General features: G+C 38.9%; 1 protein-coding gene across 1 annotated transcript; it reads right to left on the minus strand.

Moving 5' to 3' along the window:
* Positions 1 to 1,033: 1,033 nt before the first annotated feature.
* Positions 1,034 to 59,889, minus strand: LOC127619033 (calsyntenin-1-like). The gene is made up of 18 exons (XM_052091759.1): positions 59,610 to 59,889; positions 26,080 to 26,202; positions 21,662 to 21,691; positions 17,518 to 17,713; positions 14,990 to 15,198; positions 12,507 to 12,656; positions 11,941 to 12,126; positions 11,237 to 11,485; positions 10,102 to 10,223; positions 9,290 to 9,452; positions 7,678 to 7,728; positions 6,033 to 6,190; positions 5,658 to 5,806; positions 3,658 to 3,902; positions 3,016 to 3,186; positions 2,227 to 2,372; positions 1,693 to 1,828; positions 1,034 to 1,242 (listed from the first exon to the last, which is right to left on the minus strand). The coding sequence occupies exons 1-18, from the start codon at positions 59,689 to 59,691 to the stop codon at positions 1,034 to 1,036; spliced, it is 2,775 nt and encodes a 924-aa protein (XP_051947719.1). The 5' UTR covers positions 59,692 to 59,889.
* Between the last annotated feature and the right edge of the window lie 65,111 nt (positions 59,890 to 125,000).

Raw genomic sequence — 125,000 nt, forward strand, 5'->3', positions numbered from 1 at the left:
ACATCATTTTTAAAAAGACATCACCTTACTGTATTGTGCATAATAAAGGTGCTGTTATGAATTATACAGACAGTAAGCTAAAAAAATAACGACATAGCTCTGGTCTCCATGAATACAATCAGAGACAATGGTAACTTTAGCTGGAACAAAAACAGTTGGTACTGATCCATGCTTGAGAATCATATTTTTGGAAAATCCTGCTTTATATTGACACTCATTCACAAAGCAATCCGGTCTAAAAAAACAAATGTATTTTTGTTTTGGGGCACATTTCCTTCAAAAACAAAACTTGTCCACTGCGTCTTAATTGGCTCTGTTGCCGGGAGTATGTGAAGACTCATGTTCACTTTTATAGCCAACAACAGAACACTTATGACGCTTATGAAGCTGAGACATTATTCTTCCTACTCTATCTGCTCCAGCGCAGACAAAAATGGCGGACTGTGTGTAAATCTCTCAGGGGAGGATCTACGATAATAGGGTGGAGTCCGTCACCAGTCGTGGGTGAGGCCTGCACTAAAGCGACGTCACTTTAAAGCAGAAACGAAAACCATTCATTTTGACACACTGTTTTTGATTAATAGAAATATAAGAAAGAGGAGTGGGTGGACTTTTAACATTGTAGGGTGGTTGTGTACACACACTGCCGACTCACATTTATGTACAAACACCATGTAAAAGTGAATTTTGCATAATAGGTCCCCTTTAAGGGGATTGAAGTCATCGGGAGTGCCCTCATTTCGGGAGTGGTGCGTGGAGATGGGGAGGGTGGCAGTTTTCAAGGAGGTGTCAGTACAAGACTGGGGAACTGGGATTAATTTGATGGGAAATGTGAGAGGCATAGTTTTAGATGTGTGTGATTATTATACATATATTTTTATTTTTTGTGTGTGTGTATTTATGTGTGACCACAGGGATGTTCGTTGGGGGTCGGGGTGGGGTTGGTGATTGGGGAGGGGTAGTAGTGGGAGTTAAATGATGATTCAATGTTTATATGTTTTTTTTTTTACTATATGAATCAATAAAAAAAATGTTAATCAGAAAAAAAAGAATGCACCTCCATAGGGTTGACAGTGATGGTGAGGGCCGAGTCATCCCAGTCCATCTCATTCTCTTTGCCATTTTCCTGGTCCCTCATGGTGCTCTGGTGAGCAGCGCGGATACGGAACACACCCAGGATGATCATAAACGCCAAGAAGCTCACACACACCATGATAACGATGGTGGCGGCACTAGGGACAACTTTAAAGAGAGCATAACATTCAGACATAACATTCAGACATTTTAGTATTTAGTATTTAGGGTAAAACATTTCTTAAATAGGATGTGAGAGGTACCACTGGCCATCTGTCCAGATATTGTAGACAGTACATAATCCCTAAAACTGCGGCATTAAAAACAGTCTAAGTACAAGGCACTCCATATCTGCCCCACTTTTTTTAAATTGACTTTAAGCTGCGGGAATATTTCATGGAAAAGAAACAGAATTCATTTTTGAGGTCGACATTAAACAGATTATTTGTTTGATTACAAAGTCTGGATTATCTTTAATGAGAGTTTAGTGCAATAATCTAGGAGAGATGCTGTGAGGAAGGAAGCAGCCAATGAAATGTCTTTATCTCCATATGAAAGGAGCTGAACAGATGGGTCAGAGGAGCAAAGCAAAAGGGAAGAATATATAATAAAGGATACCTGAGGCCTGATGTGTGTTGACCAGGTTGTGTCCAGACAGGTCCACTGAAGCATGCTGGATTTGGTTGATGAACTGAGGTTGCACCATAGCATTGTTGGCATGATCTATAGGGTTGGCTGTGTGGATCACGTTGACCTAAATATGTAAAAAAATCATGCAAATGTAACCTCATCCTGAAACTAATCATACTATCAGTCACTGCATATCCCCATATGTCTTATCTTGAGAGTTTCTTTCTATGAAGCCCTTTTATATTCACAATACCTTACAAAAATTCACAGTTTTTACCACAGCTTCCCTAAGTACTTTAGTATTTTGTAACAATTATATACATTTTTACTAGAATAAAACCATTAAAAAATAGATTGGGATCTAAACAGACTAAGAAGCTTTCTAAGTTTTTTGGTGAAAGTAATGATAATAACAAGTTACCACAGTTTTACTGTAGCAACAATTACTGTATTAACCATGGTAATTTATTTCCAGGGTAATACTTGAGGCCTATTTGAGCACAACTGTATAGTCAGCCATACCTCCACTTTGAATTCATTGCTGATGTAGCGGCCATTGAGTTCAGAACAGACCAGTTTGAACTTCCTGTCAAACAGAACCTCTGTATGCCAATTCCTGTAGCGGATCAGATGCAGGACCTGCTCAAATTTCACCATGGTGTTAACACCTGAGGACAGAGGCAAGAAAACATGTACTTTTCTACCAAGTAAGACAATGTTATTCTCTTTTCTAGTTCTAATCAGGATTAAATTATTGAAGTTTTTGTGCCATTAGATCAACTGGATTGAAACTATTGAGAACAATACTAACAAGCATTATCTAACAGATGGGTCCAACTATTTGTATCTATCAAGTAGCAGTTGTTTGTTTATGTTGACCAAGTGTTTTTAATGGGGGGACTGATATAAAAAGCAAATAAGGTCTAAAAATATCCAGTGTATTTCAAAATTGATTTATAAATGTGGTTAATAATTGTTTTTTTAATTAAAAGAAAAAACCTTTATGTATAATCTTCGGTTGATTTGGTTGCTTCTATAGAGCCTAAACCCATCAATAAACAAGAAAATGTTGTTCTTTTGGACAATAAAATTGTGCAATGAACCCAAAAAATGGCAAAGGATGTAAAGGTTTTCATTAACAAACCTGATCAACACTAGTTTAGCATAATGTAATAATGTTATTAATAAAATATTTTATACACAGTTTCTGTGACAATCTAGACTTTTTTAAGGAGGTCCCTGGGTTGGTTGAGAATCTATGTGGGGAGAATGCCCTTGGGTCGGAAAAGGTTGCCAACCCCTGATGCATACCTGTAATGACCATGCCCACATTAGAAGAGCTCATCTCCAGACCTCTCTGCTGGATTTGGGCTAAATCCACCTCAAGACTCTCATGATCTCCATTCAGATCCTCTCCCACCACCGTCACCTCACAGGTGTCCAAGTTATGCATGATCTCCTCAGATACAACTGTCTCTTGCACTGCCCAAACACAAAACACCTCCATGTGATTCTGTTTGTTTAGACTAAAGTTAATCTCAGAAACTGTTCAGAAAAAGTTCACAAAGCAATTTTACTACAAATATTGGTTTGAAGGGGAAAAGCAATCTTTAAGAAATAATCATGTGCCAAGAGTAAACCTCTCAAGACTTTCTCTACTCATGTATACAGGTATATGTTTTATCTCAGAATCTATTATATTATAGACTCATTCAGATGATTACGCCAGTATTTTCAGTGCTTACTGAAGCATAAACTTCTAAAAATATTACTCCATCTTCAATAAAGTTGAAGTCATTCTTCATGCTGTCAATACAGGAACTATTTAAAATAAATTGCTCTTGGTCTATTTGGCCAGATTTTATAGGCATACTCTATCAATTTATTTTATTATCCTCTACCGCCTCTTCTCCTTTCACAGCAAAATCTAATAATCTCACATTCCCAGCATACCTGTAGGTTCGTCCTCTCCCTCAGCCTTGGTCTCGGCTTCAACCTCAACCTCAACCTCACGGGTGATGGTGCTGACGATGCGCAGCTCAGGGAAGAGCGTTATGCCCTCAGTGCTCTCAAATTCAACCGCTCCACGGGCAAAATGGTCAATTCCACTGAGGCTGATCTTTGGCTCCTCTGGTTGGAGAACCATTACGTAGCCTTCAGCCTCAGGTATGGAGATACACGTCTCCTCATTGAAACATCTAAAGAGTCACAGTATCAAGAGGGGTTATCATTAGCCATTCTTAATTATAAAATGAAAAGATAATGAGTTTGTCTCCTGGTATATACTAATCTAAGACAAAGACTAAAAGTTTGAGGTCGTTCACACAAATATGTTTTTGCATCCACCGTGGTGGTGGTGTAGTGGGCTAAAGCACTAAACTGTTAAGCAGAAGGTTGTCAGTTTGATCCCCACAGCCACCACCATTGTGTCCTTGAGCAAGGCACTTACAGTGAGGAAAAAAGTATTTGATCCCCTGCTGATTTTGTACGTTTGCCCACTGACAAAGAAATGATCAGTCTATAATTTTAATGGTAGGATAATTTGAACAGTGAGAGACAGAATAACAACAAAAAAATCCAGAAAACGCATGTCAAAAATGTTATAAATTGAATTGCATTTTAATGAGGGAAATAAGTATTCGACCCCCTCTCAATCAGAGATTTCTGGCTCCCAGGTGTCTTATATAACTCCAGGTGGCTCCGGGGGGATTGTCCCTGTAATAAGGGCTCTGTATGTCGCTTTGGAAAAAAGCGTCTGCCAAATGCATAGATGTAAATGTCTTCAAAACTTCAAAACGCAGTGCAACGATCAATGTCTCTGCATTTTTAGAGGCTGTGTCAGTTTAAAAGAACTTCTACGCATCTTGAGACACCTGCGCTCTGTTATATACAGACACTGTGTCCAGCTTTTTGTAGCACAATAACGCATTGAGTATGAATGGGCCCTTACACCTCATCTTAACCAGGCGTGCACAAGACAAGTTCCCAGCGGCAAGTATTTTGTCTGTCTATATTTAAGTGAAAATATTGTGCAACTAATACAACTAAAGCCAATTAGAACATCCAGTTGTTGAATATACAGTGATGGGAGGACTAATGGGATTTCAATGTAGGCGGGGCTATGCAGAAGTGCGCTATAATTGAAACTAAGTGACCTATTGACACCAGGGCTGTCTACAGATACAGATTCCCCAGTCTGATTCACAACTCTTGATTCGATTATTTTTTTTATTTTGATTCGATATCGATTCATATGGGTATATTTCAGTTATAAGGCCCATTGTGCTTACAGCACAAATAAAATAAATTATCTTTCAGCTAATGCTGTTAATTATACAGGGGCCTTCTTACTATGTACATTATGAAAATATACATTTTACAAATTATATTTGATCATAAATAATTTTTTCATCATATTGGTTACATTTTAGCTTTTTAAAAATGTATTCCATCAATAAATATGAATTTCAAGATATGTCTTGAAATTGCATAAATTATAATGCTTTTTATATATACTGTATATAATTACGTTTATTTTTTACATTCATAATTTATACCATTTACAAGTATTTACATTTATTTGTAGAAGACACCAGTACCATCTCTTTTAGAGAGGAGTCAAATGGCTCATTCACACCATCTGTGCTATGCTTCATTAGAATTCAATGTTTATTTTTGTTGTTTTTTAATTTTAATGCCTCATTAATTTCCATTGTAAATGCCTCACTGTAACTGCAAAAAAAAAAAAAAAATTGGAACAAGCCGAATTCTTTTTCTGTGGTAATCAACATTATGCAACAAGTGCTTTCAATTGAGCCTAACTTGTATTAAACCCAGAACATTCCTTTAAGATCTAGATTAAGACTAAGATAGGAGCCAAAACAAATAAATAATTTTGTTATTCAGTTGTATTTCTACAGCTGAACAGAATTGCTTTGTTTATAGAAACTAACTTGACAGTGGTGGTGACTCGAAGTTGGCGGATTCCTGGGGTGGGGAACTGCCGTGAGTTCAGGTAGGAGATGTGTTGCATGACCTTCTCAAAGCTCTCAATGTCATCTCCATCCAGGCTCAGAGAAGATTGGTTGGGGTTAAACTCCACCTGTACATAAACCCAGACACAAACACCCAGCAGGACACCATCAGTCACACAACACAGGATTCGGGTGGATAGATTTTGCTCATCAGGTATTATGATTGGTTCTATATAGTTCCAAACATAGCATTTTTACTTTAGCTGGTCTCTTGTAATTTGTGTTATTACTACTGTTTGACCACAAGCCGCAAAACTCTAAATTTGACCTCATTCAAGACCCTGGCTCACTCACCTTCACAGCAGAAGCCACCTCCTCTGGAAGCTGCACATCAAGACCTTCCTTGCAGGTGTACAGACAATCAATAACCTTCTTGTTCTCCAGTTTCCCAGAGCGGATAATGAGTCCAGCCAGGTTGCCTCTAAAGTACTGAGCCATGCGGGCGCTGCCACCTAGAAAAACACAGAGAAGATAGAAACCATCAGATGCCAAACATGTGCTCTGCTGCGTGCTGACCTTAAGCATGCTCTGTATCTCAATGTGACTGATAAGCATGCATGTTAAGTTCAATGCATATGAGGCCTTGCAGTCAGAATGATGGATGACCTGATACAGGCGCTTGGCCTCATGCAGCTCTAAGTAAAAAAAAAAAGTCATAGCAAATGAATGGGAATGAACACAAAGGCACGCAAACAAATGAATCAAAGCATGAATCATTTTGCACCAATCAACATATATCTATCTGTATGGTACGACAGACAACAACAATGTATTTTTAATTGGCTCCAAAAAGTATTGGGACACTTAAGCTACACCTAAATATATTGCATTAGATAACAAAACATTAAAGCAAGAGGAATCTGCAAACCAATAAAGCTAGGCCTTTTCTCAGAACTAACTTTTCTGAGCTATTTTTGCAATTACATTAAACCAACTGCTCCCAGTGTGATTTTTAGAGAATGTATGAAGTCATTTTCCCTCAAGTTTACACAGATAGTAGAAAAACCACAGGTGTATTTATCACATACAGTACACTATGGACATGTTCCAAGTTTGTCAACCAGAAGTGTCCAAATACTATGAAATGCTAGCCTTGAAAAGTGTGCTAGAGCTATCTTTCTTTAACATAAATGTCTGTAATCTAATGCAATGACATTCATACATTTTTAAGTGTAGCTTAAGTGTACAAATATTCTTTGGGGCCACTATGTCTTGTATTTATCGACATTAGGAGAAATAAAAGCCGAGTGATATTCTAGCTGAAAGTATGGTAATGCCCTATATGGCGTGACTAAAGGACACAGACTGAGGAAGTGGTCCAGATGACCTCATTAAGTAATATGACACTGGGTGATGCTCTCATTGCTCTATTTCGGTCTCTTGCAGCAGCAACGTCATTCAATGAGATATGTGACAACCTGTCTGTCACAGACACAACTGCACTGATACTACAGCCATAAATAATCCTGCAAAGGACTGCAGCCAAACACTCTGATGTATCATAGAAAATGCAGATCCTTAAGGTCAGTTGGGCTTGTTTTTCGGGGTAATGTGTTGTGTCAAAACTGTAACCACCCTTAACCATTCTGAAAATGGGCAAAGGTGCATCCCAGGTATTGGATGGCTACAATCACATCCTGTGTACATCTCCAGACATGCAAGCAAACTGAAATTAGATGGAGCTGGTTTGATGAATTAAAACAACAGATAAGAATAAATGTGGAACAGGAAACAGGCAGGGTTTATGATATTGGGTCTATCGTCTGAATTGCATCATGCTACAAATGTTACACTCTGGCAGACTGATGCAGCATGCACGTATGGTCCTTCTGCAGCCATATGCTATGCTGCTTTCAACTGCGGAAGAACCTTACGTGTGCTGGGCATTAATAGACGTGCGTAATGACATATTGGGGTGATGGGGAAAAACATGGGCAACCTGTCAAAGGTTCTGAGAGTGTCTCAGTATCATTGTCATGTCCTGAGAGGTCTGTGGAGGCAAGACAGAAGGTCAGGGAAAGACTAGGGCTCAATATATTCAACGGAGAGAAAGTAATTTGATACATTGTCATGCATTAAAGACCCCATGAAATGGTTAAACACAATTATCTTTCCTGTATTGACGTATTTACTATTGACACAGGAAGTTGGAGGAGGACATACATTTTTGAACTACTTGTCCTTTTTATTTCATTTGGCAATAGGCTTTAGTTTACATCACAGCCAGGGAAAACTATTATTTACTTGCAAGTCAGTGGCAGGTGGTATTTATAATTTAGGGGGTGGGGAAGTTCTCATTCTAGGGAGCATTTTACTGGACAAAAATCAAGATACACCCCTGTGTACAAGATGAGTCATAAACATTTTTTTTTTTTTTTTTCCTGAATTTTTAAATGCATATATCTGGGTGATTCTCACAAATTTCTTCTGAATTTTCCTCATTGTCACTATACATCCAAGGGTGATCGTGCTTTCTCTGTGGTGGGAAAACTCTGGAACAGTCTCCCATACCATGTGAGGTCAGCTTCTTCAATAGCCATTTTTAAATCCTCTTTGAAAAGTTATTTATTTCTTTAGCATTTGAATAGGACTTTAATATGTTAAATTAAGTAAATACTTGATGCAGTTTTTAAATTGTATTATTTTTATTTATTATTTGTTATGTTTGATCTTTTTTGCATGTATATAATTCTGTCATTTTTAAAGCACTTTGGGTCAACTTTTTATGTTTTAAATGTGCTATATAATTAAAGGATGACTTGACAATATCAGAAGAAACAACTAAGAAATTATATTTTGCATGGAAAATGTTAAGGCCATTAAGATTTGTTACATTGTTACTTTTATGAAAATTACACACATTTTAACCCCCAAATCTCATTACCAAAATGCAAAAAAACAGGGTCATTACTATATTCTCATTACCACAAAAACATTATATTTTATTTAAATTAAACATATATTTATCATAGTAGTACTCCCTTAGTTTGGCCTTTCGTTTTCGCAGATGTATAAAAATAAATAAATAATTGTAATTATATAAAATGACTGGAGAATCACCATTTAAAACAATAGGAATAGTAAAAGTAAAACATTGGGGTGCATTAGAGTACTGAGAACTACGGGGTAAAAAAGTGTCCTGAAAATGTCATAATGCTAAAAAATCTTAATGGTCCTAAATATATGCTTCATTCTCTTTACTCTAAACATATTTTTTGTATTGTTTTGGGGTTAAATATGACCAGAACATTTTCTTGACAGGTTTCACAAGAATAAATCCTCAGTTTTATTGACTTTAAAGAGAAAAATAGCATACAGATGGCTTCAAAGCTAACAGATGTGGACTAAAAGACTTTTTTTTTTTTTATGGTGTCCTTAAGATCATAAGATCTAATGCATGACATGTGACAAAAGATCTTGGCAATCTAAAACAACATCCATGACTAGAATAATGAAACGGGCTACTCTACAAATTATCAACCAAATTTACTTAATTCAATGCATGCTTCAATTTTAACTGCAGCTGATCCATAGATCATTCATGAGCATACCTTGCCAGCAGGCACCGATGGTGAGCTGGGTTTCGATCTTGGAAGCGTGCAGAGGATAATCCTCCGTGACCAGGAAGGGCTCAAATGTGGCACCATCCACAAACAGAGACACTGCTGGGAACTCAATGTTCAGTACGTAGTGATGCCACTCTTTATCACACACCTGAGAGGAGACATTTTGGATCAGTGCCTCGCTTCAAATCAAAATATCATAAGATCAAAGCTTTTCCTTTTTTATTTATGAAAAACATTCAGCAGAATTTAAACTTCAGTTTTTGATTAGATAACACTGAGTGATGTGGCAAATTCTCTCACTATGCAACACAAGTGCCTAAACCTTTGCATAGTCCTATATATACATATGCATGTGTATGGTATATAATGTATAGTGTATATGTAAGAAGACAAAATGGTTCAATTCTGAATAAATAACATGGTAAATGGACCATGAAATGTACCAACATATATACACACACACCATATATATATATATATATATATATATATATATATATATATATATATATATATATGCAATACATATTCTGTGCATATACTTTAAGATATAATCAATACCTAAGTACCATGGCATTACCTTCTGATACAAAAAATGTTTTGGTCACTTTCAGTGGCATTTTTGCCCTGCGCCATTCATCTCTGGCCCTGCCTGTGATAATCTTGTATGTTTATGCCCTTGTCCAGCCCAAGAGGTGACCTATTCATTGCTAGCGGGCTTAAACTAAGCATGGTAAGTCCAACACAAGGATGTCTTTCAAAACTAAGTGGCTCTAAAGGGGCCCTAGTTAACTCACTTGGTCAAGTTTCCAGTGGAATTCAGCAGGTTTGTAGTGCTCAGATTCGGTGGGGTCCTGACGCAGTAGTAGCACAAGTCGACAGTTGTGTACATACAGGGAATAGTGGTGCCTGTTCATCTCTGCAGAGGACACGGACACAGGAATAAATCATAATTCTGTCTATTACAATTCATGTTAATACACTTGTTTACCACGTGTGTTTTTTCACACTTAAGTGAGAATGATTCAGCTCAGCAGGCATGAATACAAAACACGTGTCTATGTCTGCATGGATTGCTACACCCCCACTCTCTTCGACAACAATGAAGCAACTTTCCATAAACAGGGTCATAACCATGATGTAATCAGCATTATATAATGCCCAGCTGATGAGATTTTTCTAAGGCAGGGAATTTTGCTTTAATGAGCAGAGAGTGAGATCATAGTGTGACATTCCCAATTCACAAAACTACAAGGAATCCTTTCATAACCCTCAAAAATCCTGCTAGGATTAGGACACTATAGATGTCCAAATAGTTCATAGAACTCTTTGGACAGAATTCATTTTCAAAACGCTGTTTGAATTGTACTGATGGGCATTACAGAGGTTCATGGGGTCTGGATGCGTACATCACAAAACCTATTCAGAACAAGACTATATTTGAAATAAACATTATTTATATAATCAAGAGAAGGAAATCATTAAGTTGAGGGTCATACCTGATGCTAGTGGTCATTGTGAACAGTCTGTTATTGGCCTATATTTGATGTTTTCTTTCTTTATTACGATTTTATATAAACATGAATTATTTAATTTTCTTTTTGACATCGGATGTGATGCCAGCAGGCAGTAATTGAACAACCGTTATTATACCCAGAAAGTTAGCAAAAATGTTTCAGTCCATAATGAAGGTGCACCAGGTAGCGCATCACACAATTAGCATTAGTTATGGCATTCAACAAAGTTAAAAATAAGCAAGCAGAAGTGTTGTGAAAGTTTAAAATCTGCAATCACACATTCCAGTCCAGATGGGATTAGATTTCTCAGAGGACTTCAGAGTTAGCTGATAAACAGTATGCAATTTGCTTTTAATTTTTTTAATTTTTCAAATGTCAAATTAGATAAATACAAATTATATCATAATATCATTACCGGTCTTATCAGAGTTGCAGAGGATAGTTTCCTTCTCTCTGCCTCCAGGTCCATGTCTCATCCACACTGAGATGGTGAAGGGATCCTTCAGGCTGGTGCTCACCACACCTTCAGGAACCTTAATGGCCTGAGTGCCATTGAATTCAAACACCTGGTCACTGTCATGCCCGTTGTCAGTGGGCAAGCCAACAGTCCAGTTGGCAGCATTGCTGGGAGCAGGCAGCAGTTCAACAGTGCCAGCGCTGGCACCTGGACGAGCACACAAACAGTTATTCTTATGAGTATACACATTTTGTTTTCATCATAGTTTAGAATGTACCTACAGTATTCTGCAATGCTTACAGGTAATACAATTATGTAAATTACTCAAAAAGCATAAAAAAAGTCTACCACACAAGATCTGCTTAACCAAAAATTAATAACTAAATAATAAATACATTTTAATGTTCATTAGGTCCACAAGTAATCTGCACACACAGAACTCTGCAGAAAGTGTTGCGGATTTCCAAATAATGGAATGCCTTCATTCAAGATGTGCTACACATCCTTTACCTCTGGCTAAAATGATTATATGTATAACGCATTTTACTACATTTAAATCCATTCCACATATTGTCCTTGAATATGCGAAAAAGGCAGCAGGTTCCCTCAGGCCCTAACATTAATGGTAATTACTCTATTATAATAGCCTTGTTGTAACTCACCACAAAGCTTGTGCAGGGATTTTTCTGAGTATGTGTCTCTATCGCAGCCCTTGCCGATGTGATTGGTCTCCAGCATGATACTAGCCTGAATGGAGGTAATTGGCTCATCACAGGTCTCCAGGTGCATGCTGGGAAACAGGGCTAGACTTCCTGTGCCAGGCTCATACTCAATCCTTTTATTGAATCCTATCAACATCAGAGAAAGATAAAATGTGTTTTAAAATAGACCACTCACTATAACAAAAAAAAAACACATTTATTAATTTATACATATACTAATACATTTTCAGTTACATTATACATTAAAAGTTACAAATGTACACAATATCACTTCAAAAAATGGTTGTATGTTAACTTTAATTTGGCTTTGTACAGTGTCACTATGTCCACAAACAACTTATTCAAGCACAAACAGTTCTGGTTGTGCTGCTTGCATCTGCTTCAAACTCTGTGCTCAGAAATTACACACAATATTCCTGCACAGCTGAGCTATCTAGCTTTAGCTAAAATAATTATACAGCTGTGCTGCCGTTTTGAAGGACAAAAGATGCAGAAGTCTTTGTTACCTTGCCAGCTTGGTTTGCAGGTGGGCTTGATGTTGATTTTGACAAGGACGTCTTCAGAGGCGCGGTTTTTACCGCAGTCATATGCAGTCACGGCGAGTTTGTACATGCGTTCCTTGCTGTAGTTCAGCTTCTCTGTGTTCTTGATGTTGCCTGTTTATACAGAGTAGTGATAGTCAATGAAAGTGGAGCAAAAATGCAGCTTGGTGAGCCAGAATCCAAATGAAATTAAACAGTATTTATAGGGACAGTCGATATTCAGGGCTTAAGGCAGTTGGATGTGTATGGGAATCTCATTTAATGGAATATTGTAATATATTATACTTCATTAGAAATTATGATATGTTAGATGTTTGCATGAAATCTGAGATCCCATTTATATTAAGTTAATCTTTATTATTGATTTTTCTTTTCATCATTTATTACTGGAACTAAAACGAAAAAGGTTCCAACAACCATTATCAGCCTTAAAAACAACCACAGATCAAAAATGCTTTTTTTTTTAACACTTTATATTTTAAAACATGGTATTAAAAAAGGTTTTGTCCCTTTTGACTTTCCATATCTGAATTATATTCAGTTATCCTGACTAACCACTAGGCGCCGCCATGATGACTCTAGTTGTTGCTGAAGCAAATGTAAAAACTACCAATACGAGTGTTCCAGAAGGAGAAAAACAGCATTTTAAGTGTTAGTTGGAGTAAAAATAAGTTCAGGCTCAACTTGTGAAGTTGTTTGCTGTCATAAGAATAAAAAAGTTTATGAAGTCAATGTAACTAACCTTGGTCCATAAATTCACGTCATTCACCGAAAGTGAAGTGCTGCCTGAATTAATCTGCGCAGCTGGCTGGTGATGCGCGATTGGCTTGCACGTGTAGTGCTCATCTGTTGACTATACCACAGTCTCGTCACTCTTTAGTAGTGTTTAGCCTCCCATTTAGCTAATGAAATCATGCTGCATGATCTTTACATTACATCAAGATGTTGTTTGGTTTGCAGGAGTGAGGGCCTTCATATAAATAAAATAGTCTAATCCAATCCTGGCACGCTTGCCGTAGGTTGCTGACCCCTGCTCGTATCTCTAGTATCGGCACTATGGAGCCACATGCTTTTTTTAAAAACGTTTTTACAAATTCAATACGCTAAACATCAAAGTATTTGTAAAGAACATCCACCAATGCAAGTGAAAACACTGGAAACTGGAAAACGAAAACAAACTTCCGTTATGAATCATGGAACACTTTTGTGTTTAGTAAAAAGGTGGATACAGACGCATGTTGTAAGTATGCTGTTAAAACTAGCGTAAAAAAGTTGCTGGTTTTGCCAAAGTTTGGGAATTTCTTGGCATTGTGTCTTAATCAAAGAGTTTTGCAAAAAATGCAAATGGTGTGGCTCATGTCTTAATGTTTTCAAATTAAGTTGCTTTGTTTTCAGAGTAACCTCTGAAATATTCAATACTTATTACATTTGAATGGACCAAAGTCAACACAGGATGCTCTAATTTCTTCAGGGTTATCTGGGGAACAGAAGGCAGTGTTATTTAAATAAACATTCGAGTTGTGGCAAAATAAACAATATGTTGACCGGTAATATAGCCCAAATTCAGTCTGTTGCCATTGTTTACATTCATGTGGTACTCCTGTTTTTATTTTGCTAATCTCCACGTGACAGGGAAGCAGAGAGAAAGTCAGAGCGAACCACTATGTATGTCATCAGCATTCTGAATTGGTGTGTGTGTGTGACAGACCTCCGACTAAAGAGAGAGAGACCTCAAGCAAAACATTCGATAGATGTATGACACCCTTGGCCAAAATCATGTTGTTCTGAACAGGCTAGTAAGATGCCGGCTTAAATATACTGTTATGAGAAGGATTTTAGACCCATTTGTTGAGTGGGCTGCTAGGCGCGACGTCACAGAAATACAAACCATTTCAAAAATAGAATGCCCCGTCGCTCGTCACGTGTTGCTGACAGGCTGGTTAGGACAAAAACATTTGTTTAACATGGAAAAGACACCTTTTATTGTGTCGTGGCATTGCGTCAAGTTAGGACATGGTGTTAGTGGAACAAATATGCGATTAAAGAACGGGGACTGAGGCTCTTTTTGTGTTCCACTGAAGAAGGAAAGTCATATGTGTTCAGAACAACATGAAGGTAAGAAAATAATTACAGACTTTTAACATTTTTTGGGGAACTGTCCCTTTAAGCTTTGGAAGTCCACCACTAGTGCTGCCAATGAGTTTATGTATGAAAAGATCACAGCTGAGAAGATCATTGATCTCAAGGTGACAGCTGGCCAACATCAAGATAGGTGTGCTTAGGATTCTGAAATGGCTGCTTGTTTGCATAAAAAACATTTTAAGGCACAACTTAAGTGCCATGAATAACAATGAACTGTAAGTTGATATGACTGTGAGGTATATAAGCTGGATTTTTGGCAGGAGCCTAGGACTGGCAGCAGCATTCTACCACCTCCCTTCACTTACCATCCTTGTCAATAGTGAAGGGCACATCAGGGGTGACAATCTCATAGCTGCAGATCTGACTGAACTGGAAAGAGCAGTCAGCGTCTACTGCTTCCACCTTCAGGATGCTGTCGTACTTTTTGCCCTCGATCACTGTGGCTTTGTAGGATTTCTCTTTGAACACTGGTGAGTACTCGTTCATGTCATTCACTTGGATGTGGACGGTAGCCCTGGGGAACATCAAAGTGTAATTTTAAAACTAGAATCGAACAAGTGGCACAGCATTGACGCAAGTTTTGCTTGCTAGCAGATGGTCAATTTATGTGGGTGTGAACAGCTGATACACTGTCATGCACAGGGCCTTAAAAGGTACCTCTTTAACTCTGCGGACCTGCCAGCAGCTCCAAAAGGGGGTTATGTCTCCAAATACACAAGTCAGGCATTTGTGGTATCATTTGAAAGCTTATAATCTGAACTTTTCAAAGGTAACTCATGTATTTATGTTTAATAAAATAACAAAATAAGGCCTCAAAACATTCCCATCGCAAATCAACGGCACCTAGAGGTCATGTGGAAGACTTATTAATATGACAATAAAAGTCTTTCAAATAGCACTTAAATAGAAATATCGTATATCAAAATGAAAGCTTTCATTCTCAGGAATGACAATTTATTTTGTTGCCCTAATACCACAGTTCAAAAGAGTTTCAAAAGAATCACTAGTTATAATAGGATTTCTGTCATCAAATTAAAATGTCTCTTTTATGTGCCGATCACTGCTGCTGTAAGCCCAAAATAGCTAAAACCTTTATTTCTGCTTCTTAGCCAGTTTTCCCAAAAAAAAAAAAATTCTGTGAGCTTGCTTGTGTGAATAATCCAATGTTTCATCTTAGATGTCCAGAACAAAATATGTGGTCCAACAGGAAAACCATGCTAAACAAATAACCTGAAATCTATTCTATTAATGATAAAAGTTTATCATAAATTTTACAGCATCACAACGGGGAGGATCAGCTTTCTAATGATACCTAGATTGAGCTTCTAGTCCTCTCAGAGGCCGAGATATTCGATGAAACAATGGGGGTGGTGCATGAACTGTAAATTTGACTCAATGTCTATGGACGAGCACATCTGTTAGGGCAAAAAAATGTGCCACCTACATTCTAAATAAAATAAGAGGGAGTTGAAGAGGTCAAACTTGTTTTCTTAGCATGTCTCTTAACATATTCAGGTCACATTTTTACCCCAAAATCAACAGGAAAAAAATGTGTAAGTTGTATTTTGAATGGATGGAAATCTTTGTACTTTGTGTTGTGACCAGGGACTTAAAACGTTTCAAGGAATGAAAACCGAAAATGAATGCATTTTTTAACAGAACGTAACCGAAGTGATTTTTAATTATTCTGGAGTGAAAACTTTATTTTTAAATGCTGGAAACCAGTTATAACTCGGTTAATTTTGCTCTGATAATTTTTTAATGAAACCAAAGGCCAAAGGGTTTATCACATTTATTTTTGGATCTACACCACTTCATGTTGCCCGAAAAAAGAAACGTGCTTTGAACCAGAAAGAAACTGCTGCATCACGCATTTCTTTGCCTAATTGTCTGTGGAAGTCGTATTTTGTGAATGAAGACCTTTTTAAAACTACGTTAGTATAATTACTACATATATACAGGCACGGCTAATTCAGATACAAGGAAACATAATTAGATGTAAAAAGTACTTTTTACAGATGTTTCTAACTTCACTGAATTATTGTTAGATATGATGCATTAATACAGATTTGATGCTGCTGGGTTTTGACTCAGATGCAGATCTTTAATAAAAATTTAACTGTTAATTAACTGTATGCTTCTTATGATTTCTTTTGTGTTAAATCACACATTTTTGGTTTATTTTGAGGCAAGTGGCTTAAAAAAAAAAGCTTGTTTTTCCAGAACAGATTGCTTGCTTCTCTTGTGAGATCTGGCATTGCTGCAAATGGTATTTCCCCCACCCCTTCACAAAGAGTACTGTCATTTAAAAAATAACGTTATTAACCATTGTTTTATTTTGTTCTAACTGATTACCATTTGGAAAGGAGGCTGCAGAACTTTTGAGTTTTTAGTCCCTGGTATTGACATTATTTTAATGACAATGAAGGATTCACACAATGTGTGTAATAATTACCACAATGTGTCTGGATGTTTAGAGAATAATTTTTTTCTCATTCCAATTATTCTCAATGGTGATTCTCATATTTCTCAAATCCTCATATTTAAAATAATGTATTATATATTAAATTGCATATTTTCTTTATACATTTTCTTTTGATTTTCAGGTGAAATATGACCCGGACATGTCCTTTACTCTTGTACTTGGTATTCATAATATCTCAAATCTAATATAAGAAGATCTCTTGCTACTAAATGCCACAATGAACACAAAATAAGCAGAGTAGCTCTAAAGAAACACTTACCACAATTATATATGCTAGACCTAGACATGTCTGGCCTTTAATTACTTTGGATATACTCAGGCTAGCTTCACCTGAACTAAGATACGCACTTGTGAGATTTCTTCATATTGCCTCCATCAGGTCCCTCTCCACAGTCATAGGCCTGAATGGTGAAGGTGTGCTCCTTCTGCAGCTCACAGTCCAGTTTGTCCTTGGCTCGGATCACCGCCTCTCCAGTGGACTTATTCAGCACCACCGCTTCAAACGGCACATTCTGCCCATGAATCCTAAAGCCGCAGATCTCCCCTGAACATGGCGAGAAACGGCACATGCACAATTAGTCAAGGCCATTCATGAGTCCAAACACCAGCTTCTGTTAATGAGATAAAAGAAACCCACAACAAAACTAATAACAAGCCACGCTGAAATAAGAACAGCCAAAGTTGGTTTGGCAGCCAAAGGGATTGGAACACTGAAGGGGGAGGTGGGTTTGGGTCTGTGGAGGAAGCCAGAAGCACTGTGGGATGGGTAAGTATTGAGGAAGTGGAGGGGAGTGAGGGGTTGAGAGTTAAGAGAGGGGGTACTGAGTGTCTGGTCCAAGCCATTTGATAACATTGCATTCATTCATGCAGTAAAAAACCCATGTGCCAACAGGCATTTCACAGGAATACTTACTATACAAGGACAGGAAGGAAATAAAATGGACCAATGAACAGATCTGTGCCAATATCTTGATTTAATCTGTACACGTAGAAATAGGGCTGGGTGATATACCAGGTATTAAAGATGTATTCACAGTGATTTTGTTTGTGATATAAAATTCAGCTACATTGTTTATATCACAATGATTTTAATGTGCTTTTTATTTGACCATTACATTTCCTAAAGACATTAGGCATTTTTCCACCATTGCAATATGGTTTATTTTTCCACTGTGGTGCAGTGAAATCAGTAGAATGTATGCAACAGATCTGTCTGCTGGCGACGGTGTAAGAGGTATACATTGGAGCGAGTGCAGCACGCTATAGAGGATGATCACATATTCCAGTTTTTAGGACTGCTTTTTTCCCTGGTTTATTCTCCTAGCAAATAGCAAAGACACAGACCATATCGCAAAAAGGGAAAAAAACAAAAAGGCGAGAGGTTTACCATCATTTGCTGAGGCCTTGTGTTTGCCACCGGACATGAACATGTAGAAAGGTAAAAGTTACCATACTAGTTAAAAAAAGCATATTTATTGACAAAATATGATATAAGTATTATATGAACATGGTATATGAGAATATAATATGATGTATTTTGAGATTAAATTAGCTAGTAATCTATCTAGTAATCTGATGGAAAAGGCATTTAGAAAAATAAATGTAGGCTACAATACTAGTTAAACCATCATAATAAAACCATGATGATACAAAAAATGAGCCGCCACATACTAAAGCTGCGTACACACTGCCAGCGACTTTATCGCTGCAGGTCGCCAGTGGCTGGCGGTGAAGTCGCTAGTGGGTGTTCCCACTACTGGTTGCCTAGTAACGTTTATAAATGACATTCACGGATGTCATTCCATTGCTGTTGACAGCGAATCTCTTTTCTTGCCACTAAAAACAAACATTTTGTAGGGAAAAGACTAAATATAAATGGAATCAGTACATAAAATGCTTTATATCAAAGATGAATGAGAAACAAGGCGTGCTGTTTGCCATAGCGGCTGTTTATCTGCGGCGTAAAATGCAAATGTCGGTCTGTCTGGGTCCATAAAATCCCCGCGATCTCAGATACACCTTTCCACGCAGTATTTTTCTTTAAAATGTCCTTGTACGTGGGAAGAGACATATCATAGAGCACTGGAACATTTCTAACAGCAAGAATTAGCCTCATCCATCTTTCCGTTACTGCAGGAGCTCAGAGAACGAGAGAAGGATCACGTGAGCTCTCCCGTCGTCTCTCCTATTGGCTGTCGCTTCCGTTAGTCGCTCCAAAGTTGAACTTTTCTCAACTTTGTCGCGTCGCTGGACACGCCCACATCTAGCGCCAACGGTCGCGACAGCTCGTATCGCCGGAAGTCGCTGTGCTCGCATTGAAAATGAATGGTATTGAGTCGCTGTCGCGCGCGATGTCGCTGGCAGTGTGTACGTACCTTAAAGCCATTCCACCTGCATGTTTGAGAATGTTTGAGTATGGTTACCTAACTGTGGAAATGCTACTGTAGCCATTCTGTATCGTGCTCCAAACCGTTAGGTCCAATGATAAAAGCAGCTATTGTCATTAGAGTGGTTCCGTGATCCTTCTATGTTTTAATACACTTTCAGACAAAATGGTACGGTTTAAGGTAAAACGGCAGTCACTGGGCGTGGTACCCTTCTTTTGGGAACATATATGTACTTTAAAGGCAACAAAAAGTTTTAAATGCACCTTTAAAAGATACACAATAGGTCCATAGTGTACAATAATGTACCCCAAACGGGTTTTAACTACAATTTGTGGGTGTCACCTCTCAAAAAGGTGCATAGAAGCTTCCATGTGTGATTAAAATGTTAGTAAAACTATCTGTAAAATATTGCACGTGTTGATATGCTGGTGCAAAAACATAAAAATTATTAAATAACTTGCTTCTTTGTGTTAACTTATTGAAATTTTGACATTTTGAATCTACTTGGCAATATTGCATTGAAATGATGAAAAATCACCCTTTTAAGCCATTTTCGAGCAAAAACTTGAATACTGAGATTCCTATATCAAATATTGTCAAAAGGCAGGAAAATATTGAGCCATACATTCTTTGGTTATATCGCCCAGCCCTAATTAGAAATACTACAACATGTATAAATGTAGATCTTTGCAGATTTTTGTTAAAGGTAGCACATTAAAAAAAAGAAAGCAAGGTTAAACGTTAAGGAGATAAGGAGAACTTATGATAGAGATCCAGCATCCTATCAGAAATTCAGTCAATGCCACTTTTATACACAAATCAAAGCAAATATCCAAACAAACAAGGAAAACTTCTCATCTAAAGCCTAAATTCCCCTGTAAAACTAAATTTTGGAGTGAAGAAAGTCTTCCTGTGTAATGCTGTCTCTCTCAAACCCTTTAAAGAAAAACTTAAAAAATGAAACAATAGAAAATAGAGGAACAGCAGTGAAAACTAAAGGACTGGATGAGAGCAGGGGTTAGAAATATCCATTTGCTTGACATCCATATCAAACAGCAGTAGTTGCCATGCGGTCTTACATTAGTGGAGGAGAGAGTGAAGAGAGGCTCAAACTAGAGATCAGAGCACATCACATACCATAGAGAAGAGTTTGCCTCATTTAACAATCTCAGCAATGTTGCTTTCCTTCACAAATTGAGTGGAAACTGAAATCTCTAAAGGCTGTTTTAATGTAATAGCAATAAATGTGTCATAATTATACAATTAAAAGTGTAACAAATGATTCTAGCATCAACTGTCCTTAAAACATGTAACAACTATGTAATAAATGTGGCATTATTATGTAATTAAACATTTAATAAATAAAAACGGCCAATAATTTTAGTTCCAAGTTTCTTTTTACCTCCCAAAATACAAGAGGGTACTTCATAAAGAGGAAAAAATACTTTCCCTTAAAGGTTGAAAGAAAAATCCAGGATATCTGACATATTTTGGAGATGTTAGGATTGGCTTTCTCTGTAAGATTCTAGTGTAAATGCAATATTTCCCTAAAAATACTTTTACGGCTGAAGTGCTGTTAGTATCTGCAAACTTCAATGGATGTCTTATGCACAAGGCCGCATTAATGCACAGGCTTACCTGGGCTTAACCATTCATGGCCTCCTCGACCCTAATCTCCCGTAGACGGTCACGGGAGGAGTGCATATAAATGCATTCAGCGGAAGACGCTGATATAACTGGAAACTTTGCGCAACAGCAAAAACTGTCTAGAATAACAGTCCACAACCTCCTGATTACCCACTCCCTTCCTCAGTCGGACTGGTAGCGGAGCCCCAGGCCCCACAGTGCCTCAATGCGGCCCTGCTCATGCATAGATATTTCTAGATTTTGTTATAGCCCCACATCACACTTGTCATCCAGTTGCTAAATTTTCCTTTCCAAACAATTCAAACGTGAGAAAAAACAGAAAACCAAAAACATATGTAGAACAAGGAAGACAATATAGAGCATAACAGAAATTTCCATGTGAAGTGCTGCTTTCTTTTATTTGCATTAGTGGGTTAATAAAAATAGGTTAAAAGGCGGGAGGAAGAGCCTGTCATCACCTTCTTTGGTGAAGGTCACCTCAAAACTCTCTACAAGGAGAGAGAAAAGATAAACCCAGGTCAGTCAGAGAAGAATGAGATTGACAGATCACAGAAACACAGACACAGAGAATAGAAATGACAGATGTTACAGAACCAGTCAAGGGCTCACAATACCTCAATTGACCTGTTTGCACAGGTACAGATTCACCAGTACAGTTTTAGCTTTGTTTGTACTACTAGGGGTGCACAATATATTGGTGAACTCTACAAATGTATGCATTTTTAAGTATTGCATCCATCTGAATTGGCCGATATTGTAAGCAGATAATATGTTGTTTTTTTTCCAATTGAAACACTATTCTCTTTGTATGCCGGGTTATAAAAGTGCTACATTGTTAGCAATTTTCTTTATAGAAAATTAAAATGTTTCAATATCCAATGTTACTTTAATGTGCATTTCAAATTCTACATTGGATTTCTGCAATAACACACAAGCAAGAGTGCTGTTGTTCTGAATCAGCATCCGTTTAATCCGCTGGTAATCACAGACATGCTGATCTTCAGTAACAGCACAATTGTGAGTGTGACATTGCTTTTATACTAAACTTCTATTAAGTTATTACTGAGTAACTTATGATTAAGACAACATTTGGACTGTTTTTATATACCAGTACATCACTAGTTTGTATCAATCTACCCCATGCTAATTCTGAGGTTATTCTGAGCCCTAATATGACAGTGTACAGCACAGTTTGACAATTATAATCACAGATACAGAACAAAGTATGGAGACTGCCTCTCTGAAATGTTTTCCTTTGGGCTAGGTTCTGCTTGGCTGACCATTTAAGGTCCATTTTGACCCCTTATGTGGCCTCTACTGCATGGTGGAGCTGCCCACCCTGTTTTCACCCCTACAATTAGAGATGGATTTTTCATTAGGATCTGCTGTTCAGAGCAAGTCATGCAGTGGAGGCTTTGTGCCTCATCAGTGAATTCTGAAGCTTTAATGACAGTACATCGAAACCCAGACTGTTGCGTCATGCCAAGTGCCAACTCCAATAGTCCTCTATTTTCCATCAGGCAAAACACAATGCATATCGATTCCTTCCTCAGTCTGCTATACTGAAATGGATCAAGATGTAATAACAGATGAGACGTAAGAAAAGAGGCATCCTAGTGGAAGGGTGTTTTTGTCTGTCAGAGATTTTTAGTCTTAGTGACCTGAAAAAGCTAATAAGGACTCGGTCACTTTGAATCATAGAAAATATTGAAATTGACAGCAAGCTGGCACTGAATAACCCATCACTGATAGGATTGTAAGAGCTCTTGATAAAGTACATGACATCTCTATTGGAAATCAATGCTTGGAGTGGATTCATAAAAAGCCAGCAGAATATCAACTGTAATCAATTGTACCCTTCTAAGCAAGTTTTCATAGACAAACTTCAGTTAGAACATGAAAATTAGTTAATGAGTGATTAATTAACCAGTGCCTGGAGCAAAAATTATACGGAAAGTGACATAAATGCATTAGATATTTAGCCTATTTCAAGTGGGATAAAAAAAAAGCCCTCATAAAATGTAAAACATTTATTTACCCTTATTAAAAAAGTTAATTTCCAACATTGAATAAATGCTACTCGGATGCTTGTATACCTCAACATATATTTCACAGATACATGAATTATTGTACACAGCAACATGAGTCCTTGTTTGAATAACTAAATGTCACAACAAATTATGTATGGCTTCTGCCAAACTCTTGAAGTCCCAGTTCAGAGTAAAGTGAGCTAGTCACCATGGCACCAGGTCCTAAATGGGCCAGGACTGGCAGGGATGCTAAAAATGCAGCAGTCACCCACACAGACATGTGACTGCTTCAAACTGAATTTAGGAGAGTTTGTTAATATAATCAGTGTGCCGATCATCTACACTCTCATTGCTGGCTCCACAACTCACAAATCAAGCAGTCTGAAATATAAATGATCCTTGATGAACTATTCAAGTGGAATAATATATTTAAGAGGGACTGAAATACAGTAAATCTAGATTAACTCTTAACAGATACAGTTCATTCAAATCACATTAACAACGATAATGTGGCAGCTTTTTTATACAAATACTTTAAAGGAATAATTCACCCCAAAAATGTTCTGGTGAACACAACCATCAATTTCTAGAAGAATATCACAGCTCTGTAGGTCCATTCAAGTAAAGGCTGGCCAGAACTTGGAAGCTCCAAAAATCACATAAAGGCAGCATAAATGTAATCTGTACTGATGTTAGGCATGGGTGAGAAACAAATCAATATTTAAGACCCTTTTTTAGCATAAATCCTTCTCTCCGCCCAGTGGTGGCTCAGCGGTTAAGGCTCTGGGTTACTGACCGAAAGGTCGAGGTGGTTCAAGCCCCAGCACCACCAAGACCCCACTGTTGGGCCCTTGAGCAAGGCCCTTGACCCTATCTGCTCCAGGGGTGCTGTTTCATGGCTGACCCTGTGCTCTGACCCCAGTTTAGTTGGGGTATGCAAAAATAACTGCATTTCATTGGCTTTGTACCTGTACTCTGCACAATGACAATAAAGTTGAATCTTAATAAAGTGGCGATATGCAGGAAGAATGCGAATGGCCAAAAACAAAAGAAGAAGAATGTGAAAGTTAAAGAAAAGATTTACAGTTAAAGAAGACTTAAATATTGATTGGTTTCTCACCCACACCTATCATATCACTGCAGAAGACATGGATTAAACCACTGGAGTCATATGGACCTTCAAAGTTCTGGCCATGTTCTGGTTGCACTGAATGCACCTACAGAGCCGAGATATTCTTCTAAAAATCTTTGTTTGTGTTCTGCAGAAGAAAGAATCTGGGATGTCATGAGGGTTAGTAAATAATGAGAAAATTACATTTTTTGGGTGAACAATCCTTTTAAGGTAAACCACATTAGTGTATGCCAAGAATGCCTGCCATTAGGTCCCATCATTTTCAACAGAGTCCCATTTTCAGGGTGCACTGGGAGAGGACCAGAAACTGGTACTAAAACTGGGAGAATGGAGGCAGTACGTTCACAATGGCCCACTGCATTAAGTGTTTTGAAATGAGGTCAAAGTAAATCTCCAAGTGATTAAAAAGGCCAGAGCCAATGCTCACAAGAAACGAGCAGAATAAGAGGAAATTTCATTGATCTCGATGTCAGAAGAGTTGGCAACCAGCTGCCAGGGGAACGAGAAAAGTAATTTAAAATGGACATCCTATCCTCATCTGTACTGATTAACTAAGAGCATATTACTCCAGCATGTTTAAAATAAAATAAATAATAAAAAGAAAAAAAATAAAATGATCAGGGAATGCTCTTATGTTCAGATTGGCTCCTGCCAGGTTTTGTGGAGAACAATGGTGCTGTGTTTTTGATGTTAAGTTGTGCACTAAATACTGCTTAATATCTAAAGATCCGCAAACCCAAGAATCATAAACCAATAGCTTCATTAACCTAGGGCATCAGAGCCAACAAGAACATATCTACAAACCGAATTACAAACAAGAGCTGGCTTTGCCAATCAGATAAGAATTAGTGTCCGATAATTGTTCAATGGCAATTGGATATTATTAGCTAATTTATTTAAAATGTGATTATGGTTTCTAAAAGAGCTATTTTAAGATTTTTAAATACATTTTATTTAAGATCATTGCATTATCAAACAAAAGGCTGCAAAATTGTTTCAGTCTGGCTTCAGAGCCTGAGATAAGTAACAGTGGCTTTTCTAAAAAGACTCCATGAAATGTAGTCAATGTCTCTTAGCTTTGGGGCCACCTGTATGCTAATGTACATATAAATCAAAAAACAAATGAATTACCTCAAAATTTAAAATTAGCTGTATGTATTGTCTTTCTTTAAAACAGACCAAAAAAATCGTACATTCATGGGCGTATCCAAAATTTTGTCCAATAAAATGCTCTGTCGAGTGAAAGTGTCCCCCTTTCTAATATCACCTGCCGCTATAGTAAAAGTAAGTAGCTAATCATGGTTCACTATATAATGTAAACTAAAGTCTTTTTGGTATTGGAAGAAAAAAGGACACGCCCTTCAATATATCCCACCCCAACTTCCTGTTTTAATAAGAAATGCGCCAACAAACGAATGAAAACTGCGCTCATCAAGCCATTTCATGGGGTCGTAAACTATAGGTTCCTGAGTAAATGAAAACCAACTGATAATCATAGGTCACAAAAATCTTAATGAATATTTCCACTTATAAATATCATAATCAATTTTATTCAGCATAACCATTCCTCATTTTAAACCTTTAAATTAAATCTGGAGACAACTTAGGTAAATATTCTGAATGGCCATCACTACAATAACCCAGATCATGACAAAGCATAAGGAAGCAAAACGGCTGACATCTTCATTTGAGACCAGAAGATGGTGGGTCTTACCTGCATAGCGCAATGGAGTGTCTTTATCCAAAGCTATCAGTGGAGGATCCAGGAGAACTTTGTCATCATTTTCTGTCACAATACCATGATATGCCGTCTCAATCCATGGCTTGTGCTTATTTACTGTGGAAATAAAAAAAGAAGAGATGGTAAAAGTTTGCAACTGGCAAATGTGATGGACTGCATTTATTTTTCAGCGAAGATTCACTATGTATTAGTACAGGCACAACAAAAAATACACTAGCTTTGACGCAGAACACAAAACCACACAGTAAATAGTGTTGAGGAGTAACAAGTAAAACCAACTGTATTTTTTAGTAGCGTGACAGTAGCTCAGGCTAGTATAGCTTTTCCAGTAATAAGCTTTGTTCCTTTGGAAGGTTCTTGAAAACAAACCTGTTCAAACAAATGATTCAATTGATTTCCTACACAGAAGCCTTTCTGTATCAAAATATTTAGTTAAATGCTGTTGTTTATCAATATTTTTTGACTGTTTCATAAATAAGGTTGTTTTTTTTAGTTTAAGTGGTTGTATTTAGTAAAAATGTATCGGTTCAATGTAATGTCACCATAATTGAGATACTAATTATTTTCGTAAACAATAAATTCTGCACTTATTGCAGAATTAAATGTCACTTTATAGTTACACTGGTAACCAGACGTTTGGAATAATCGTCATGGTTACTGTTGTAACCTCCATTCCCTGAAGGAGGGAACGAGACGTTGTATCAAATGTAATGACACAAGGGGTCTTTCTTGAGAGCCTCGCGTACCTCTGAACTTGAGAAAAGGCCCGCCCCCAGACATACAGGTATAAAGGGAAGCGGGTGTGCATCTGTCAGTCATGTTTTTGCACTGAGGAGCCGAAAATAAGGTAAGGCCGTTTACAGTGATAGGTCTGGTGTCGTGGCAAGGGGGACACAACAGTAACCATGATGTTCCCCTTCTGTCACTCACTCGACATTGTGTCGAATGTTGTGACACAAGGGGTCCCATTTAAAAGTGGCATGCACTAGACTGTGTTACGTGAACTGCTGACACAGGTGCAAGCAAGCTACTGCGTGCTAGAAGCAACTGTATCTGCCAAATGTAACCCTCCCCAATGGCCCCAGAAAAAGGTGTCATATACAGACCTTAGGATCCCAGCACCCCTGAGGGGGGAACAGGTGACATGACTATCATGGGAGCAAGCCGGCCAGCCGCGGCCTTTTCTCTCTCTATGTTTCTTGTCATAGCATAAAGCGGCTGGGGCTAACTTAACGCTATGAAATGCATCGGGGAAGGCAGTCTTTCCGGTTCCTATTCTTTCAGGGGGGAAAAGACCCTTTGGAGACCACATCCTGCCCAGACTGGGGGGAGGTGACATATGGCAATTACGCCACATGGGTTGTCAAGCCACACGTGGGAGTGGCGTGGTGGGAGGAACTCTACAAACACAGCAACCGGGGGCAGAAGGACTGCCCAATAGAGACGCGGGTCCGCCGACAGGGGGTCCGTACCGCAGAAAATACATCACAGGGAGTTGTCTGAAGAGGGAATTAGGTCTGTGGAGCACTACCCCAGTACAGAGCACTTGCAGCATGTAGTGGGTCTGGTCTTAAATTCCTCCGCTGAATTCGCAGGCCAGAAGGCTAGGGAGGAAGAACATCCAGGAAGCGAGAGCTTAGTGGCTAACCTGGGAGAGAGAGCGCACTGGATCACTTTGATGAAGTGGTCGGCTGTTCCGTATTACCGAGTTCTACCGGCTTGGACCTGACAAAACACGGGACGAGACTGAATCAACCTTGAGATTGTAGAATCTCGCAAAGGTATTGGGTGTTGCCCAGCCCTCTGCTCTGCAGATGTCTTCTAAAGAGGTGCCGTTGGCCAGTGCCCACGGGGATGCCAAACTTCTCGTCGAGTGTGCTTGAACCTGCAAGAGGGCGGGCACGGCCTGGGTCTGGTAGACCAGGGAGATAGCGTCAACGACCCAGTGAGCTAACCTCTGTTTGGAGATGGTGTTCCCTTTCTGCCGTCCGCCGAAGCAGACAAAGAGCTGCTCAGAACATCTAAAGCTCTGCGTATCCAAATAGATACGCAAAGCACGTACTGGACACAGCAACGAAAAGGCTGGGTCTGCGGCACTGGCAGGTTCACGACCTGATCCCTGAAGGGGGTCGTAGGACCTTGGGCACGTAGCCCGGTCGCGGTCTTAGGATGTTGTGAGTATCTGCCGGATACTCCAGGCAAGTGTCGCTGACAGAAAATGCTTGCAGGTCCCCAACCCTCTTGATGGAAGCTAGTCCTATCAGGAGGGCTGTCTTCAAGGAGAGGGCTGTGAGCTCAACTGAGTCAAGTGGCTCAGGGTCTCTGAAGGCCCAAGAGGACCACTGAGAGATCTCAGGAGGGGAACAGGCTTGGCCGGGGAGGATTCAGCCTCCGGGCACCTCTAAGGAACCTAATAATCAAGTCATGCTTACCCAAGGACTTGCCGTCCACTGCGTCATGGTGGGCCGCGATAGCAGCTACATACACCTTCAAGGTGGAGGGCGACAGCCTCCCCTCCAACCTCTCTTGCAGAAATGAAACATTAACCAAACTGCGCATCTCTGCGGGTCTTCAGATCGGGAAGAACACCAATTTTCGAACAAGCACCACTTTAGGGTGTAAAGTTGCCTGGTAGAAGGAGCTCTGGCTTGGTTGATCATGTCTATAACTGCAGGTCTTAGGTAACTCAGATCTTCCATGTCCCGTCCAGGGGCCAGACATGGAGGTTCCAGATGTCTGAGCGCGGATGCTAGAGGGTGCCCCGTCCCTGGGAGAGAAGGTCCTTCCTCAGGGGAATTTGCCAGGGAGGTGCCGTCGAGAGGATCGTGAGATCCGAGAACAAAGTCCGAGTGGGCCAGTAAGGAGCCACTAAGGTGACTTCTTCCTTGTCCTCCCTGATTATCCAGTCAGCACCAGTGCAAGAAGGTTCACTGGGGGAAATGCGTACTTGCACAGCCTGTCCCGAGAGGGGCCTCTGTCAGGGAGTACCAGAGCGGGCAGTGGGAATTGTCTTGGGAGGCAAAGAGATCTACCTGTGCCATGCCGAACCAGCCCAAAATCAGCTGGACCACCTGGGGGTGGAGCCTCAACTCTCAGCTGGGCGAGACCTGTCACGACAGCGTGTCCGCTGTCATGTTGAGGTTGCCCGGGATATGAGTGGCATGCAGTGACCTGAATCTGTTTCTGCGTGAGCATTTTGAACGGGAGTTTGTGTAAAGCCCGGTTGAGAACTGGCAAGTCCAAGATTGGCCGCAACCCACTGCCTTTTTTGGGTATAACGAAGGGCTGTAAAAACCCTTCTTCATCTCGGCTGGAGGGACGGGCTCTATCGCGTCCTTGAGTAGCATAGTTGTAATCTTTGCCAACAAGGTGGGAGCCTGGCGAATTGAATCACGTAGCCGAGTCGGATGGTCCTGTCAAGCCAACGCGATGGGTAGGATAGCGAAAGCCATGCTGCCAAGCTCCGTGCGAGGGGCACTAGAGGGACTATCGTTCTGACATACCGGGTGGGGCTTCGTAGCGGGGGGTGGGGGGTGGGTGAGGGGGGTGGCAAGTAATAATGCGTCAGGAGGCAAAAGCGCGTCCAGAGGCTTGGGTGCTGAGAAAAGCCTCAAAGCACTTACCTTGCTCCGCAGGTTAGAGCCTGAGGAAGAGGACCTGGAGAGGCATCTGATCTGAAGGTGGCAGCCCAGTCAAGTCCTCTGCGTCAGATGCCTGAAAGCTCTCCGATGCAGTGGCAACTCATCATCCAACTCCGGGGGCTCAAGGGAGAACTCACCTCAAGCCCGGACGGAAGAAAGAGTGTGCCGGGGGGGGTAGGTGGTTCGTGGGGATTTACCCCGCAAAATTGAGCCCGCTGCCATCCCCAAATTGCCTCCATTGCCAGCCGGGTCGTCCTCAATCCGTCCTCAATTTTGTGAGTGTAAACAAACTCTTTTAGAGGTGAAAATTATTTTAGACAGAAGCGCTGTTGAAGCACCCAGGGGCATGGATTGCACAGCGTGCAGAGAAGGAGAAAGCCGCTGGTAACGTGCCGCAGATCCAACGGCAGTACTCTGCCAACAGAGGTGAGTGGAACAGTAGTGAACTTCAGCTTGCTGCTGCACAACCACTTGGCTCCGAAGAAAAAATCTGACTGACAGACGCACGCGTGCCCGTATGTCATGGCGCAGGACATGCAAATTCTGTCTGACAATTTCTCATTGGCCTTTTCTCAAGTTCAGAGGTACATGAGGCTCTCAAGAAAGACCCCTTGTGTCACTACATTCGACACAATGTCGAGTGAGTGACAGAAGGGGAAGTACAGATTTTGCTCTTATGGAAAGAAATTGGTACTTTTATTCACCAAAGTGGCATTCATCTGATCCCAATGTATGTACTTACATTACAATTTGAAAATTTTTCAGAACTTCTTAAACTACTTCAAACATTTCTCATCAAAAAATCCTTCAAGTGCAGCAATGACAGCTTTACAGATCCTTGGCATTCTAGCTGTCAGTTTGTCCAGACACTCAGGTGACATTTCACCACACTCTTCATGTAGCCCTTGCCATAGATGTGGCTGTCTTGTCGGGCATTTCTCACACACCTTACAGTCTAGCTGATCCTACAAAAGCTCAATGGGGTGAACCCTCTGGGGTCAACGGACGCACCAGCGCGTCCTGTTGGATTTTTCCGTCATTACAGCGGAAACAACATAAAATTCTGTGTCATTTTGGGGAATACAGATAAATGTAAGACATCATTAGAGACTATAGTCTACTTTTATTTGTGTACACTCACAATAACAGCAAAATCTTGTGCTTTTGTAAAATAAAGAAAATAAAAAGGGTGAGCTTTCAGCAGTCTCTGGGTTCACGAGCTTATATCTGAAACACGTCAAAAATATTTACTGAAACTCTGGGAATACTTATCACACAAACATGAAACATATGTCTAAGAAAGCTTAAAATGTCTACTTTTAAATAAAAAAAAAATCTAATTTAAAACAAATATTCTCCTGCAATGTGATCTGTATGAAACAAAGCGATGTATAGTTTCTACTGGCTCAGCTAATTATCTCCAATGTGATCACATCCACCAGCAGAGCGCGCCATTCATACGGTATTGTGCTGAGACGATCAATGCAAATGGTAAACGCCCCCGACTGTGCCTTAAAAACAAAGTCATTCACTTTTCTGCAAGTTTGAAAGACAGCACGATACACAAGTGAGAAACTCCTGGATAGTGATGAAGAGTTACAATTTTCCTCAGAAGAAGAGCCCACTCTAACCTTTTCTTTTTGTTTTTCTGTTTCAAAAGTGACTTTGTCTTTAAATTCTTCCCAAAAGGCCTGCACCCCTGAGTCTTCTCTTGAGCGGGTAGAATTCAATAAAGCTGTCAGCTGAGGACATGTGAGGTATCTATTTCTCAAACTAGAGACTCTGATGTACTTATCCTCTTGATTAGTTGTATCTGGGCTTCCACATCTGTTTCTGTCCTTGTTGGAGCCATTTGTCCTTTGTCTTTGAAGACTGTAGTGTATACCTTTGTATGAAATCTTTAGTTTTTTGGCAATTTCAAGCATTGTCTAGCCTTCATTCCTCAAAACAATGATTGACTGATGTGTTTCTAGAGAAAGCTGTTTCTTTTTTTGCCATTTTTGACCTAATATTTACCTTAAGACATGCCAGTCTATTGCATACTGTGGCAACTCAAAAACAAACACAATGACAATGTTAAGCTTCATTTAACAAACCTAATAGCATTCAACTGTGTTTGATTTAACGGCAAGTGATTTTCTAGCACCAAATTAGCAATTTAGCATGATTACTTAAGGATAACGTGTTGGAGTGATGGCTGCTGGAAATGGGGCCTGTCTAGATTTTATCAAAAATGACTTTTTTCAAATAATGCTGTTGCTGTTTTTTTACATCAGTAATGTCCAGACTATACTTTGTGATCAGTTGAATGTCACTTTTTTTTTTAAAGTACCAATTTCCTTCCGAAACAGCAAAATTATTCCAAACTTTTGGCCACCAGTGTATAGCCAATGTTTAAATAGCCTTACACAGCTTAGCTGCTTTTTGTTATTATCAAGGTTGTTTGACTCTTGTGTGTAATTTCTGCTCCGAGAGCATTATCAAATAAATTTGCAAAAATAATGATAGTTTTCAAAACAGCATTCCTGAATACTCCTCTGTCTCCCATTAGTCAAACAAACAGCCTAACCCCCAAACTCACACCATTGGTTGAGCCAATGTTGCTGTGTCGGGCTGGTCAGGTTGCCCAAACAAACAGAACAATGATTTGATAGCACCACAGAGCCCCAGTTTTTAAAATTTTTGGGAACTCAATTTATGAATGGCTTACTTGTAGTTGTCTCTGCATATTCAGCTGGGATAGGAGAAAATATTTCACCTTTGGAAAATGTACACACATCAGCTTTACAACCATAGCGTCCCAAGCTACAAGTTACTCATAATTTAAAGTAACTTCCCCCAACACAGCACACTAACAGCCCTTCAGTGCATAACATATCTCGGCACTAGCGTGCTGTGGAATTTGCCATGTCTGTTTGTTCAGGCAGAATCTCAGCAGCTCATCAGTGTTGACTGAAGGCATTGAGCTTTACTGGGGCTGAAAGCAGAGAGGACAGATGCAGTGTGCTTTAGACTGCAGAAATACTGCCGCAGCTCTGTCTGGCTGAGGTTGAAGTGAAGGGCAGATTGCTCTGTTTGACAGCTAATCAGTGCCTACACCCAGAATGCGAGCGCATCAGCAGTTGCTGGGGGAAAGGGGATACTCCTGCAGTGCTGATCTCATTGTGTGCAAAGCTGACAGTGAGGAAGAGGCAGGAAACAGGAGACCACTGGGAAACAGAATGAGTTCAGCAGACTGATGCTCTCATCAGCAGAATCCATCACACTCCAGAGTCTAACTGAATCAGAACTTGAGGCAAACTGAATAATTTAATTAACACAGTTTGTTTCCTAGTAGAGTGGCTCTCAACTGGTTTTGCTTCAGGACCCAGAAAGTACATTAGAAAAGTGGCAACCTAAAGGCCTGTTCACACCCATTTTTAATTGTTCGTTCTAAATGAGCTTTTGAATGGGAATAATGCATTCATTTAACGCCATTCACATCGCATCTGACAAATTGCCTGCCGACAATCAGAAGTTTTTTTTTTTATTTACATTTTTTATGGAGAGTGAACAGATTTTATTTATACTGTGATGAAAACTGACTGACCAATGAGATTTTAGTAATTTTAGTAAATTTCCAGAGTCATTGCAGCTGCTCAATGCAGCAGGTTTTCCAGTTGCTAATCAACTGGAAAACACCGGCATTGAATGTGCAGCTGATACACACTCCCTAAAGTTAACTGCATAAAAAAGAAATAGTTGCATTGAACCCTTTGTAGGCTACTGCAAACATAAACCCAGTCTGTTTTTGAAAGTCTGCTCATGGTGTTTTGTTTTAATTTACATGATTTAATATGTATATCACTGTGCCTGTTACATTCTCATGGAATTTAAAATAGCAGCGAGGTTTGGAAATTGGTTTGCACTATGCTCTTATTAAAATCCCATAAAAAGACTCTTTACATGCTCTACTTTACTGTAGACAAATGAATGTCAGAACCACACTGCTATTCTTTATTGCAAGGGTAAAATAACAAAGTATTACAATAATTAAAATAAAGAAAAGACCATGAGACAGTATTTTCTTTTATATTATTTTTATATTAATTTCATATTTTATAATATACCTGTTATTCCAGGCATTATAAAAAGAGAAGTTGGCTTCGGGAGTCCGTTTGGTATATACTACAACAAAATACATGTGCAAATAAATATCCAACAGCGCTCTTTACTCATCTCACTCGATTAAAAAAAAAACACAGATTAAATACTCTTCAAAACGCATCAACGCCATAGAAAGAACATAATGAAACAGTAATGTATAATTAGGTAAACAAATGCTTTAACAGCGTTCAGAATATTAATCTCTAGCAGTGACAGCTGAATGCTAGAAACTAGTATAAATATGTTTGTAGAACAGCAACAGCATCGGATTTTGTACAGGGGTGAAATCGTTTTTATCTTTTATGGACTTCTGTTGGAAGATCATATTGCAAAATAGTCACAGATTTGGTGTGGATCATACCAGGATCAATTTAATATGTTTATCACACAAAAGTAAATCCAACAACAAAAGGTTAATACATTTTTTAAACCCAATATGAAAAATTCATATCTCAACATGACATTGTGCAAAATTATACATTTTGTGAATTCATAAACAACTGAAAATTACATTTTGAATTGTTAAAAGTTCAACTGTTTCATTCTCTTGTTAACCAATAATTCAAAACATCACAAAATAAACATTGTGGTTGGATTTATTTTTGTATTTATTTTATTCTCGTTGCAAGTGAACCCATATTAAACAACCTGGACTCCAAAACAATTTGTGTTACTATACCTACATTTTGAAAAAAATATTTTTGCGTAGCTCTGTGCTTGTATCATGGCAAAGGCTAGTGAAATAAACATGGCAGATGCTATTTGCAGCCCTTATTAAATAATAGCAGTATAGGGGCATCACTTCACCGTGTTTATTGTGTTTATTTAGAGTTTCACAGACACACTACACCAACCCCTACCCCTAAACCTAACCCTAACCTTCAATAGTAGCAATAGTATCACATGGTATTTTGCAATAAAATCACAGTAACCACAAAATTAAACATGGTTACTATAAACAACACCATATTACTGTAGTAACAACAGTGGTAATTGCATCAAAACGTATTACTACAAATTTACTATAGTAAAACTACCTTTATATTCATTTTAATATATTATCATAAGTAGTATTAAAGAAAATTTAAGAGAGGAGACAGGAAACAGAATGGGTAAAAGAGTGCAACAAGCGTGGAATTGAACTAGGGTCGAAAAGGCATGAGATGGTGATTCGGCCCCAAAGTTCTTCAGCCGCCTAACTGTTCCTGTTTACATGTTAGGGACTATACATCCCAGTGGAAGGATGGCACTTAATAATTTGCTTAATAAAATAATATTTTTATGAAAATTGTGTCCTTTATATCATTATTACAGCCTATATTGTTGGCTCATATGTATTCCTAGTCGCTTGGCTGTCAGCTAAATGAATCTAAAAGTAAATGTCATAACAATATACATTCACTAAAACAATAAAATGCCTTTTATATTATCATTTAAAACAACCATATAAAAAACACCCAAATCTATAACTACACCTAGGTAAACTGTTCAATATCCAGTATGCTAATAGCCACCATCTCTTATATTCCTTACAAAATTGCTCTCTGAAAATATCAGTGCCTGGTGCAGCTGCTAAAGCAAATTAAAATGGTTTACTGGCATGACTGTGATTTCTCTCCACCGGTGTTCGCGATTCAGCCGCCGGCAGAAGCCTGATCACTGACACTAATTGAAGGATATAGCTTCCACAGCAATAATAACACCTTAACACTCACATCCATTGAAATTACATGGCATATCCAATTTCACACCTTTAGGAGAATATTGAGCTTGACAGAGCTATTGCTTCATTTTTATGTTTCTTTACCATGTTAATTTTCAGCTGCAATACATTTGTGATTTAAAAGCATGAAATGTTGAAGAACCAACGACTGCATCTGTCTATCAACACTACAAAAACACTAAGTCTGACTCTTAAAGGGATAGTTCACCCAAGAATGGCATTATTTACTCACCCTCGTGTTGTTTCAAACCTATATAATTTTCTTTCCTCTGTGGAACACACATAAGGTCTCAGTCATAATTCACTTTTCCACATTTCTTTTTTAATACAATGAAAGTGAATGGTGACTGAGGCTGTCAGTCCATTAAATATCAGCATAATATCTCCATTTATCATCCATGGATGAAAGTCAAACAGTATGGTGATTAAATACAATCTTATCTCATCCCTTACTCACCCTCATGCCATCCCAGATGCGCATGACTTTCTTTCTTTTGCAGAACTCAAACAAAGATTTTTACAATATCTCAGCTCTGTAGGACCATACATTGCAAGTGAACTTTGAAGCTCCAAAAAGCACATAAAGGCAACAAACGATCTATACGACTCCAGTGGTTTAATCCATGTCCTCTAAAGTGATCTAATCGGTTCTGGGTGAGAACTGACCAAAATGTAACTCCTTTTGTATTGTACACCTTGCCTTTGCGGTCTGTAGGCATGATCATGATTTCAAGCTTGATTACTCTTCCTAGGGCTTGACGCATGCACAGAGCACTAGATGGCACTAGGAAGTGTAATCAAGCTTGAAATCATGATTCCCCAGGAGACTGCAAAAGTAACTGGAGTCTTATGGATTACTTTTATACTGCCTTTATATGCTTTTTGGAGCTTCAACGTTTTGGTCACAATTCACTTGCATTGTATGGACATACACAGCTAAGAAATTCTTCGAAAAATCTTTTTTGTGTTCTGTAGAAGAAAGTCATACACATCTGGGTTGGCATCAGGGTAAGTAAATTAGAATTAAAATTTTTTGGGTGAACTATCCCTTTAACACTGCATTTAGTACAGTAAGGAGTTAGGAGGAGGGCCAGGACTTGGTATTGTTTGTGAAATTTGTGATCTGTCTCATAAATCGTCTTAGGAAGTGGGCTCATGTGACTTTAGGAGTGCTGTTGTCTCTGGACAGATTGTCAGGCCAGACTACCCTGATAATCTGCTTTAAAGTCCCAGGTTTATAAAAAACTAAGAGGTGAAGTCAGTCACATGCTTAAAGGGCAGGTTGGGACAACATGTTACTAATAATCAGAATAGAGCAAGAACACAACATATGTTGTTTACCTCAATGAACTTTGTTTCTTGTTAAAGAAATAGTTTCATGTCTATTTGGACACTATGAATGCTTCATAGGAAAGTTTTAATAATTTTTAACCAAGGAAACAAGCTTACTACAGATAAAAATTATAAAGTTGAGCTGATAAAACTGTTTTGTTGATAATGCACATGTAAATAAATACATTTTTGAGTGGTATTTGCCCATGCAAATCTCACTACCAAATGCATGTTATGGAAGGTTGTCAAAGTGCTGCTACAGTATATGGACAATAGCGTGTTCTGGTTGGTTGCTAGAGCATTGCTTAATATGATATAGTGTATAGCAATGTAATCTTGTGTTATTGAATTTTTGAACAAGCACATTTTTGGTATTTATCAGCATATTGGTGTGCATGTAAACGCACTCATTGATAACAATGTTTATCATCACTTTAACACAAAAAGAAAAAAAAAAAATCACAAATAATCTGTTCAGCAACAGGCAATCAATCTAAGCACCACAATGCAAATTCTAAATAATATATGGACAAATGGACAATTTAGAGAAGGAGTCTACATTGGTGATGTTTTGGCACGTCACAATAAGGGTCCATGATACCTCTTGGAGAGCATTCGACCATGGCAGCGATCCCAGCTAGAGAGCACCACTAAACATACCAGCCATACACATGCAAAACACTGGCAACACTCCCACATATACACACACGAGACATGTGAGACCACTCATATAACATATGGTACACATACTGTAACACTCAATCTCTTATCAGAAACACATTTAGCCTACCAATCAAACAGCAATTATTTTCTTCTCTAAACTTCTTTAAAGCCCCTTAATGAACCATTAAAACGGTTTGTGCTTGAAAGCCTTGCCCTGATGTCTAATTTGCACCGTTATCAACTGAATGGTTGGGCATCAAAGAGGAAGGGCTGGTTACCATGCTGGCGGTGTATAAATCAGATTACCAAAGCAGCTCTGATGTGGTTGATATAATTCAGAGCGCACTACAGCTCTGGCACATAGCAAAAGTTTGAACAGGCATACAGCCAGCTGGTCGTATTTACATATATTTCGCATAGAGACACTTTATATGGTTGAGTGACAATAAAAGGGAATTGATTTAGCATTTTGCACAGCAAAAAAAAATATGATTCAACTGTGGTCATGAAAGTCTCATATTCTGGCTCACAGAGCACTGAAACTCGTTCGATAAATAGACCACAAATGATGACAGCGCACTAAAAAGTAATCTCATAATGACAACACCCATTCAAAACAGAGAGTGTCGAGACAAATGGCTAAATGCTAGAGTGATGCAGATCACTATGGATGGAAACACACTCAATGTTTTGTCAATTTCTGAAGAGGTTATTACAGCATAGTTATTTATACATGAAAGCCATGCAAATCGGTGTTATGTAACTTGTGCCTTAGCTTAATGCTAACACTTCGAGTTGTACAATCGAGTAAATAAGAATACAGAGATCATAGTTCAATCCATTATCTTTCAGACTGATAAATTGGAAATTTTTATATAATACCAATGCATTTAGAAATAGTCTCAAGTAAGAAGAAATGTCTGGAACCAATTAAAAAAATAATAATAAAAAACAATATATATATATATATATATATATATATATATATATATATATATATATATATATATATATAAAAGGACATGAAGCAATTTTTAATAGTTATTTTCAATACAATTAAGAACATTTCTACCCCAAATTATCTTTTAATTTTTAAAATACCATAGAGGGCTGCACAATTAATCAGATAAACAATCGAGATTGCAATTACAGCTGCCACAATTAACTAATCGTGAAAAGTGCCAATTACAGTAATCCATATAGGCCTACTCTCGTTTGTATTTATGACATATTTTTTTGCAGCGGTTGAGCATTGTAACCAATCACAGACATGTCTGTTACTCCGTTTATTTGAAATTTAAATGACAGTTTTGCTCTGCAGTCATGCTGCTAAGAGCGCCAATGTGAAGTTGAACAAATTATGCATACTTACAATTAAACTTAGTAATAGTACAAATGTACTATTTACAATTCAAATTCTATAATATTTTTTACATAACAGTAATGAAAATTTGCTTTTTTCCTTAACAAATGAAACGTTTTTTTTTGTTTTTTCGCCATTGGCAAAGCATTAAAATGAAATTTTTTCATGATTTCTAAACAGTCTATGGGATTAACGCATTTAGTTGAAGTCTAAAGGCCATATTAGTCTACAAAGAACATACAGCTCAATAAAAAATTTAAAAAACATGGCAATTGGAGCAAGAATGTCTATTTATCACAATTGTTATTTTATTTATTTGACAAGCGTAACAGGTTCCGTTTACCATTCAGTCTATAAATTACAGTAATTTGGGTAATATCCACAAATTAAGCCATTTAGCCCTAATTAAATCTTTAAAATTATAGACTGAAATTAGTCACTAATGATGCAGCCGAGTGAGGAGACACAGTTGGCTTCCCAATTCCCAATTCCCAATCTCAATTCCAGTTGCACTCATGATTAGGAGATCTTAGATTAGACCAAGACTAAAGAACTTGCTACACGGATCTACTGTATGTTTTGCATTTTATATACAGTATGTCTATGGGGCTATATAAACCCTGTCTGTCACAGTCAAAAGGCGGCATCTGGAACAAGTCAGCAGCCATATGTCAAAACGCTAACTGCTAATCTCAGCATTTCAACCCACTTATTGAAGCTGGCAGGCAGAGAAATGATTTATCCAACACACCCATCCATTCAGATCAAGTCACTCTAACCAGGATACTAGGATGCTGACAATGTGCAGCCAGCTATGATATGACTGATTCAAAATACAATACATATGACTTATGGCAGATGGCATGTGCCAGATGGGGGGGTCTGGGTCATGAAGTGTTGTGCTATGCATGGCATGCAATCTTGTTAGCCATCATGTAAACCCACTGGCACCTAATCCCATAATGCGATGCTCCTGTTTCATTCACTAACAAGGTCATGGACTTGTGAGACTTTGCAAAGTGTTGTGGTGTGTTTGTGTCACATATGCTTTGAAGAGAGTCATAACTTTGCAATAAAAAGGCTACAAGTGTTGGGTTTTTCTTATGATAAACTGATACAATTCAGGTCATAGTAGAATTTTGATAAAATTAATGATTTAGCTTTTTTTGTTTTGGAACATGAAAAGAAAAGCCTTAAAAAAAGTACATCATTTTAAAAATGTCTCAAAATATATTTGAACATTTTCTCACATTGTTTGTGGATATTAATAATAAAATCTCATTGCCCCAATAAAAGAACCCAGGCCAAAAATATAAAGAGCTGATTAATAGTTTTAAATAATTTGAATTATTTTATGTATGAATTTCATATTTCTTCATATTCCTTCCTGGCAGATTGCTTAATCCAAAGCAATTTACAGGGCATGAATTATGTGTGTGTGTGTGTGTGTGTGTGTGTGTGTGTGTGTGTGTGTGTGTGTGTGTGTGTGTGTGTGTGTGTGTGTGTGGCGTGTATTTATCACTTTGTGGGGACCAAATGTCCCCATAAGGATAGTAAAACCCGAAATTTTTGACCTTGTGGGGACATTTTGTCGGTCCCCATGAGGAAAACAGCTTATAAATCATGCTAAATTATGTTTTTTGAAAATGTAAAAATGCAGAAAGTTTTCTGTGAGGGTTAGGTTTAGGGGTAGGGTTAGGTTTAGGGGATAGAATATAAAGTTTGTACAGTATAAAAACCATTATGTCTATGGAAAGTCCCCATAAAACATGGAAACACAACTGTGTGTGTGTGTGTGTGTGTGTGTGTGTGTGTGTGTGTGTGTATATACATTAACACTATATACAGTTGAAGTCAGAAGTTTACATACACTTAGGTTGACGTCATTAAAACACATTTTTTTAACCACTCCACAGATTTCATATTGGCAAACTAGTTTTGGCAAATCTACTCTCCAACAATTGTTTACAGACTGATTGTTTCACTTTTAATTGACTATATCACAATTCCAGTGGGTCAGAAGTTTACATACACTAAGTTAACTGTGCCATTAAGCAGATTGGAAAATTCCAGAAAATTATGTCAAGCCTTTAGGCAATTAGCTTCTGAATTTGAGATGTACCTGCGAATGTATTTTAAGGCCTACCTTCAAATCCAGTGCCTCTTTGCTTGACATCATGGGAAAATCAAAAGATATTTGTGGACCTCCACAAGTCTGGTTCATCCTTGGGAGCAATTTCAAAACACCTGAAAGTACAACGTCCATATGTACAAACAATAGTATGCAAGCAAAACACCATGGGACCACACAGCCTCAGGAAGGAGATGCATTCTGTCTCCTAGAGATTAACATAATTTGGTGCGAGAAGTGCAAATCAATCCAAGATGCTGAAGGAAACAGGTAGACAAGTATCTATATCCACAGTAAAACGAGTCCTATATCGACATAAACTGACAAATCAAGGAAGAAGCCAATGCTCCAAAACCACCAAAAAAAGGTCAAACTACATTTTGCAAGTGCACATGTGGACAAGGATCTAACTTTTTGGAGAAATTTCCTCTGGTCTGTTCGGCCAAAATGACCATCGTTATGTTTGGAGGAAAAAGGGTAAGGCTTGAAAGCTGAAGAACACCATCCCAACCGTGAAGCATGTGGGTAGCATGTTTTGGGGTGCTTTGCTGCAGGAGGGACTGGTGCACTTCACAAAATAGATGGCATCATGAGGAAGGAAATTTATGTGGATATATTGAAGCAACATCTCAAGACATAAGCCAGGAAGTTAAAGCATGGTTGCAAATGGGTCTTCCAAATGGACAATGACCCCAATCATACCTCCAAAGTTGTGGGAAAATGGCTTAAGGACAACAAATTCAAGGTATTAGAGTGGCCATCACAAATTCCTGACCTCAATCCAATAGAACATTTGTGGGCAGAACTGAAAAAGCATGTGCAAGCAAGGAGAACTACAAAGCTTACTCAGTTACACCAGTTCTGTCTGGAGGAATTAGCCAAAATTCCAGCAACTTATTGTGAGAAACTTGTGGAAGGCTACCCAAAATATTTGACCCAAGTTAAACAATTTAAAGGCAATGCTACCAAATACTAACAAAGTGCAGGTAAACGTCTGACCCACTCAGAATGTGAAGAAAGAAACAAAAGCTGAAATATCTAATGAACTCTATTATTATTCTGAGATTTCACATTTTTTAAATAAAGTAGTGATCCTAACTGACTTAAGACAGGGAATGTTTTCTACAATTAAATTTTAGGAATTGTGGAGTTTTAAAGTATTTGGCTAAGGTGTATGTAAACTTCTGACTTAAATGTATGTATATATATATATATATATATATATATATATATATATATATATATATAGGCATTTTCTGTAATATGTCCTGATGTAATAACCATTCAACATAGAATGCAAGCCAAAAATATTAAAAGCTGATTGGTTTTTTGTAATAAATTTTTTTTATTGATCCGAAGATATATAACAAAGAAAAACACACATTTTCTATCAAACATATCCCAAAACCCCAGCCTTCTACTTAACACCTCCTCAAAAGCTGCCACCCTTCCCATCTCCACAAACCACTTCGGAAATGAGGGCGCTCCATCCGACTTCAATCCCCTTAAAATAACCTGCCTATCACACTGGTCAAACCCCAATTGTTTTACGTATTTATCCTGCATATTGATGAACGCACCATTGCCCAAAATACAGAGTCTGGTGCAAAATGAAATTTGAATTCATCACATCACAAATAAAACTCTGAACCTTCAACCACAATTCTTGGATTTTAACACACCACCAAAAAACATGGGTTGTGTCTCCAACTTCTGATTGGCATCACCAGCAGGTGGGTGTGTCATTAAGACCAAGCCTATACAATTTAGAGAGGGTCCAATAGAATCTATGTAAAATCTTGAATCGCATAAGGTGCACCCTTGCATCTCTAAATGCAGACTTCATGTTTTTTAGAATCCTAGCCTCACACTCCCTCCTCCAGTACAAAGTTTAAATCTTTCTCCCAAAATCTCTTGATAGTTGTTAAAGCTCCATCCCCCAGACTATGAATTAACAGAGAGTAATACACTAATGCCTCATGACCATTTCCAGAAGCAGTAATCACCAATCCCAGAGTATCTGCTGCTTTTGGGCTACTCCCAAAAACAGTACAAAGCAGGTGGCACAGCTGTAAACACCTGGAGTCCATCAAAAGTATCCTCCCAGTAGTGTTGTCAAAAATATCGATATTTCGATAAATATCGATACTGAAATATCTGAACGGTACCAATACTAATTTCCCTAAGTATCGATACTAGCCGAGCTGTCACTTTCACTTCTCTCCAAAGGCGCGTTGACAAACACCACACACACTCGCACTCCTCTCATTCAGCTCTGGTTAAATAGCAAAAGTGAAGTGAATGTAAAGATGGCGAGTGCATGCGCGCCCAGCGACCAGTTTTGTTTGATAAAGAACACAGCAGGAGTGCTATCTGGAAATATTTTTGATATGAAGCCAGACATCCCAAGTCTCCGGAAGTTCGGAGTCTCCACGTATATTGATAGCTTCTCCCTGATGCCCGCAATTTAGTTCAAATCTCCCGGAATCTATAGCGCACATCGCGAGACAGAACATACTGCACGCATAACATAGATAGCGCGCACACAACATACATAAGCGTGCACGCAGAGAGGGAGAGAGCGAGAGACCTTATGAAAGCTAGTCAACCCCAACCCCCTTGACGTTTAAGTATCTTTTGTTGACATTGAGATTGGATTTGATTTGACTTGGAAATACAAAAGATTGCACTTTTTATTTACTTGCACTTTATTGGTTTTTGAATGTATGGCAATCTGAGAGGCTTTTGAACAAGTGCAATACCTCAGGACATTTTGTTCATGTAAAATATACCTCCTTGTCATGTTCTAGACAGTTCTACCCTCTTAATATTGTGGCAGTTTTTTTCTCTGTGGTATCGAAAATGGTATCGAATATCGATATTTTTCAAGGTATCGTATCGAAGTTAGAAATTCTAGTATCGTGACAACACTACCTCCCAATATTATATCATGAGGGGTGCCAGCGGCTTTCAACATCCCTTCAAAATCTATAAAAAAGCCCTGATCATCATTTTAGGTGCATAAATATTAGCCAAAATCAAACTTTGCCCCTGAATTTCAGCTAAAACAATAATGACTCTTCCAAATTTATCTTTAATCTGTTTGAGACATTTGAATTATTGATGCTTACTTATCAATGTAATGACTCCCCTGCTCTTACTTGAGCCAGCACTAAAGAAAAAAATGTCCACCCCATATCATACCAAATTTTTCAGCTTCCTGTGGGGAAATATGCATTTCTTGAAGAAACACTATATCATATTTCTTAAGGTTAAGAAAATAAATTATTTTATGGGGTGCCCCAACGCATTCACATTCCACTTGAAGAGAGACAATCCACTCATCTTAACATTTGACATTTTGACATATTAGAAAAAATAGATTGCGTGTCAAAAATAAAATTATAACGACCACATTCCAACATTAGTACAACAATCAAACCCCGAACATCCCCCCCAGAACAAAAAAAAAAGAAAAGAAAAAAGAAAAATGTGCGCACAACAGTGCCAACTGTCGTCCATCCCTCTAAACTCAAACAGTCCATGTATGCCTACTAAAGCCCCCGCAAAAACTTTGCCGTCGGATTGCTCAATTCCAGTGCTTCTATACAAATTATTTACAATTTCTGTTGTGTATGAAGTACACAACAGAAAACTATCTTTAAAACAAACTCCAGCCAATAGGAGGCATAAGCACAAAGAGCATGTAGATTCATCCACATAACTGTCTCGAAGATGTGTTCCTCCACAAAACTAATTCCAGCTGCAGGCGGAACCAGCACAAAAAAAAAGCAGTTCAGTTTCCTCGGGCAGTCAAACAAATGTTCAGTGAGCCAGCTTATTCGGCTGTTGCATGAGTTCAACAAATATCCTAATCACTCCAATGTCCTGCAAGAAATATTCCACAAAACAAACTCCAGCCGTTAGGCGGAACAACACAAAAAGAAACAAAAAAGCGCTCAGTTTCCTTGGACAGTCAAGTGAATGTTCATTGAGTCAGGCCTGCTCGGCTGCAATAAGAGTACTATACAATGATTTACTCACTCCATTGACTTTATGTAGGCATGTAAATATTTTGCGGCCATCCTTAATATCTATTCTCAATTTGTCCAGGACCATCAGTGCAAAAGCGACCTACCATTGATGTAAGTGTTTCCTGCATTCCTTGAATCGATCATGTTTCTCTCTTTCCGAATTTGCAAAGTCTGGGACCAATTAAATGCTGTGGTTCTTCCAGGAAAGCCTTCCATTACACCTCGCCTCACGTAACACAAGATCTTTATTGGATGATATCAGAAATTTGGCCAAAATTGATCAGGGCATGTGTACCTCTGCAGATCTCCGAGCCGGAACTCTGTGAGCTCACTCGTTTTCCAGCTTATGGCCTGTTATGTTGAGAAGACTTGGGAAGAGCTCATATAGGAATTACACCATATATCTGCCTTCTATGTCCTCAGGAATACCAACAATTTGGATGTTGTTTAGCAGGTTACAATTCTCAGAGTCTTCCAACTTTTCCCAGACACACTCCAAGTCTGCCTTGGTCGCTAGCGGGTTAGCAGATAATTCCCTTTACGATGACTCCAGATAATCGATTTGTTTCTCTTGTAACCATCTCAGTGAATTTCGTCTCCATGGCAGTGATTGATTGACATATTACAGCAAGATACTCCAAGTCAGCAACGACCTTTGTCAGCATTGCTGACACATTCATCAATTGACGCCGAATTTCCTTCACTGTCCAAATTGACTCCCGGGCTTTCGGCCTGCTGCTCAGGGGCTTCAGCTTGAGCACATTAGTGTCTTTTAATATCTCCAGAGCCAGAGGATTTTGAATTCTTTGACATATTGTCTTCCTAGGACAGTTACAAATCAGGGTGTATCGAATCTCACAGGTTTATGACACAAAAAGTATGAAATCAGAGCTTGCCGTTCACATGTCCGAAACTCGAATGGCGCCACGCAATTCCTCGATTATTTCTTTTAATAATTACAATTTTTTTTTGTTGAGAATATTACATTTTGTTGAGAATATTACATTTTGTATTCTTAAAGTTTATATTGAGAATCTTAAACATAATTGGCATTTTATACTATAACATTTATATTGAGAATATTACATTTTAAAGATATTTTCTAGAATATGTCCTGATAAAATCTAGAACAAAAAACCTGGGACAAAAATATTAAAAGGTGGTTATTGTTTTAAATAACTAAAATGGATTTTAACTAAACTTTCATTGTTTTAAAAGATGTGGCGGGCTTGAAAATATTGCATGGTGGGTGGTGCCACTCTGAAGGAAACAAACAAGACTTTTCCTGTAATTATTAGTTCATAAATTACTCAACAGGGCTAACAACAGTCTACAGTAATGGCAAACGGAAGCAACTAATTTGCTTTTGGCTCAGTAACCCATGAGACATTGTAAATGTTGCAGCCAAGCATAAAGCAATTAAGCTACATACTGTGTTCAACCTAATTTTGACCATTATTTGACAATGGGGACTTTTACTTCTTAAAAATGGCATGCAGGTCCAATTGGTATTCTAGGAAATCTTAATTCAATCGTCAGACCTCAGAAACAATAGCAAAGTTAAATGTCCTTGCATTATGATGTTTGATTGATGAGGTGAGGGCAAAGGTTATTGTGTTAGCACACTGGTGCATCCATCTGCTAGAATTCCTCAAGACACAACATAAAGACAGAACAGTCTGGATGTGCATGTGTAATGTTTTCCTAGGCAACAAAGCCACGTCTAAACTGAGATAAAGTCCTATGCGTCTGCAACCATTAAATATCCAAAATCCCATTTTTTCACTGTTTCAAATGCTTTTTTCATTTCTAAAAAAAAACAGCCTAGGATTTGCGAAACTGCATATTTTCAAAATCTAGTTGTTGGTGGGCTGCCTGAATGACTAGTTGACAAATCTGTCTTGTATAATTAGGCTGGTTTTGTGATCCCAGATTGATCTGTCTATATGGTTTTGAACACGTGCAATGGAATGGGACAATCACAAACATCTCAAGACATACTGTATTTTTTAAAGTTTGAATATTTTTAACTCGACACAACATTCTAAAATGTAACATTCATGTCCATTTGTGACACAAATGTGTATGGCTGCCAATAGGGCTGGGATAAACGATTATTTTTTAAACGATTAATCTAGCGATTTATTTTTTCGATGCATCGATTAATCTAACGATTCATTTTTTTTCAGTCCGATTCGATTTCAATTAGATTAATCGACTTGTGACAACACCGGTAATACCGGTTTCATCGGGGGTGGGGGTGTATAAAATGTTTAAAAAAAAACATTTGCCAGGAGTTTGATTGACTGGCGATCTGATCAATCAATCATAATACGCCATTTCTGTCCGACAAAGTAGTCAGGAGAGAGAAGATTAACGTCGGTGGATTTGAATTTGAATAATGGATTGTAGGCTACTGTACTGACATCTTTCCGCGGTTAAAACAAAAGTCCTTCTGATGTAGGCTACATTCATATTTAGCCTATTTGATGCTATAAATTAACCAAGGAAAAGATGATCGGTTCACGAGCAGCTTTAACTGAGGCAATCTGTCACGACACATTAAAGAGCCACAAAATAGTAGGCCTATTTATAGTTTAATTTTCTTTGAATGACCAAATTTGAAAGTTGAGACTTTATTAAATGTTACCTGCTTGGTCCTTTCTGTCAGCGCGTTGTCAGTGTCCTCTATGTATTTTTCACGACATTCATAGCTATAAGCGCATTATTAATAGCTATAGTTTAAAACTTTAGGTGTCGACAACGTATTATAGCCTACTCCAACATCGAGTGCAAAGTGGGGAGTTGAAAAAAAACTTACGGTGCTCTGTCATCTGCAGCTGCAACCGGGTGGCGCCTCTTAAGGTGCTGGTGCATTGCCGTGGTGCTAGAATCGAAGGCCATCTCCATTTTGCAAAGACGACATATCACGGAATCGTTTCCTTTTAAATTAAAGAATTCCCATACTTTAGAGGAACGAGTGCATGCCGCCTTGCACTTCTGATAGTCTGAGGAGCCACTCCTGTTGCTACTACTCGCCGGCGCCGCCATGTTTGTTTTGGGTCCGACGAATCGACGCGCATATTTTGCGTTGACGTATTTTTTGCATCGACGTCATCGATGACGTCGACGCGTTGTCCCAGCCGTAGCTGCCAACCTAGTCTCAAACAATTTAAGTTACTATAAATACTATAAATTGCAGGAAGTGTTTTACTGCAAATATTTTCTATGTTTTGATTCAGTTTCCTGGTGAAATTAACACTACAGGCTCTACAACAACTGTGTGTTTTTTTACACACAAATCACAGGTACTATGGCTTTTCATGTCGAATTTGCTTTCAAAACACTATAGTTTTGGATTAGGTGTTAAGTTTAAGGATGTCTGTTTTGTTCAATTCTCATTTATCTTTTAGGACACTGTTGGTTAGGTTTAGGCTACAGTTTTATGTTAGGGAGGTACATTTACTCATTAAAACATCCATCTAATATTCACCTTAAAAACCTTGTCTGATTACAACATCATTTCACTTGCTTTTGGTGACCCCTGCTGGACATTTCACTGGAAAACTTGCTAAATGTTTTGCCATTGTCATTCAAATTTCATGAGATCAGGTTGTGCATGACTTTAGCAATGGTGATTAAAGAGAACAACTAAAGTACATTTAATTTTTAAATGTATAAAAAAAAAATGAACTAGAAAATTTCTATAAGAAAAACAATTCCAGATAAACTAGTCAACCTCAATAACCTCAATAATCGAATTTGTTGGATAATAAGTCAACCTAAGCGACCTTTCCATAATAAACTTGGAATAAAGAATCTGAGCTTCCTCCTGGGACTCCTCCTGTGACTCCTACGCAGAGGCACGTTTAAAAAATTTAGGGAGGGGTAGCTATTTCCGGTCAGTATGGCCCAGAACCCTTTTGAGGATAGCGTTCACACCCAGGGTGCAATCTACTGCAGCCTTTGTCAATTAACACCACTGACACCTTCATTCTCACCTCTTGAGCAAGTGAGCTGTGATTTCTCACAGAGAATACAGCTGCTTCACAATTCAAGGTCTATCAGTGGTAGTAAAAGATAACTACTAATCTCAACCTCGGCAGACTTGGATTGGCTTTCACACATGATGGGTGTGAAGTTACTCCTTAAAGAGGCCTTTAAATGGCCCTCTTTTTGAAGCATCATGGAAAATTTGCTGCCATGGTTTGACGTCTTTACTGAGTAGACAACATTCCCACATGAATAAATGCAGTACAATGGGATATCCTAATCCACCAATACAATGGCCTGCTATTATTCAAATCACCCAACAATTGATATTCAACCTCCAAAACAAAACCAAGAAGCCTGATTAGCATTAATGCAACATGAATACACAACTCATGAAGGTAGAATCCTAAAACTCAATACAAATGTTTGGTTTTGAAGGCTTAATATTTCCTTTTTTCTTTTCTGTCTTTTTGTAACAGAGATGTTCAGTCATCTGTTTGTAGGCCAACCAAGAAGGCTAATTCACCATTGCTTCCCTAATGAATTTGCAATGGGTTTTAAGAATAACGGCTTGATTTAGGAGTAAAATAAATCTGTGGTTGACATTATTTTAAGAAACCTGCATATTCTGTTTAAAAACTTAAATTACACACCTCAAATGTGAAGCTAACAAGTTGCTAACATGTGGCTAGATAATTTATGTCTCGGAAATGCTAATCTCTTCCAGGTTTCATTAGCTGCGATAGCTACACTGGCACACATACAGACATATTTAATAAAATAAATGTTATATCAATAGCATGAGGCATAATCATCTTGGTAAGAAAAAAATTGCTAGTCCAGTAAGCACTTAGAATGGAGTAAATGGGGCCAGGCCATAAACATTAAAACACCCACTGAAAAAAATGTACTTCAAAAGTATAGTCACAAGACAAACAGTTTACTAACCTAATCTGTGAAAAGTTATATCCAATACTACAGGGATTTTACATTATTTTAGCGTGATAAATCCAAGAGGAATAAAACAACCTTACTAACCTTATCAGGATAAAGGTACAGTATTTCTGATATAACAACTTTGTGTAAGAGATTTTTTCTCACTGAAATCATATTAACACATAATGTTTACTTCTTGTGGCTTTACTTTTTAAACAGTGTGCATTTGAATGTTTATAGACTGGCCCATTCACTCACTTTGCAAGTGCCTTACTGTGACCACATTTTATGCATATATATATATATATATATATATATATATATATATATATATATATATATATATATATATATATATATATGTGCATACGACCCCGGACCGTAATAAGGAAGATTCCTGAGAAATGCAAGCTTGTAGTACCACCTGTTTACTCCAGAGGGCAGTAAGTGAAACTTCAGCTGTATGGGCAACGCACAGTTTTTACTGTGAACAAAACATCCCATTAGCAGCAGAACAACACAAACATGCGTTACGTTCATGCATTCAAAACACTTGATGGAGCGCAAATTCGAACTAAGGGATCTCAAGATGTGTTCTAAGTATTAAACTATATTTAACTTGACACAGTCACCTAAACATTTTATGTTTATGACGCAACGCACCCGAGATGCTACACAAGCATATCTAATGCAGTAGTACATTGACGGGTCCTTATTTAACAAGCCCTCATTATTAATCTCGAACTGATTGACAAATTCACTTGTGAAATGGATTGTGTGCCAATGATTGGCTATTTTCAATAATATGGTAGTAAACAATGCATTGTATTCTAAAGCCGCTTTTTGTATTGTCATATCAATGATTAACTCTTCTGTTTCAACATTAATGTAATCAACATTATGCTACTAATGCTATTGATTGAGTCTAACTTGTATTGAACCCAAAACTTTCAGATTTTTTCTCCATGATAATTACAAAATACCTCACAACCAAATGAGAGAGCACAAATAATCTCCTTAAGAGCTCAGACATAAGCATTCACATAATCCATCATGATTATTCAGCCAGCAAACATTCATAAAGATCACAACTGTGATTTTCTGAGGAGAGAATGTGCAACTAATCACCTGAACTTTTTAAAACTTATATTGTAGAGACTCATGTGCCATTAAAATGTATTGGCACACTGACAAATCAAACAAGCTTCAATTTGTCAGCATTTCAACTTGACAGCCACACTTAAATGTTTGCACAGGAATTATAAAATGGTCACTGTTTGTTAAAGTGGGCCTAATCAGTCACAGAGAATTGATTGTCTGCTGAGGTTTAAGACCCTGTAGACAAATGCAGACTGGTCTCCCATTTCCCAAAATATCCACCAGTCACACAGGAGGGGCTCTAAACTACACCAAAGCAAGGGGTCAATGTGTACTCAAGGAAGAGTCTGTTTGTCCACTGGAGCAATCGCAACAGAACAACAAGGCAAAGCCGTTTTTAAGCCAGGTGGGGGCAGGGCGGTGTGAATGGTGCTCAATCACAGCTCAGTATGGGGCACACAAGGGCCCAGTGAGAGTGAAAGTGAGCTGTAGCCTTGGAACACAGAGCTGCTTTTCATGTCTCTTGAGGCAGTGCTACAGACCTCTATGCACAGGTAACACCTACTCTCTGGTTACCTGTTCTCATGGAGCCCACGGTGCTGACGCAATGAGGCAAAGAATAGCAGAGAGATATATTTATCAAGCTAACAAAGAGCAATTAACACAGATAGACACTGGATGAATGGGCTTTCCACATGTGAACTAGCCTGACCTGTAATATAATCAAGTCGAGATTTTATGGATAAGGTTACCAGTCAAATAATGTAGGTTTCAATAAATAGCCACATTGAGAGCCCCATATATATGGGATTTAACCATACAGCCTTAAAAATGAAGATACAAAAGGAAAGTTTGTTTTAAACCAGAATCTAATGGGGCTTTTCCACTGCACGGTACAACACGACTCAACTCGACTCTGCTCGCTTTTTTGGGGTTTTCCAATGTGGATAGTACCTGGTACCTGCCGATACTATATGTGATGTCAAAATCCTGCAGATCACTGATTGGTCAGGGAGAATTGTCACTACCAGCATCACTGGATATCCGACATCAACCCGCTAGTTTTAAAGTTAGAAACAGCGATAACAGTATCATGTTCACGCGACTTTCGAATTGTGAAAATAGAAATGGCTGTGCGCAAAACCACATTGTGGTCAATAAGCGAGGTGCAGATGGTCCACTCATATGCGATGAGTGTCTCAGCTGTTGGCTGCACACGGCTACCACCGGACCTACCAACAGTGTAGAGAAAAGGTAAAAAAACATTTAAGTTACTACAGAACCATCAAGGAAAAGTGCAAGTGGTTGACCAAAGATGCTATCTAAACTGGCGAGCAATGGGAGGGAGAGTGCCCTGGACTGGCATTGATCCACAATGGAGGATGGTACATTTTGTAATGTTAACTCTATACTTTGCTTGAAAGCTTCACTTTATTTAGTTGACCGGCTACTGGAAGTTTGCTTCTAAAACAACCAGGCCAATTTAACTGTTACACTTGTGTAAAATCACCATGCAACAACTGCTTTATGCAGCACAATGAGATAGTAGTTAACAGCTAGCGGTCGTGTTATTGTTTTGGTCAGCTTGTGTCGTGTTTAAGATGATATCAAGGCAATAGAGGCAGCGCAACTATGACGATCAGCCTATAATCTCACCCACGTTGAGGTGGCGCTAAACTGCAATGGAAATGCAAGCTCAGAAAAGGAAAGAAAAGACGAGTCGAACCATAACGTGCAGTGGAAAAGTGCCATAAAAGGACATTACAATATCAATTAAAAGAATATTCTGGGTTCAACACAAGTTAAGCTCAGTTAAGTTTGAAAGCATTTGTGGCATAATGTTAATTAACACAAAAAATTCTTTTGACTTGTCCCTCCTTAAAAAAAGAAAAAATCTGGGTTAGAGTGAGGCACTTAAAATGGCAATCAATGGGGCCAATCTGTAAACATTTAAATGCACTGTTGTGTGAAAAAGGTCTTGCAAGATAATGTAAATAATATGTGTGTTAACATGATTTTAGTGTGATAAAATCACATACTAACCTTTTCTGTGTTAAGTTAAACACACTGTGACTTTTTTTTTTTTTTTTGGAACAATATGGTCCTAATAAAGTGCCTGACGTGGTCTTCGACTGTTGTAGCCCATATGCCTCAAGATTCGACATTGTGTATTTTGAGATGCTATTCTGCTCACCACAATTGTGGTTATCTGAGTTACCATCACCTTTCTATCAGCTCAAACCAGTCTGTCCATTCTCCGTTGAACTCTCTCATTAACAAAGCATTTCCATCCACAGAACTGCCGCTCACTGGATGTTTTTGGCACCATTCTGAGTAAATTCTAGAAACTGTTGTGCGTGAAAACCCATGGAAATGAGCAGATAGAGAAATACTCAAACCAGCCCATCTGACACCAACAATCATACCACAGTCAAAATCACTGAGATCACTGACCATTCTAATGGTTGATGAGAACATTAACTGAAGCTCCTAACCTGTATCTGCATGATTTTATGCACTTCATTGCTTCCACACAATTGATTGATTAGATAATCGCATGAAAAAGTAGGTGCACAGTGAGTGTATGTCCAATTTAAAAACGTTGTTGCCATGACGACGTAACACTGTAAACCCTAAGAACAACTTTTCAGCTCAAATTGTTCAACAAAAAAAAATCTAACAGAATAAAATATATAAGTGCTATTATAAAATTATAAGCATCATATTTCTCCCTTTAAACACTCCTTGGCCCCATTAATTTCCATTGTAAGTGCATCACTTTTTTAAAAAAAGGAGGGACAAGTCAAAATGATTATTTGTGGTAGTCAACATTATGGCACAAATGCAGTGGATTCAGCTGAACTTGTATTAAACCTGAAATATTCCTTTAATACTACTGAAGTTACAGGAACTTACATTTTGGAAAAACAACACAAAAGTGTTTCTTTCCAATTTTTGGATTCACACCATTAGCATATGGAACAAGGGGTGCTGAATTCAACTGATCTGACCTGTAGTTTGCTCCAAAATTATGTTTATCTTTCACTTGTAAAACAACAACATTTTGAGTTGGGGACCAATAGTTAAGTCGACATGGAAAGACCCTACTAAGAAATTCAGAAATTAATGTATAAAGGCATTCTTATAAAATTATGATAAATTATTTTAATTATAATAAAATATCAATACATACATTAAAGCATTTTCACTAATGGTCTCAACTTTTGGCCCCCACTGTACAGTATACAGTATTTACACCAACTTCTGCATATCAAGCATTCTTCTGGTCATATTCAGCATAAATAGCTGTTGTTTTCAGCCAAGTTCCCAGTAGATCCCAGCAAGCAAAGCTTCCATTTCAATATCAAGACAAACAAAATCATGCTTCATGCTATATTTCAATTGAAGCTTATTATTTTCGAAAGATCAACAACAGCAGTCAACTGACTATCCATGGGAGTCAAATGGACGGACAGTTAACACACAGTATGGAGTGACCTATTCTTGACAGATCACTGACTCAATTCAGCCTGCAACGGGGTCAATGAAATTACAACTGACTGCCCAGTCGTCTATGTCTAAGCTGATTGTCTAAAGGAATTTGTGCCACACCATCTGGACCAATATTGAAAAACTGAAGCTATTTTTCTAATAGATGACAAATGTTTGCTATTTGTTATGTTAAGTCCTTGGAATTTAAGATTTGCTACTTAATTCGAATGTCTGAGATGTTCTTAACAGTGGGCGCATTGTGACATGCAGATCTAAACTCTCGGCCAAGAGACCCTTTGTTTCCCAGAGTTCAAATTCCACAAACAAACAGCACAGCATATGAACATTTTGGATCCACAGAGTTCCACATATGCACAATTTCAATTATTCTATGATAAATTAATCTGCTCTGTGCTTTCAAAACATAAAAAATACATCATAAAAGTAATCAAGTTCTAACAGTATGCATTAACACCAGTCACTGCATTGTCCTCACTTCAACGTGAGGAACAATGAATCTAGTACCTCCTCCTGAGAGAGTCGGTTCATTTCATCCATCCATCAATGTGGAGTTTTTTCTTTTACCATGTTTACAGAATTAATGGAACCTTCACAGGTTACTTCGAAGGAGAACTGCTAACGGATGTCTAGCTTGTCTAGCAACACTTCAAATGTGTTCTAGTTTCAATGTAAAGTATCCTTGAAATTATCCATCAAGCTATATGTAAATTAAGATTACTTCTACAGAATTCACTCTGCTGATGTAGGCAATACATTTAACCGGGGGGCACGAGTGCTGAACAAGCAGCTGTTTATATGAAGTCTCCTCCAATATGAAATGTTCTGTGTTGCTTAAGGGCCCTACTCGCAGGTTCTTCTCAGGTTTAAAAGTTTTTGCCCCAACACGAGAAGGTATGAGCAAGTCTAATCAGACAAGTTCTACCTCTGCACTTCTGTAAATATGTTTGTAGCTTTTGGTTTTATGAGAAATAAAAGCAAGTTGGGATTTGTTTAAAGTTTGCCCATTTAAACGAACATCCATGAAGTTCTTTGGTATATACAACCAATGCAGATTTAATCAAAACTTTCACAATATCTCATCTGATTAGTTAATCTTTATTATTCCAGAAATTAAAATAAAAATGAGTCTCTCAACATTACCGATCACATTTAACCACACAGATGTATGCCTACTTTTGGCAGATGATACTGCTATCAAGAGCTGTATTTTTGGAATAATACTTTAGTTTGAAACAAAATTGTGACAAAATTCCACTACTAATAAAGCCCTTTTATAAACATCTTCTGCAACATTCTTTATTGTATGTTCAACATTTGGAAACTTGCATTTCGCTGACCACTTTTAAAATGTGTTTTTTACAGGGCAAGACTGGGAACACAGTTTGAATAGATGCATTATAGCAAGCTTGAGGCATCCTTTAAGGACATAAAGAATGGTACCCTTCTCTAACAGTAGTAGATTATAGTAGATTTGTTAAAATATTGACCAAAACACCACAATATCACTTTAGAATATATTGGCCATGTCACAGATTGCAAAGGAACACACCTCAATGCCAATTTTTACTCAACTCAACTGATAACAGCAGGGAAGGGAGCAGGTGTTTAAAACAAAGTTATACAAATTCAACAGAAACCCTGTCAAATCCATCAAGTGTAATAAACTTATCCAAGGCTAATAAGCACTGTGTCACACACAGTAACCATCTGTGGAGGTTGACATTTAAATTTGTGTTCCAAAACAGAATATAGAAAAAGAAGAAATAAAAAGAGAAAAATAAGGAGAAACATGCAAGAATTCACAAGCGCAACACTGCAATCAATTTTCCCAATGCTGAAAACCTAGCAACATTTAGAGAGTCATTAGTATATTAATCATATGTGTTTTTGGCTTACATTGCTTAGATTAAAGGAGCACTTAGTATGTTTTTTCCTCATTTAAAAAGTTTTACTTCTAAGAAAATGATTTGTAATTTTGAAACATACGTATAAACTCATGAGCACACACATGAGAAGAGAACTCCTGTGATATCAGTAACAATATAAAATCTGTTTTATTCTACATGGAGAGGGTCCCCTCATAGAGGCTGCCATGTTAGAATCACATGACCAGCCGCATACTGCTCACTTAATCTCAGTAACTGCCCTGTTATTAGACAATTTCACTGAGGGATTAAATTAATCCTGACTGACCCAACAGGGAATAGTGAATTTCTTTAAAGGCACAAGTCATTAAAAACTACTGCATCTGAATGATGCTGGATCCATGTACATAATGCAATCCAAGACAACCATATAAATAAAAATACTGAGTGCAAACTAGTGGTCGACCGATATGGAGATACGGTGATGCCAATATATAGAGAGCAGGATGGCCGATCGGCCAATACAATGCCGATATATCACACAATTTAATATAGTAAATAACATAAACATAAAATTGCAAAAAAAAAAAAAAGTGCTTATTTAGGACTGTATTTACTAAATTTCACACACAAAAAAATTATATTGTATTTTAAATGGTAGATAACTGTTTCTTCTGATTTCTGTTTAGTCATCAAATTTTTGTCTTTTATTTGCACATGAAGAAATTGTTAATATATTAGGAAGAAGAAAATAATAGTACACACAGTAGTCCCCCAAGCATGGATGGCATGTCCATGTTAGCAATCGCATGTACTCAAAAAATACAGAATCAAACTATACATACAGAGCACAGTGAATAAAACATATTCTTATAGCACACGTGAAGCGCTTTTACTTTGAAGTAGCACCAGAGACTATTTAGCAGAGATGGACCAATTCTATTAAAATTTAAATTAGAACGGACAATGGATGTAGAAAGGAAGTCCTGCCTTACAGGTAAAAGAGCCAATCACCTTTTAGATACAGACATCGCCTGTCAATCACCTCGAGAACGCATGTGCATTAGTTATAAAAGCTGGGAAAATTTAGTTTTTTTAGTATAATCTGAGGTAAAGAATCACCATTTATGATACCTGTGTTGTCAACATTTTACAGCTGATTTGAAATCTGTTCTTTAATTGTAATCTTGACCAACTGTTTTGAAGATTTTGGACATTTCCCATTCAAGTAGATAGGAGCTGCACTGACATGACTGGAAATAGCTTCCCGAGAGCATTCCAAAGATGGCCGACAGTGGACTGACTTGCTAGAAAGACTTGCACTTATGCGCTCATGAGGATCCAGACATTTTAAATGGCCTGGATCGCCTGCTTGGATTGTCTTCATGATTTGTGAATCAGAGGAACTTTTGATCCTGATCCTGAAGTTTTCATTCGGCAGATGAGCGCTCGACGGGAAGAACATTTTTGTGAGATTAGTGAATTACATCTGTTTAAATTAGATATCTGCATATTTGTTCTCAGTTATGTCATGTCACAATGGCAGTTTATAAATTAATTTAAAATAAATGATTAGGGTCAAAAAGGAAAAAACAACCATAAAAGCACAATTAAAGTAGTCATATGACAAAGCCACTTTTTGTTCAACTAAATTAAACAAAAACATATCTGAATACTTTAACTTCCAAATACAAGTTTAAAAAAATGCAGAGATCTGTCTCCTTACTGAAGACTTAGACTGGAATTACTGTGCTGCAACATTATCCAGTAGACTAGTTAACAATAAAGTTTTTCATAATAAGCTATACATACAGCCGCTTTTTTGATTATGCAAAAAAACAACAACACTGGTATCTGATCGGGAATGGTAGCGGCCAATACTGAGATTTCAGATATCGGAATCGAAAGAGAAAAATCGGTATTGGTGCAAATTTAATAAAAACCCATAGGAAAATCCCCAGGGAACCAATGGCTAATTTACTTCCGGGTTTTTGGACAACAACCTGAAGAGCTCTATTACCGTCATCCCCTTTATTGAATGATTATAGGCTATATTGGATTTGATTTGTATTTGCAAGTAAACAATATATTAATTGTATGTATTGTGACATTCCATTCATTTGGTCCACGTTAAAGTGCAACTTAAATCACTGTCAGATATCCGCTTTTCAGAAAAATGAACAAGGTCAGGCAAGATATTTCTGGAAGGCAGCGTTTCGCAAGCAAAAGCTTCGCACATATAGCCGCGTGTATGTGTGTATGTGTGTGTGTGTGTGTGTGTGTGTGTGTGTGTGTGTGTGTGTGTGTGTGTGTGTGTGTGTGTGTGTGTGTGATGTACTGTCTGCGCGTGCACCTGCAGCGATGTCCTTCAGTCATATATTTGACTGCGTGTGTCCCATGAAACAGATGCATTTTAAAAACCAGACCACACATACAACTATTTCACAAGGGATCTGCAATACGCACGGGCCTTTTAATTTCTACACTTAATCACTTTATATGTATATATTAGGCCTAATAGAAATCACAAACAAGTTAGTCTAGCTATCGGATAAAATTACTCAAACAGTCCGGGGGAATGGAGTAGCTAAAATAACGTACATGCAAAAGACAGATTTGACTTCAAAACGTTATTGGCACAGAATATTTTTGTTGTAAAGGATTGACGCTCAAAAATAGATGTCAAGTGAAGCGGAACCGTGAGGGGAAAATGGACAATTCACAGCAGACAGGACATAGAAATTAATCAAATGACATATTTTCTGTATGAGCCGGGAAATTGCAGTACAAATAGATTTGTGATAAGGTTCGTTGTACGGTGCGCGCGACAGCGCAGGACCATACATCCATTCGCGATATTCCAGGACGAGCGTCATTAACTGAACCTTTTGTATTTTTTTTTTTTTTTTTACAATATTTTTTTATTTCCAGATTTTTCTTGTTGTGTAGACTAATATTTTAGCAGAATTTAAAGAGACTAACCTTTAAATCTTGAATATAATTTGTATTATTTTATTTTTTTACGTAACAAATGTAACATTTAATTTAGACGAAATAAATCTTACCTTTGGATGCCTCCACCGCGCATAATAGTCCTAAAAGCAGACCGACTGCAGAAGCGAAAGGTTTCAACCCGCCGATCCGCATCGCGTCTTCGTAATAAAAACACCGAACGATTTAAACAACGTAACTCTGTCTCCTCTCGCCCGATACAATCTAATTTCGCTTGGTGTTTAAAATGATCCAGGAGATGTATATCTCGGATTAGTGCGGTAGTTCTAAGATGGCTGCCGCCACCGCCGTTCAACTTTCCTCTTTCAATCACCGTTCAGTCTCTCTCGCCGTTCCGCAGCTGCATCCAACGGGAGCGGTGACTGGCTGACGTCAGGACTGTTATGGTGGGAGTGCGGGCCGCCCGCTTTGCCCTTTGCATAGCCAACCTCATAGCGAGATAAAGAGAGGGTGTGGATGGAAGAGATGCGGTCTGTTTTGTATGTGTAAAAAAGTGTGTTCTTTAATCCTCTTTAGCAATGGACAATGGAAATTTTGGTAACTTTCATTTTCAGTATGCATATTCACATTAGCATCCTCTCATGTGTGGAAAATTTGAAGAACATAGTCCACATTGATTAAAAATTATTAGTGTGGGGGGTCGTTTTTAATGTTCTTACCTCTCTTTCATGGTGAATAAATCATTATTTCTGAGTGACCATGAAAGGAAAATTTGCTTGGTGTTATTATTGATTTGTCTACCTTCAATCAATGTATTGGGACATCCTAGGATGGACGGTCACTGAGAAAATCAGGCAAATATGCAAGGTTATCAGCGGAGGACAGATGTAGTTTTACAATTGTAAACATAAGGGCCATGGTTGCTAATGCTCCTAGAGTTTTGTTAGCTTTTATTCAGTCAGAAAGCTTAGATAGACAGACAGACAGGTAGGTAGGTAGGTAGGTAGGTAGGTAGGTAGGTAGGTAGGTAGGTAGATAGATAGATAGATAGATAGATAGATAGATAGATAGATAGATAGATAGATAGATAGATAGATAGATAGATAGATAGAGAGGCAGGCAGGCAGGCAGGCAGGCAGGCAGACAGACAGACAGACAGATAGATAGATAGATAGAAAGATAGACAAAACAGTGAAGAAATGTACAAAGGGACTGAACATGATTCACTGGCATCATGCTGACAGATGAGGTAGCCTAACAAAAATACACAGTTATGATAGTTTTACTACAAATGAATGGAGCTTTTTGCATTATCTTGAACATTGTCTAGCATTAATTTCATGTGTTATTGCAGTTTAGCTAAAATTACACAGATCAATCCTTATGGCACTATATTTCACATGCTTTGCGGTTATGTAAACTTACCTGTCCAGTAAGAAGAATGCCAATTCAGGGTCGGTTTTGATCCCCAAAATTGAACGAAGGTCCCTCCAGGAATCAAATGCCCTGCTCAACCATGATCATGTTCCTGCTTAGCCAGACTGGATTCAGTAGATAAATGTTTTTTTGGCTTACTCTGAGTTTGTGTAGAAGTCAGTGTTGTGCTGGGAGCCGGACGTTTGCTGGATTCCATCTCTAAGATAATGTTACCTGGTGTTGCATTTTGTTATCGCTGTTTATCGCTGCAGAAGAGAAGCTACTGTCTGAGGCAAGGCTCTCGGGAGTGTTCATAAACGTCACATCCTTTGGATTTTCCTGGCAAAAGTGACCCACTCCCTTAGCATAAAAACAGCCAAAAGGCTTTAATAGGCAACCTAGGAAGTCTCATTTTTTAAGTTGCGTCACAAGCCAGTCTCATATTGGCAAAAAACGAGAATATTACAATGAAAATTGTAACATATTGCACGTAGTCATAAGATGTGCCTTATGACTCGGGCAGGGTAACAATTTTTTTCTGCTGATTGATATTCCCTCCCCAAGTCCAAAGTCCAGCTGCTTAATTTGTGATTGGATAACATTCAAATCAGTTTCTTTATTAAACTCACACATTTGTTTTTGTTTTTTTTTTGTTCCATTTGCTACAACAGCATAGGGTTAGACATTATGACTTGCTTTTTATTTCTTTACAGTTGAAGGACATCTAAAAAGGACATTGCCTCTCTGCACAGAGTGAAACTCCTAGGGAGGACAAGGAAGGCAATGGGAGGGGGATGGAGGATGGGATGAATTTTCTCAAACGAGAGATGAGAGGCCAAGTCAGATATCTTTCAGGGATAAATTATGGTCATTGATGGTTGCTTTCAGAAGCTATCCTTGGAGTCTTCACTGTGTCTGACTCTAAACATTTAATAAATGTTTAATTTTATGACAACCAACCTTCTTATTACTGTTATTATTCATGTTATTTTATGTTAGTTATTTCAATTGCAGTGGCATATCTGTCCTCAATTCATATTTTCATGTCTTTATTTAAAATATATTTCAGTTGGACCAACCCAATCTCACAAGAATTTGTCACAGTAGGACGAGGTGTTGAATTCGTTCCAGTTAATTATTCATTCATATTTGCAGGTCAAATTTGAACTCTTGTATGCAGTGGAGTACATTTCTTTGCATGAACTTGATGTTACCATTTTCCCATATTCAGATCCGTTTGACTAAGAGTGAATGGAGCCCAAAGTGTAGTGTGACCACCAACGAGATTTGTTTTCCTTCATGTCCTTGTTGTTCCTGATGTGGCATTTGTTCCGTGTTAATCCAAAACTGTGTTCTTGTATCTTTAACCCAAACCATCCTTAAACTAATCCATATAGTGTAACACCTTGCCCTAACCAGAGCGTAAACATAACAATGACATTATTGATAAAAAGATCTGATGTGTTATTTGGAAGAAAGTGTAACTTCCGGGTTCCAACATGTGATTGGTTAATGTTTAAGTCAATTGTTTTCATACTAATTAAGTACTACCTCGTATTGTGACGAATTCTCATGAGAATATGTTGGTTGGACACACCACCCCCCTATTTCATATTGGTTAGAAGTCTAATGTATTTATCGATGTCATGTCCTTTATACTATACTGTTACTGTTAATTAAAAGTTTTTCTAAATTTTGACCCTTTATATGCCCAACTCTTCTACAGCATCTGGACAGATGGTAAGGCAAAATAATAATTTCGCCATCCTTAGGTTAATGTTTGCAAATGTTATATAGCAGTTTCATCACCTATTCTGACATTTAGTCACATGGATGTCTTAAAGCTTTCCCACAATGAACACATAACATTGGTCTCTCTGTAAATAAATGTATCTATCACATATCTGAAAGATTTAACAAATCTGTGAGCAGGGGAGAACTCAAACTATGTTTTGAAGTTTGTCGAAGTGTCCAAACCCAATACATTTTTGAATGTCAGAGTGAGATTTTACCTATGCATTTCATTTAATGTTTCAGTATTTAATACTTCCTCATGACCAACACGTTAAATGTAATGTGCAAGGGAATTTATGACTTCCTTATTTCTATCAATACACAAGACAGGGGACAAAGGGAACAGGACTCGACAATTCATTGTACTTATACTTCCTGGCACACATTCTGATGAAGACAATGCCATTGATGTCATATAGAGAAAGTGGAAGATTCTATTTAACATTAAACATAAAGAGACAGACCATTCACACAAAATTACAGGTCTATGAAGCACATTAAAAAGAAAAAAGAAGCATTTTCAATCATAAGAATAAATTACAAAACACTGAGTTCTCTACTTTAGAATAATGAGACAAGTTTAATTTATTCTTATTTGAAGTAAAAATATATTTATTTTGAGTTTAAAAAATACATTTTCGTGCTCTAGTTTTTTAGAAAACCATCTTTGTGCCAATATTTCAAAGAAACCAGAAATTAATGCACTGATATGAAGAACTCGTAATGCAATATTCAGAATTTTTATTGCCAAAAAACCCCCCACACATATACACAAAGCAACTTAAGAACTAAATAGAGCCAACCCCCAGAACCAGTGAAGAACCTTTATTTTTAAGTGATTGACTGCTGAGCACACCTGTGGCTCTGTGTACAGAGTGAACTCTTCTTTTCTTTATTTTTCATCTTTCTCTGTTTTTTCATCAGTGAGTTGTCTTATGAATACAAAATTCTGCACAAGAGACAAAGAAAAAACAGCACTTCTCGAGCAATATTTGAAGACATCAAATGACATCGAAGTCATAGTCAGACTGAAATAACTAAATTCTCTAAAACTGATTCAGCATAACTGCCTCAAAGCCAAGGAATATTTGACATCTCCATATCTTCATTCCCCTCAGAGACAATGGGATTTTAGAGATTGAATGTACTTATGTCCGAGTGACATAATACAATAGAGTGATTACATGTCATGCTAAAAACACGTTTCCCTCTGTTTCCAATAGTAACAGACTGCAGAAAAGGCAGTCATTTTGATCTGGGCTCTTATTTGATGGAAGGAAGTGTAAAAACAAGCATGCATGCTTGGTATTTATGTAAGTATGTGTTGGATAGACAGAATGCAGGAATATGCAATTTTATGTTGATACAATCACTTTGCAAAATTAGAGCAATCTGAATGTCTCTGTTACTTATGTATTTTAAATTACTAGTAGATAAAACAGAGCAGTTGTATAATTTGAAATGACCTTTGGATGTAGTACAATCTCATTCTTGTGAGATAATAACTGTGAATAAAAGTGTAGCTATCAGCGACCTTTAGACCAGGATGACAGTTGAATGATGATATCATACTCTGTTGAACAGCATTGCTGGTCACCAGAATTGTAGATGCTGATTTGGGATGGGATGCGGGTATGCTGGTGTCCCAATCAGACTTCCTAACTAACGTAACCAACAAGGCTCCCTTTATGCTGGTAAAAAAAAAACATGGCTATGCTGAATACATTTCTACACAGGTAAGCCTTCTGTCAAACCTCTTTAACCACAGAGAAAATCTAAAGTCTTCCCCTCTTACATTTCAAATGGAATCGCTACTTACTGTATCACATCAGGTTCAACCTTGACAGGATTCCTTAAGTCCTTATCCAACCAAGTCCTCACTCAGTCAGTCTCTTTCAGTCTTTAAGAAAGGCCACAGTGTTGCTGTCTCTCTGTGCATGAAAGGCCTGACACAAACTGACCTCCAGTCAGCTGATTGTTGCAGCTTCCCTGTCCAACCACTTTAGACTACATATAAAGAAAATCTGGCCTTTTCTTCCACCTTCTATACCCAGCTCCTAGTTCTGATTTTAACCATCTGTCCACCACATTTTTGCTCCTCGGTCCATTGGCGTTTCATAGCTGTCTGTATTCAGCATGCAATTGTGGAGACATTCTGGACTTCTATTACCTAAAAGCCATTTTAATCCAAAGCAATTTACATTCAAGTTTTACATTCGGCAGACATACCTCCTTCATTGATGCTAATGAAACATAAGGACTAAAAGCTGATGTAATTCCTGGACATTTGAAAGTAAAATGTCAGTCCATCTAGAGTGAATTCGACAAGAGAGAAACATGATCGATTCAAGGAATGCAAGAAACCCTTACATCAATGGAAGGTCGCTTTTGCACTGATGGTCCTGGCCAAATTGAGAATAGATGCTAAGGATGGCCATAAAATATTTACATGTCCCCAGAAATCGATGTCCTTCATAAAGTCAATGGATTGAATAAGTTAATTTGTGGTACTTACGTTGCAGCCAAGTGGACCGACTCGCTGAACATTCACTTGACCGTCCAAGGAAACTGAGCACCTTTTTTGTTTCTTCATGTGCTGGTTCCGCCTAGAGTTGGAGTTTGTTTTGTGTAGTAACACTCCTTCAGGATAGTGTTGTGGATAAATTTGCACATTGTTTGGGAGTATTTCATGCAAGACATTGGAATGATTAGGTCATTTGTTGCATGCATGTAGCAGCCAAATGGGCCGGCTCACTGAACATTCATTTGACTGCCTGAATGCCTTTTTTCTTTTTTTGTGCTGGTTCAGCTAGCGGCTGGAGATTTTTTGTGGAGGAACACACCTTCAGGATAGTTATTTGGATGAATCTACATGTTCTTTGTGTTTATTCTGCCTACTGGCTGGAGTTTGTTTTATAGATTATCTTCTGATGTGTAATTCTGTCTCACAAAAGTTGTCACGGGGGCTCTCGTAGACACACATGGACTGTTTGAGTTTAGAGGATGGTCGCTAGTTGGCGCTGTCATGCACAGGGTTAATGTACATGTTTTTCATGTTTTTGTTTGTTTGATTCAGGTTGTGGTGGAGCAGAACTGCACACTGCCACTTTAAGGATCCACCACCACCAAATAAAATGGCTGCTCGTTAGATTACCAGGTGTCAACAATAAAGGTAACGGTCGTTGACAAAAGAGAAACAACAGAGATTTGAGACTGGTTTGAGGTAAAGTTGAGGTGTGGAGAAAGAAAGTTTGCTGCTTTGTACTGTGATGTGGATTAGGAATGCGATCAGAGGAGAGAGGAAGAAACCACAAAGGGACAAATTTGACAGTGCTTATCACCAGAGCGTGAGGGCTGGATTTGTTTTATAGCCGATAATTGCACTTCTTGAGTGAAAGTGGAGTGGGATGAATTCAGAGGATCTTCAGTCGCCGAAGAGCTCCATGGTCAAGGCGTGACGGTAAAATAAAGGTCTATAGTGGAAGCGCCAGGTGATTCCTTGATTCTTCTGACCTACCTTTATTCCCTTATGTTGGACTCTCCCTCTGAGCATTGCCCACAGTCACCAAACAGGTACATACAAACTCTCCTGCCTTTACTCTCTCATACATTTACATACACACACACACACACACACACACACACACACACACACACACACACACACACACACACACACACACACACACACACACACACACACACACACACGCAGACATGTTTTTTTCTGTTGTGATTTATGTATTTATGATTATTTCTGGTATTTTGTTTGTGAGTCTTGGACACCTTGCCTTTTGTTTACTGTTTATGCAGTAAACAAAGGAAGGGGCTTTATGTATGTAATTTGATTCCATATTCTATGTTATGTTTATTTATTATATGAATTGAATCAATACAAATTGTTAATAACAAAAAGACATTTCTATTTGTCTACATGGAGAGATGTATTCCCTTTATCATTTACATGAGAAGAAAAGACACCATGGATATAGAACAATGACTTAATTATTTGAATCAGCATTTTGTTGTAGACATTTGAAAATTAACATAATTGAAGATTTTTGTGGCATATTATATAATTAATTATAATTTTAAACAGCAGATTTTTTGTTTTGATTTTTTTATTAGAGGTGGAATTAGCTGTAAATATTTAGGCTATTAAATTACAGGTTCAAATATTCAGACCATGACAGAGTTCCCCTTCTTTAACTAACTCTAGATGTAGTGACACTAGGGGTCACTCTTGAGAGCCCCGAACACCTCCCATTCTTTGAGAAAAGGCCAATGAGAATTGGCGAGTGGAATTTGCATGCCGCTTCCCCGGACATACGCATTGACGTTGAACGTCTTTTTAAAGACACATCTTTCTAAAGATGCCTTTCCATCTTGGTGTGATTCCTGGTGATTCCTTCTGACGGCCACAGGCACTGCCTCACGTGTCTGGGCAGCGATCACACTGAGGCAGCGTTTGTGGATGGTTCATGTTCTCATTGCGAGAATATGACCATGGCAACATTGCGGTCGCGGCTTTTCTCCTTCCGTTGGAAAGCCACTCTTGCCACCCCCGCACTGCGCCTTCTTCCCACCGGTATGAGTCCAGCCAGGCTGACGCTGGAGGCGATTTGGGGAGTTCAATGGGTGCGGTCTCGCCGGGTAATTCCCCACGGACCTCCCATTCCCTAGCATGCTTGTTTGCTCCCGTCTGGTCCCAAAATGAGACCAGCCCACCTCACGGCCAGCATGAAGTCTCTTTCAGGGCCTGTGAGCAGGATGAGTCTTCGATCGCTGCATCGGAGAGCGCACTGGTGACGTCGGATGCTGATGACTCGACTGGGCTGCCACCTTCGGGTCTGCCCGCCCAGTCTGAGGCTGATGCAGAGCTGACCGCCATTCTTGCCTGGGCCACCGCGAGCATCTGGTTGGACTGGAACCCTCCACCCTCCCCTAAGCGCTGGCGGCTTGATGATTGGTTCCTCGGTTCGGGGTCCGCTCACGGCCACGCCCCCCCGGTCCCCCCGCAGGTGCATGATGAACTGATGAGGTCGTGGAAGGCACCTTTCGCTGCTTGAATCAGACTTACGGGTTCGTCAGCTCTCACTACCCTCGACGGCGGGGCGGTCCATGGGTACAGGGAGGTCTCTTAGGTGGATAAGGCAGTTGCGATGCACCTGTGCTCACAAAACGGCACCACCTGGTGGGATCAACCGGCGCTCCCCTCAAGAGCCTGTAGGAATACGTCGTCTCCAGTGACCAAAGCCTACAGTGCCGCTGGAAATGCCGCCTCCACCCTGCATGCAATGGCCGTCCTGCAGGTACACCAGGCAAAGGCACTAAAAGAAATGCATGTGGGTTGTCCTTATCCAGATGTGCTGCAGGAGCTACACTCGGTGACTTTCTTGCTCAGCAAGTGTTTAGAATCTCCGAGTTGAGCCAGTTTCATCCTGTGTTCTTTCAGGTACGAACAGGAACAGCTCGGTAATACGGAACAGCTTGCCTGGGCGCATCACTTGCGTATAGCGCCTTTCCCCTCCCCTGAGGCGAAAACGTGCGCTTTTACCCCCAGTCGAGTTCACGAAATCGTGGACCCTGGATGTCCTTCCTCCCTAGCCCTATGGTTAGCAATCTCTGTGGTGGAGTTCACAGCCAGCTCCACTATGCTGTCTAATATGCCCCACAGGTGCTGATTACTCCGGTAACCCCCGAAATGTATATTCCGTGGTACTCTGTTGGCAGACATGCTTCTCCCTTGGGCAGAGCTCTCTCTGACCCCGGTAGCTGTGTTTGTAGAGTACCACCGCACCTCTTCCATGTGCGGCTACTGAGCCCATGTGTCATATTGCCACATGGTGACCTCCCCTTTTGGGCAGGATGTGGTCTCCGTGGGGTCTTTTCCCCCTGAAAGAATATGTTAATAGATTCTATAGAACTTTTAAGTTGCAGTGTATTTAATAATAATACAATATTATGTAAAATTATGTATATGTTATGATTGGATATAGGGGCAGGGTTATGGTGAGATTTAGGGGAAAGGATAGGTGTAGTCGTAGGGTTGCTGCAGGACTCCAAATAAACACAACAAACACAGTGTGACATCCAAATGTGCAATACCTCAACTTTTCACCAGTTATTTGAAGGAAGTGTAACATGTAGTGGGTGTACCTTGTATTAGTCTTGCAGGTCGCAGACCCTTCTCAAATGCTACGTTCAACTATTCTGATAACCTCTACATTCCAAAGTAAAACTAGAGACTATTTAGCCGAGACGGGTCACTTCATTCAAATGAATGGGAGAAATTGGAATGCCCAAAGGTCAATGTACATACAAAAAAAGTCCCACCTTACAGGTAAAAGAGCCAATCGCCTTTTAGATGTAGACATTGCCTGTCAATGAACTCGAGAACAGGTATGTGCATTAGCTATACAAGCTGGGAAAATGTTGGTTTTTTTTCTTGTTGTTTTTTTTTAAAGCATATTTTAAAGATAAAGAAGCACCATTTATGATTCCAGTGTTGTCAGATTTTACTGCTGATTTGAAATATGTTCTTTGATCATAACCTTGACCTAACGTTTTTAATATTTCATTGTTCCCCCATTCAAGTAGGCACTGGCATGACTAAATAGTTTCCTGGGAGCGTTTCAAAGATGGCCGATGTAAATAGGTCCATTCAGAAGGAAACTTAATATTTACAGCTAATTCCACTTCTAAAAACATTAAATAAATATCTTCTGTTTAAAAATAAAAATGTATATAATACACCACAAAAATCTATAATTTTGTTAATTGTCACATGTCTAGAATTCAAATGAACAAAATTCAGATTGAAATATTTTGTTCTAGCACCATGATATGTTATTTTATGCATCCTCATCCTTTGTGCTGTTTCTGACTCTCCTTTCTGTGACGATTCTCTTTGGATTACAAAAGAGGAAAAAATGTTCCTCCCATATGCTTTGTAAGCCATAAACTTTCTTTGTTTCTGAAATCCTGTGTGAGAGAATGTTTGTTCTTGAATCTGTCCTGATTTTCAAACCACAAAGAAAGAGAAAACACGGAGTTGTCTGGTGTGTGGGTGTCTTTAAAACTTGCTTAGATACATCAAAACATATAACAGTACTCTGCAGAATGTGTTCATAGATAATAGGCTTTCAGCTCCCCAGCTCTTTGTGTGTGGTTCTGTGAGAGGCACGAACAAAGAAAAGAAGAAGAATTGGAGAGAGACATTTCAAATGAGACATTAAAAGATTGATAGGGTGGCCCAATTCTATAACTGGGTTACACAAGTGTTCACACAATGCTGAAGTTTAAGGATACCCATTGTCTTCTGATTCCAAATATGTTTTAGCTATCCTGCTCTACAAAAGCAAAACATTGTAACTAGTGTTAATGAAACTGAGAAAAATTACTTTTACTTTATTTGAGTGTGGAATTTGTTTTCTCTTAATCTGAGCATATTTAAGATAGTGGCGTGTCTATTTACGCTAAGTGCAAATATCCCATCTTGTTGGCAGAGGCTATTTACACTAACTCCACCCACCATCACTCAGACCAAACTCAAGACAGCCATGACTGATTTATTTGGGGTCAACTGCTGATCAAATGAAGGCATTTTTTTATTTTTCACAATGGGTCAGAGACATTAAATTGGTTAACAAGTTACACATTTAGTGGATTAAGAGATTGAATAACGAAGTGAGTATCTGCACTCCAATCGTCTAGTGGAAACACAGGATTTAAACTGCATCCCAATTTGCAACTGTAGTAGCTTTGGGTGTAACGACGGTATGTGTATGTGTTGTCATGTTGGAAATCTGGGTTCGAATTTCAAATATCTATGAGTGGTGGTGGTGGTGGTGGTGGTGTAGTGGGCTAAAGCACTTAACTGTTAATCAGACGGTCGCTGGTTCAATCCCCACAGCCACCACCATTGTGTCCTTGAGCAAGGCACTTAAAAATTGTCCCTGTAATAAGTGCACTGTAAGTTGCTTTGGATAAAAGCGTCTGACAAATGCATAAAAATGTATTCCATAACATATTGCATAAAACATATTGGTATCTGTCTATCTGTCGTAAACAAACAATATAGTCGTGATAGTGTCGCTCTCAGTATAGTGAGTTTAAATCCTTATGTTCAAATTATACATTGTTTTTTAGGTTTGTATTTCAAAGGATTTGTTGCACCTGAAGACATTTTCCTGTGTAAACATGTCACAGATTCGCTAACTGTGAGAGACAGAGCTGTCAGAGGACTGTCAATTATTGAGCGGTTCTCTTGTGAGGTGTTGCTACTCTGCTGTGGAGAACATTTTCATCAGTTGCCAGGCAGAGGTGTCCACAGAGACAAGGCAGAGTGCGTCAGAGTCAAACAGAACCGAAGACAGGAGCTGTATTCTTGAAAGTCACAAGGCCTTATTAGGAAGACACTGAGTGACTGATGCTTAAAAGATGCTGCTGCTTAAATCTGGAAGAAAAGATCCCTCAAGAAAAGACTAACTGGACTAGGACCTACATTAGACCTACCCTAATATATTTTAATCTGATATGACTTGTTATTGAATTTTTAAATAAAATTAACCAGTGAAACTTGAGAACATAAGCAGCTAATAGCTTGTATTAAAGAAATGTTTCAGTTTCAATACAACTTAAGCTCTATCTACATCTCCTGGGTTTAAAAAGTAATAGGCCAACAGAAATTGTAATGAATATATTTTATAAAATGATATAGGCGATATACCACCTGTGGCATGCTGTTGATTTCTACAGAAAATAATTTTGACTCTTCCTTTAGTTAGTATAAATGAACGAAAATAATATTTACAGTAATGTACTTATGATGGAAGTCTAAGAGACAAGGTATTCCAGAGAGTTTAAAAGCAGCTTGCATATTTGTTAAGGTGCTTCTTCTGAACAAAAATGTAGATTGAGTTATAAAGTTGTCTAAATCACTCATTTAGAGGTGGGACTATTGTTATAAGTGAATGATATCTGGTTATATGTTACCAACAGATTCTTTCAATAGAGCTTAACTTATATTGAATTTAGAAAATGTATTTTAAAGTTAGTATTGTACTTAGTTAGTATTGCAGGTGGGAATTTCCCCAAATGGGAAGCATGTCTTTGATGAGGGCTGTGTGCTTATAAAGAGGATTTACAATTGAGTTTAAAAGACACTGATCTATGACTCCCACAAAAGCCCACCTCTGGCATGCCAGATCATGCCCTTGGAGTAAAGCACCCCTCATAGCTTTCTGCCTCACAACATAGAGCAGTCAGGGGCAAGGCCTCTGCTGCCACATACTTGTATACACACACACACACACACACACACACACACACTGACCCCATCACTCATCTGGAGACAGCTGTCCCAAGAGACGCTGATACAGAGACCCTCTTCAACATCTTAAAGGTTAGGGTCCTTATGGGTTTCAGCCCATTACAAATATGAGCAGTACTACAGAAAGGGTCACTGCAAATCTGGAATGAGACCAGCACAAACCAGAAACACAAATGGGGGACCAAGGATGTAACCATATAGAGATAGTATTTTTGCATATTAACATACAAATGGAAAGAGATTTACAAATGGAAAGTTGGTTCACAAATAAATTGAATGAGATCCACAAATAAATGTGAGGAGTTTCACAAAAATACATTGAATTCACAAATAAATGTGCAAATAAAAAAATAATTTAAAAATATATTTTTTAACTCAAGATCAACTCCTCATCAACAGCATTAATTTGTGAATCGCATGCTTTTATTTGTGGATCGCTTCCTGTGCATTTGCGGATTGTTACACGCATTTGTCGATTTTGAAACGAATCTAGCGTCAAGACGTGCAGACAAATCTACAAATAGGTGGACTCCACCCATCATCTACTCAAGCCAATCAGATAACAGCCACATATTACTCGGACCAATCATGGCACATTCTATCTTCAACCAATCACACTTCATTTTACTATTAGAGCGGGACCAGAGTCACAGAGCTCTAATGAGCATGGAATCAATCACTTTTACATTTTTAAAGAAACAGATGTCATCAGAGGAACACAGTGACTTAAGGTTTGTATCATTTTCTCTCAGTTATAAACATGTGTAGTGTCTTGTTAAATGTCAACAGCTGAAAATTGCCCATTTGAAGAGTGTCTTGATCATTAGCTTTTTAGTTAACCTGGCTGACTGTATGAGTCTGCTATTTTAATTTGAATCAAGTTTCTTGACTGCAATGTGTTGTCAAAACCTTTACACTTATTGTTACATGGCAGATCCAAACAGACAAACTACTAGACACTACAAAAGATCAGTAGTACAGATAGTGCCTTTATAAGACATGAATCATATTAGATGATCTTAGGAGCACAAACCATGAATCAATACCCTATATTACACAGTGTACAAGATATGCTATGGCATTAATTTGGTTTCACATTATGTTAATATATATATATATATATATATATATATATATATATATATACACACACACTGTATATTCTCTCATCATTTATTCATCCACAAGCCAGATGTGTATGAATTTCTTTCTTCTGCTGAACACAAATATTTAAAAATTGAATATTTCAGCTCTGTAGGTCCTCACAATGCAAGTTACTGGGTACCAACATTTTGAAGCTCCAAAAAGCATATAAATGCAGGATAAATGTAATCCATAAGACTCCAGTGGTGAAATCCATATCGTCGGAAGCGATATGATTGGTGTGGGTTAGAAACAGATACATATTTCAGTCCTTTTTTAATATCAGTCTCCACTTTCACATTGTTCTTCTTTTGTTTTTGGCAATTTACATATCTATGTACATATCGCAACCTACTGGGCAGGGAGGAGAATTTATGGTAAAAACTGACTTAAATATTGATCTGTTTCACAGAACTTATCATATCACTTCTGAAGGTATAGATTTAACCACTGGAGTTTTATGAATTTATAGTTTTATGCTGCCTTTATGTGCATTTTGGAGCTTAAAAATGTTGGTCACCATTCACTTGCATTGTGAGGACTTACAGAGCTGAGATATTCTTCTTACAATCTTTGTGTTCAGCAGAAGAAAGAAGGTCATACACATCTGGAATGGCTTGAGGGTGAGTAAATGATGAGAGAATTTTCATTTCAAATTGATCTGACCCTTATGATTTAATCATTGTAAATACTAATTTTTGGCTTGATTGAAACAGGTTACTTTAAATGTAACTACATGAACAGGCCCAGACGGAATCTGCACGACAGATTTCCACAGAATTGCAACATCTGTCATTTTGCAAGAGTTCTGCACATTCTCCACACCTTGCATGTCTGTTTTTGTAATATATTTTAGTTTATTAAATATTATCTGAGGATTCTATTAGCTACCAAAAAGATTGTAGTACTCTCAGCTCTATTTACACATTTTACCATGTAAAATATTCCTTTTGCAGAATTCAGCAGATTTTCCCCTTAAAATGTATGAATAAAATGTGAAAAAAAAGTAATAAAATTAAAAATAAATAAATAAATAAATAAATAAATAAAAATATATATATATACACTAGGGCTTTCGATTTAATGCGTTAATTCAGTGTGATTAATTTGATAAAAAACAACATTTAAAAAAATAAATGCAATTAATCGCAATGGCCCGAGACTGTAATGAGGAAGATTCCAGTGAAATGTTAGCTTGTAGTACCACCTGTTTACTCAAGAGGGCAGTAAGTGAAACTTCAGCTGTATGGGCAACGCACAGTTTCTAATACAGTGAACAAAACAACCCTTCAGCAGCAGAACAACACAAACATGCGTTACGTTCATGCATTCAAAATACTTGAGTGAGCGCAAATTCGAACTAAGGGATCTCAAGATGTGTTCTAAGTATTAAACTATATTTAACTTGACACAGTCACCTAAACATTTTATGTTTATGACGCAACACACCTGAGACGCTGCACAATCATGTCTGATGCAGTAGTACATTGACGGGTCCTTAAACAAGCCCTCATTATTAATCTCGAACTGATTGACAAATCAAAATACTAAAATATAAGTATATGCGATTAATTGTGATTAATTAATCGGGACACCATGAAATTAATTTGATAAAAAATTGTAATCGATTGACAGCCCTAATATATCTATCTATCTATATATATATGTAAACATTATACGTGATAACATAATTTAAGTGTGATAAAATTGCTTGCAAATCTTGTCTGTGCAAAGTTTTATCAAATATAACTTTGTTGCCATGATGATGTAATGCCATAAACCCTGTAAGCAATTAACACACAAACATTTAGTACAGAGATTTTTATCAGACTACAATCACATTAACATGTATTATCTTTGTCTTGTTGAAATACTTTTGAAATAGTGTATTTTAAAGTTCATGGACTGGCCCCATTCACTTTCAGTGTATGTGCCTTACCCTGTAGAAACCAGGTTTTTTGCTTTTTAAATAAGGGGTGAGCCGAAAATATTTTTTTGTGGTAAACATCATTATGCCACAAATGCTGTTGATTGTGCTTAACTTGATTGTGTATTTAAACCAGAACATTCCTTGAAGGCCACATGGGGACATACTGCATGCACAGAACTATACACAGATTCTCAAAAACAGAAAGCTCTCATTTAAACTGCTCTATCATCTGTAATGTAATTGGATAGAGAAACGTAAAATGTAGGAGGGTGACCAATACTTCCACTGTTATAATATTTATTAGAAAATATATCTGCGAAAACCTGCTGCCCAGACACAGGAAAATGTGGATATGACTTCTATCATCTTGCAACCGTACTATAAAGCGTGGGTGAAATGAATGGGGTGGGGATGTGGAGGATATTTGGATTGGCTCCAGTTTCCCGTGGAAGGCACAAGGGGCCAGATCATAATACGCCTGTAGCATGATTTATTTACTAAATATGATTTTATCACTAAAAGATGGCCACTGTTTTGTCCAGTATGATACTCTGCCTCTAGACATATCAGAAAAGATTTGGCTTCTCCAAAAAGGCCAAAAAGACAGATTTCAGTTACAGTTTCTTCTTCAAATCTTTTCTATCTAGGATCTTGTGAAAACAGGCTGATTTGAAGAGAAAACAGAAAATGTATTTAATTGTAATTTGGGTAGAAAGGTGAAAAAAGCCTGTCGAAAGTTATGTTCTTTGCCAAGTTGTGGAAAGTGTGCACATCGGAGGAAACACTAACCAAAAGGAAAGGATGAAGAAATGTGAACAATTGAGACCATATGAAAGAAAAATTAGTATCTCAATTGTTTCTCCTAGACATCAGTCAGATTAAAGGTAAATCAAATGGAGACTTTAGCGGAACTCTCCTGCTATGCAGATTATTTCTACTGAGAAAAGACCCCAGTAATCTCATAAAAAACAATAAATGTATCTTCTGGGAGAGAATATAGACAAAATCACAACATACTCAGAGATTATAAGCAATGTAATGCAGAATCTCACCCACTCTATCATATATCCTAGATATCAGGTGAAAAAAGCTTTTTAGATTGAATTTTGTGCCTTAGTAAATAAGATCATTGTGTACCAAGCATCCACACAACCCAACAAACCACAACTTATCTGTATCTTCTGCACCAATATTCCTGTCAGACACACTCAGCTCCAAATATAGCTCACAAACAGCAGTTCAGCCAATCTGTGTGACCTTTTAATTATTGATCCTCTCCAGCACCCGTAGCTCTTCTTTCCCAATGGCCGCATATTCAACTTCTGGCTCTTGTATACCTGCAGTGTCAGCAGAATAAATGAGGGTGATTCATATGAGGCTGTCAGCCCAGTGTGAGGTGAGAGGATATCTCCCTATACCCGAAACAAAGAGGAATATTATCTCACATGGAAGAGCAGCAGAGATGGGCTCATGCGTCATTGTCATCTTTAAATTGCATCCACACAGCTTTAAATGTTTTTCCTGCTCATCTTATATACCTTAAATACATTTCATTAGCCAACCTGTGCCTCTAATTATAAAATACAAAAATGATATAGTAGGGCTATATCTGTAATATGTAATTCAATAAAAAAAAGTAAACGAATTAATCGCACAGCTTATTGTGAAAACTTTAAATATAATCATAAATATATTTACTTTATACTTAGTCTCAAAGAACTTGCAAGAAATTGGTTATCCATATTTTATTTTTATTATATCAATATTTGTTCTGGATCATATTAACTAGACACATTTTTACAGGTATTAATCTTTGATATAAATATCATATCAATTCTATTAAGCTTTTGGGCAATAGAAATGTAAGTGTACATTGCTAAAATGCATTATTAGGCACTATACATACAGATATAAAACAAATTGAATGCTTAAAAAATGCTGCATTAATTAACTATTAATTAGTCAACTATTAATCACTAATGATTAAAGGGTTCAATTTCCCAGCCCTATTATATAGTAATATCCATAATTACTATATTGGCTAGTGTACATTAGAATGACGTAATCTGCAAATTCAGATGTATTTAGTAATCTAATCCAGGTTCTCAACAGGTTTTGCTTCACAACCCAGATTTGCATTGGACATCAAGTGGAGACCAAACAGTATCAAAATTGTTTATCATACAAAAGTAAACAAAAATGTTCTTAAAGCTGAAGTAGGTAATTATTGCTACACTAGCGCTACTGAATGGAATTGCAAAACTAAACAATGTTTTCAAAACAACTTTTCAAATACACCCCTCATCTGCTGTTGTTCAAACAAGTCAGTCCATCCACATAATTTCTTTTACCTTAGACTCACAGTCACACTCACAATGTCACATTGCTGGGAAGAAACCTTTCCAGAATAGTCCAGTCTCAAAAAGTCTCCTGTTGCACTCATCTACCAAGCACAGCTTTATTTTGGGAATCTGTCGAAGGATGAGATAACGTGAGAACAGCTGCCGTCTAATTTTAAGTATAGTGTTTGTGGATCTGGGTACTATGAAAACTACTCACATGCCAATGGAGGGACACGGTATGTATATAGTGTAGCATAGCTTAGCATAAGATACCAGGTACAAAATGATCCCTTAAATTATGCGGTAGCATCCCTTAAAGGAGTTTTACTGCAAGTGTCATACTACAGGAAGCACTGAAATCTGATGAAGATGTCATTAGATTTGATTTAATTAAGATATAAAACAAATATAAGAACAACAGTGTATAAGTGCAGACCAGTAGGGCACAGCCAGTCCCCATTTGCATTCATTATATGGAAAATTGTGGCCAGTACATTCTCAAACATTTTTCCTTTTGTATTTCACAAAAGAGAAAGTAAAATGTGTTTGGAATTATATCAGGGTCAATAAATGATAACAGAATTATAATTTATTTGGGAAGGGAACTATTTGTGGGGATGGGGGAGTGGTCGTGTGTCTGTCTGCGGGAGAGAGAGAGTGGTGAGGCTCGTCACCTGGGTTTCATTATCTCAAAAACCTGTTTCTTGTTACAGTAATGGTGGAGAGGAACCTGAAAAGAGCATGAATGCATCAGAGAGGTAGAGAGAGTGGCAGAGGAGAGTGGTGTCTGAGTGTGTGCCACACAATAAAGTCTGTGTTTACCTTGTGTTGTAAAATAAAAATGGAAAAGACCTTTCTGTTTATGCTGGCTACTGAGAGCCTTTTTATGTTAAGGTTTTGTGTCGTAAAATAAAAAAAAAATACTCACATAAATCTTTCACTGCCTACTGACTTCTCCATTGCCCAAAAGTCCTAACCTGTCACAGTGGTGCCGAAACTCAAGAGAAACAGGAGAACAGCACAGGAGTCATCACCGCCGGGCGAAATATTCAAGTCACTCGCCGGTATCCAACAGAACCAACACCAAACCCTCATGGAGTTACGCCTGGAGCAGGAACAGCATTTCCAACTCCTGCTACAGGCCCAATTGGAGGACTGATCGCTAGAGAGGGGGCTGCCGCTGCGACCCCACAACCCACATCACCATTACCCTCATCAAAATGGGGCCAAATGATGATCCCAGGGCCTACCTCGATCTTTTTGAGAAGACAACCGAGGTGTGGAAGTGGCCACCCGACCAGTGGGTGGCCCGCTTGTTACCGTTACTCTCTGAGGAAGCACAGCTAGCAGCCCAGCAACTTCCTGCCGACAGCCTCCTCGACTACAAAGACATGAGGAAAGTCATCATGCAACGGGTTGACCGTAGTCCTGAGCAGAGCCACCAGTTTTAGATCCCTGAGGTTCGGGAGGCATGGCTGCCCGTTTGCCTTTCCCCAAAAGCTCCGGGAAGCCTTTCGGAAATGGTTGCTGGCTGAGGGGATCTGCGGCATCATGGATATTGTTGACCTGGTGGTACTGGAGCAATTCACCTCCCAGCTTCCTTGTGGTTTCGCTGAGTGGGTGAGCGATTCTCTCTCTCTCTTCTCTCTCCTATATCTCAACCTCACCCCTGGCTCAGGGGTCCTTCCCTTTGTCTATGTTCCCCACTTCCCCTGTCTCCCTCTGCTTTCCCCCCCAGGCTGACGAGGCCCACGGGTGTAGTAGAGAAGCCTGGGACGGTCTGTTGGAGCTGTGGGGAAGCCAGGAACTTCCAGGACTGGTGCCCAGTGATGGAGGTGGGGACACTAGTCTGGATCCCTGATGCTCCGCAGGCCACCCCCGATCGAGCAGAGGAGCATCGGATACCGGTGAGTATAAAAGAGAACACATATCAAGCTTTGGTGGATTCAGGTTTTTCTCAAACCTCTATCTACCAACGCTTGGTGCAAGATGGGACATTGGGCACAAATAGATGGGTGCGGTGTGTGCATGATGATATTCACATGTATCCTGTAGTGACCACTGAGATAAAATTCAGGGGGAAAGGCATAGAGTGGAGGCTGCGGTTAGCTCCCGCCTCACCTGTCCACTGATTTTGGGAACGAATTGTCCTGAGTTTCAGAGTTTATTGAGGGGAATATGTGTGGATTGGTCCTGGAAACAAATATCACGATGTGTGACGTGTGGTACGTTGGCTGGAGAGGCAGTGGCAGGGCTGTCTATATCTGCGTCGTCAGAATAGGGAGTTCCACCCTGGGGGAATTCCCTGAGGGGGATTTCCCTCTGGAGCAGTCAGGTGATGAATCCCTTAAGCACGCCTTTGACCAAGTGAGAGTAATCGATGGGCAACAGCTCCAGCTGAACCTCACACTCACATATCATTATTTTTCCATTATTAATGTCCGGTTGTATCGAATGACACAGGACGCTTAAACAAAAGAGAATACAAACCAGTTATTAGTCCCAAAGAGCCGTCGGGAAACACTTTTCCAGGAGGCTTATCATAATCCTATGGCAGGTCACTTAGGGCAAGAGAAAACACTGAACCAAATAATGTCCCGTTTTTATTGGCCGGATATTCACGGGATGTTCGCAGATGGTGTGCGGCATGCTGTGAATGTCAGATGGTGAATACACATACACTAACTAACTTTATGAATTCTTGGGAAATAAATGTATTTGCACCAGTGTTTATCACCCCCAAACCGATGGGTTGATTGAGTGAGTTAATCACACCCTGAAGAATATGATTCGTAAGTTCGTGCACGAGGGTGCTAGGAATTGGGATACGTGGTTGGAACCCCTGTTATTTGCAGTCTAGGAGGAGGGACCTTCACAGAGTAAAAATGAAATTCAGTATGTTCTTGACCTTCGAACAAACCTGCACATATTGGGTCAGTTAACATAAAAAAGTATGCGTTTTATGTTGATGTTGCTGGCCACAAAGGGAACAAGAGCATAGTCTTTATTTTTAGAACCAGGAAGGAGAACTGTGGTACAAAAGGACACAGATTACCCCTAGAGAGACGTTGTACCCATTTACCTCAATGCCACAGCAAAGAGCACACAACATATTAAAACTCTACAGTTACCACACAAAACATGATATCACAATGATATCACATTTTTTCAAGAGTTTGAAAAACGCTGTTTGATGTTTGACAATTCTTCATAAGATATAATTGAAACATTTATTCCATTGCTTGATACATATCCTTTTTATTTAGTTATTCTCTGCAAGTTTATGTATGAATAAATAGGATGTAAAGGACCTTTTATTGGAATGAATTGGAGTAAAGGTGACAGAAATATCATCCTATTTTACATCCAATTTGCTAGACTAAGACAACACACCACTAATTGTCACTAACCAAAGAGAAACCGTTTTTACTTTATTTTTAGAAAAAGGCCCACGTGGCACGATTTATTATTTACCAATCTCTTCTATCACCGATGCATTATTCATAGCTTCTCTGATACAAGAGCCTTAACCTGATTCATATTCCATGTCACGTGATTTCAAAGAGGCATCCAATGCCAAAAACATCTATGACACAGGAATGCAATAAGCCAGCATTTAAATTGAGGAAGATTTCAGACTAAATTCAGCATGCAGCTCTGTGGCAGAGCCCAGCAGGAGATCATCAGCCAGGAGTCAAAGAACAGCAGGTTCCACAGCACTGGCTGTCTGAGAGTGCTGGATGCTGTGCCAGCCTATGCTGAGTCTGCTGAGTCACTGCATGCCTGCCCTGCCCTCACCAGCATTCTTGAAATTTCCTTCAATACTTATAATAATAAATAAAAATTAAGATAAATGTTGGTTGCCTCGCAGTGATTTGGTCACAGTGAAGCTCGAGGAGTTGAGAGAAATTTCAGTTTGACTCAGGTAAAAAAAGCCATAGTTTAATGCATATGGTGTTTATATAGTAACCATATAAAATGTTGTGGTTTATATGATTTTACTACAACCATGGTACATTTTTATAAGGTAAGATTAGGGTTAGGTTTAGGTGTATGGGTTGGAATAGGGTGTCTGTGGAATATAGGGGCTCTCAACCAGGGTGCAAATAGCATAGTGCAAAGAAGATACTTTTTGTTGCTATTTACACTTAGTGTAAATAGCATCTATCTTTAGAATATTATTTCTTTGGTTTATGGCAATTTGGCACATTAAAATATAATTAAACTGATGTTCATATATCAACTCTTTAAAAATGGCTTCGAACATAGCTCATCCAGTCAAACTGTATAGCCCAAACTAGCCATTTTATGAAGGTCCTTTTCTACCACTATGACCACAACCCATTTCATCTTCCCAAAGAGTCAATGGCACTCAAGTATGAACCAAAATATGGATTCTTCTAGTGTATTCAGTAAAGTTGTTATCTATTCAGTGTTCCTTAGTTCAGATAGCACTAAGGCATAAATTGGACAGAAAGAAAGAAAGAAATTGGTGCAATAAATGTCAATTTCATGATACTGTACACTGCTGTGGAAACTGTCTATTCAGCATTTTTTACACCCTTCTTGCATCCTTAGGATGGAATTTTATCAACTGGAAGTTTCTCTTAAAATGTTTCCAAACTTTTGCCTGAAAGAGCCAGACAGCAGAGAAATTATTTCTTAAAGAAGACACACATGTTTAATCCGACTATATGTCATATTCTCCCTCTAAACTCAATTGTATAATCCGCAATATAATAAAATATATGACTGGATAAGAAAAATATATACTTCTGAAATGTGATGTTATCATGAGTGGTATCGCATATGTTCATCATGCCTGATACTTGTGCTCTTGTCTGGGTATTTTAATTTATATTGCAAGAGGACAGATGTCATTTCATGCTTCATTTTGTCATTTTGACAGACACTGACAGCATAACACAATCTTCTTCAGTCTGAAGCTATTAATATAGTTTGGTTGGAACATCTTTGAATCCAAATGTTTAAGACTATATAAAGATTGCCTAGTAACACACACACACACACACACACACACACACACACACATTTAGAATATAATCTTAGAAAAAAGTAAACATTTGAGAATTCTAACATATAATTCTATCAGCGGACTTTAATGAGGAAATCTCATTTTACACTGCTTTGTTGACAAGCATTGCCAGAACTGATTAACCAGAACTGTACATCTGTGGAATTCCTGGGTTAATGAAACAGTCAGACCTTAGGTTGCAGTCTGACCAGTGCATAATTAGCATGCAATGTGCTGTATCTGTGGTAACTACAGAGACAAGCTAAATGTGAAGTTATTTGGCCTGACCAATATGACTAATAAGCTTTTTTGATAGTGCTCACATAAGCGATACAAGTGCACAGTATAAAAAAAAAGAAGCATTTTCTTAATCAGTATTTTTATATTGTTTTCCAGAAAACAATATCTAAACATACTTAAAACAACATAAACTTAATTGTGTTGTTTTCAGAGAATATATCCTGAATTAAGTTTACACACACACACACACACACACACACACACACAAAAAGATTTTTGCAGGTTGTTCAGTTTGCTTAATTAACATGAACTAAAACTTTTCTAAAATGTTTCAAAACTTGATTTCCTTGTGTTCTATCATTTCACTGTCCTTACATTTGTTCACCTTGCATATACTAATGATTGTAAAATAATTCAAATAAATTAGGTTGAACCAATATAAGAAACTGAATTACATTTAACATTAGTAAATTTAGTTTGACAAACCTAATAAAGTTGAGTTAAAACCACTATAGTAAATTGATTTGACCTAATACAACTATATTATGTTGGCTGAATGAAACTGACTTTTGTTTAAAACAAGACTGAGAAGAACAATTTGCCAATGGAGTAAGATAAATCAACTGAATTCAAGATACTCAAGTTTTAAAATCATATGCAATGTTGTCTCTCATGAAGGGTTAGGGTCAGGATTAGGATTAGGGTTAGGGTTATTTATTTATTTTGTTTTAAGGATGTTTAAACATTTGATATTATCATCTATCTATCTAAATGACAAAAATATTGATTAAAAATTGTTTTGCAGTCCACATGACAGAAACATTTTCAAAGAAGGCTTTAATTTATGTTCCCTATATGGGTAATAACCCACTTTTTTCCTGTTTTGTTTATGGAATCCATATTTTCCCACGCACATGTCAAACCTTCAGTTGAGGTGGGAGGATATCCTGATGGCAAAAGCAGCAGACAGACAGATAGTGTATGAGAAGGCCATAGGTGGACAGGGCTCATTATAAAAACAGCAGGCATGATGGACACCCCTGCAACCCTGAATGCTACATATAATTGTCCACTCTCAAAAAACAAAAACTCTTTTAAAGCATCAATTTATAACATGTATACCAGGGATACTCAAATGACATTGCTCAGGAACTCAGGGTTACCAGAGGCCACTATTATTGCACAATAAAATAAAAAAAATTATTAGAACAATGTACTGTAGCCAATCTGACAAATTGGTCTTTAATGGGTCATGAAATAATATATTTAATAAATTTAATTTTCTTCCCTGAGGTCCACTGATAATGTTATTAAAGATTTTTGCACCAAAATAGTCATAAACTTAGTAATATATGACGCCCTGTCACAGGCCCTAAATCTGAAACACTCAGTTTTGGCCTAAGCACCTCCCTAAATCTACATTGTAAACACAAACTGTTATGATTGGCTAATATCGTGTAGCCCCTCAAATATAGCCATATTTGAAGCTCCACAACATTATAAAACTACATTTCAGGATTTACACATAACGCACATCCAACACATCCAAATCCGAATATATTCAACTGCATCCAAATATATTAAAATGTTTATCTCAAGCACAACTGTCACTCAGCACGATAAACTATCAAACAGTCATGACATTTGAAATATTCATGAATGAAACGGTTTACTTACTGTTTTGCAGTCAGGTCCAATATTGTTTTTAACTTCCCCATTGTTAAATAACAGTAACTTTGTAAATCTTGAATCATATTGTGACTGGTTCACAATCAATCCACGTTGACATGAGCCAAAAAAACCTAAAACACAAAGTCCAAAGCACGGTGAAATGACACACACATAGGCGCACTGAGACACACATCGCCAGAAACACATCGAAACAGTAAAAGACGTCCATCTAATTCATGTTTACATACACCAATAATTAAAAATAGCACATATGTGCAAAAGAACGGGTCCATGATGCGTTTGTGCTCAAAACAAAAAGAGGCAGCGCAGCTGAATAAAAGAGAATGGCGTCTCCTGTTCTGAGTTGTAACTTTACACCGCATCTTTTAAAAGCGCGAAATACATGGCAGTGATCAAAGAGTCTGTCTAGTGCAGGGGTGCCCAATACATTGATCGCGATCTACCAGTCGATCGCAAAGGCAATGCTGGTAGATCGCACAAAATTTAAATGTACTTTCGTTAAATTTGAATAAAAATAAATATAATGTCTTTCCTTCTTTTAGTTTCTGTCTGACTTGCACTTGACGAGTAAATATTGACCAGGCGAGGTTTTGTTTATTCAGTTGCCATGACAACTAGGTTTGCGCATACGCGCCTTCCAAGGACTTCTGAGAACAGAAGAAATTGCGATGCTACTGCCCGGATTAGGCAAAAACGTCTATTCAGTTTTGGAATAGTGAGGCCCCACTAGGCCTGTTTGTCCAGCTCTCTCAAACAGATTTTTAGGTTAACATTTTCCTAAATCTAAATCTCAAATTTTCCCATTTACTCTCAAATGCGTAAAATCTTAAAAATCACATTTGGACATTTAAGCAATATGTATTTTGTATTTTTTTTTTATTTATTTTTTTTTTTGGACAATTCGTTTTTGTAAGCAAAACTCTGTATCAGTAAGCATAAAAAAAGGTTATAGTTAGGTTAACACACTTTGCAAGAAGCCAATGGGAGAAAGACATACAGGCTATTCCTGAAACAGCGCACCCAAAATAATTAATTTCATGAAATTTTACAATTTTAACCTTCATTATAAGTAAATCCAAAAAAAATCTAGAATGCAAAAAGATAAATGGTAATCTGAAACAAATCTGAATGCAACGATTACTTAAAACTGACAAGTTCTCATTTTAATTCTTGAAGGAATGAACTTTTGCAGCAGATGGTCAGGATAATGTCCTCTGTGGTCCAGCACAAATGGATGAACAGTCTCTGGTTAAGTAAAATGAGAAGCATCCAGGATTAATCGGCATGGGTTGAATTCTCATTTAAACAGAGCAGTTTGAGGACAGGAGCCTCTGTGGGGGACCAGAATGAAAAAAACAGTTGCCCTCCACCCACACATGAGTCATTGAATTCAATTAAATATATAAAAGTTTCCGTTTAAAAACAGTGAAGAGGCATGAAGAGGGAGATCAATGCTAAACTCATCACAGAGAGCTTTGGATTTGATATGTCTTTATTTATTATCAATATTCTGACCCACTTTATATTAGGTGTTTTTAACTACTATGTTCTTAAACATTTAATACAATGTAGCCTACTTATTATGTATATATGTATATAAGTGCATCCCGTAGTTCTGTTGGATGTTTAAAAGAACTAGCGATGACCAATTTGCGAATGAATAATTCTTTTCAGTGAATTGGCCAAACGTGTTTACAAACCTGTCTGAATTGAATCGTGATTCAATACAGGTCGTTCGGACCACTCTCCCACGGAATCGTTTGGAGCGATGTTTATCGCACAGTAAAACAGCATCGGTATATTTACGAATACAGAGAACAAACAGCGCTGAATATGGGATCAATTCCATGCCACATATATTTGCAAAAATATAAAGTATTGCAAAATAAAATAAAGTTTTGCAAAAGAAAAAAAGTATTGAGCAAAAAAAAAAATATATATATATTTTTTTTTAAACAAAAATGAAGTATCACAAACGTAAAATAAAATATTGAGAGAAAAAAATTACGTTTTGCAAACAAAAATAAAGAATTGCAAAATATAAATAAAATATAGCAAAAACCAATATATAATTAATTGTAAAAATCAATGACTTTTGTAAAAGAAACTAAAGAACTTTGATCCTTTTTTATCGCTGCAACAGATTTTTAGGCAGCAATGATTTTGCCACACATCATTTTCTTTGCAATGCCTACTAATTATTTTGCAATGCTCCTTTTAATCTGCATTTCCATCACGTGTGAGCTCGTGATACCGTTTTGCCTTTGCGCTTCACTTTTCTCTGCGTTTCACTTTATGGCACTGTTTTGACGTGGGGGTGGAGTCAGGGGATTGGGGCGTGTACAACGGGCTCGGTGATGCCTCCCTGGAAGTTACGTCATTAGCTTGAGACACAACTCAAACATCATGGCTGAGCCCAGGCGCGGCAGTCACTTATTTCCAGGGGTTTCAGTGCAGCGTAAAAATGTGACGTGGTAGTGTAGGCGTTCTCCTAATTCAAAATTTGCATAGTTCATATGCACTTATATTGCAAACGGTAACAAAAATTATTTATCGTTACTCGTTCTTTACATTAAAATGCTACCGCATCTTTTACAAAATCATCTGCCTCTGTATCATAGTAAAACAACAAAAATATTTACCGATTTCCCTATTTTGTCTTAGATGCTCCATGGCTGTTCCATCAGTTTGCTGTCGCTGTTATGAAAAGCCCGCGGAAAGAAGGCACTATAATGCGCATGTGCGCTGACCTGAAATTTGTTTTATGTCATGGCCACGCCCCTCGTGCGTCGCTGTACTGAAACCCCTGTACTTTAGTGAATGCCGAGCAGGCGCATCTCAGGTATGTAAAGTTGATTGTTTCCTTTTATTTAATTAGCATTAAATGTGCTTTAACAACGTTTGCTTCAGATAAAGAAGTTAGAGATCAGTTAAAGCGGTGGATTTATTAGCCATACTCGCTAATATAGCCAGCATCTGCAGTTTTTCTTTCTCAATTGATTGATTATTATGTTTACTTTATAGATTGTAATTGTCTATAACATAGTATGTTGTCTTCTAAAAAAATAATGTAAACTCCATATTTAGATGTAACATTATCACTGTTAAAGGAGACAATAAATAGATTACAAATAAAATGTTAAACGATCGTAACAAACGTGCATGTGTTCTGTCTTTTAAATATAAAGTTTTGAAATATAAAATGTTCACATCCCCTATATTCTTAACCCTGCGTTATACAGCTATGTGGCATGGGGGCATGGTCGTGTGTCGGTCTGCGGGAGAGAGAGAGAGAGCGGTAAGGCTTGTCACCTGGTTTGTAATTATCTCTAACACCTGTGTCTTGTTGTAGTGATACGGAGAAAGACATTTAAAGGGACGCCAAGTGTCGAGAGAGAGAGTGGATCCAGAAAGCATCACTGAGTGTGATGTTGTTCTGTTTATGTTTACATTTCTACGGCGGTGACCGTCGTATGTTCGTGAAAGAAATTAAAGTGCTGGTTTCAAACCTGCTTCGCTGTCTTCTGACTCCTCCATTGTTCAACGAACCTTTTCACAAGCTACTTAAGTTCTTACAATGCATTGTAGACAAAATGTACGTGTATCTAGGTCATCTCATGTAATGATTTGCTATGTCACATTTAGCAGAGAGAATATCCAGATGTCGTGACGAATCTTATTAGTGTTCTGACTCAAAGCTTCGGTCATATTCAGGCAGCTCAGGGTCAGCAGCAACAACAACAGCTTTCTCCTGCTGTTTCTCTGCCTCGAGTAGGCCTATACTCAGCAGGATATAACCAGGTTATCAGCACCTACTCTTAAGAATCAATCTGTTAAATTTGTTTTGCTTTTGCACAGTTAATATAAGTGATGTTCTTTTATTGTTTGTAGATCGTTTCCTGGGATGCTTATGTTACGATCGTTTAACTTTTTTATTTGTAATCTATTTATTGTCTCCTTTAACAGTGATAATGTAACATCTATTTATATATTTTTAAATATGGAGTTTACATTTTTTTTGTAGAAGACAACATACTATGGTATAGACAATTATAATCTATAAAGTAAACATAAGAATCAATCAATTGAGAGAGAATAAACTGCAGATGCTGGCTATGTTAGCGAGTATGGCTAATAAATCTACCGCTTTAACTGATCTCTTAACTTCTTTATCTGAAGCAAACGCTGTTAAAGCACATTTAATGCTAATAAAAGGAAACAATCAACTTTTTTTAAAAAAAATTTATTGAACACCAAGAACAGAACAAAAAACATTATGTACATCTACAATGGCATTGGTAAGTACAGGTAAATGAGTATTAAGCAAGGCACATATCAGTTAAAATAAAATAAATACATTCAATGTAGGCCTATAAAATACAAATACAGAGGGGTCTCTTTATTCCTCTTTTAAGAGCTCAAGGTCTCTTATTATTCCAGCCAATTTCTGGGCCTTTTTACTTTTCATACATTCCAACGCTGGAAAGAAATTACAAATCAATTCTCTTTTAAATACAGAAAAATAAGGTTTCGTCTTCATACATTTGGACTTATGAATGAAAAACGTGCCCAGTATCAACATTACATTAATAAGAAATTCATTTCTTTTCTCGTCCAACAACACTCCAAACATAACATGTTTCCTAGCAAAAGTGGGCAGTGAGTGAATCTTAGATTCCAACCAATAAGACATATTTTCCCAAAAAGTATTTGAAGAAAAAAAAGATGATCAGTTGTCTCTGTCAATTTGACAAAAAGTACAGGCATTTTCTTCAAAATTTACGGAGCCCCCGAAGTGACCTGTGCAAAAAAAAAATCTAAGAGAATTTCGCGTGCGCACGAGAAACTTTCGCGTGCGCACGAGAAACTTTCGCGTGCGCACGAGATACTTTCGCGTGCGCACGAGATACTTTCGCGTGCGCACGAGAAACTATGGCGTCGCGCACGAGATACTTTCGCGTGCGCACGAGAAACTATCGCGTGCGCACGAGAAACTTCGCGTGCGCACGAGAACTATCGCGTCGCGCACGAGATACTTCAGCGTGCGCACGAGAAACTATCGCGTGCGCACGAGATACTTCAGCGTCGCGCACGCGTTACAGTTTCCGGTGTGTGTATAGCTCTTTTCCGATTAGCGTCATTGCCATCATTCATTTACTCAAAGATACTGAGAGCATGGATGCGCATGAATTTATAGAGATATATTTTAAACTTGGCCTTCAATACAAAGACATTACTGTCTATGACATTTGTAATACTGTCATGGCTGAGACACGCTTTGATCTGCCAAAGGACACTAATCAAGCAATAGACTTGTACTTGTACTTGCATTTAACACGAGAACTACCGAATTATATAACTAGCCTACTAGAATGGCCATAGTGGTCATTCTGACCGTTAGACTGTACCAAATGTCATGTCATATTTACATTCGAAACTTCTATTGAGGTTTTAGAATGAAGCTTCTAATGTCTGTCGTCATATTTTATATCGTCATCACCCTAAAAATGTATTGAATAAAATAGAATAATATGGATCAAATGGAGCGCAAGCGAACGCAGATAGTCCTACATAATACTGATCTTTTTTTGTAATATATAATAGTGCTAGACTATACACAAACATAGGCCTATATATATTATATATTAGCTGCTAGACTGCCCCGGAGGAAGGTGCGTGCCTCGCTTTGTGTACAGCAAGTTTTTTCACTGGAATCAAAATCCATGAATAAATGAATCTGTTATATTAATAATAAACACCAGGACACGAAATTTTAATTCTAATGAATGTGAAAATGTATTAGTTCATCGACAACCACAGAACTTGCTATTGTAGCTGATTGATACAAATTTGATTATTTATATTCTATTATTTTCTTTGTAAAATAAAAACAAATCAATGCAATAGCTTATAAAAACATCACCAATGTGTATTTCAATGCATAGTAAAAACATTAGACATGTATGAATCACATATAGGCCAAACCCAAAATGGCCAAAACAGTTAATAAAGAATATGAACATTCAGCTAAACTGTGGGAAAACTGATTTAGAAAGCAATATTTGTTTTACTGTGAGCAAAAATATCATGCTGTAAAACTATAATGAAAATATTATGCTGTAAAATCATTATGAACGAATTCTCCTAAAAGTGGGCTCACTTGAACAAAAAAGGGGCCCCCATTTTAGGAGAATAATTTAATATAAATAATCAAATTTGTATCTGTAATCAGCTACAATAGCAAGTTCTGTGGTTGTCGATGAACTAATACATTTTCACATTCATTAGAATTAAAATTTCGTGTCCTGGTGTTTATTATTAATATAACAGATTCATTTATTCATGGATTTTGATTCCAGTGGCGGCTGCATAGGATTGTTTCCAATTTCCAATAAATCCAGAGCGTTGTAAAGTCCAAAAGTCAACATGTTTTGAAAAAGGATAGATGTAATAATTTCCAAAATTCACAACATGTTTTTATCTAACGAAATATTCCGCCTCAATCCATGTTTGTTGGCGTTTAGACTTTCAAAACCCTTTTCACTGTGGTGGAAAAAAACTTGCTGTACACAAAGCGAGGCACGCACCTTCCGGGCAGTCTAGCAGCTAATATATAATATATATAGGCCTATGTATGTGTATAGTCTAGCACTATTATATATTACAAAAAAGATCGTATTATGTAGGACTATCTGCGTTCGCTTACGCTCCATTTGATCCATATTATTCTATTTTATTCAATACATTTTTAGGGTGATGACGATATAAAATATGACGACAGACATTAGAAGCTTCATTCTAAAACCTCAATAGAAGTTTCGAATGTAAATATGACATGACATTTGGTACAGTCTAACGGTCAGAATGACCACTATGGCCATTCTAGTAGTTATATAATTCCGGTAGTTCTCGTGTTAAATGCAAGTACAAGTACAAGTCTATTGCTTGATTAGTGTCCTTTGGCAGATCAAAGCGTGTCTCTATGGCGTTATTTCCCTGTCAAATGTCGAGAGCGCATTATTGTAGCGCGAAAGTACATTAATGTTATGCGCGAGCGCGAATCCCTCTGCTCGCGCGCGGAATATAATGCGCCGAGCGCGAATCCCTCTGCTCGCGCGCTGGAACTGGGCGCGCTCTCAGATACACGCTGCTCTTGAAAGAATTTTCTCTGCGCTCGCTCAGAGAATATGCCTGCACTTAAAACGTGTTCATTGCAATCGCTAATCTCTCCTCTTCGCTTAAAGTAAGCGTGTTTGTGCTTAGACTGTGTCCCGTGCGTTCGCGCATGCCCAAGTACTCTTCTCTTCGATTTCTTTCTCTTTGCTCTTGGCATAAACGCTGTCAAAACGGCAACAACCAATCAGAAAAGGCTTCAACGACTGACCAATGAAAACGCGACATCGTACATGGAATCTTATTGGTTGATATTGAACCGCACATGTTCATGTGTTCAATCAAGACGATTCAATTCAATCAAGACGAGCCGAGATGGATCCGCAGAATCGACGATCTCAGGTAAACAGTTTTATTTGTTTTGATGTTAAATTTGTCAAATGTATCTTAGAAATGTCTGGGAAGAGGGCGATTGGATTATTTTACATATAAATGACCTAGACTGTCAACCACATTCATACTGCAGGCGCTATGCCCATTGTAGTGAGATTTTTGAGCCAAATAGATTTGAAAGCCGATTCCAAAAGGCAAAAATAATATTTTACGTCTGATAATTAACATTTAAAGCCCTGTTTTAAGATCGTTTCTGATGAAATAGAACGGTTAAGATTGAAAGATTGGTTAGGGTTAGACCACTAGGAGGCGCCTTCTGGCCCATATATATCTGCGTCTCATATTGACGCGTTGGTTTTATGACGCCTTGGTCCAAATTTTAATCTTAACCGTTCTATTTCATCAGAAACGATCTTAAAACAGGGCTTTAAGTGTAAAATACCGAACTTGTCCTTTAATCAAAATGCCTCTGATTGGCCAAACTGCATTAATTAAGCTCAACAGAAAGTGGGTGATTGATTAACGTTATAACACTCAACGCTGCAATCCGCGATAAAGAAAATCTATTGCAGATGACACTTTTCATTTCACATCACTTCATTCGTGACAGCCATAATAGATATAGGACTAGCATAATTTTACGGGGGCATGTTGCCACCTTATCTCCCCCACCAAGTCTTTTTTCAGATTTTAATTTAGCAGTTGATCTCGCTACGTACTTAATGTTTAATCACTGGTGTGATTGCACGAGACAATGTGTTAATTATCAGACGTAAAATATTATTTTTGCCTTTTGGAATCGGCTTTCAAATCTATTTGGCTCAAAAATCTCACTACAATGGGCATAGCGCCTGCAGTATGAATGTGGTTGACAGTCTAGGTCATTTATATGTAAAATAATCCAATCGCCCTCTTCCCAGACATTTCTAAGATACATTTGACAAATTTAACATCAAAACAAATAAAACTGTTTACCTGAGATCGTCGATTCTGCGGATCCATCTCGGCTCGTCTTGATTGAATTGAATCGTCTTGATTGAACACATGAACATGTGCGGTTCAATATCAACCAATAAGATTCCATGTACGATGTCGCGTTTTCATTGGTCAGTCGTTGAAGCCTTTTCTGATTGGTTGTTGCCGTTTTGACAGCGTTTATGCCAAGAGCAAAGAGAAAGAAATCGAAGAGAAGAGTACTTGGGCATGCGCGAACGCACGGGACACAGTTTAAGCACAAACACGCTTACTTTAAGCGAAGAGGAGAGATTCGCGATTGCAATGAACACGTTTTAAGTGCAGGCATATTCTCTGAGCGAGCGCAGAGAAAATTCTTTCAAGAGCAGCGTGTATCTGAGAGCGCGCGCCCAGTTCCCGCGCGCGAGCAGAGGGATTCGCGCTCGGCGCATTATATTCCGCGCGCGAGCAGAGGGATTCGCGCTCGCGCATAACATTAATGTACTTTCGCGCTACAATAATGCGCTCTCGACATTTGACAGGGAAATAACGCCATACGTCTCAGCCATGACAGTTATTACAAATGTCATAGACAGTAATGTCTTTGTATTGAAGGCCAAGTTTAAAATATATCTCTATAAATTCATGCGCATCCATGCTCTCAGTATCTTTGAGTAAATGAATAATGGCAATGACGTAATCGGAAAAGAGCTATACACACACCGGAAACTGTAACGCGTGCGCACGCGAAAGTATCTCGTGTGCGCACGCGATAGTTTCTCGTGCGCACGCGAAAGTATCTCGTGCGCACGCGAAGGTTTCTCGTGCGCACGCGAAAGTATCTCGTGCGCACGCGAAAGTATCTCGTGCGCACGCCATAGTTTCTCGTGCGCACGCGATAGTTTCTCGTGCGCACGCGAAAGTTTCTCGTGCGCACGCGATAGTTTCTCGTGCGCACGCGAAAGTTTCTCGTGCGCACGCGAAAGTTTCTCGTGCGCACGCGAAAGTTTCTCGTGCGCACGCGAAAGTTTCTCGTGCGCACGCGATAGTTTCTCGTGCGCACGCGAAATTCTCTTAGATTTTTTTTTTGCACAGGTCACTTCGGGGGCTCCGTAAAAATTAAACCGTTGTCTTAAAAATTCACTTGACGGGTATACCCCATTGAATATTTTAAAATGAGTTTCCTTAAACAATCAACTTTATATACCTGAGATCCACCTGCATGCCTGTGCTCAGCCATGATGTTTGATCCGTGTCTCAAGCTAATGACGTAACTTCCAGGGAGGCATCACCGAGCCCGTTGTACACGCCCCAATCCCCTGACTCCACCCCCACGTCAAAACAGTGCCATAAAGTGATACGAAGAGAAAAGTGAAGCGCAAAGGCAAAACGGTATCACGAGCTCACACGTGATGGAAATGCAGTTTAAAAGGAGCATTGCAAAATAATTAGTAGGCATTGCAAAGAAAATGATGTGTGGCAAAATCATTGCTGCCTAAAAATCAGATGCAGAGATAAAAAAGTATAAAAGTTATTTAGTTTCTTTTACAACAGTCATTGATTTTTGCAATTAATTATATATTGGTTTTTGCTATATTTTATTTATATTTTGCAATTCTTTATTTTTGTTTGCAAAACTTAATTTTTTTCTCTCGATACTTTATTTTACGTTTATTTTACTTCATTTTTGTTTTACATTTTTTATTTTTTTTGTTTGCTCAATACTTTTTTCTTTTGCAAAACTTTATTTTATTTTGCAATACTTTATATTTTTGCAAATATATGTGGCATGGAATTGATTCTATAGGGGGCTGAATACAATGTAAATTTACCTCAAATCAACTGAGACAAAATGCTATCTTTTTGAGAGGTAACTTTGAGAGGAAACTTCAGCTAGTGATGTGTCATGTGATCAAGGGGCTGTTCAAACTGAATGTGTTTTTAAGTCCGCTCACGCTGTTTTCAGTCGTTTTCCATGTAAGCATTCACTAATGGATGTCTTGTGAAAACTGCATCATGTTTTACTGTGATTTTAGGATCTCTGATGGCAGCGCTGCATTTTTAGATGCCAATATAAGTTAAAAAGAACTTCAACTGATAAAAAAAAACGTTCTGCTCTAATTGTTGTGGTGCGTTTTGCTTTTTTAGCGCGAGAACGCATCTGTTCTGAACGGTTACCTGAAGACATGCTCTAGCTAGCCAAGCCCCCTCCTCCCCTCATATATTGAAGTTTGCACAAGGCAGTTCCCTCTCGAGAGGTCTCTCCTATTGCGTAAGTAGCTTACGCTATGGGAAAACTCCGTTTCTCGAGAAATATTGAAGTCTTTATGTAAAACGCATTGCAGCTGCTGTCACAGCAGACAGCAGTGAGCAAGGCAGCTCGGTCATTGGCTGTGCTGCGGCAACTTGCTCGAACCAATGACGGGGCGACTCTGAACGCGCGACCAATGAGCGTGCTTCACGCCCGCACACTCAGAGCCCGCCAAGATTAGCGTGGCTAAGGCTATATATTAGGCGCCCCATAATGAGAGTTCTTTAGATTTAATCTCCTTCAGCGAAGACCTTCTCTTCGCTGGATCCTCCGGATTGTTGGAGTCTTTTCGCCCACCGTTGACAAGCCTACAGCAGGACTGCTAAGAGGACGCCGGCGCCTTCAGCCGCCTTCGAAGCCTTCTGCTACACCATCCAGTGCGCATCACTGATATCCTTTTTTACTTACAAGTGTTCGCCTCTGCGACGCTTTTGATTTAAGTAAAAGAGCAATTTTCGAGGCATTGTTCCAAATGCCTTTAACCTGCGCCTCGTGCAGAGGCCCTCTTCCTGACGGGGACTGTCACGTTATCTGCACTCGCTGCCTGGGACCTGAAGCCTTCTTTCTCTTCCTCGCTCTCCTCGGTGGACGGCGCGAGAGAAAGAGGCTACGAGGGAACCCCGTCCCTCGAGGAGGCTGTGGCCAACCATCTGTGCCCACCCTCCACCGCTGGATGGAAAGCCAAAGCTTCTCATCCCTCGAAGCCCTGCCGATCTACCTCAGCTCTCGCCGGCCGCGCATACGCCGCCGCCGGCCAAGCTGCGTCAGCGCTTCATTCCATGGCTGTTCTACAAGTTTATCAGGCCAAACTTCTCCGCACCATGGACGAGTCGGGACCTGAACCTGAGGCTTTCAAGGACCTGCGCAGCACCACTGACGTAGCCCTGCGAGCCACAAAGGCCACCGCCCAATCCATCGACCAGGCCATGGCTAACCTGACTGTCCTTGAGCGCCATCTGTGGCTGACGCTAACAGAGATGAAGGACGCGGATAAGGCGCCATTTCTTGACGCGCCTATCGCTCCAAGCGGCCTGTTCGGACTGGCGGTAAAAGAGTTTGCTGAACGCTTCACTGAAGCTCGGAAATATTCGCAGGCTGTGCGTCACTTACTGCCCAAGCGCTCCAGCTCATCTCAGAGCCGCCAGAGACCGCCTCAGCAGCAGCAGCGAGCCAGGGCGGCACCTCCCGTCTCCCAGCCAAAGAGCAGACCTGAAACGGACGCTCGACGCCCCTCGCATTCCGCTAACCGAAGGAAGCCGCCTGAGCAACGGGGTCCTCGGCCCAAGATCGTGCTGAACCCGGAGCCTCGTAAGTCTTCCTAGCAATAGGAAGAAAAAGAGAGAGTGCGTGCCTCGCAAAAGCCGGACCACTCTCTCTAAAACGTGTGAAACATTACCCAGTCCCCTTACAGGCGGCTGGAAATGTCTGTACAGCAGTCAATGGGCCAGTCACAGAACTCGCTCACCTGCAATCAAACGCCGTTTTAAGGGCAACACACAGAAATCACAAAAAGAGTCATTTTCTGCCTGTGTCACTAAGGGGTCACTTGTCCACACTAAAGTGTGCATTCCCACGTATCAATACTGTCCAAACAGTGCCGAATACTTCCCCAGCTCCAGCTGGACGCACCATATATGTAGATCGTGTGCCTATTGTCATGTATGCACCACTACACGCAAGCACTGTTCCCACAGTTATAAACACTTCCCCAGTAAAAGCGGGAAATACTATAAAGGTAGCGCGCGTGCCTGCTGTCCTGCATGCACCCCTACACGCAAACACTGTATGCATAGCCAAAAACCCCCCGCCGCGAGCGGGAGGCTTTATGAAAGTGGCGTGCGTGCCTACTACGGTATATGCACCCACACCCATAAGCACTGCCCATACAGTTTCAAACAGTTCTCTGTCTCATGCCGCAAGCATCACAGATGCGACGCTCGAGCCAAGAAACTCCCCGCTAAGAGCGGTAAGCTTTATGACAGTGGCGCGCGTGCCTATTACGATGTATGCACCCCCATCCGAAAACACTGTCCATACAGTTTCAAACATTTCTCCAGCTCATGCTGCGAGCATTTCGGAGATAGCGCGTGTGCCTGTAATCTCACACGCACCCCTGCACTCGGCACTCAACAAGGTTGCTCAGCTCGCGCCCGCGCCTCTGACAGCTGTAAGCTCAGTGTTAGCACAAGGCAATTTGCCGGTGGGGCCCATACTCACTGCGACACGCCCCCAGCCAGCATTCAGCCCATATCTGTGTGAGCAAAAGCCTGGGAAGAAATCCCCGACATGCCGAAATGGGTTTTGAACATAATAAAACATGGTTACTCGCTTCAATTCGCTCGCAGACCACCCCGCTTTTCAGCGGTGGTCGAGACGAAAGTGAGGAGAGATGTGTCACATGTTCTACGCACCGAGGTGCTCAAACTAATAGAGAAGGGCGCTATAGAAACTGTTCCTCCCTCTATAAGCGAGGCAGGTTTTTACAGCCGCTATTTTCTCGTCCCGAAAAAGGACAGTGGCCTCCGCCCCATCCTAGATCTCAGACACCTGAACAAAGCTTTAATGATTCGCTCGTTCAGAATGTTAAAGACCAAACATATCCTCGCGCAAGTTCGCCCCGGGGATTGGTTTCTATCAGTGGATTTGAAAGACGCTAACTTTCACATTCCGATAGCGCCTCATCACAGGCCTTTTCTGAGATTCGCTTTCGAGGGACAGTCTTACCAGTACACAGTACTACCATTCGGCCTATCATTGGCCCCCCGTACATTCACGAAATGTATGGACGCAGCACTTTCCCCCCTGAGACAGCGGGGAGTGCGAATACTGAATTACCTCGACGATTGGCTAATCATAGCACAATCAGAGAGTCAGTTAACGACGCACAGATCTTGGATTATCAGCCATCTAGAATGCCTGGGTCTGAGAATCAATTTTGCAAAGAGCGTGCTATCCCCCAGCCAGAATATCTCCTTTCTGGGAATAGTACAAACTCAGTGCAGATGACGGCGCGCCTCTCATCAGAGCGCACGCTCTCTATTCGACGCCTTGCAACATCATTCAGACCGGGTGCGCGCGCCCCCGTCAAACGAATTCAAAGGATGCTCGGTCTCATGGCCTCGGCATCAGCTGTACTCCAGATAGGATTGTTGCACATGCGTCCTCTCCAACGCTGGCTCAAGAGCCGTGTCCCCACTCACGCGTGGCGCTCGGGCCACTTTTTAATCGGAGCAAATCACGGCTGTATAAAATCCCTGACGCCCTGGAAAGCCGTCGACTGGTATCGAACCGGCGTGAGTCTGGGCGTGAACACACGGAGAAAAATGATCACGACAGATGCCTCCAAAATAGGATGGGGGGCCCTTTACGAGGGCAGGCCTGTCTCCGGCTTTTGGTCAAACCCGGAAAAGCGTCTACATATAAACTGTCTGGAAATGAAAGCGGTCGCCTTGGCTCTCAGAGCCCTGCTTCCGTACCTGAAAAACGAACACGTCCTGGTCCGAACGGACAACATGACGGTAGTATCGTATATAAATCGCCAGGGTGGACTCAGGTCGAGCTCCCTGCACTCTATGGCCAGGGAGCTCATCTCATGGTCACAGCACCACTTGCGCTCGCTGAGAGCAGCGCATGTGCCAGGCGTCCTGAACCAGGGAGCGGACATGCTGTCCAGAGACAAGGTTCTCCCAGAAGAATGGTCTCTCCACCCCCTGACGGTTCAGTGGTTATGGCAAACCTTTGGCAAGGTGGAGGTCGACCTCTTCGCCTCCAGGGAAAATGCGCACTGCCCCCTTTTCTTCTCAAAGAGCACGGACGCGCTCACCCAAGTCTGGCCGAGCCGCCCCTTGTATGCTTTTCCCCCGATCGCGATGCTACCTCAGGTCATCAGTTGGATCAGGGAAGTGAAATGTGCAGTGCTCCTTGTAGACCCTCTCTGGAAAAACCAGACGTGGTTTCCAGAACTGATGCAGATGATGCAATCTGCCCCATGGCTGATTCCGCTGAGGCTAGACCTCCTTAGGCAGGCCAACGGGATGATTCTTCATCCCCGCCCCGATCTGTGGGCCCTCCATGCATGGCCCCTCAACGGGTTCCCGAGAACCTCCCCAGTGGAGTTTTGAGAACCATCACGGAGGCACGAGCACCCTCTACGAGACGCTTATATGCCCAAAAGTGGAAAGTGTTCAGTGACTGGTGTGATACCAAGAGCTTGAACCCCAAATCGTCCGAGATACCAAGTGTACTCGCCTTTTTGCAAGAGCTGCTGGAGGCGGGCCGCACACCCTCCATGCTCAAAGTCTATGTGGCTGCCATAGCGGCGTCACACAATCCTGATAAAGGACGTGCATTAGGGAAAAACGACCTAATCATTCGTTTCCTAAGAGGCGCTAGGAGGATGAACCCCCCTCGCCCCCCCTCGGTGCTGATCTGGGACCTGGCCACGGTCCTGGACACACTCAAGAGTGCCCCGTTCGAACCTCTCCGAACCGTGCACCTTAAACAGCTCTCGCTCAAAACTGCGCTCTTGCTGGCGCTCGCCTCAGTCAAGAGAGTGGGCGACCTGCACGCTGTCATCAAGCGCTGCTTGCCTGGAATTTGGACCTAACGACTGCAGAGTTGTCCTTAGGCCAAAGCACGGGTATATTCCTAAAGTGCTCTCCACACCCTTCAGAGTACAGGTGATATCTCTGGCAGTGCTATCGCCCCCAGCGGACGAAAGCGACGCTAATTTACTCTGCCCGGTGAGGGCGCTCAGAGTATATTTGGAACGTTCTGCCCTGTTCAGACAGACGGAACAATTATTCGTATGCTTTGGCGGCCGCACTAAAGGTCTCGCAATTTCAAAGCAAAGAATATCGCACTGGATAGTGGATGCTATAGCGCTGGCTTATGAAGCCAAGGGCCTTCAATGTCCCTTAGGCGTCAGAGCTCACTCTACGAGGAGCATGGCCTCCTCGTGGGCGTGGTCGAGTGGGATACCCATCGAAGATATTTGTGCGGCGGCAGGCTGGGCCTCGCCTTCGACATTTATCAGGTTTTATAACCTACAGGTCCCCTCATTGCATTCCAACATTCTATCAGCCTGACTGTAGAATGGACTGGAGTATGTATATGCTGAGCATTATCTCCTCCCTTATAGGTCCGTCTCTGACTGACTTAGAGGATTTTTATGCATATCAATACATAGAAAAATCAGTACATAAGTTATGTGCTTGTGTTTTTACAATGAGCGCCCCACCATGGACCTCCTTGGGGCAAAGGCGCTCTGTATTTTCCCATTATATAGCTCGCCGTTGGCCGGCTTGTTGGATAATCACTTTGCTTTAAGGCTCAGGCATCCGCCTCTGGCTTTATAGAGCGAAGTCAGCACGCACGGCGTTTTGCATGGTGTTCCCATAGCGTAAGCTACTTACGCAATAGGAGAGACCTCTGGAGAGGGAACGACTCAGTTACTAACGTAACCTTGGTTCCCTGAGAGGAGGGAAAGAGTATTGCGTAAGCTGCCGTGCTTGTGCTTGGTCAGTCGCTTCAGTCGATTGAACCTAAAGAACTCTCATGACGGGGCGCCTAATATATAGCCTTAGCCACGCTAATCTTGGCGGGCTCTGAGCGCGCGGGCGTGAAGCACGCTCATTGGTCGCGCGTTCAGAGTCGCCCCGTCATTGGTTCGAGCAAGTTGCCGCAGCACAGCCAATGACCGAGCTGCCTCGCTCATTGCTGTCTGCTGTGCAGCTGCAATGCGTTTTACATAAAGACTTCAATATTTCTCGAGAAACGGAGTTTTCCCATAGCGTAAGCTACTTACGCAATACTCGTTTCCTCCTCTCAGGGAACCGAGGTTACGTTAGTAACCGAGTCGATTTCTGTGCATAACCTCAGATGAAATGCTGCAGGCGCCCATGAAATAATGATGTGTGTATTTCATTATCATTATAGGATATCAGTGTTAGCAGGTGAGCGGAGGTTTGGAGCAGTCTAAACATGTTGACGTTTTCAGATGTTTGAAAGAGTCTTTGAATTAAGTGGTGTTATCATTGCCAGAGGGAGACAGCTCTGCTAACATGTGGAGTCCTGCTCTCCATGCAGCCTTATTAAATATCTGCTCTACCAGTGGCCAGTTGCACCTTGCTCAATAAAATGACATATAGCAATGACCTCAAAGTTTTCAATATGAAGCATGCTTTTCAATAATATTAAATACATTTTGAGAGACATCTGGTTTAAGTAATTTCCTGTGCTTTATTCTTCTAAATAAAAGGTAATTTTTTGCAGTTATCACCATTACGCCACAAATGCTGATGATTCAGAATAACTTGAACCCAGAATGATCCTTTAAGTGTTAATACCATTGCATAGAAGTTCTAATTTTGTTTTATAACAAAGTATGATATCATATTAAATGATAAAATATTTGTTAATGATAAAAATGTTTAAGAAGGTTTACAAATGTGGGTCAGTTTAAAAGTGTTTCCTGTTTAAACCATTGTTTGATATGGGCCACACTCAAAAGATAAATCAGAATTAGCCACTTTGGTTTGTGGTTGAACGTTACCATCATGTCGTTTATTTTGTATTCCCCAAACAAGTCAGCCAAAAGGCTAGGATGCAGTCCAATTATTCAATATGCCTTCATATCAAATCATTAGCAAGCTTCTCTGAACAGACAACATGAATATTTAAGTTACGTCTTGAGGCACTAGGTTTTATCATTCCCAGATCTGAGATTTAAATACGTTATTATTCAGTTTTCAGGCACTTAACGTCTTCCTGAAATGCTGTTGTCACGATATGAAAATGGCGATCCTATTTGAAGTTTTCTATTCCTTTCTTTGTCACATTGCCTGATGTCTTTTTTTCTTTCGCTGGTATCTTATCAGGTCCTAGAGTAGATTTCAGAGCATTCCTGAAAGAGGTGCAAAATACATGCCCTTATTTTGATCTTGGCAAAATGTGATCTCTCTCTGGCTTAGTTCTTATCACAAAGATAGAAGGGTTGGAACACTCTGTAGTCTTGCTAGTTTATGGTTTCAGAATAAATTCCACTGGGGGAATTTTTTTTTAAAATTCAATAGAGCAGGCAGTTTTAAACTCCTTTAATGGACGCATTTAAGTCAAGGGACATAGTCAACAACCATACGGCATAAAACAACTATTTAATTGAATTTTAAAACAATAATAATAATAAAAAAAAGCAATTCACATTAAATAGTTTTACAGCTCAAGGGATTAGGAACAACATGCCATGATGTCAATGAATGAAACGATAATGCAAAAACAATTACATTCATATGAATCAAAGGCTAAAAGGCTGCAAACTCAACATGACATGATTGCAGTAAGACACGTTTGTATGCTTCTGAATGTTAAGAAACAATGCATAGACAAAATAAAGATTTTAAAATGATTTTAAAACAACAGTTAATAGTAATCAGATGCACTTTCCGGTCATTGTTGAGATAATGTGGCTGTTGGCCATGTAGCCTCAATGAAGACATTCAATCAAATACTTATTGCTGATTGGATATTTGCAAGAACTATAAAAGCCATTTTCATAAATGTTCAAAAGGACTTAAATCCACAGATTAAAAAGAGGTGTACATTGATGTTTAATGCAGCAAGGCTCTCGTGACCATTACAGAGCTACTTGAACAAACACCATTTAAACCACGAAGCAGGCATGCATCAATTTAAACCACTAAAAGATACAATAATTATGTAAGCAAGTTAACAAAACATGAATACACATTGAATATTCAACATGATGTTACAAAAAGGTCTGTTGAACAGTTAAAAGAAAAAATAAAAATAAGTTTGGTTTTTAATTATCAAAGAGATGTTTCACAAAACATTTAGATTCTGTCATTTACTCACCATTCACTATCATTGTATTGAAAAAATATGCAACGAATGTGAATTCTGACTGAAGCTAAAATTCTGGCTTACATCTCCTTTTGTGTTACACAGAAGTGTGATAAGGGTTTGCAACAACATGTGGAAGTAAATTAATTTGGATGTACTATCCCTTTAAGTTAGAGGGCTGTTTGGAGTCCTCTTAATTACCACAAGCTTGTATTCCGAATTTACTTCAATTAGAATAACTAAACAAATTGTCTTTCACTAGCACCACTGTATCACTGAATTAGATAGTCAAATATATGGTGACTCATACCCATGTCAGAGTACGGCACATTGTTTTTACAATTATTATTAAGGCTGAGGCTGTCTGGATATTTCTAGTTTTTATGGTTTGTCAAGTAATACTTTGTATCAAAACATGATATTAAAAATCAGAATTTAAATTTTTTATCTGGGGGTAAGTTCATGTTTATGTCTACATTTTAAGACATTGAAAAAATAAATAAGGACCCAAGACATTCATTAGATACCTTAAGAATTATTTGACATAAAACACAATTGGCACGACTCATTCACTTTTCTACTTTTTTCTCACTTTCTGTACATAAAAAAAAAAAAAGGCTATGAAATTTCACATTAATCCAAACACTGAAAAAAGAGATAATGATACATCAGGTCTTTTGTGTAAATCATTCTGTGACTGTGTGCTTGCATATGGGCCTCATCCATTTTGACATAATTCTCTAGCTTCTACAGCAACATTAATGTTTAGATTAAATTACAATGCAAACAATTACTAAACTAATAAACAAACAAAAACCTTAAAAATAAAACACAAAAATAGTCTACCTGACCCGGTGGACAACAAAAACAAGAAACTACAAAAAAAAGAAAAAAAGAATTAAGGAACAAGATTAAACCAAGGTCGTTTCAAATAACATAACTCATAAGGCTCTTTATATTCTTTCTTGGTTTGACCAGACAAATTAAGCTCTTGGTCCATTCAGTCTCTAATGGGATCTAACACAGAAACGGCACTATTTAAAATAACAAAAACAAATCCTACAAAACTCAAATGTAATATTTACCCACGGACTCTTTCGGGACTCATTTGATTTAATTCATCAGGTAGTGAGGACGCAGGGCCCTGATAGTGTAACAGTTAGTTTTAGGAAGAGGAGGGGAATGGGGCAATTGGCATGCAGGGTAGCCCCGCCCCTCTCCCATCTCAGGCTCCGCCCTCTCCATCAGTCAACAGTGTTGTATGGTATTCAGCTGTAGTGACTTTGCATGGCGAGAGGTCACTGTCTCCTGTCCTCGGTCTCTGATCTTGAGAAGGCCATCACCACATCCTCAGCTCCTGGGAAAAGTACAAAACTGTTAAAACCATATATATCGGCTGATATTTAGCCATTTTGTGAGAGCTGTGTCCTTTTGGCCAACAAAGAGAACTTTACCACTTCATTGTGTCAGTTTTAAAACAGACAACCTTATCAAAGGACAGGCCATTTCTGTTTAAATTTTTTTTGAGTAATTTGTAAAAAATAAGAGTTGTAAACATTCTGCTGTCATTAAATATTGTTATTAGCAACCACCACAAAAAAAAACCACAAGTTAAACCACATCATAATCAGACTGATCACACGGTGAATTCAGCAACAGGTCGAACACTTTGATGCTCAAATAGTTCTGTACTTAATGAAATTTGAATCACTGCCCCTCAGTGGCTGAAGCTGGAAGTGTTGTTCAACATATTGTCACATTAGCTTGTTTCCAGATGAAAATGCATATTTTATTTAACCCTAAACGCATCAGTGGAGTAAAATATGATTTTAGATATCACAACACAACTTCCAAATCGCATTCACCATAGTTTCTGTTCATGCAATTACTTCCTGGTTTCCACGAGACCAGAACTGGTGTCTCGGATGTTAATTGTGCAACGTGTAATTAGTAGCACTAGAGGGAAATGCATTCACGCTTGAATAGAGCTGTTCCGCCGTGACTTCAATTTGCAGGCGAACCTGAAAGGCTGACTCACCATGAGTTCCCTTAGGAATTTCCAATGGGTTTTTTCAATTTATGTTTAAAATATGGTCTTTGGTAAACATTTGAATATATTTGGACATTTTGTTCAACAACATAGATTACACAGTAATACCTCAGATGTGAATTTTGAAGCTATCGTGTTTTTAAAAATGTTGTTAACAAGTTACTAAATAAGTACTACAACTACCACAAGCATGTGAGTGTAGATGTCAGATGAAACAGAAAACCGTTGTAGTCCTTTTCAACCAACCTGTTTGCATTATCTACGCACAGAGCACATAAAGTGCCCGACATGGTCTTTTGCTGTTGTAGCCCATCCGCCTCAAGGTTTGACGTGTTGTGCATTCTGAGTTGGTATTCTGCTTAATACAATTGTACAGAGTGGTTATCTGAGTTATCAGAGCCTTCTGTTAGCTTGAACCAGTATGGCCATTCAGCATTGACTTCTCATCAACTTGGCAATTCCATCCACTGGATCTTTATATTTTTTGGCACCATTCGGAGTAAACTCTAGAGACTGTTGTGCGGAAAATCCCTTGAGATCAAAGTATATTCAAATAACGTTTACCGCAAACCTTATTTTACTCATAAATCCAAAACTGCCATTATAACGACCCATGGGAAAATCCTAAGGGATCCCATGGCTCGAAAATTCTAATTCTCTTCTGGGTTTTTGGACCACAACCTCAACAGCTCTATTGATGAAAACATATCTGATGAGTGATGCTGCTTGTCAGTAATTTGGCCGAATGGGGTTGATTTCAGGATACATTAACTTTTGGTAGCAACATGTTGATTTCCCATGTGATCATGGTGTCAAATTATGGTTTAAACTGATTGTCAATACTGTCTGACATTAATCTCAGACAATCAAAATAAATACTGCTTTTAATCTTTTAATCAAATCCAATTGTGAAACTTGAATCAATCCATGGTTTGAGAAGGTGACTTGTGTCGCGACAGCACAAAGTTACTACATAAGAAAATTTTAAATCTATATAGCCACTCTGTCCAACCATTACCCTAACTGATTTATTGAGTTTGGAAACACTGAACATAAATGTAATCTTCAAAGCTGTATGATTATGGAACAGGGCTCCAGACTCCGACTAATATGGTGGCAAATGCGGCCAAAAATAATTGATTGCGACAATAATTTAAAATCTACTCGCCACTGCCGATATCTTTGAATACATCTTTATAGCGTGCACCACCAATGCGTCTCACAAAAAAAGTTTATATTAATTAGTCACAATAAAATGTAATGCCAAATTGAGCACAATGTACTGCGAGATCCAATTTTCTTTGCAGTGTGCTTTGTTGTATACTTCACAATTTGGCAAATGTAAAAATCAGCAAGTCATTTGGGCATTTCATGCAAAGATAAAATTAGCATATTATGCACAGTTTGCACTCTATACTCTGCAGAAATAATAATAGTATGGTATGCTATACCGAACAATGCCTAGGTGTTTGAACACTACAGTGAAGGGGCAGTGGTGGCTCAGTGGTTGAAGCTCAGGGTTACTGACCAGAAGGTCAGGGGTTCAAGCCCCACCACCACCAAGATGCCACTGTTGGGCCCTTGAGCAAGGCACTTAACTCCAGGTTGCTCTGGGGGATTGTCCCTGTAATAAATGCACTGTAAGTCGCTTTGGATAAAAGCGTCTGCCAAATGCATAAATGTAAATGTAAATGTAAATGTAAATGTGAAGATGAGCCTTCTGGAGCAATCCGGACCTCTAATCAATATTTCACTCACTCCAGCTGCCCTGACCTTTGACCTGGACGACTACCAGGATGGATGTTCACAGCCTGTTATAATGAGTCCATCTCCAACATTCAATCTAAATCAGAGGTGTCTAACTCATTTTGGATCGCAAGCAGGATTGGACCAAGCAACATAGCTTGGGGGCTGAAGTTTATATTTAAAATGATAAATACTGTGTATGCATGTATACATATATATGTATATACTTTGATTAAAATCACTTTAAAAATTAAGTATTAAAACTATTAATTATCTTTAACAAAATTTTGAGACATGACTTTGAGCAACTTTCAGAAAATCACATTCATTCTGCCCCTCTGAGTAATTCAGTAAGTTCATTCACTGATGGATTCGTCAAACTGATTCAAAACGAGTACTCGTGAGCTGGTGAATCACGGATTTAAAAGTACCGGCTCATAAGAATAATTTACTCATGAATCGGACTAAACCTGTGTTTCACAGAAGAAAGTTTTATGGGTATGGAACAACATTACGAGTAAATAATGACAATTTTCCTTTTTGGGTGAACTATACCTTTACCGTCAGGTTGAAATCAGCATCTGCATTTGTAGCATATGGCATAAGATGGCTGTCAGGTAATCTCACTCACAACAAACAATACATGCCACTCACAGTACAGTATCTGCTGCGTACAGATAAGTGAAGCCATGAAAAGCCCCCATAGCCCCCCATATTACAACCATCCGTATCTGACAAACGGACACTGGGAGCAAAGCGACCCGACTGAAAACCCAAAACAAACACTGCAATACACGTCCTTTTAAAGACATGAAAATGTCACCAGTGGATTGCAGGAAGACTGCAGGGGTGGTGGTTTAAAGGAGGAATGAGATAGTTTGTGATTTCAGTCAGGTTCAGGCTAGACTCAAGAGCGAGGGGAGGTGCTAATCAATTCCAAACCTGAATTAACGATTCAGCCCAGGGTGGGAAAACAAATCCCTGCAAACAAGATTTGTAGGTCCAGCTGTCCCAAGATGTACATGGATTAATAACAATACTACAAATGTGTAAACAGAGAATAAAAACAAAAACAGAGCAGATTATTTTAGGGCAGGTTGATGTCTGAAGGTCAAAGGGGGTTTGCTACACAGGAAGGGCTCTCATGTGCCTGGGGGGGATGTTGCCCAACATTAAGGGGGCATTTACACTTGGTCACTTCATGTGCTTTTGCTGATCGGATTGCTATCTGATTGAAAAAGCATAATTTACACTTGGCCAAATAAATGAGTCAAACAAACGGAAATAAATACAATCTTCAGTTCCCATGCTATATGCAAAAAAAAAAAAAAAAAAAAAAAAAAATGAGTGTAGCTGAAGTCGTATGAAAGATAAAATGGACCATATCTCTGAAATGCTGTTTATCTGATGTGAAAGTGTCTGTCTCTTAATAGTAAATTCTTTGAGCTAAAATCCCTTTTGATTTGTCTGCATTATTGGACTAAAAAAAGTTTCATGGCTGCCTACAACAAGTTCTGGTTTGAGGGACATAATTATGAGGGAAGATAAAAGTGTGTATATTAAAACTCAAACACCCTCCCAACAGATTTAGGAGGGTAGATGTCTTCCTCTTTGGGTTAAGTTTAATAGCACAGTGGCTGGCACACTTGGATACGTTTTTTTTTATGCCACACATCAGAAGTCCTCATTAGGGATATGTGCAATGTGTTTTTACTAACCTTTCCAAAGCTTAAGCAGAAAGCAGAATGAGGGCAGGTTCTTTTCATGTTAATTTCCTTTGACTTTCATGTCCTCTACCCCACAAAATAAGACGCACCTCAAATTTGGGGTAAAATGCCCCATTTTATTCTTCAGGACTTTAAGACACTGTCTAACTGTCAAAATGCAGAAGACACAGATTAAACATCAAAGGTGCCATTTGTAAATCATTGATGTCCAGTATTTTTAGTGATTTGACCAGGGGCGAAAATTTCATCAAAATGTTGGGGGTAAACATAACAATTCTCAAGAGCAATTTTTGAAGGGGACACCAAGTTTTTTTGTTGTTGTTGCCCCGTTTGCATTTGTATTATTTTATTTCTTAAACAATTATTTTAAGAATATATCATTATATTATTTACAATACACATATTTTAATGATATTTTAGGGGGGACAACCCTCAGATGGGGGGGGTCCTGACCCCCCCGCGATTTCCGCCTATGGATTTTTGCAATATATATATATATAGTATATTTTTAGATATCCAAGAATAGGGGTCGGAACAGAGCAGCCGTTTGAATTCTGAACTAGTTCCATTTTCAAAAACATACGGGAACCGTATGGTTTTTAATAACTTACAGTTCTGGTAACAGTCCTTGAACATGCATTTTTCCTAAATCTACAATGCGAAACACAGCCCGACCAGTAATAGTATGAATCACGAACAAAAGACACTTATGAGCCGGTTCTTTTGAATTTACAGTGCAAAACACAGTGCAAGCAGTAGTAGTAGTTCGATTCCAAAACAAATGACTCTTACGAGCTGGTTCTTATGAATTTACTGCACGGAACACACACGACCTGTGTAGTAAGATTCCTGAACAAATGACTCTTATGAGCCAGTTCTTATCAATATATAGCACAAAACACAAAGTACGACCAGAGTAGTACAATTCCCAAACAAATTAGCTGGTCCTTCTGAATATACAGCGTGACCAGTAGTAGTCCGATTCCCGAACAAATTACTCTTATGAGCTGGTTCTTTTGAATATACAGAATGAAACATGAGAACTGATACAGTATTTTGTCATTTTTAAGACTTCTGTCACTTAAATCAGGCAGTGCAGTTACTGACTGGTTGTTCGTATGACAAATATGTTAGCAATTCTTTTGTTTGTTTGGATTTTTTTTTTTATGTATAGTTACATTAGGACCAGTTGTTTAATTGCATTTATGCCTCTAAAAAGTCTTTGAATTCATTTAACATTTTGTGTAAACACATCTTTTGCAAGAATTGTATTAAATTAAATCTCTGATTTGATATATCTGCCCTGTTGAAAACATAATTTGGCAACAGAATATTGGAATATGAATTGGAATATTTTTTTTTCTTATTTCCAAATATTTCTTCCTCAAAAGTAAGAAAAATTAAATGGAATCATTAAGAGGACTCAGAACTGGAATCCTTAAATTCCTAACAATTCCCATACCTATCCAAATCTACAAATTGAACTACTAAAAATGCTAATTATTGCATTTTAAACTGCAAATCCCAAAAGGGAAATAAAAAGAATCTACCTCAACTGCCCTCAAATTCAAGGACAGTCCACTGTCCATGTTTCCATGATCTTAAGAAAACAGTTTATTTATTTAGAAAGTGGCATTCTGAAACATCATATAAACAAGAATGCCTTTCCGTATGCCGAAAAAGAGAGTACGAGAAATCGGTTTAACACAACTAGGTTTCTCCCGGGGAACGTGGCTTGTACCCATGTAAACGCATTAGCAGCATTCTTACAGGTTTTTGAGGAGTGCGCATGTGCGTGACCGGCTAACAAACATCATAGGATGGAGCCCAACACAGCAGAAAGAATTCCAAATTTCCGGAAGTACAGTGGGAAAAACATATACACTATAAACCATACCCATTTATACACACCAACTGTCCCTCAAGTTTGTGTATATGCACTTGTTCACTGGGGGAATCCCAGAGTTTTTACATTGGGAAAATATTGGGGAACCCCACTATTGCAGAAATTCCATTGCAGGTCATGATAGAAAGTTAATAAAATGATCACAGCAAAAACTTTGGAATATCTGGAAATGAAGCGATGCAATGGTGAAAAATGATTGTCTTTAAGTCTTCCTCAGATACCATGTTTCTTATTTACACAAGCGTCGTGGGGAAATTACGATGCAGTGGAGAAAGCGGATTACTGAAAGAGCAACATGTATACGGGATTAAAGATTACGTTGCTTATGCAGTGTATGTAAATGAGAAGGCAGCTTTCTCGCAATAAGCTGCTTTCTGGTGTCCAAGTAAATGTGGTCACTGTAGCACTACACATAAAACTACACAGAACCAGAATATTTTACTGGTCTGGTCCTTGAAGAAGTCATTCTGTTTGTCTGTCGAATGTTTGACCACATAGAAATATGGGGTGATCTGAATTAACTATCACCAAATGTATTGATTTGACAATGACACTGTCTTATATAAATAAATGTAGGAAAACATCTTTAAAAACTGGGCATTATACGAACAACAATGGCACTCAGTGCTATGGGTCGGTTTTGTTTGTTTATTAGATTCTACACTTTGTCACCCAAATAACAATGCTCGATTAAGCAGCCTTATTAAGCCAGATAACAAAGAGTAGCCTTTATCTTTCTGACCAAAAAAAACCCCAAACAAAACAAAAAAAACAGGAACATTTCCATACAAAGACAGCCAACTTCATCCAGATAGCTTCAGCAGACGTTGTTAGCACCGTACAACACAAATGTCACATCCTGTTGGCAAAGTTCACAATTCGGTGGTGTTTGAGTCTGAATCTGGGTCTAATTTGATTCTAACTGATACGGTTGTCTGTGAATGCACTGTAGATATGCACTGTGGATTAGGGGCCTTAAGCTTGCAGCTGAATAAAATGAAAGCTCTTAGTATAATACAAAAGAACATATTAAAATGGACAGTAAACATGATGCAAACCAAAGAAAACAAAACTTTGATGATAAAATGAGACTGATGCTGAGTACCGTGGCTACATAATACCATCAACAGCACAACCGTGATCCTGTATCATCTTAGGGTTGCATAACACTTGCGTAACAGCCTGATCATGGCAAAGAGGGGTCAAAGAAAAGGACAATGCTTTACAATCACAGACAGGCTGTTCTCAAAATCCTTACAGTAGCCAACTGAGGTGTGAGTAAAGCTCAAGGGGGGAGAGACCATGAACAGATTTATTAAATATTCCTTATGATTTGAGCCACTCCCTCAATGCATGCTGTGTCAGAGACTTTCTGAACTGTTGCCTAGCAACAGATTGCATCTCAATCCAACAGGCTGCAAACACCTATGAACAAACAGCAGCTGTCTGCCTCCCTGTATCACAGTCTCTCTACTGCCCTATTTAACCTCTAAACACAACCCTAACCACACACACTAATCCATAACCATATCACTAAGCACCTGTGATCTATGACACTAAAATGTTTTCCTGTTTTATTGCCAAAGGGTTTTTTTTGTTTCAGGGGCAAATCTGTGACACTAATGTCTTAATTAGATTAAGTGATTCCCTATAAAACACATTTATCATCTTACATTAATGAAATTCGGGGTGGTCAATTGTTTATACATTTTAAACAAATTAACCACAATTAATTACATATTTAAAAATTTGCTTAGAAATGTGACCAAATGTTTTCATTTGCCAAAAACCAAAGACATTATTGTGGTAGACCAGTAAATAATTGAATAAACATTGCAAAAAGTGTTTTTAATACATCATTATATCGTTTGATTTATTTCCATATCATTGAACAGAGGGCTCTCACTGGCCTGCAGTTCACATCGCTCCATTTTGCAAAAAAGGTTGTAAATTTAGGTTGATTTAGGGTTCATTCACATATAACATGTACTCGTACTCAGTCTGCACTATTTTCAAATTGTTACATTTATTAAGATTAAGATTCAACTTTATTGTCATTGTGCAGAATACAGGTACTGTTACGTGCTGCAGCGCATTTCGATTGGTTTTCTCAACACTGAAGGAGGCTTGTTTATCTCTCTTTTGTCTTTGGACTTGTAATAGCTACTTTGTGTTAGTGAGACAATAATTTTTGTTACTTGATGTATCTGTTGTGACATTGCTTCACTTTGATCAAGTATACAAAAACTAACTTTTTGGACCTTGAGAGTGGGGATAGGGTAGTATGTCACATGATCTACACTACGCTACGTAGAATTTGAATTGTCTAAACACACCAGGTAAGGAGCGGGTGCTACCCTCTGTTTTTTTGTTTTTTTGACGTTTGTTTAGTTAGTGTAGTTTAAGTATTGTTTTTCATATTCTTATTTTCTGTGTTACCTTGAGATTTATAGATATAAGATGAGTTTTGTTTTGCTGATTTCTTTGCTTTAGCACCGCTCATTGTCCTTTACTCCTTTGTCTGGTTTGTTATTTGTTTTGTCCTACCATTTGTACATATTTTGTAAATAGATATTTGTTGTTTCACTATTTGCTCTGTAAATAAGATTGGGTGTATTGCTATGATTCATTACAAATAACTATATTTAGCAGCAACCCATATCTGTCTCTGCCTGATTCATTCCACCACACAAGTTTTCGGTAACTGAACCCGTTTTCTTTTCATTTAATTCTCTTAAATTAGTTAATCTTTTCACTATATGTTACGTACTCTTAAATCCTCTAGACAACTAAAAGGGGGACGTAACAGATACATAGCCATTGAAATGCAGTTGTTTTCACATATCCCAACTAAGCAGAGGGTCAAGTGCCTTGCTCAACAGTGGTATCTTGGAGGTGCTGGGGCTTGAACCCCCGACCTTTCGGTCAGTAACCCAGAGCCTTCACCGCTGTGCCACCACTGGCCCTATATTTTATCCAAAGCAACTAACAAATGAGGAACATAGCAAGCAATTAGTCATACAAAGTTTTCAAGGTGGCTGGAGAAGTATAGGAGATTGCAGTAAGTGTAAGTTAAGTTCAATAGTACAGGTGAAACTCGAAAAATTTGAATATCGTGCAAAAGTTCATTAATTTTAGTAATTCAACTTAAAAGGTGAAACTAATATATTATATAGACTCATTACAAGCAAAGTAAGATATTTCAAGCCTTTATTTGATATAATTTTTATGATTATGGCTTACAGCTTATGAAAACCCCAAATTCAGAATCTCAGAAAATTAGAATATTACATGAAATCAATAAAAAAAAGGATTTTAAATACAGAAATGTCGGCCCTCTGAAAAGTATAATCATGCATATGTACTCAGTACTTGGTTTGGGCCCCTTTTGCATTAATTACTGCCTCAATGCGGCGTGGCATGGATGCTATCAGCCTGTGGCACTGCTGAGGAGTTATGGAAGACCAAGATGCTTCAATAGCTGCCTTCAGCTCTTCTGCATTGTTTGGTCTCATGTCTCTCATCTTTCTCTTAGCAATGCCCCATAGATTCTCTATGGGGTTCAGGTCAGGCGAGTTTGCTGGCCAATCAAGCACAGTAATACCATGGTCAATGAACCAGGTTTTGGTACTTTTGGCAGTGTGGGCAGGTGCCAAGTCCTGCTGGAAAATGAAGTCAGCATCTCCATAAAGCTTGTCTGCTGAAGGAAGCATGAAGTGCTCTAAAATGTCCCGGTAGACGGCTGCGTTGACTCTGGACTTAATAAAGCACAGTGGACCAACACCAGCCGATGACATGGCTCCCCAAACCAACACAGACTGTGGAAACTTCACACTGGACTTCAAACATCTTGGATTGTGTGCCTCTCCATTCTTCCTCCAGACTCTGGGACCTTGGTTTCCAAATGAGATGCAAAATTTGCTCTCATCAGAAAAGAGGACTTTGGACCACTGAGCAACAGACCAGTTCTTTTTTCTTTAGCCCAGGTAAGACGTTTGACATTTGAAGCTCATGTCCAGGACCCGCCTGTGTGTGGTGGCTCTTGATGCAGTAACTCCAGCCTCAGTCCACTCCTTGTGAAGCTCCCCACATATTTGAATGGCCTTTTCCTGACAATCCTCTCCAGGCTACGGTCATCCCTGCTGCTTGTGCACCTTTTTCTTCCACACTTTTCCCTTCCACTTAACTTTCTATTAATGTGCTTTGATACAGCACTTTGAGAACATCCAACTTCTTTTGCAATTACCTTTTGAGGCTTTCCCTCCTTGTGGAGGGTGTCAATGATGGTTTTCTGCACAACTGTCAGGTCAGCAGTCTTCCCCATGATTGTGAATTCAACTGAACCAGACTGAGAGACCATTGAAAGGCTCAGGAACCCTTTGCAGGTGTTTTGGATTAATTAGCTGATTAGAGTGACATTTTGAGCCTACAATACTGAACCTTTTCACAATATTCTAATTTTCTGAGATTCTGAATTTGGGGTTTTCATAAGCTGTAAGACATAATCATAAAAATTATATCAAATAAAGGCTTGAAATATCTTACTTTGCTTGTAATGAGTCTATATAATATATTAGTTTCACCTTTTAAGTTGAATTACTGAAATTAATGAACTTTTGCACGATATTCTAATTTTTCGAGTTTCACCTGTATGTACAATTAGTGAGGATTGTGCCTCATGATGAGCCTCTCGAAGCACTTCATGATGATGGGTGTGAGTGCGACGGGACGGTAGTCGTTGAGGCAGGACACTGAAGACTTCTTTGGCATGGGGATGATGGTGGTGGCCTTGAAGCACGTTGGAACGACGGCGCTGCTCAGAGAGATGTTGAAGATGTCGGTAAGAACATTTGCCAGCTGGTCTGCACATCCTCTGAGCACTCTGCCAGGAAAGTTGTCTGGTCCAGCAGCCTTCTGTGGGTTGACTCTACGTAGAGTTTTCCTCACATCAGCTGTGATAAGACAGAGCACCTGTTCGTTGGGAGGAGGGGTGCACTTCCTCGCCACCAAGTCATTCTGTGCTTCAAACCTAGCGTAGAAGTCATTCAGCGCATCTGGAAGGGAGGCATCTTTGTCACAGGCAACTGATATTGTCCTGTAATTGCTAATGGCCTGGATGCCCTGTCACATGCGCCGCGTGTCACCGCTGTCCTGGAAGTGACTGTGGATTTTCTGGGCGTGTGCGCGCTTTGCCTCTCTGATGGCCCGGGACAGTTTGGCCCTTGCTGTTCTTAGGGCAGCCTTGTCGCCTGCTCTGAAGGCGGAGTCTTAGGTCCTCAGCAGCGCACGCACCTCCGCAGTCATCCACGGCTTCTGGTTTGAGCGTGTGGTGATGGTCTTGAAGAAGGTGACATCATTAATGCACTTGCTGATGTAGCTGGTCACTGATGCTGTGTATTCCTCTAAGTTGGTAGAGTCGCCATATGTTGCAGCCTCCCTGAACATGTGCCAGTCAGTACACTCAAAACAGTCCTGAAGAGCAGAGATGTTCCTGCTGGCCAGGATTTCACCTGCTTCTGGAGCGGTTTTGTGCGACTGACGAGCTTCTGGATTCTGGAATTAGCACAATTTCTTGGTGTTCACCTGGCGGAGAACCTCACATGGTCCCTCAACACCAGCTCTTTTACCAAGAAAGCCCAGCAGCGTCTCTACTTTCTTTGAAGGCTGAGGAAAGCACATCTCCCACCCCCCATCCTCACTACATTCTATAGAGGGAATATTGAGAGCATCCTGAGCTGCTGCATCACTGCCTGGTTTGGGACTTTGCACCGCAAAGCCCTGCAGAGGATAGTGAGGACAGCTGAGAAGATCATCGGGGTCTCTCTTCCCTCCATCAAAAACATTTACAAAAAACACTGCATCCGCAAAGCAACCAGCATTGTGGATGACCCCACACACCCCTCACACAAACTCTTCACCCTCCTGCCGTCTGGCAAGAGGTACCGAAGCATTCGGGCCCTCATGGCCAGACTGTGTAACAGCTTCTTCCCCCAAGCCATCAGACTCCTCAATACTCAGGGACTGGACTGACACACACACTTGTCCTGAGTTGCACTTTAATTATTGTCACTTTATACCTGGCTGCTACCTCAGTACCTGCTATGTGCATAGAACACTATCTCATAGTATGTTATGTTTACATTTGGCATTTTTAGAAACTGTCATCTTTTTTGCACTACTGTGTACTGGTCGGCGCTGCACTGTCTCTCACTGTGCCCACTGTCCTGTTAATTTTTTGTAATTTATTGTACTGCACGTCCACTTTATATAGGCATGTTATTTAGTCTGTGTAGTCTCATGTGGTTCTGTGTTTGTCCTATGTTGTTTTATGTAGCACCATGGTCCTGGGGGAACGTTGTCTTGTTTCGCTGTGTACTGTACTAACTGTATATGGCTGAATGACATTAAAAACCACTTCACTTGAAGTGCCGGTTCTTGAATGTTGAGATTGTATCAGCAGATCGTGTGAAGGTTGGAAGCTAATTCTAACACAGAGGCACAGAGAAAGCGAACAAGTGTTAAAGATTTTGAGCCTCTTTGTGATGGGACCAACAGGCTCCGCTCGTTTATAGACCACAAAGACAAGTTGGAGCATTGACCTGGAGAATTTAATTGAAATAAGATGGTGCGGTTCCATTTAGGGGTTAGCAAACTATAGTTTTTGCAAGTCGATTAGGACATTGGTTCTCAACTTGTTTTGCTTCGGGACCCAGATTTTACATTGGAAGTCAAGTAGCGACCCACTATAGTAAAAACGTAACCTGTATTTAATGTATCCTGGGTCGCATTTCCTTTTATCTAGCATAGTTTTGTTCATGGGACTTTGCACCGCAAAGCCCTGCAGAGGATAGTGATGACAGCTGAGAAGATCATCGGGGTCTCTCTTCCCTCCATCAAAAACATTTACAAAAAACACTGCATCCGCAAAGCAACCAGCATTGTGGATGACCCCACACACCCCTCACACAAACTCTTCACCCTCCTGCCGTCTGGCAAGAGGTACCGAAGCATTCGGGCCCTCATGGCAAGACTGTGTAACAGCTTCTTCTCCCAAGCCATCAGACTCCTCAATACTCAGGGACTGGACTGACACACACACTTGTCCTGAGTTGCACTTTAATTATTGTCACTTTATACCTGGCTGCTACCTCAGTACCTGCTATGTGCATAGCAGGTATGCTTTTCAAGAATAAGGGCATGCATGCATCAAGTGACATTATTTTTGTTGTTGATGTTAACAAAAATAATCTACAATAAGTTCTCTCTCCCCCTTTTAAAAACTGAAGAGCATATTTATTTATAGGTTATGAGCCCATTTTTATCCGGTTTGTTTCCTAATTTCAAACATCATTCAAACAGAACATACATATTACACAGGAGGAAAGGCTCTTCATAACCATGGTTAGGTCAATGCAGCTAGTCTTAAATAATAGTAATAATACTAATATATTGTCTTAGCCTATTGATAAAAAAAAAAAAAAACTAGCCGAAAAACATTTTGAAACTTTAACTACATCTGCCACTGTTGATATAAAAATTAGGTCTAATAGATTCTACCTTTAAATTATTTCATATGAAAATATAACATTGTCAAAATATAACAGTTACCTTTACTTGTATAAAATCGTGAAACTTTGTAAAGGTGATTTGAAATGATTTGATTAGATTTTTTTAGCACATAACACAGTGTTGCTCGTTTCCTCATCAGTGCTGTTTGGCATGTTGGGGCTGCCTGTTTGATGGGTTTGACTTGACTTCCTCTGTGATGCTTTAAACTAGAAAAGTCTTACTAGAATTGAAATGGGTCACATCAGTTTTAAGCTCTGTGTGCTACATTATCGATGGAAGGCCGACTGTTGCGTGCACATGTCAGAAAGTAGAGAAGATCATTAGCACGAGCTGGTAACGTTACACTTGTGCGAAAGCTTATTTAGGACATCTACTTTGCGCGTGACACAATTAATTTTTCCAACAATTTTTTACAGACATATTGTTTCACTTTTAACTGACTGTCACAATTCCAGTGGGTCAGAAGTTTACAATGTGCCAATGTACTGCCAAGTTAACTGTGCCTTTAAATAGCTTGGAAAATTCCAGAAAATGATGTCAAGCCTTTAGGCAATTAGCCACTTAGCTTCTGAAAAAATAAATACATTTGTGGACCTCCACAATTCTGGTTCATCCTTGGGAGTAATTTCCAAATGCCTGAAGGTACCATGTTGATCTGTACAAACAATGGTGTACAAGTATAAACAACATGGAACCACGCAGCCATCGAACCACGCAGCCATCATACCACTCAGGAAGGAGACGCATACTGTCTCCTAGAGATTAATGCAGTTTGGTGCAAAAAGTTTCAATCAATCTCAGAACAACAGCAAAGGACCTTGGGAAGATGTTGGAGGAAATAGGAAGACAAGTATCTATATCCACAGTAAAAACTAGTCCTATATCGACATAACCTGAAAGACTTCTCAGCAAGGAAGAAGCCACTGCTTCAACACCAGACTACAGTTTGCAAGTGCACATGGGGACAAATGGCACTTTTCCACTGCACGTTACAGTTCGACTCGATTCTGCTCACTTTACTTTTCCACTGCAGTCTAGTGCCGCCACAATGTGGGTGGGATTATAGGCTGATCGTCATAATTGTGCTGCCTCTACTACCGTGACATCATCTTAAACACGCACACAAACATTACCGACATAAACAATAACAAGACCACTAGCTGTTCGCTACTAGCTCGTTGTGCTGCATAAAGCAGTTGTTGCATGGTGATTTTCCTAAGTGTAACTGTTAAATTGGCCTGGTTTTTTTATTAGCTGGTAAATTAAATAAAGTGGAAATAAAGCAGAAAATGGAGTTAAGGTAACAAAACATACCTTCCTCCATCGTGGAGTCCAACAACGCCGTGGACAAGTCTAGGGCACTCTCCTTCCCATTACTTGCCGGTCTATTGCCATAGATGGCGTCCATTTGATCGAACCACTTCTGTTTGAACCACTCCGGCTGTTGCGGTCCTTGATGGTTCAAAGTTTTTAACTTTTACCTACACTGTTGGTAGGTTCGGTGGTAGCCTTGTGCGGCCAACAGCCGAGATACTTCCTGAAAGGCTTTTTCGTTTCGCTCGTCGCTAACGAGTGGAACGTCTGCACCTCGTTTATTGACCATGGCATGGTTTTGCACACAGCCATTTCTTTTTACAATTCGAAAGTCGAGTGAACAAATGATACTTCTATCGCTGTTGCTAACTTTAAAACTAGCACATTGATGTCCCGTGTCGCAAATCCAGTGACTCTGGTAGTAACCATTCTCTCTGACCAATCAGTGATCTGGAGGGTTTTGAGGTCACATTTAGTATCGGCTCGGCTCGCTTGGAACATTGACCGAGCAGTACTAAAAGAATTACCAGGTACTATCCACAGTGGAAAACCCCCCAAAAAGTGATTAGAGTCAAGCTGTAACGTGCCGTGGAAAAGCCCCAAAAGATCTTTACTGTTTGGCCATAATGACCATCGTTATGTTTGGAGGAAAAAGGGTGAGGCTTGCAAGCCGAAGAACACCATCCAAGCATGGGGATGGCAGCATAATGTTTTGGGGTGCTTTGCAGCAGGAAGGACTGGTGTGCTTCACAAAATAGATGGCATCATGAGGAAGGAAAATTATGTGGATATACTTAAGCAACATCTCAAGACATCAGGCAGGAATTTAAACCTCGGTCACAAATGGGTCTTCCAAATGGACAATGACCCCAAGCATACCTTCAATGTGGTAAAATGGCTTAAGGACAACAAAATCAAGGTATTGGAGTGGCCATCACAAAGCTCCGATTTCAATCCAATAGAACATTTGTGGGCAGAACTGAAAAAGTGTGTGCGAGCAAGGAGGCCAACAATCCTGACACGGTTACATCAGTTCTGTATGGAAGAATGCACCAAAATTCCAGCAACTTATTGCGAGAAGCTTGAGGAAGGCTACCCAAAATATTTGGCCCATGTTAAACAATTTAAAGGCAATGCTACCAAAAACGAACAAAGTATGTAAACGTCTGACCCACTAGAAATGTGATAAAAGAAATAAAACCTGAAATAATTAATTCTCTCTATAATTATTCTGACATTTCACATTGTTAAAATAAAGTAGTGATCCTAACTGACGTAAGACAGGGAATGTTTTCTACAATGAAATGTCAGGAATCGTGAAAAACTGAGTTTAAATGTATTTGGCTAAGGTGTATGTAAACTTCTGAATTCAACTGTATTAATCCGTCCACTTATGATGTCAAAATAGTTCTAATGCAATATGAGTAAAACAAGAAAGTGCCCATATCTCTGATAGAGTGATAAAGGCAGGTTAGATAATGTTTGAGAAGGTAAAAGATAGTAGAGATACTGGGGTATTATAGGAAGCATGGTGGAACATGAAGAGTAGTGATAAATCATGAGCAGTGAGTGTGTAGGACTGACACGTATACGTACACCCCCACACCCTTCTGTGTGGACCACGCATGACATTTATAGACCGACAAAGAGTCAAGCCAGCCAATATATGACTCACAATCACAGACTATAGCTCCAAGTTTGATTTCCATTCCAGAGCCAGAGATCCATCAGAATAAATACAATTATAGGCATATTTTCTAATTAGCCTTGGTAACCATGACGACTGGTACAGACTATAAATCCTGGGGCCTTATTCACGTAATGCATAAATCCATGGGGCCTTATTCACGTAATGCATAAGCAGAATTGATTTGTTTAAATCATTCATAAATCAATTCTAACATAAAATTGATAGTGATTGGGCATAAAACCATTCAATCTACACAGAAATTTGTTCTGCTTGTGTTGAACATAATAAGGTCCATGGAATGCAATGTAACTAATCAGGGCTTCTGAAGTTAACATTAACTTTCATGAAATTAAATAAATCTTACATCATTAGATGTTTTAATTTACACATTAAGTTAACGCATTTACCTAAATGTACACCTTCTTTCTGTTCTGTCCTCTTTCTAAAGGCTGATTGAAATTGGAGCAACAGCACAGGAGTCTGTGTTTAACACACAATGATCCCATAGCAGGGCTCAAGTTTATTAGTAAATGAAGAAGAATGGCTTTCTTAACAGAAAATGTATTTATAAATCAAACCCAGATGGGACTTTTGTTTTTAAAAGTAAAATTCCATAATTATGCAAGCCCAAAAAAACAAGTTAAACGTTACACACTGCAAATGTTGCAGTTGGAAAATTATGCTGGCCCATGGCAAATTTGTTACTTGTTAATCCTGCCTGTATACATACATACAAACATATATGCAGTATACACACATACACACACACACACACAATCTATATATATATATATATATATATATATATATATATATATATATATATATATATATATATATATATATATATATATATATATATATATATATATATATACATACATACACACAATCTATATATACACATTATATATATATATATATATATATATATATATATATATATATATAGATTGTATATTCAGTATATGTGTGTATAAAGACTAAAAAGAAGGCAATTCTTTTTGACAGTTCCATTTTTTTAAGAACCTGTAACATTTCTTTAAAAAAACTAATATTTGAACTTGAAATTGAAAAAAGATTTGCTGTTATAATGAAAATAAAGATGTTGTTTGCTATTGTTGTAACACAACATCATTAGTTATCAACATCATATTGTTGTAGCCAACAACATTAGTTTTATTATGATATTCTGACTAATCCCCTATCCACATGTAAATCTCTCAAATATGGCCTCTAATGGACACTAATTGTCTTATATGGGGAAGTAGACTCAAACCATTATTACTGTTCCTAGAAACGGGTCACAATATGCTACAGAAGTGGATAACTATTTGAACAGCAGGACTGCGACAGAGCTGGGTAGTACATCAAATATCTACTGCATTATTCTGCTATGTTCTTGAGCCACTTAAAACTGTGTTCACAGCTGGCAAACAAAAATCTTTAGTTACATTTAAAAATTAAAAATAGAAGTTTCTATTTTTTCATAAAATATGCCATTTCCCCCTCTAATTTTAGCCAAAGGCAAAAGTAATACATTCAAGCCATCATGGATTCTAAAAAAAGAATGCATTACCATTTTTAGAAGTAAAAAATAACTTTGAGTTTACACTTGGTGCACACGTTACGAAAAACATGTTTTTCCCTAAATGTTTTGGAATTTACTGACTCGTTGGCTTAGTAAAGAAGGGTCTTAAGAGTGCTCTCGGTGTCACATCAGTGCGCTCGCTGATGGAGTACAGTCTGGGATTACCCATTTTGAGGATTATATATAGAGACACAAAAGACGTGTGCTGATTCTGCTGTACCAGTATAAAAAATGTATAATAAATACACACCTTTAATGTTGCACAGCTTTGAACTCTTCCTATTGGGCAACCACTTAGACAATGTTTCCATCTAGTCAATACAGTTTCTTCCAGTTCAACGACAATAAAAGCACATAAGGGCAATGTAATGTAGCAGTGTCCTTTCAAACACTTAGGCTAAAACAACTAAGTGTGATGCTATCAAACCATCCATCTGCAATTAAAAATACAGCTTGCCTGAGGGTCCTCTAATGAAGCTTGTTTCACTCCCTCATTCACACACCACCACAGAGCCCTTGTCCACCCATTCCGTCACCATGGAAACTGTGTACCATACTCGCTCAGTGCCCAAGGCTCCTGACAAATGGGGCGGCAGGTTCTATCGCAGCCTCATTGTGGGCTCTCGGCCAATGGCGAGGATCACTAATCAACTAGTGACAGTTTTGTCACTCAGAGTTCTCTATGATGAATTAGTTCAGGCTTCCATCGAAGTTAAATCAAACCACAAGCACATAAAGTCTTACTGTGGCAAAGACTGAGCATAAATAAAAAAAATAAATAAATAAATAAATAAAAAAAAAAATGATTTTATATATATATATATGCTCAAAATACAGTATATCCTCTTTTATAAGAAATTGCACAAAAAGGTTGCGTAAGAGACACTGAATGCACAAATGTATAAAGCAGGCATTAGTTTAGTGCTCATCCTTGGTATACTAAGTATTGAACTTTGGTGCATAAGCCGTCCCGCACCATTTGTGCTACAGATATTATGGTCCCTAAAATTATTTGGTTATTTGAGGAGTGCTCTTACTTGTTTACATTGCGTTATTTTGACTTGGGTCAGAAAGTAAACACCTAGCAGTCACCTAGAACATATTAGCAAATGCACAGCAATTGTAAAAATCTAGTTATTGTGAAAAAAATGCTGTCTGATCATTCAATTTTCACTGCAGCGATGTCCTCAGGCCTGTTAATGAGTATATTGTGAGAGTTCACTCAGCACAACGCTTTATACAGCACATAAAGTCCTGCTACGCCCACTGTTCTCCCCCATGACTCCACCATCCAGTTACATGCCCTAAACTTCAAGGCCTTTAAATTGATTAAAAATGCATAACAAAATGTTAAATATGCACATCTATGATAATGAGTCAATTAGATGGTCGCAAATGCTATTTTTTTTAGAATCCATAGAATGGTAAACAGGCAAAGTGGCAGGTTTTGAACATCTAAAGAGCTTTAAAAACAAACATCACATTCGATTTTTACATTTTCTGAAGAAACATGACTCATCAAGTATCATTCATGTTAATAGCGCAAATGGTCCAGGATCACTTCAAAGTTTAACTTTAAAACCCCCAGTGTTTAACAAGGTTAGACTGATCTCACTTTGAAATTGGCTAATGTAGCTCGAAATGACTTCAGCTGAAATCAGCCTGTGCTCACAGAAATTTGAACTACTGCCCCCACTGGCCTAAGCTGGAAGTGTTTTTGAACGTATGGGCATGAGTGAGCTCCAGTTTCTGGATGAAATGTCCACAGAGTGGCGCCAAAAGCAATTTGTAAAGAGTTATTTTTAGCTGTGAATTATGTAAGTCAACAGGAATACATATTTTATACCCCTACACCAAAACCTTAATCTAAAAGTTAGTGGGGTACAAATTTTATTTTAGAGGGAAAATTAAACTATGTTCATCAACAGTTGCATTTACACATACAGCCTTTTCCAGAAAATTCACTCGACCTGTTATAAAATACCAGTAAATCAGCTCAGGCAATTTCCCAGAATGAGCATTCCCTGAAAAGTCTGCTTTGGGTTTGCTTTTTCACAAAGTTCTGTTGAGTCAAAATTGTTGTAAAATTGGATAGTGAAATTATCCCAAAATGTTATCAAGTATAAAAAATGGATATCAAAAATGTTTTATATTTTAGAGCCGATAATAAAGGACATGTATGATGCATCATGGATCAAATCTAAAGTCATATTGTGATCAGCCAATGGAAATGGAGCGTGAGCGGCCATGAAACTGGAACACAAAGAAATGCTAAAAGAGCTAAAACTTTAACACCACTCACCTCCAACTTCAGTCACTGTCTCGGTCTTTCCACCAGAGACCCCTCCCAATAT

The sequence above is a fragment of the Xyrauchen texanus genome, chromosome 25 (assembly GCF_025860055.1).
Source record: "Xyrauchen texanus isolate HMW12.3.18 chromosome 25, RBS_HiC_50CHRs, whole genome shotgun sequence".
NCBI lineage: Eukaryota > Metazoa > Chordata > Actinopteri > Cypriniformes > Catostomidae > Xyrauchen > Xyrauchen texanus.

Coding starts and splice junctions, on each gene's coding strand:
- LOC127619033 (XM_052091759.1), bottom strand. CDS start 59,691: ATGCGGATCGGCGGGTTGAAACCTTTCGCTTCTGCAGTCGGTCTGCTT. Junction 15,199..17,517: donor AATATGAAGAAATCTCACAA/GTGCGTATCTTA, acceptor GATGTTCCCCAG/GGCTACCGTCCACATCCAAG. Junction 12,657..14,989: donor CTTCACTATTGACAAGGATG/GTAAGTGAAGGG, acceptor CTGTATAAACAG/GCAACATCAAGAACACAGAG.